Source organism: Hippichthys cyanospilos, chromosome 10 (assembly GCF_059441005.1).
Source record: "Hippichthys cyanospilos isolate Australia breed blue-spotted pipefish chromosome 10, RoL_Hcya_1.0, whole genome shotgun sequence".
Classification (NCBI taxonomy): Eukaryota; Metazoa; Chordata; class Actinopteri; order Syngnathiformes; family Syngnathidae; genus Hippichthys; species Hippichthys cyanospilos.
In genome coordinates, this window is record NC_142378.1 from 10,219,819 (window position 1) to 10,363,997 (window position 144,179).

Below are 144,179 nucleotides of genomic sequence, written 5' to 3' on the forward strand. Positions count from 1 at the left end.
CCCTAGCTTACGTTATTTTCATGTTGAGACGTGGAATACTGAGTTATTTTATCACCTCTTAATGGTATTTTCCCAGTTTTGTGACAAAAACAACATTCATGGCCCTAGGGGCTTGGCTGTGTTTGTGTTGTTTCATCTCCATCTGCAGGCATTTGTAGGTAATTACACTTATTTTCAGTTGCCGTCACACTTGCCTCCCTGCAACGCGTCACTACAATGTTGGTCTGCTATTGGACGGCCTCATTAGTTTCAAAATTGCGGAACGGTAAGCTTTGTTCAAGCGTGAGTGGGTACAAAACTATTTATAGTGCATTTAAAACTATTTATAGTGCATTTTACTGCTTAATTCAAACTTGAAAGGGTTAGCCATGGGTCCCAAGATTGCTAGTGATGTAAAAGAGAGAGGTAAGAAGATTATTTATGAAGAAACGAAGCTGGAGATAATGAGGAAATATGTTACCCTTACTAGGGAATATGAGCATAACAAGTACCACTCAAAAGGTCAATCGTTTCTAAATGTTTTATTTATGATGTTTTCTGATTGTATACCAGGGGTGGGCAACTCCAGGCCTCGGGGGCCGGTGTCCTGCATGTTTTCCTGTTTTCTCTCTCAAACACACCTGAATCAAATGATTAGGATTACAGTGGTACCTCGGTACTCGACCGCCTCTATACTCGACCAAATCGGTGCTCGACCAAAAAATTCAAGTAGATAATGCATCGGACCTCAAACAGATTTTCGGTGCTCGACTAGCCGAGCCGAGCCGACCCGAACGCGCTCCTCGGCCCTTCTCGGCCAGCGGGTAAGCGCCAGTTCAACTCAGACCGCCAGCGGAGTAAGACGTTGGTTCGAGTATTTCTTCCCGGATTTAAACTTTTTCGTGTTGCTCTAGCCCTTAATAATGGGTCCAAAGAAAGACAGTGATAAGGGGAAGGCAAAGAGGAAAACAATGAAGACCACTATTGAACCGAATAAGGAAATTATAGCAAAATATGAATGCGGTGTACCTCGCGTCGCAGTTAGCTAGCGTCATCATGGAAGGAGTAACTCCCTCCCGTCCTCTCCACATCCATTCCTGTATGCCATCAACCACTCTCCAAAACGTAAGTAAATTATACAAAATGGTTTATAATGCTTTATTTATCTTTATCTTTATCATGTACTGCTTGTGCACATTTACTTGTGCACACATACTTTCCATTCTTTCTTATGGGAAAATTGCTTTCGGTGTTCGAACAAATCGGTGCTCGACCACCACCTCAGAACGGATTATGGTCGAGTACCGAGGTACCACTGTATTCTCAAGCTCCAGCAGAGCTTGTTGATGAGCTAATGGTTTAAATCTGGTGCGTTAGGGAGAGAAAACTGGAAAACATGCAGGACACCGGCCCTCGGGGACTGGAGTTGCCCACCCCTGTTGTATACGTTATATGTACGTAGCACTTACTATACCATTTTGGTACCAATTTTTAATATGTATGTACAATTTTGATGTTTTTACCTGGAGTTCTAAACGTATTAGCTATCTATTTAACATAGGCTTGGATTGCCCGCCATACAATAAATTCGTTTTACGAGCCCAACCGCGGAACAGATTAATCTCATAACATGGGTGCCCACTGTATATTGATGTGTAGAGTTTAGATTGTATGTAATTTAGTACGGAGTCACTGTGTCTACCTGTGCGGGTTTTCTCTGGGTACAATGGTTTCCTCCCATAACAAAAAAATATGCACGGTAGGTAAACAGCACACTGTAAATTGACTGTAGTAGAATTTCTGAAAGTTTTGTTCGTCTGTGCTACCTGTGATTGGCTGGCAACAAGTTGAGGGTTGACATGGACCATTAACAGATTCTGATGGTAAGATAACCTTGAGCAAAAATACCACTGTATTAAAATTACAGCTTTTTTCCTAATTGAACAGAATTGGTTTCATTTTAAATCAACTCAAAATTTGTCTGTACAATTTTTATGCGCCCTTCACTAGTTCAAACATGGCACTGATTAATATTGCACGTACGTGTTTGAATCATAACAGGTGGTTTCCACTTGCTGTCAACCCCGCCCCCACCCCCAACCCCCCCAATCAAAACCGGTTACCCGGAGAAATGCTGTGTGAGTGCGTTGAGTGAGACTATCACATGAACCATTGTTTACCTTGACTGCACTTTCAAATTTAAATATTGCAATTTAAATGAACTTAGATTGATCAACAAAAGATATTACCGATTACAATTTGTTAGTAGATGGGTAATCTAATAAGATTAATGATATTGTAGCAACGTAACAAAAATATTGGAAGCTCAAAAAGCATTTGTTTATTTTTATCAAGTTTGTCAAATTTGCACTGCCCCAGTGTTTGTGTGAGTCCCACCATGGGAAAAAATAACGGATAGAAAATATGCTTTTTGTCTTATCACAGATTATTAAAATAAGACAAACAAGCAACTATGCAGCATATTTTCAATGAGTAACTTTCACAAATATAAATGAGATTAACTGCAGCAAATTCATACGTTAACAAGCCTGCATACTGGTTAGCATATCCAAATCTGTTCCATAGCAAGTTCAAATTGGGCTGCGGCCTTCCTTTGTGGAGTATAGAAGTTCTGACCGTGAGCGTTCCCTCTGAGCTCGCCGTTGTTCTAACACATTCCAAAAACATGCCCGGTAGGTTATTTCGACACGCTATCACCAGCTTAGCTGTTAATGTGAGCGCGAGTGACTTGACGACTATGCACATGCTTCGAACAGTCAGGAAGCGGAAATGCAAAAAAAGTGCGCTACTCTCTCGACCAGATTTGAGGTGGGGCTTTGCTAACTCGACAAACGTCAGTGGCTCTTCACAGGCGAAAAGTCTGTCCTTTGCTCTTATTTTTGAAACAAAGAAAACGCTCTTTTGGAACAAAAAGAAAAGACACATTTAAGGCTTTAATCTACAAAGTTGTTTATGATGCTGGCATGCGTTATAACGAGGTAATTCGAGTCACTTGCGATTGTTACATTAAATTAACGACTGCGTAGAACAACTCGCACTTACAAAAAGAAGGCGTTGATGAAACGAGTCAACTTTAGAAGTCACCCACAAGCAGCTCACAGAAGTAACATGTTCCGTTAACTTTTCCACACTTACAAAAAACGGGGAAATAGCGCCCTCTGCGGCGGTGGAATGAGGTACGACAAGAAGTGAGGCAAAAACCGGAACATTCGACAACTTCCTTAAAGTGCTTTACAGGTCACTAGTGGCCCTCTAAAACGCACCGCAAACTTCTGAAATATGTTGTCCGCCAAGGAAAAACGGGTTAAAAGTCAGCACAAATTGGGGAGACGCTTGTGGAATCCAGTCACGCCTGTAGGCTTCCGGCTAAAGTGCGCGGTTGCAAACGCTAAATGGCTGACGCCTCAACTGGCAAGCTAGCCTCGCCGCGCTCGCCTTGAAGCTTGCGTTTGATCAAGTTTTAACGGTCGCAAATTACCCTGATTGCGAAGGAGATCAAAGTCACACGTGACAGCTAAGCAAGGTTTCGAAATAGGAAAACTGAACAGTTGAGAGCCACGCGTGTGACGGCGCCGGACAAGGCCTGGTCAGAGTAAAAGAACACGCGCTGTTCGGCACGTTTTCTGCTCACACAAGGCCAAAAGGCAACCGCAAAAAAAAAGAAAAAAAGAAAAGATGCATACTAACCGTGATATTGGAAAAACAGCCGCCGTCACATGATGCCCAGACACTTTTGTTGTCTTTGAACCCAACAACGGCCGCGTCCATGCATTGGCCCTCCCTCATCATATTTTCGATGTAGGAATGCCAGCTCATCTTTTCTGACGATAAGTTGAGTATAAAAGCGAAGCTGGGTCAAGAGCGTTTTAGCCTCTCGAACGACGAAGGAAGTGAGAGTACAGCTGAAGTGCCTTAATGACTTCTTCAGGTCCCACGGCTTTCTTCTGCTCTCACCACCCAAGAGAAGCCACGACGGCTAGACAAGGGCTTGGGTGTAGTCCTGATCAAATCACTCCGCGAGGGTGGTGATTGGCCCGCCGCTTCATTGCGTAATATAGCACGCGGCGGAGGAATACATTCGCACGCGACCTACTTTACCTTGGGATTCTTCTTCACTGAGTTAACGCTTGCCCCACCGAATTTTCTCGTCGTTCTTATTCCCAACACAATGAGCGAATAAACCATGAAGCGTGCCTGGTTTTAACCCCGCGCATGTGTAAAATTTCAGCATGTTTGTTGTACTACTCTCAAGTCCGTTTTGAAGCCAGAAACAGATACTACGATACCACGTTTAAAAAGTACAAGCGGAAGCATTAACAGTCGACTTTTTGAATGCCATATCCATGCACGAAACAAAACAGAATGTATCGACGTCGTCGTCCTTTGCTATCAGTTTGCTATTGTAGACGTGATTTCAGTGATCGTGCTTTCATTAAGCTCATTTATGTCATCTTAACTGGTAAACTCTTTTATGTTTGTTGGGCTCTGCAGATCGATCCGAGTATCATAGCACTATTTCTGAAGTTGCTATGACATACGTAAGATACGTAAGAAAGAGTATCGATCTTATTTATTTATATACAGTAGGTTTCTCTCAGGTTTCACTCCGTCATGTTATAGCTACAGTCATTTGTGTTTTATTTTTTCTTTATATTGTCAGTTTTTGCATGTTTTTTTTTTTTTTTTAACATGTTTCAGTTCCAGGTTCATCTGAGTTTAGTTCTGCTTTGATTCCTATCTCCATCGATAAATCTCAAGTATCGACACAGTGCTACTCAACTCAACTGACTAATTTACACTTTAAAAGCCATTGTTGTTCACACAGATTGCGCATTGGATAGAAAATGCAATCAAATAACAGTGAAAACAGTACATTAATAGAATAGAATCAAATAGAATAGAATGCCTTTATTGTCATTGTATGAATGTACAGCAAAATTGGAGATTTGATTTCTACATATTATAAAGCAATATAGTTGAAGAAAATTATCCTGTGGTATGAAAAATGGAAGTTTTTTTTTTCGTTTTGCTGTGTTATCAAATCACATAGGGTAAATAACTGACAGGAAAAAAATTACAATGGGCTTTTCCTTTTCGTTTCTGTTTTAACATTTCTTTTAAATTTTAATTAAACGAGTTGAAATAAGTCATTCTTTGAGGGGAATTGAGTTCAGAACTGTTTAAATATATTTTTTTACAATCGAAATGGACAAGAACCATGTGGGTTTTCCTTCTCAATTCTCATTCTACAAAACCCATTATTTATAATGCCTTCTTTAGACTGGTGGGGACATACAGAGCATATTCTAAAGAACCTTTTAACTTAACTTCCCCTTTAATTATTTTTCATTAATTATTTTTCACTTTGGTTCCCGATTCTAAAACCAGCAAGTATGCAAGTGAGCATCTGTACTTGTACTTTATCTATTGAAAAAAGAAAAATGTCTGCCTCCTCAAGTGGAAAGGGAGCATATTTATGCATATTGTCACAACCTGAAAAATACCAATGTTTATTGTTGTAATTATGATGTATTTGCTATTATTTTCTCATGGTGTTTGAAGATCCTCTGAAGCAGAAGTGTGATGCAAAAAAAAAAATCCATGATGCTGACTGATCACATAAAATCACTGTGTAAGTTTGTAGTTTAGAAATGCAGCTGCCCCAATGTCCCCCCAAAAATAATGTGCAAAAAATTGTATTTTAGGAACCACCTTACCTCCATCATTGTGCAGTAAGAAACAAGAAGAATTGTCTTAAATTGAGGATGATTTGTTTCATAATTTTGAAAGGAACTTTCAGTCACCTTACAGACTGGACACACCCAAGCACCTTGTATGAGCATGTTCCATGGTAAATGGAATGCGGCATTTGACTGTGTGCTCTTGGTATTATTTCAAGATGTACAAAACTGGTTGTGAAGCAAAACAAAATATTTGTTTGTCGCTCTTCATGATCACATCAAGGACCCGTAGCTTACTCGACTTCCCGTTAAATATTAAATTGAAGATTTAAAGCTCTACTGTGTTCCATTTGATTAACCATTGAGTAACTTTTAACACATGCTTCTTATTCTTTGGTAGTCTTGCAGAAGATGCCTGACCTACGGACTGTGCGTAGTGATGGGAGCATGATGTGTTTAATTCAGGGAGTATTATCAATGCATTTACAAAAGGCTTTGTAAAATCAGCATGGCGAGCCTGAACAGCCTGTGACAGCATGAAAACAAGGCCACACATATTTCTCATCTCCAAGCAGGCGATGAATAGTTCAGCTGACAAATTCTTGCCCCGTGTTCAGGCTTGTTTGGGGAAGAAACAGAAATTGTTGAGCGACAACAACTTCAAACTTCTTGGACTTAAGGCATAATGTTACAAAAAAATGTAAAATTCTGTTTCAAAACCAGAAAAAATGTTTTTTATTTATAATTATTGCTGTCAAGATTTTAATAGATTAATTAAGATCTGTAATTGATAATTAATTGATCTAAATAATCTCATTTTAATCACACCTAAAACCTCTGAGAAGAACCCTCAACCATTTTTTTATTATTTATATACATTGTGTTATTGTGGCAGATCAACAGATTTGTCAACAGCAACAAAAAAGAATCTTCAATCTTTTTTTTTTTAAAACAGATTAGTTCACAGTTAACAGACTAGTTCCTAGCTCTGGCTGCAACTTTGAATTTCATCCATCAGAGTATGCTGTTTTCTTTTGTCAAATGCCCAATAATTAGAAAATAACATTAAAATTCAACATCATCCATTGTGTCTGTCGCAGACCTGCTCAAATATGGGGTGTTCTCGTTTAGTTTGCTGCTGCAAAGGCTGTCCTTCCAAAGGCTGCCTATCATTTTTCTTTTATCAAAGTCGCAGTATGACGTTTTTAAAAGTAAAGTTTACAATTAATTGTATCCACAAGCCTTTTGTTTTCCAAAACCAACCACTCAAACGTAAGAATCCCAATGCAGTAAAAGGGATCTAATCAGCATACACAGTAGAATGTTAAAGATTAAAAATGAAAATTAATGCGATTAAAAAACATAACACTTCCACTTAAACTGTAATCACCTGTAATTCTCAGTATTAATCTGTTATTTTGACATAGATTTAAAAACAAGATTTACAGCTGAAAATGGCTAAATAAATCTAATATCTATTTAAAAGGCTTTATTTAATATTTAAAATGGACAGATGGAGCATGTCATTCATAAATTAGGTTTTAAAAAAAAAAGGTAAAATGTTGCCAACTGCTTTGGCCAAAGAGGATCCTCGGTCTCCCTAATGACATGCTCCAGTTGATGAAAGTGCATGGCAAGCTGGAATAAAACAACCATGTGACAGTCAAATGGTTTGTGGAACTACAGAGATCAAAGACGGTCCATCCGCATGTCAGTGTGTCAGCGAGCATGTGTTCCACATGCTCACCAGTATGCACAATTAGGTCTTTTCAGAGGCCAACTTTGGGCCTACACTGCCCATGTGTGGAACTGATCAACATGTCATCAATTGTGTGGCTCTCTAACACACATTGAAATTGTCACTAAACACCACTCTATTCCTTATTATCTGAAAGCTGTTAGAAAAATAAGGTGAATTAGACTTGCACAAGCAAGCCGCGTATACAGATTGGAGAACTGGTAACACGACGCATTCACAGGCATCTTTTCTGCTTCCTGTTCCTTCTCAGGGTCGGTCTTCTTGATAGTGAGAAACAGGAAATTCAGCGGTATCACATTCAAACCTCAAGTTGACATTTTTGTAAGTGACATCTACTTTTGGCAGCAAAGTGAGTTGTTGTCCTACTTCACATCTAGTTCGCCTCACACTAACAGCATTGTATGATAATGTTGAGGCTGGAGTGAAAGGCAGCAGTGTTCCAGGCCAATGAATAGTCATGATTCACAGAGTAGGATGAAGTGAGTTCTTCTCTAGATGGACATTCTTATGGCTCTTCTTTCATCATGTTCCCTTTCATAGCTCCATTGGTATTGACTGTTCATTTCTCATTACTTTTTTTTTTTGGGGGGGGTCCTGGGAAGGTGCTGATTATATATATTTCATAGAAATTGCGCCGACACGTACCTGCCTAGGCCAAAAACCTAGGATGTGATAAAAGAGAACATATCCTGCCAATTCAGCTTAAGATGAATTGAATACATGGGCTCAAGGCAACCATGTCAGTTATTGTTGTACACCAAGTAGGACTACATTACAATAAAATTTTATTTGCGAAGTTACGCAGCACATTATTACGTGCAGTTAGCATTACTGCCTCACAAATCTGAAGTTTTGTAATCTTGTTTTTGGTTTAACAAAAAAATAAAAGGTTTTCAGATCCAGATATTGTCACCGCTATAACTTGAGCTCTAAAAGAATGCAGCTTGAGAATATTTGTGTCCAAAGGGGCTCTAAGATGGGCCAGAAAAATACAAACCATTTTGCTTGTTGTGTGTGTGTGCGTATTGCAGTGATATATATATATATATATATATATATATATATATATATATATATATATATATATATATATATATATATATATATATATATATATATATATATATATATATATATGTAGTAGTTATTTTAAACACATTGTCACCTTGGACATGTGACAATAAATGTAAATTGAAAGGACATATATGCTTTTCGTAAATCAAATCTGATGTACAAAATAATTGAAATGATTATTTAAATTAAGGAGAAACAACAGAATAACAAAAAAAAAAATCCCAACTTTCAACTCCCTGAGCTAGTTTACCAGACAATCCCAAGGTACACAAAGACAAACAACCAATCACATACGTAAACACACTAAAAGACAACCTCCCATGCATGTTTTGGGAATTTTGGGGGAAGTTGGAGAAAACCCATACAGGCATGTGAGCATGCACACTCCACAAAGGAAGGCCAAGGTGAAGTGAACCCACAGCGTCTGCGTGAAAGGAGGACGTGCTAACCAGTCTAAGTATATCCTATACATTAAATCAATGTTTTTACACCCATCCAAAACGATTCCCAATATTCAAGCTGAAGTAGTTATAATAGTCCCTTGAATGTGGAACACCTTCATTAAAGGAGAAATCACCTTCAAAATTGTCCAATAATAAGAATAAAATTGAATTTTGTTGACTCATGTTTTGTGAAGACCCCAGCCTTCACACAGTAATATGCTATACCCGCCGTCATCAGTCTAAAACTAAAAGTAGTCAATTGAATGTAGCTTCAGATAGTCTCAACCAACGTGTGATGCAGCTTGTCCTAGCGGCCAGTAGATAGAGCTCTTCACTTTTTTTCTAACCTGCCTGTATCCGACTCTGCAAGTTACGTTTTAGTAAAAAAAAAAAAAAGGATTACATGGATGGGTGGATATAAAAATACAAACTAAACAAACAACAATAATGACAGAGTAGAGGTATTTACATTCCAGAATTATGTGATTCATTCACATGATTCATGTGGCCATTTTGGTACCTGATGAGTCAGTCACTTTTTTTTTTTTTGTCTTCTGCTTTGGAAATGAACCTCGTGTCTAAAAGTCACAATAGTCAGCACCCGGTTGTTCTTCAGAGCACCACACCCAGACTTATGAAGTCACACAAGTAAATATTGGAACATCAATATACAGTACGTCTCATGTTTGCCTCTTAACATCCCCAAAATGGATTCGAAATGAACCAGATCGTGGTTGTCTTTTAAGGGCCCAAAGGTAATGCTAAATTTGTCTGGTAAACAGTTCCATGGTGAGGTGGGCATGTATGGCTGCAGCTATCAACCGCTATTGTTGGTTGTAAAGGTTTCCCTCCCTGCATGCTCCTCAGTCTGACATGGGCCGTTTCAACATAATCACAAACGACATTCACAGTCATATAAATATCGTTCAAGTCACACATCTCTGACACTGTCAACCAAAACGGGACTTTATTATCATTAATGTAAGGGCCCAATTACTGATACATATAAGATAATTTCAGACAAGCCTTCACACAATATTAACTTGCAGCTCCAAGGGCAGTTAAACTGCTTGACCTCTGCTGACATCTTGTGGCCGTAATTGTAAACAGCGTCTTTTTTAAGTCGGTAAAAAAAAGGATGGGAACACTTCGTAAGGGGGACACGTCCGGACATTATTTTCTTACTATTACATTTATCAAGGCAGAGATTTTGACACAAAAAAAGCTTTGTATGTGTCTCACGTGAGAGTGAATACAGACAGTGCCAAATCCAAATTTGGATAATAAAACTGAAATAAATCTATACCGCCCAATCATCATTTTCCACAGATCTCAATTGCTGTCCTATGTCGTCTTATACAGCTATCATCACCCAGGAAGTTTGAAAACATAACAAACCAAGTAATGAAAGGATAATACAATACCTGTGTTCAAATGCCAGGAGTAAAAGTAAAGAGTCATCAGAAAAATGAATACTCAAGTATTTGACCTGGAAATACCATTCAGATTAAGCCATTTCATCATAACATGTCATTAGTTGCTAATTCATTAATCTCAGTTAAATGCAGCTGGACTCTTGCTGTACTGTAGATCATCGTAATGTTCTAGTGATTTGCAGGCTTGTGGGTGGAAGTGCACATTCACCAGTTGAGGCTTGGATTTAGGTGGCCATGGCCTGAAGACCATCTCAGGTTAAAAACCAGTTTCTCCTGAATTATTGTCACACGGACATGTTACTGCTCAGGGTTACAAGTCTTTTTGTAAGCCAGCAAATAAATACTTCAAAGAAAAGTCAACGGAATCAGTTTGATCCCACAATGTGATTTACTGCCATAAAATCTGGCATGATATTCGGTCATAAAATTAAATGAAAAGTAACAATATAGGAAACAGAAAGGAATGACCATCTGATGGCGTAGAACTGTCTGCAATTGTGGATATTTTATATACTGCATTTTGATTTTGAAGATATAATCTTGGAAAAACTATGGGAAACATATCATCAAATAGAAACAAACCCTGGCAATCTAGTTGACAACCTCGTCTTGTAACATTGGGAGTAAGTATTCACATGTCATGTATGAATAATATGATTCATACATAAAACAATTTTATTCACTTCTTTGGAGCAATACAATGAAAGAATATGCACTGGAAAAAATAGATAGATAGATAGATAGATAGATAGATAGATAGATAGATAGATAGATAGATAGATAGATAGATAGATAGATAGATAGATAGATAGATAGATAGATAGATAGATAGATAGATAGATAGATAGATAGATATTTTCTTCTTGTTGTCTTCTCTACCCCTGTAGGTTGAATGTGAATGTCAGTCAAAAAAGATGCTACTTGAGGTAAACTTGGTGCGAAGGGGACCCAAACAAAGGCAACATTTACATATCAATTGGTAAGATGAGTAAAAAACTGACATGATGGAAATGCAGATGTTAACATCATCTAAAAGATCTACTATATTGCACACACTTGTGCGATTCTTTTTGTAACGGATTATTTTTAAATTAAAACCAAAATCAGGCTAATTCCTTGTTATATAACTAAGAAAGCTACGATCGGATGGGCTTGATTTCTGTTGCTCACATTAATGGCACAGGCTTGCTTTTTAACAGTAAAATGAATAGCTTGCTATAACAAAACAAAAACTTTGATACAAACTTGTGAGAAAAATGTTTTCCACAAACTCCACGATGGGGAGGTTTGGTTATGTGTTAAACTCTTTCAAAGTCACCACTTCACAAAGCTAATCATGGTGTTTAAAATCTAATTGATCAGAAGACTATCCTCATTAAGTCATGCCAACAGAGCAGTCAAGAGAATTTGAGGAAAGCCAACAAGGAATACTACACTAAATTACTGATGTCAAAACAGGTGGAACAAAGGGATTCTGTGTGATTAGCAAGAGCAAGTCCACATTTTTCCTCTCCTTATTCTCATTGAAATATGTTTAGACTCCAAGATCTGCGGAATTACATCATAGAGAGGCTTTAAATCAAAGCAATCCAAAGAGGAAACAGCTCACAACGTTTTTCTAGATTTAGACTTGTATTATTGCACCGTGACTTTGAACATTCCTGAGAAAATATTACATTGTGGGTGTTTTGCTATTCACTAGTCCTATTGTTTCTCTGGCTAAATACACAAATCACATATTCTAACACACACGCACACACATTCATTGTCGCAATTGAGCAGAATAAAGTTTGAAACATTTGTACAAATACACTATGTTTTTTAAAATGGTTATTCTTCAATATATTTAATTGTTTTTTGTGACATGCTTGCTAATGTGCAAGTATTTAGTGGTTAAAGGTTATGTGTATATATATATTAAGTAATTTGACTAATATGAATGATGCTACTCATGGATTCATGTTCTATTTTAATGATTATTCATAAAACTAACTGTTAGGGTTATTTGTTTGTCCAATACACCTGCCATGCATGTTTTTGGAGTGTGGGAGGAAGCCGGCGCTGCCAGATAGAACCCATGAAGGCACGGGGAGAACATGCAAACTACACACCGCAAAGCCAAAGCGAGGTGGATTTGAATCTGGGTTCCTGAACTGTGAGGCGGACATGCTAACCACTGTTCCACCGAGCCACCCACTAGACATCCATCCATCCATCCATCCATCCATCATCCATCCATCCATCCATCCATCCATCCATCCATCCATCCATCCATCCATCCATCCATCCGTTTTCTAGAGCCGTTTATCCTCACATGGGTTGCATGTTTGGAGAGATTTTTGTTGGAGTTCTCATCCTTTTATAATATGAGTAGATGCCATGGGGTGGGACAGAGAACCCCCCCCCCACTCAATAATCATAATAATAATGATAATAACAATAATAATAATAATCACCATCATCATCATCATAATCATAATAATATTTGTCTATAGACGTGTGACAAGCTCGTGCCCTACAGCTGGCTCTGATCCATTAAACATGATAAAAAGACTTCACTCGTTGCACCTGTCAACCATGATGATGTTTGACCGGGATCAATACTGCTAGGCAACTGTGTATTGTTTGCAGACCAATTTTAATGGGCTTAGTCTCTTTTGATGATCAGAAGGTAGAGGCTTGAAAGTTAAATGTTGGTGCTTAAAGATATCGTGATTACCATCGCACACAGTTTTATGTAATAGCGACACATTGTTGTGAAAAGAGAAAGAATTTAAGAGTTTGTGAAAAACTATCCAAGGGAACACGTCAGTGTTGAACAAAATAATACACACTACGAGCTTTCAAAATACAGCAGACTTTAACTAAGCCTGTTTTTGGAATCATGTGTACTCAGAGCTTATGGGAACAGAGACGCACCTTGACACATTTACATAGTGGTGATTTTGATTTTACCAACTTGATGAGTGGTCAGACAGTGGTGAATGAATCATCCAGGTCAAGACAAAAATGCCACTGGAAAACATACTCAAAACACGACATACTATGTTCGCCTGCATTTTTTCCATTATCTTAATATTTTACTGGTCAAACCCTGAACCAAGCTCGTACACACTTTGCTCCATGCAAGCAATTTATAGCAAATGAGTGATGTTTAGTCACTTTGTTTATTGATGGTACACCGATGCTGCATTGCTAAAAGCCATAGGTCTCCCAAGTTGAGGCTGCTGAAAGTGACCACTGGCCCGGACCCTTGGGCCCCAAAATACAGACAGCACAACGTTTGTCTTGTTTCTGCGGCGGTGTGCTGAAAGTGGAAGGCATTTCGGCCTGTAACTTGTTGCAGCACAGCCTGGTAGTCTTCGGCCTTGGAACAGGACAAATAAACACAAGCAGCTACACAAACACTTGGTCTGGAGCATGCAAAGGCAAGCGGGGGGGCTAAAGTTATATGGGCTGATTGATATGAACTGGCAATATTGCATTTTCCAGCATTTATACATAAATTGGACTATTTTTGCAATATGTACATTTTCAGGTAGGGCCAGAGGAATTTGGATGGGTTGGACAATGTTGTCTTTATCTTTAAGCACAATGGCGTCCTGGCCATGATATGCTAAATGCTATTTACAGAGGTAGCCTGTTTCAACTCATCAGGAAGCTTTACAGAAGCATGACAATGACTCTGATCATTTCAATCGAGTGTGTTGGTTGAGGGGAAACATCAAAAACAAGCCGGATGGTGGTCTTTCAACATCAAACTTGGCCTCCTCTGCTTAAGATGTTTTTTTCTGTGCAAAGGTTCTGATTACAGAAAATGCAGCCTGTAACCTGAGTTATTTTTATTTACGTCTTGATGTCTGTATTTTACATCCATGAAGGGATCTCTTGACTGTACATTTTAAATGTAAATGGTATGTGCTCTAAAATTTTCTTGACTTGGTAAAAGCTCACCTGTGATTCAGGATACGCAACACACACATATATAGATGGATGGAATGTTGTTTCAGTCACAAGGCAAAACAATTTGTGATGAGCCACTCAAGTTGTCTTTTTGTGCACTTTTGAAAAAACAAGAGGCACTTTGTTTTATTCTGACATTGATAAACACACAATATAAGTCAAAATCACCTTTATTGTCGCACCATAGTAAAACATTTCCTTGTGCCTATTTGAAAAGTAAAAACAATGCCCACATACACAAAGATTCATATATGCCCTCATTTGCAATGTACTCATTATTAATAACCAAATACCGTTAAAAACATTAAATACATAGTGCCAAAAAATAATGAATATATTTGAAAAACTATATAAATGCCCCCTTTAAGAATATTTATGATAATTGTCTTGAGTTATTTTTTATATCCAATACCTCATCTGAGAATACATGATTTTTTTTTTTTTTTTTTTGTCAGATGGACCTTGTGAGTTGGCACCCGGAAATTATGTAACCATGTAATTTTAAGATTAGTGAGTCATGTCAGGGGGATGATACTGTATGCCAGAACAATTTCTCCCCCAACCTCAGGACGTCCACAGCTTGTAGAATATCATTGCCTCAAATTGGCAAAATAAATTGCATATATGAGTGAATAGACCATTAGAGGGGCAGGTGTTCAAAGTTAAAATGAGGAACATAGATCAAGCATTGTAATATCTTGCAGAAACATACTCTACTACTGCATATCATTGATTGTACTGTGTACATTTATACGCTTGAATGAGAATAAACCTGAAATTTGATCTGACTGTATATTCATGAAGAATCTCAGAAGATATATATATATATATATATATATATATATATATATATATATATATATATATATATATATATATATATATATATATATATATATATATATATATATATATATATATATATATATATATATATATATATATATATATATATATATATATATATATATATATATATATATATATATATATATGTTAGTATTAGTATTACTTTTAAAAAAAATTACCACATTTTTAGAGTGTCCAAACAGCGAGGAAAAAGGATTTTGCCTGATGGCAGGAAGCTCAAATGTATTTTAAGAAAATCATATCATGAAGTAGATCAGAACCCTGCGAAACAAGAGATGGGGGAATCAAAACATGACCTTTGTGGTGGAGATAAACACCAAATTAATTTCTACCATTACTAAGGAGAGAATGAACAGTATTACCCTTTCGTTTTTTTCCTAGGGTCAGCCCCCAGACTTGTGACAAAATGTTCTGCGGTCAAGTGTTGCATAATAAACCAACGGCAGTCAACAGCCTGTTGCTTGAATGACTGAAAAACAAAAAAACTATAGAAATAATAAAGCAACTCTGTTGAATGGAATCTTTCCTGAGGTGAGTATGAATGTTGAAAATGTAGTGCCCAAATACCAGCGCCGTCATACGGTGACATTCTAAAGATGTTGCGAAAGATTATGGTGACTCAGCGTGGTCATACGTATGAATGTAAGTATTGATTGTGAAATCACCTCATGGTGACGTTACAGACGCTTGATAAGAAGCTTATGTTCCACTTCCTGTTTTTTTTTTTTTTTTTTTTTAATGTTAACTGATTCAAACATTGGGAAAGTAGAGAGTGGAATTTATGCCCGAGCCTCTAGTTGGAATTTAACATGTCACCGTTACTAAACATAATTTCTCGGGCAAATTACACACCCTGCAAAAATGCCGAATCTGTGAATGTGAGGGAGTAAGGGCACTTGTTTGATTTTTGCTGTTGAAAATCAAAACATCATCATCAACAAAACAAATGCGATACATCATCATTTGAGTCAATAGAGAAATGTTCAATTTTTGTTTCCAGGTATTTAGATCTGCATCAATTAGTCTTAAAACAGACCAAAGTAAATCTGCTTACATCCCTATTTTCGTAGTTCGCACCCGCACCTTGCGTTTCTTCGTTTTCATGCTGGCACAAGTTAAATTTACATGAGTGTTGCGCCTTGCTGTGCATTCCAGCAGCCTGCGCTGTCTCGCTCCAGACAATTTGGTGATAGAATGCATTCTGCGTAAATGGGTGCATCTTCACTTTTTGGGCCTGTCAAGCGTTTTTATGAATTTGGTCTACTGTGCTATGCCTTGATATTTTATTTCATGAACTGGCACATCTGGCAATTTGGTCACAAAAAGTAGACTTGATTTTAGACTTAGATTTCAGCCAAATTTGCCACCTCACAGCCGTGTGTGGTGGATGTCATCATATTTCATGCATATACTGTAAGGTGGATGGCAACATTTATAAATATGACAACACCCACAATCCCTTTTATCCATCCATCCATTCATCAGTTTTCTAGAACCGTTTATTCCCACAAGGGTCACAGGCTTGCTGGTGCTTATCCCAGCTGACTTCGGACGGTGGGCGGGGGAAACACACTGAACTGGTTACCAGCCAATTGCAGGGCACGCAGAGATTCTGCTCAGTGACTTTCTTGAACAGGGGAACATTTATTATCAGCAAATCCAAAACACTTTTCTTTTGTTCCTGAATTCATCTCACTCTATATCGGAATGCTCAAACTCTTTGGAGTCAGGGGCCCCTTTCAGGAAAGCAAATTTTCCAAGGACCCCAATTTCAAATGTTTGCAGACACACAACAACAACAAAAAAATATTTAAGCTACACAGAAGTTCCCTTTTTATTCATCAACATTCAATTTGACAATGAGTATATTTGTCACTTTTCTGGCACATAAGGTTAGCACATCAGCTTCACGATTCTGTGATTGTGGGTTCAAATCCAGGGTCTGGTCAAAATCAAAATCAATTGGGTTGGGCTCCAGCTCACACTTGACCTTAGAGAGCATACGTGATGTAGAAAATGCATGAATGGAATAACAAATGCATTTTTTCTATTTGATTACATGTGTTTAAATTTTTTTATATGGGACATCTAATTAAGGACCCAATTTTACAAATTTTACTACTAATTACAACTACTAATATTTTTGCACAATTAAGTAATTGTGTTAAAAGCAATGTTGAAATATTTTCACAGCAAGGAGCTTCTTGATTTTAAGGAAAATATTTGAAGCATTTTTACGATAGTGGGATAAGTACCACTGGCCAAAAATGCCCTTTACACATTTTTTAAGGGAAATTCGCTTTGTATAGCCTGAGTTACACGGAATATTTTACCCGGAATATGTAGTTCTCCGTGGAACTCCAATTTTGAGAAATTAAACGGAAGTGACGACGCTCCTGATCTACATTTCCGTATTAGTAATGCATTTACAATACTGATTTTTGTTCTGCGGAAATCAAAGTGAAAAAAAAAATCTAAAAATTACCAATACATTGTTTTTAGTTTGATTATTTACAAAAAAATGTTAGGCATTCGGTAAAGCGCTTGACCTCTTTACCCAAGATGCACTTGGCTCTTGCCATCTTGTCTGGAGGAGGAGAGACAGGCAGCAGCAGCTAGCAGGCAGCCAGCAACCAACCGTGAGCTTCCAGTTGCGGTGCTCTTGTGGCTATCTGTCAGCTAACACCCACAAGTAACTTGAGAAACTAAAAGGCTAAACTTCAACCACTTCTAACATCTTTTCCCCTTCTTTGCTGCGCTGGACTATACTTTCTACTCGATGGGGCCGAGAGGAATGTTTACATTATGAATCCACACCTGTTGGGGCAGGCGAAACTAGCTCACTTGAGCTAACTCAGCTAGTCAGCATACAGAAAAAGAGAGAGAAGTGGGCTCTCAAAGCCGGGCCTGCCTTCGACAAGTCCCGGAGACAGCTGCTGGACAACTCGGACCACGGCTCCCGGGAACACAAGGACGGCTGACCGGCTGTCAGAGAGAAGACGGGTAGGAGTGCAGTGACCGGACATCGCTCAACGTCCCAGGAGTTTGGAAGTCTCGGACCGTGCTTGTGATTTTCTTCGAGTGGACTTAGCAAGAGGTAGACGGTATGGAAAAGTGCTGTGCCGGTACGTCTCCCCATATTGTCTCACTCCAGTGAATTTATCATCTAGACGGGACTTTTCATGTGGCAATACACTGACCCGACAGAGCTAGCCAACATGTCGAAAATGCCAGCGAAAAAGAAGAGTTGCTTCCAGATCACGAGTGTTACGCAGGCACAGGTGGCGGCCAGCAACGCCGCGGACGACACCGAGAGTCTGGACGACCCGGACGAGTCCCGAACAGAGGATGTGTCGTCGGAAATATTTGACGTTTCACGAGCTGATCTTGCTGTGTGTGATAGGAGCTCGTCCGAAGAAACCTTAAACAACGTGGGAGACACGCAGGAGGGTCAGGCCGCTTTGACAGCTCCTGTCAATGGTGGTCATGCCAATAATAAAAGTGCTTGTGGAGGCCGTGTGACCCCGCAGCATTCTGTAACAAGTGTGCCTGCGGCAGTAACAACCCAGCCCGTCGTTTCGGCTCCTGCTGCCGCTCTCTGTACCACTGTTGCTCCTGCGAATACCTGCAGCTCTCGCTTCAGGGTCATTAAACTAGACCATGGTACTGGTGAGCCCTTCAGGAGGGGGAGATGGACATGCACGGAGTTCCATGACAGGGACACTGATTCAAATGGCAATCGAACTGTGGATAGCATTAAGCCAAATGCAACCCCCGATCACACTATAGAACGGGACAGCGGAATAGGGACCACCAGTAACACAGTGATCTCTTCCAGCGCTTCCTCCTCACAGGCTTTGGAGAATGTCGTGGACAGCGGCCACAAGGCTACACATCTCACTCATTCTTCAGAGACTGAGCAGGGCTGTGGCTTGGTCCCCCAGATTGGGAGTGGAGCAAGTGCCTTCCAGCCCACAGGGTACTTAACAGCGACAGCATCAAAACAAGCTCAGCATGCTCAGGTCAATATGCAACCTGCTGCTCCCCAAACCTTCCTATCGAATAACCTCATAGGCGTGAACCAAGTTTCCCTGCAGCAGAAGTCTCCGATCATGCCTCCTGCAACACAAATCCAGCACTTTCCTTACTCGAACCATCCCGCTGGCCAGCCAGATTACAGGCAGCAGCACTTTGGTTCAAGCACTCTTTCCGTAACTACTCACTCTGCGGGCCCCTCGTCTCTTATCATGCCAGCTGGTTCAGTAGCCCAGGGGCTAGGTCTTGATGCACCCTCTGCTCAGGGCCTCCTGCTACATGTTGCGCCAGGAGGCGGTCAGCAGCAGCAGCTGGTCAACCCTACGCAGTCCTCATCCTCTGTCACCAGTGGTGTCCTGAATGTGCCTGTCACAGTGCCCACTACCATCAGTACACCTATGGGTGAGACGATTCAGGCACCCGGCAGTGGAGGAATCACCCCAGGCCTTCTCGTTGGATTCAGAAACCAGGCAGAAGATTTTCGGTCCAAATCTGAAGTCCTACCTCAACCAAGTGGTAGTGTGATGCCAGGAAAAGACAGTATGAAGCCTTTCATCACTGAGGGTCTCGGCCTTCCAAGTCCTGCTGTCAACAGCCTCTTTGGCATCCATATAACCATGGATGGAGATGAGGACAGGTAAGGGAAGGTTTTCCTAGTTTCTATTAATGAAGGACCATTTGTATGAATCGTTCTCATATTTACCTTGTATATGCCCTGTGATTGACTGGTGATCAGTCTAGGTTCACTTCAGTTCATCTTCACCTCCAGTGGCATTGAACAAAAAAAGTGATTACACAACATGGATGGTTACATTATTTCCGGAGTTTTAATTCCTTTCTTGCCCCCCAAAAAAAATAAAAATAAATAAATATATATATATATATATATATATATATTATATATATATATATATATATATATATATATATATATATGTATATGTGTGTATATATGTGTGTATATATATATATATATATATATGTATATATATGTATTTTATTGATGATTTCCCTTCGATTTAAAGGCTAGAGTTATTTTTTGTCAGTCATTAGATGAAATGTGTGTTTTTTCACTGCTGTCAGGAGGACAATCAAAACAGGTAATTTTCCAGTCAAACTGTCAGGAGGAATTTTTAGTAGTCTTTAGAGATCTGTATTTTGGAGCTGATCAGCAAGTCTAGAGAACACAATAAACAATCACCAATCTAACCAGATGGACCAATAACAGCTTGTTATTTCCAGTGGCACTATTCATTGGGCAATGGGGCGGGCCCAGCTCACAAATAGCCAAACTTTGTGTATAATGGGTTCTTGTTGGAAAGCCAATAATTTTCCCCCAAATGCTCATGAACATTCAATACATGCAAAAAAAACAACCCCACAAAACTCAAAATATATTTGAAAATAATTGAAAAATGATCAAACGCTATATGCTATGGAATCTTGGATTATTAAGAATAGCAGTGCAGAAAATCCCTGTAGTAAACACAATTTATTTTGTGGATCTGGTCAATGGCATTGATTCATTGATCTGCAAATTAGAACATCAAAGTCATTCAAGGATTTTGCATGAAATGCAAAATATCGGCTGATCAGTTGTCAGCCTTCTCACAGAGTTTAAGGGAAATGTTAACAAACATGCACAGCAGAAAACAATTTTAACAGCCTGATTTTTTATTTGCATTCTCTAGTGTGACAATGAGAGACATCATTCTGCCCTTTTAGCTCTCTAAACCATATGAATGTAGAGTCTTTACTTGCTTACAGTACCCCTTCACATACACACTGTAGCTATTTTTAGGGGCTGTCAGAGGGCTCTCATGCTGCTTGAACTACAATGTTGCCACAATTTGTTATTCGGAAGCAAAAACTGTCTGGATAAAAAGGACAGTTGTACTAAAAATGACCTATAATAGGCAAATCTGATATATGTGCATCCTTTATACACCTCTGTTAACCACTGTTTTGATCATTAGTGCTTAATCATATGATACAGCCAAAGGTACATGTCTGCTCTATATTGTTCACTGTCTAGAACAGGGGTCACCAACTCTGGTCCTCGACGGTACCTATTAAGGATGTTTTTGGTGCAACCCTCCTCCAACTCACCTGATTCAGCTTGATAATTCCCCGAATTATTTGAGTCAGGTGCATCATTGTTTCATTGTTTGTTGTTATCATTGTTTATTAAAATACTTTATCCCTGCAGTGTCACTGCAACTGGCTTGATAATGGGCATGGGTCAGGGACTGTCTATGTGTTGACTTAGATAATCATGAAAGGTACAGCCAGTACCACTTTCTTAGTCAGTAAGACAGAAAAGAGAGTAATGGAAAGTGGACTGACATCACCGCACGCTTGTGTAGCTATGACGATGTTGGCAGCAGGACAGGACATTTAATGGACGGAGAGAGGAGGAGGTCACTTTTGCATTACTCACACACACATGCGCACACCTATGAGGACCAGTGAGCATCGATCAAATGTTTGTATGGGTGTGAGTTTATGTGCATTTGCGTTGTGTATAGGATGACATGGCAGGATGACGTTTGCTCTGAGGTCTGCGGCCTAAAATTTCTAAAAGTTTTCTTTCGTCTTTGTTGATTAGTGTAGCTAGGTGTTGACTGTAATTTTTCATTATTTTTTTTTTTATATTTAGTTTGATATCACCTTCTCTAAGTTAAAGTTGTCTTTTAACCAACTATCAATTAGTTCAAGTATTTATAAGGTTCATTCAGGGCTGGTCAATTATTTAACATGTTGAATAAGCAAAATCAATAGAATTTTGGATCAGTGTTTTCTTGATTAAAAAAAATAGGAAGCAAACCTGACCCCAATAGTTTGTGTATTATAGGCAGAGGTTACTGATGTTTAATATGTGCAACAATTACAATCACTTAATAGGAAATTTGCATAAAATAATTGTTTTTGTCAACCTTGGCCACCGAACCAACAAAGTTCATGTAAGCTCACATGTGATTTTTTTTCACAGTTGTATCGATTGACCAATTATTAAAATTACATTATTACATTTAAAAATTACTTAATTTCAGGCTCTTTTTTGGATGCATTATTTTAAAGAGCCCCATATATGCGCTCGCGTGTATGTGTGTGTGTGTGTGTGTGTATATATATATATATATATATATATATATATATATATATATATATATATATATATATATATATATATATATATATATATATAAATTAAATGAGAAGTATAGAAAATTGACAATTTTAATGAAAATTGAGTTACACAACAGTGAGATATAAGGAATTACACGTTATGTATTTGGCGTTTATGCATGCTCCTCGCTCCTTTCTCCTGTTTCGCAGTTTGACTTTGGGGGCGGGCGTGTGGATGGTGTGCAATGCAGGATTGAACTGGGAAAGGGGACATATCTTATGCTTGCTAAAGAGTTTGTGGCCATGGCCTGGACACAAGAGAATAGCTAATCACTGGGCTACATTAACTTCCAAAGGACACATTTTTGGAGTCCTGAATGATATGGATTGTCATTTTGAGCTTATGGGTCATTGCCAACTTCATTTTGGGCCACTGGATCTTTCGCTGTATTTGCCAAATGTGAAATATTCCTCTCCAATAACCTCCTCTACTCCAATAATTGGCTGACACGTTTACAATGTTTTGTTTTTCATTTTGTTTGCAATTTTCTTGCTCATAGTTTGACACATCTGAGTCATTCTCACAATTTTCCAGCCAATACTGATGGCTTGAAGGACACTTCAATAGTATTGACTTTGGAAAACCGCAAGACTGTCTCAGATTTGTCACTATGACCAAGAAAATTACGTACATTCAATGTGATGTGAATGGCAGCCATAGCCTCTATCAACTACTGTATGCAATGTCCCCTGCCGCCTGCAAGTGTGTATGGCTGTCCACATGTTGTCTGGGCAAATGTGTTTCCCTGTAAGTTTGCAATGATGCAACCAGTGAAACTAAATTTTGATTTTCATTTCAATGCAGTTTTTCTTGGTGAACCATATATGTTTCCTTCTGATTGCCACAGTTAAAGCGCCACAGGTTAGTTGTTGGATAACTACCACCATAACTAACACTTTGTAATGGGAGCAGGCCATTGACTATGCTGCATGCTGGTCCAGGAATGAGAACTGGTGTAATCTGCTTGTGTTTACTGGCTTTTCCAAAATCCTCTGAAGCCAAAACTGGTTCAACCCCACTTTTGACTGCTTACAGTATGTTAACTATGCACAGCTCGTTTCAAGGGAGTCCTTGGACCAAAGAGAAAACCTGTTGACAGATGCTTGTTACCAGCCTGTACTTGCTACATAAGTGGAGATACTGTATATCAAGCCATGCGTTCCAGTATGTCAAACATCCTTCAAGGGATGTTCACAATCAATCTGTGATTACTTCCCCAGGTCAACTTTGATATGATCTAATATTTATATTTTACCAAAGGCTTTTTTTTTGGTTTTATTCAATTTCTTATAGTGTTTTTGTGTGTGTGTAGGTGTCTGTGCTTGGGTGCGTGTGTGTTTAACTGAGTCATTGTGTGTGTTGTTGTGTGCCTATTTTTACATGCATGTGCTGTGTGTCTCAAAGTGTTGCATAGCTTTAGCGCTTAGCTCACAGGGCATAGTGCGTCATAGCCTGACTTTGACCAGACCGTCACAGGTAACAGTTGGCACATTGGGGAATGTGATGTGTAATGAGATCAATAAAACTATTGGTGAATTTCATAATTGTTTGCTACTGTTTTAGGCTGCGGTCCTGGTTCTACCTTGAGCAAACCCTTATGAAAAATCTGCTCCCCTCGCCTCATAAATGTGGGCTTTAGGTTTTTCCTTTTCTTTCAGACATATGGGTGCCGCTGTTGTGTTTGACCTACATTATATGCAGCATTGTGAGCCTTGTAGAAATGGATGTTAGAAAACGAGATGCTAGATTTTGTTCAAAAATTGTGCTTTCCAGTAATCTGTAAGGATACTGTGGAAAATACGAAGGTCACTGTTTTACGTGTTTCTTCTTTATGATGGTTTTCCACACTTTTAAATAATGGCTACGGATCTTATCTTGTATGCATATCATGAAGGAAGCAGTTAAGTCATTTGTCTTTAACATACTGTATGTAGCAGAGGGAGCCATACGTTCCCAAAGAGAAGTCTAAAGACTGGAACAAGGATCTTTCAGTTCCTTGGGCCCTGGGAGTCCGGGATGTCTGAATCGTTACTAATGAGGATGTGAAGAAAGCATGGCAGCCAGCTGCAGTTGAGTCATCCATTCTTCTTTCTATGTGCTCTCTTGCTTTCAATGGGTGTCATCCACTGATCTGATTCACTGGTGCTTATGACTCTGCCTATTGTGTAGAATAGTGTGCAATATGCTGGAAAGAAATTTCCCTAGCTTTCAAGAACATGTTGTCTCTTGCAGTCAAGCTCTTTTACCTTATTTCAGATTTTCATTCAACCAATTCTCTTGTTTAAAAAAAAAAAAAAAAAAATCAAATCAGGTTTATTTGTATAGCCCTGAATCACAGAAGTCTCAAAGGGCTTCACAGGTGAAAATAAGTCATATAGAAACTTCTTTTTATCATAAATACACAACAGCTTCCCCTCAACAAAGCTCCCAGAAGGGGAAGGAAAAACTTAAAAACCCAATTGGGGAAAATAAGAAACCATCAGAAGGTACCACAGGTTGGAGGAAACCCCTTCTAGGCTCAATAGGTTGAAGAGAATGCTGAGGGTATATATTAAAAACAAAAAACAAAAACAAAACAAAAGACACACACATTGTGCCATATTAGGTAGGGGGCATCTAATGCAAAGATGTCTTGACAGCAGGCAAAGCCATTGGGTAGGATCCTCCTCACAGTCTGGCCGAGTGGGTCCATCCTATCAAAAGTATCTCCAGCCATCAATATTTTATGATTTAAAGATTTATTTATGATACGTTTACATCCTCTTGCTTACTTCTGAGAAAGTAAGTTTAAGGAAGTAGACTTGACCGTGTAGCAGGATGAACTTCTGTCAAAAAAGCAACCTCATACAGTACATTTGCTTCTCACCAAATCAGACCATTTTGTCAGACACCATTTTCAGTTTGAGGTTATGCAACATAGTTTCTGTTTAAGTTAATAGTATACAAATGTTGTCATGTTACCACTAATATTAACACGATCAACTACTGCTTTCTAGCATGTCAAGCACAGTTCATCAAAGACTTTGAAAAGCAGGACTGAACATCTACTGGTGTGCATTAGTACTACACTTAATATTAGGCTCCAATATTAGTGCTGTGTTTATTTTGTGGCCTTGAGATGCTGCCAAAGACACTACATCAGCTCTGGGCACAGAGAGGGAAGTGTCTATTAGCTCAAGTCTTATTCTAAGCAAGGTTAACTTTCAGTCAACGCAATGTCCATAGGACACACCCAGTGTACGGTATGTCAAAGGAGTTGGCTGCGATTTGTCACAGGAAACTGCTAGTCTTCGACCTGACCTACAAGTAAAAATGCCCAGGCAACCAGTAAGACAACAACCTGCAAGACACTTGATCAAAGCCAGAATATGCTGTTAGACAATACAAGTTTAGAGTTATGGCTCCTTCTATGACTATTAAGACAATAAACGTCATCAACACGTCATTAAAAAGTCAAGTATTCGTCCATTATTGGTAACAGGAATTCAAGCAAAAAATAGTACATACTGTGCATGCACCTATTAAGGAACTGGCCTGTACTTTTTATTTCAAATCCAAAATATGAACTCAGCAATTTGAACACCCTTTTTATCCATTGCAAATTGTAAATAGCAATCTAATAGAATTCTAACAAATTTAAGACTTTATGAAATTTAAAAGATGACAATCCATACATTTTCTAGAACTGCTTATCATCACACAAGTCGCAGGTTTGCTAGTGCCTATCCCAGTTCACAAATTGTCCTGGTCAAATATGGTTGGTAAAACATTAAGAGTAGTCCCAAATGGATTTAATCTATAATTATGAAGTCAACAAACTCCTACTCCTAATTGGGATGGAATTGTGAGTGCTTTATTGGACTGCAACTTGCAGAGGCAGACCTAACAATACTCATAATAAAGTTCACTGGGCCTCATAATGAAGTTCACTGGGCCATCATTGAGTGTTTGAATTGAGCAAAATCGAACAGACGACTCTGGATGACTCTGCTGCCTCAGGCTGATGTTACCAGCTGGCATCCTGCTGAATGATCAACTCCACCCATGATGGTAATATACTGATTCATCATAAGTCACGTTAACAACTATGTCAAAGCTGTGATGAAAGGGCATGCAGTATTTTGACTGAACTTTTCTTTAATCCTCAGATCTCAATTTAAAAGGCTAAACAGTTTACAGAGTAATCTGAAGGTGGCGGTAATTCACATGATAAAGCTAATCAACAAAGCCACGGTATTTTTTTCACATTTTGTTGCAGTGTATGTCAAGGAGAATAGTAAAGATTGAGTTTTCGCTCCTTAGCTACATAGCAGAGACTTGGAATTAATCAGCTACTGGCTGAAAGCTTCAACTTTAGAGCTTCAGAGAGTCAGGTCAATGATATGTTCATATTGTTGGCTTCATCAAGCCACAGTGTCTAACTTCCACTGGAGCAGTTAAGGTAAAATTCAGCACTTCCGAATTTGAGACCAAGGTCCCTCAGGTTGGGAGTGTGATCCTTTCCTCTCAAGTGGAACAGTTCAAGTATTATGGGTTCTTTGTCATGAGTGAGTGGAAGTTAGAGTGGGAGAGTGACAGACCAAGGATGCCTCCTGGGCACGATGTACGTTCCACCAGGAGGCGACACTGAGAATGACCCAAGGCACGCTGGAAAGGCGCTTTTCCCCCTGCTGGTCTGGGAATACTTTAGCATCCCCAAGAAGAGCTGGACTATGTGGTTGGGTAGAAGGTCTGGGCTTCCTCGTTAATGCTGCTTCCCCTGCAACCCTACCCCAGATAAGTGGAAGTGAATTACATAATATTATATCTAACTCTGTATTGTTAGAACACAGTGCCGTAGGCTTGTTTTGACAACTAACCCCCGTTTGAAAAGGTTTCTAAGACAAACGAAGCAATTTGATTGACAGAGGTTTTGCTTTCTAAATCCCTTTTCAACACACATCATAGACCACATTTCTGTCCTTCAGATGTGACAGTTTAGTGTAACTTTGCCTCTGGCATCTCACAAGAGACTCATTCTTGGCACCCTGTTACAACATGGTAACGGATATCGTTCGGATAGATTTTAGTCTCAAACCCTCACTGAATCTTCTTGGCTTTTTTTTTTTAATTTAAATTTGTTGGATTCAAAAAAGTAGGTATGTAAAATTAGATAAAAATGATTAGGCAAATAAATGAAAAGTGGTACGTTGATCTGCAGACAAGATTTTCTGTCAAATATGTCTTTGGTTCCACATCTCCCGTTTTAGTTCTCAAGCAGTCAAGGCATTCACTTTGAATGCTCAGTTCTGTTTTCTGCTCAGTTGAGCGTGAACATCCTACGTGCCATGTGTCACATATTTCACCTACAGATACATATCTTTTTGTTTTTGTTCAAAATTAGCCCGAAGTACAACCCCCTGAGAAAGTGAAACAATTATTAATAATTAAAGAATAATTTTAAGGCATGTCATGATCTGGGCTATAATATTTGGATCTCGTGTTTGTCCAGCGTTGGACTATGGCACCAGGGACTGGCATCATAAACAGACCCCTTGTGGAAAAAGTGTTCTCTGGAGCATTGCCATATTTTGTTAGTGTACTTAAAAAAAGTTTCAGAATTAATTTTGTGTTTAGACATGGGTTGGGAGCCATGCAAAGTAGGGATTAGACGAGACACATAAATCCCATGAGACGACGATGCCTCACGAGGTTGAATTCACAAGACAAAATGAGATTTTGGTAAAATTTGTTATATATTGCTCAGTATAATTTGTCCAGTTTTAAAAGTTTTATTTTTGTCGTTTCAATAAGAAGACAGCAAGAAAATTAACAAGCTAGCAGGCACATGTAAATTTAAACTGGAGGCAATTTTTCTCAGGCTCATTTTCAGAAGCAGCTAAACTACTTTAATAAAATGTAAGCAGCTTGTGTTAGCCGTGGTGGTTCTTGTAATTTTTACTTTTTTGCAGCCTTTACAAATTGTCTCTGCCTTGTATGTCAATGATTTACCATTCATTTCTTCTGGAAACCCATCCCCAATATTAAGTGTCTCCTGTATTTCTCCTATGGAGCTGCTTCTATTGAGTATATGGTATTCAGATAACAATAAAATATTTATATTTTTATTTTTTTTGGTTTGGTAAAAACAATTGTGAATACAGAAGATGAAATAACAGTTTCTGATTAGTAATGAATGACCATGACTTTAGACAGCTTTCTCCTAATTTTTTTTCAATGAGACTAGATTATTTCAGACCCACATACACAGACATAACATTTAACTCAGATAAGTATGTTCAAAATTGATCAGTAGCAACAGCAACTGTCAGGATGTCAGCAACAAAGTGTGCAGTTTTCATTCAAGTCTATTAAACTCTCTCTGAAAAGTAATCTGACTGCTCTCAAGAGTGCTCATGTGGTGCTTGCTAGAGGCTAATTTCTGCTAGCCATGTGCTAAACCCTGCAACAGCATCGTACAATGATATGGTAGCATACTTAAGCTGTTATTTTTAGTGCCTTATTATTGAACATGATTTTAGAACAACTTTGTGTTGTTTATATCGATATTCACAACTCTTGGAAACTGTTGGAAATGAGAGGAACACAGTACAGTACAGTAGAAAGAGTGCTGGGAAGATATTCAAAATAAAAGCTTTCCCAGGCGTTCATGTCCATACATTATTTAGTATGGTAAGCTTTTTTTTTTTTTTTTTCAAACGATCATTTTGATCCTGAGATGAGTGTCACACTCACACACCTGACCAGACATCACAGATCAGCATGTGCGTACTTGAGTTATCTTTAAATCCGAACATAGAACACTTTTGCAGAGACACCACAATCCTCCTAAAAGACTGTAAAAACTTAAGCAGGCATTTAAAGTTTTTATTGATTTGCAGTCTCCAATAACACAAGCATTTGTAATGCTCGGCTCTCATGTCATGGATTGTCTGTCAAGCGTCCTATTTTGTGCGTGGATCAGGACTTCATTTGGTACTGAATTATACAACAGTGTGTTTTACGTGAGGAGAGTCACCTCACTGTTTACCTCACTTGAACACCAGTCTTCATTTAAAATCGTTCCATTCAACACCTTGAATTGTGGACCTGTCAGTTTTCCAGCTGAAGTCATTGTGCTTACAAACGTCCCCCACTGTACCTATAAAACCAGGTATTTGGCTTGTAAAGATGGCGTTGCTCAGCTGTTGTTGAAGTATGCGTTCTTAAAACTTACATCACTGACATGCCTCACCAATACATGAGGACAAGGTCCTGGGGCTTGTCACGGTATGATTGTTGAAGCAGAGATAAAGCTTGCATTGATTCTGATATGGGAAGTTAGCTGTAAATCACCAAACATTCCAGACAATGTTAGCATTTCTCTTTTCTTTTTTGTTTTTTGTCAGTCTGTCTGTGCACAGGTACTTTATAACATAGTAGACCACCCGTGCATCGCTTAACGATCCCATTGACATTTTTACATTTATTGTGCAAACTACGGGGTCTTTGACTTGGAGCTGATCTCTTAAGAAAGATGTACTACTTCATTGCCTAACTGATATACACTGTTCAGAATGCGTTCGGGATATTGTGAGAGACTCGGTGGATATCACACATATGGTACTTGTTTCAGTATTGACATTTTTACGATAGGGAGGCAATTGTTTTGGGATGATAGACACACCTCATTTTGTGTTTTCCGTGTCTCACTGCCTACACTTTACCTACACTCATGTAAATATCTATATTCCTAACTTTTGTAAACCCTATATATTTTTGCTCCTTACATATTGTTACACAGTTGCTTTAATGTAGAATTAGTTTGAACATTTGTAACTACATTGTGTTATATTGTGTTATATTCATCATAATTAATTATATTTGAATATATGTAGAAAATGGATTTGCTTTGCATTATGCAATTTTTGAAAGCAGTCAACACTGCATCACCATTTCCTCTGACCTCTTGTTATACTTTGGCTTCTTCTGGCACCCTCATTCACTTTCCTTCACGCTGAATGCATATCTTCATTTATTGATTTTTTTTTTGGTCCTTTTTTATCCTTAAGAAATACAAGAACCCATTTACTTCTGTGCCTTAGTACCTATTCAGTGCACCCAAGCAACCTAATAAAGTTTGTCCATCAGTACTATTTCATTACTTTGACATTTATGTCATCCAAGGGCGTAATTTTCGAACGCACAGTTCAGTTTATTTGATGATGTGAGAACAGATCGCAATATTAATGACACAAATCTTGGTTATGTAATATGTTTGTTGACTCTTTGCTAACAGAAGTACCACGCAACACGCCAGTCAGCTGCACCGTTTTAACATGCAGAATGATACATGTATCAAATTTATGGATCAAATTTACTTTTGAGTAAAGGCAGTAGCTTCAGCCTAGCAGTGAGCTGAGTGAGTTTGTACACTCCTAGTTTATGTTATGAATGACAGATGAGTCAAATATTTGTTGCTGTTGATAAGAAGGAAAATACACCAACCAGTTGAGTTCTCAACTTATGCCAGTTGTTGATATTTACATATTTATGCCAAATGCCATTACTCCACTTGACTATCTGCTTGGCTATCAGAAAAAAAATGAAGCATATGTTTATGAAGGACAAAATTGATTTTGAAAACTTTAATGTAATTTTAAGGACATTTATTGTGCAGATCTTAACACTCTGGACTGTATTATGGAAATAAGAGTGATATTATAAATACTCAGTATACTATATTAATATGCTTTTGACTTTAAAGGCCTCTTCTTCTGACTGATATGTTACTGATATGTAATTAATTTGTAGTTCCCCCTGACATTGTTTAATAGAATTGCGCAGTTCCGCTGAAATGTTTGACAATTAAAAAAAAATATATATATACTGATATATATATATATATATGGTAAGTAAGGAAGCGAGGCGGCTGATCGGAGTTGTGGCTGTAAGGTGGTCTGTGCCTGTCATGGTAGCAATGCCCGAACCCGCTGGGGTGCCGTCAAGCTGAAGAAGGAGTCCTATCGGGCCTTTTTGACCTGTGGGACTCCACAGGCAGCTGACAGTTACCGACTGGCCTAGCGGAGTGATTTGTAGCCCAGTGTGAAGCGACTGGGATGAAGATCAGCATCTCCAAATCTGAGACCATGGTCCTCATTCAGAAAAGGGTGGAATATTCTCTCTGGGTCAGGATGTGGTCCTGCCCCGAGTGGAGGGGTTCAAGTATCTAGGGGTATTGTTCACAAGTGAGGGTAGGCGCGGAATGGTGCAGCGTCCGCTGTAATGCAGACTTTGTACCGGTCTGTCGTGGTAAAGAAAGAGCTGAGGCAAAAGGCAAAGCTCTCTGTTTACCAGGCGAGCTACGTTCCTGCCCTCACTTATGGTCACGAGCTGTGGGTCATGACTGAAAGAACAAAATCCCGGATACAAGCGGCAGAAATGAGTTTCCTCGGCAAGCTGTCCAGGCTCTCCCTTAGAGATAGGGTGAGAAGCTCCGTCATCCAGGAGGGACTCAGTGTCAAGCCGCTGTTCCGTGTTGAGAGGAGCCAGTTGAGGTGGTTCAGGGATCTGGTTAGGATGCCTCCCCAGACGCCTCCCTGGTGAGGTGTTATGCGCATGTCCCACCAGGACAACCCTGATAGAGGAGCTGGACGAAGAGGCCGGGGAGAGGGAATTTATATATATTGTTATTTATGTAATTGTTCAGTAACTGAATTTTGTGAGTTGAAGTTTTGAGGGCATACAGTAGCCTAACTGAAAATGTACTGTATATTTGTTCCTAGTCAGTTTTTAAATGCTCTTTTCCACGCATATGAAGTTGATTTAACAGTTTGCAAGGTACATTTGGGATTTGTACAAGTTACTTTGGGACGCTTAAGTGTGCTTATAATAGATCTTAACAATAAGCAAATTGCCCAGCCCTAGTTTAGAATGACCTAAAAGGCCTTGAAGAGTACTTGAATTTGACTTTGCAAATGTGTGTAAATGTACAGTATGAAATATACTGTAATCAGAGTCACAAATGTAAATTACTTTTAATAGTTGCTTTAACGAACGTTCAAACATACAGTATTAGGTTGTTGAAAGTTGGCAGTGTCACTGATAATGTGACTGGAGTAAATAACATTAAACGTAAATATTGCAATTGAATATTTCAGAGATTAACAACAGTTTACGTAACATCCTTTGAAGCTTTTTTTTTTCTTTTGCATGTTTTCCAAAACACTTTCTTTGGCACAAATTCAATTGGAATCACATTCTTGTATAAAAATGATAATTACACTTTACTGACTGTAGGGCATTTTTGAACAATCTAACCCAACCCAAAATATAATTGAATCAGCCTTAAAAGACCTTGAGTACATACTGTAATTTTGAATGGATTACTGGGGTTGAGCTATACCCTTTTGTATTCTGTGCCAAACGTTTCAACTGCGCAGGACTTTTAAGTTGCAGGGAGGACTTGAGGGGCAGATTTCATACCCACCCCTCAAAGTGGTCTTCTTATGTAAGAGACCACAGGACTTAAAGTTGCTACTGTTTTGGAGGTAACATGTGAGGAAACATGTGCATCTTGTCAACTTTATCTTTAGAAACCTGGATGATGTTTAACCTGCATTTATACCACAAGTGTTTACTGAGCACACGTCTCCCTAACAGTGTCCTATTCCTTTACACTTGGTCAGGTAAAGACTTTCATGCTTAACAAATTCCTAACAGAAGTAGGCTGAGCAATAAATCTAATTTTATTAATTCAATTAATTTGTTGTTTTAAAAAGCAATGATTTTAAAATTACCTGAATTTTATATTTGATGTTTTGCAAAAGTGGCAGAATGCTGGACATGTTTGCAATCGTTACTAACAACTTATTCAGTGACAGCCATTTTCCGACCCTATGAATATTAGCTATGAATATTAAGTCTATGTTGATCCTGATTCAAAATCAGTATACATTAGTGCTGTGTGAATATTCAGACAGGATTTTTTTTAACCCTTTTTTTTAATAAAATAAAGGTTTACTGGTTTACTTCAATTAAATTCATCATTGTCCAGAACAACTGGTGAAAATCAAGATTTTATTTTTTGGCGACAGACCAATTTCCACTTCAAAATGTGTTATAAGCAATATCCTAGCTAACAAGTTGGAATATTAGATGGCCGCAAAGCATCCTCTTAAAAGCAGACACCCAAGAAGAAGTTCCTTGATCTTGTGTTGTGTATGATACAGATGGTCCTTCACCATAAGTCCAGGATTTTGCCAGTATAACTTTGGTGTATCAGTTAACGCATTCCTGTCGGACCTTAATCACATTAGAACAAGTACGTGGGGAAATTATGCAGGAATTCATGTTAGGAGCTGCTTTTATATGAACACTATTTTGGCACTTATAACTTTAGTCTGAACAACCATAAACTTGGACCCCTGCTGTGTTTGCAAATTGAGCTTGGTCACACAACACCTCACACATGTCGTCAGGAGCCAAGTGGTTGAGTGCCATCTGCAAACATTCCAGTCCCTATGCAAGGGGTTTAAAATAACAAAACATTTCATAATACATCCACCATGATGTCTCAAGCTCATCCACACTCTCAAAAATGTTGATTTTGATCTATTCTGTAACTTCCTAGGGGCTTTTATTTCTCTCTCATGCCCTCCATCCGGTTCTTGTGTTCTTTGAGAGGTTCACCAGTGGGTTTTGAGACATATGTAGCACTGAGTCTGTTGTTGTTTATGTGCAAGTCTGGAGATTATGTAATGAATAAGGAATACATGGGGACGTTCCTTCTGTATGTTTGGGGCTATAACGCTTTCATCCATGGACAAGGGGTCCCTCATGTAAGACAAATTTTGTTTGTTCTCCATTGTCCATCCGCAATCCTTTTGTTCATAGGCGCATAACATACTTTGAGCGTCCTGCAATTGTAATCATAAACCTCATGCTACAACGAGGACAGCAGTCATTTGTCAGGTTAAGTTATCTAACAAATAATTGGAATCCTAATGATGTGAGTTAAAACATTTTCAACAGTATCATACATCTGATTTAAAAGTAAATCAAATGAAACTTATGGTAATTTTGTGTGCTATTTTCTGATGATGTTGTGTCATTGGAAAACTAAAAAGCCATTTGAGGTGGTGATTGATAAAATATATGAAAGTATTCTATTTTAGCTGCAATATTGGTTAATTAGTTAGTATGCACATTTATAAAAATTATTGTAAAGCATCAAAAAATTTCAACACTTGGCACATTGCCTTGTGGCAGTATCAGCCGTATTAGAACTATGCCCATTTTGAACTACATCTTTCTGCATTTCTGTTATTTTCTGTTTTGTCAAAAAATGTAAGTATGGTAAAACATTCCTTGGCTATGGGATGCATCACTTGATTCCAAGGCTAGAAAATAAAAGTCTACATTTTTATAGCTCTTTCTTGCTGGAAGAAAAAGGGAGGCCAAGTTTCTAGGCTTGGGTATCAGCTGTAAGGTAAACAAATGTAAACTTTGACAATTTTCCAAATGATAAGACCGTGCACCTCAAATTTGAATTCTGGTCTGTGAGAAGAATACAGTATATACATTTTCCTTTTTTTTCCAGTAATTTATTCCGCTGGAAGTATGAAGTGCTATTAAATGGCAGATAACTATATTGACTGTGGACTTGGTAAAAGCCAATGGATCCACACCAACAAATAACATGACACCAAAAACCTTTAATGACTGAAAACATCACATTGGACTTTAAGCAACGTGTTTTAAGTGCTTCTTCAATTTTCCTCTAGACTCTGGGACCTTGATTATCAAATGAAAGGTATTGTAAAATTTACTTTGATCTGAAAGGAGGACTGGAGATTACTGGGTCACTTCTAGCCATACTTTTGGTTCAGAAGTGACTTGACACATGGGATTTTACAGCTTTAGTCTTATATCATGCAGACATCTGGATCTGGTGGTTCTTGATGCACTGGCAAAATCTCAGTCTACTCCATTTTCTGCTACATTATATTAGCGAATGACCATTGCTTGACAATCTTGTCAAGGCTGTGGTTCTCTCTGTCACTTATAAACCTTTTCCGGCCATTATTTCCCCATTCATCTTAACATTCCGTTCATGTGTTTTGACAGAGTGCTGTGTGAATATTAGCTTCTATGCAGTTTCTTTTTGAAGCCTGTTCTCTTATTGGAGGATGTCTGGTTATATGCAGTCATTACGCATTTCAAATCCTCATTGATTATTGGCAATATTTGGATTTTGAAAGGTCATGTAAGCAAGTACAAAAACCCGAATATGCTCAAACCCATACAAAACTCCTGAGTTACTTTTCTAACCCCGATACTATGTCTATCTACAGTATATGCATTCATGTTCCCTTCTTTGCCTCTGTGGATCCCTATTAAGAAATAGTCTACTGTTTACCTAGTAATTATTCAACACCAGGCAACCTAATGGCAGAGTAGCTTTGGTGCATTTTCGTCATTCATTATATTTGCATACGTTTAAATTAAACCCAAAATACAGTGAGTATTTTTGGTTGTTATTGTTGTCATGAACAAGTGCAAGATATCTGTTTAAGCGCTTTAATAAATGTGTCTTCTTAAAAAGTCCTCAGGCAAAGAAGCTGAGATTGATATGGAAAGCTGTACATTGAGTTGTGTAATTGAAATCTTTGCTGCCATCCTCTGGTCAAGTCACAAAATGCACGTCAAAGAGAAAGAAAAAGAACAAGCAGTCATCAGTGAGCGTGCTCTTCTGTTGTTGTAGTCCCCACCCTCCCACTATTGTTTTGAAATCAACTGAATGTGGGTTGATATTATCTCTCAAAGACAGCGGTCTCATTTGTCCAGCTGCTGCCCCCCTGCTGGGTGTATTTGTATGCTTTGGAACAGGGACGTGTGCCGGTCCATCTGTGCGCTAGTGGAGAGGTCATTGATTTATTTGACGCCACGGTGAGTCATGTGATGTGGTGGCATGTGCTTGTTGTCTCATGCCATCGTTACGTGATGTCTATTTACAGTGGTGAACTTGTAGTGTGCCTGCAGGTCATACCTCCAGAATATTCGCTCCCCAGAAAAGTTGGTATGAAACCCCAAATCTTATTGAAGTAAATAGTCGGGACACTTTCTAGTCTTTGCTGTGTCGTGTCACAGCATGAAGCTGGCTCTGACACAGATGTTTGGCGGTGCAGGCTCTGGCCTCAAGGCCAGAGGTGTCCACAGATGGAATGTGCTGAAGGTCTCATTGGAGGATGTGTGTGGACGTCGTTGCAGTCTGCAGGACAGGCCCATGTGGAGGTTAGCGCAGCAAGAGGTCCTTATGTAAACCACCACATGTCTTGTCTCTTGAATAAAATGTACCGGGTGCTTTGTTTTTGTTGGAAACGGAATGGCAACAAATTAGATGAGGGGATTATGTCTGCCTTTAGGCAAGAAGAATCTCAGTCACTAAAATAATTTTGAACTGGCCTGTCTTGCTGTTTCTACAAAACAAAACGCATTTCAAGCAAAGTTTGGGTTTTGAAACATTCCTCTCTCCTGTTGACTCTGATGTGAAAATGCTGGCTTTTTAAGATAGAATGTGTTTGCTTTGTTTATCAGGTCCCTAGATCACACAACCACTGTGGAATGTCACACATTCAAATTGTTATAAGCATTCATGGCTTTCTTTTTTTGGAGGACGGGTTGGTGGGTCTTCAGGTCGACATGACAAATTCGATGTTTGTCATTCATGATTTGTCTGCCTTGCATTTGCTTTCAGTCTTTTAAATATTTTACCTCTATTTCTTTTGTGCAAATATACTGTAGGAAATCACAAGGACATTGTCATTTCACTGGCCTTTGGGAGACTGGCAAATGGGTCACAAAGTTTTAGTAGCCCGAGGGTTTGTTTTTGTTCCCATTTCAACTGGGAAATCATCTAAACACAAATGCCATGCATGTGTTGAGTGTTCAAATTCCTTGTGGACAATGTCTCAACCCATTCTTTGTTGGTGCCGTTCATAAACTATAGCGACACAAAAATATAGCTGCTTTTACAGGCAGCGTAAAAGGAGCTCATCCACTACAATTATTGGGGGCACTTAAAATTCACTACTACTTCTACTACTACCACCAGAAAGTGAACCACCTGTCAACTCTCCATTCTGTTCCCCCTCCCCCCTCAAAAAAATAATTTCACAGCATCTTAGTTAGATATCTAGTTAAAATATACTCCCATGTCATTAATCATATAGCTATATCATGTCTTGTATATCTTCGGCAGCCCCTGGATTAGAATTCTGCATTCCCACAAGAAAATGACATTATGTTGGCCGGTGCATGTGATGCCCCTTGAATATGATTCTACATTTTCAATTTGTTTTATAGATAAGTTCTTTGGAAGGGATAATTATTGGATCGTTCTTATTATTTCTGCGTTTTGTCGCTACCTTTTTGGGCTAGCAGCAATTTTTGCGTTTAAAAATCAAAGCCTGTCTTGAGTGTGTGATGAAGCTATCACAGTATGGGCAGAACTGTATTACATTATCAGTACATATACTATGAATATAACACTTTAACGTTCTAAGTATACATTTCATTTTATGAAAATAGTGCAACCTTTGAATAGACTGCTCGAAGCGATGACCTTCAAAGTTTGTTGAATAGCAACAAGAAAACAAAACAACCATTTTCAACGGAAAGGATGAGGTGCATTACATCAAAGAGGGATAATTCGCTCTGACCCTCGGGAGTCACGGCGGACTATTTCTGTCAGGCTGCTGAATAAAAATATAACCTGTTTAAAAGAAATGTGTTTAGTTGCACAAGTAGGCGTGCTACTTGCAAAACTCCACCTCTGTGTTTACGTGCCATGTGACCAGGCAAGCCGCTTTTTAAGACGGCCCTCGCTTTGAGCGCTGCTATTGGATACAAAGCGAGGAGACGGCGAACATTGTCGAGACATTAACAGCTGATAACTACCTGGGAATTGAGTTGTTTTATTTTTTTTTGTGGGGCAGAGCTGCTAAGATCATGCGCTGCACAATGAGCTACAGTCTGTCGTGCTCGCCGGGGTCTTCTCCCACTTATTCCGGACGCTTGATGCCCTATCGAGCGAGATGCGGCAGGTAAAAAAAAATACAAATAAATACTTTGGGGATTTTTGCCTTCCTGATCTGAGAGTGTGTGTCTCTTCACAATTTCTGCCACGCTTCTTTTAAAGTCGTGTGAGTGTGTTAAATGACGTGTGTGAGCGGGGTTCGTCTACGTGCGTTGCGTGTGCTACGTGCGGTGGTCGTGCAGCCTGCTCGACGTGGGCTGTTGTGAAACAATGCTCACCAATGTTCACCTATTGGAATTTCAACTTTTCTTAAGGTGTCGCAATGCTTTTAGCTATTTTCACGAAGACTTACAAACATCACAACGTAAAAAAAACAAAACATAGTTAAGCAACTATACTTTGCATGTCGTGTGCGTATCGCCGTCATATTACACAGCTTCCCCTAGTGGCCTCTTTTTTTTTCTTCTAAACTTCAGGGATTCTCAACTATATGCAACCAAAGTGCATGTTCCGCATTAGACAGTTTTACACGTTCCACAAAGTGGGGGTACACGTTGTTGATTCTGCATCCTATGCCACATAGTGCAAGATCATTTAATATTTCTGCCTGTTATTATGCACTGTAGCTGGCATAAATAGTTGAACAAAGATTTATTTTTTGTCGTCAATAAATCAATCAGTGAAATTTAGCAAGTCCCCAAGTTGGAGATAAGAAATAAGACGTTTATGCTGTATATATATCAATGTTTTGGAACTCAGCAGGAAGCCTTGTTAGTTCTGTAATTCGAATGCGGGGGACACATTAATTATACCTTCTGTCATTTGTAGAAATGTAATACTTGTCCGTTTGCAGATATGATTATTTCGACCAGTTAAATGAAATTGCATATTTTCCACTGCACACTGGTTTCTCGAATAGGCTTTTTTCTTTTCCACTCTTTTTGATCCTGTCTCTTGTGTTGTGACATGCGTTGATCAGAAAAGTTTGATGTTATAGTCGATTTGCTGTACAATGAAAAAAGAAAACGAGATAAATTGAAGAATTTTGAAGTAAGTTGAACATTTTTTTAATTCAATACGTCATATGAAAGTATATTGATTAAATATAATTGCATATTCTTGATTAAAGACTAAATTGTTAGGAATGTGAGTGTGAATGGTTGTTTGTACATGCCTTGTGATTGGCTAGAGACCAGTCCAAGTTGTCCACCCCTCTTAAACAAAAGTGAGCCTAAGATCAGCTCTGCATTTGCTGTATAAAACATCATTACAGAAACTAATTTGGTATTGTATTTTTCACCCGCCTAGTGGTCACCAAATCATATTGAAAGAAACCCGATAACATGTAAAAACAACTCAATTGAAGTGATAGTGTGAAAATAGATTAACATTATATATGTTGACACAACCAACTATTTAGTTAATGTACTAAATTCCATTAATGCTCACTATAGGTTTTACAGGCCAGCAGGGAATATGTGTAATTATTTTACTTTAAATTATTCCATATTTTATTTTTTCCTGCATTTACATGTTTGAGAATCTGAAGGTGATTTTATATGCCATAACTAAATTTGTGTCCTCATTCATGACTTCATGTGGAAAAATAGCTTGTTTTGTTTGCCGTCTCCCAGCAAAATGCACAATAAATCACATTGTTGGCAGAAGCTGGTCGAGCGCTGCTTGAAGGAAGTGATGATGTGAATGCAATTTGTGTGCGGCGTTGATGCATCGTGTGGTTCTCATGTCTTTTTTTTTCTCTCTCTACAGTGCATCCGGTGCCAGCGTAGTTGCCATTGACAACAAGATTGAACAAGCCATGGTGAGTTCTCCAAGGTTACACATGATTTTCAACTCATCTCCGTGTGTGCACCTGTTTTCTGAATATTGTATTCCATTCCTTAAGAGAATCATATGACCACTTGCCCCAGTCAGTTGCTCCTCATCATAAATGCACACATATGTATTGGATTTAAAAACTTTTATACAACTGTGTGTACTGTGCTCTGACCAAAGCCGGGTCAGAAACAGCCCGATTGTGTTTGTGTGTAACCGTCCCAGTGCCCACGGTGATAATATGAATTGTTGTTTCTTCAGGATTTGGTGAAGAGCCACCTGATGTACGCCGTCCGCGAGGAGGTTGAAGTGCTGAAGGAGCAGATCAAGGAGCTGTACGAGCGCAACTCCATGCTGGAGCGCGAGAACGCCGTGCTCAAGTCGTTGGCCAACTCGGACCAGCTCAACCACCTTTCCAGCCACGGCAGCACGTCGCCCCCGCAGCAGCAGCAGCAACACGCAGCCATTACAAACAGCGGCGCCCCCTTGACGCACCACGAGGGGGGTCAGAGCATCCCCCAGCAGCCCAACATCACCTCGGCGTGATCTCCCCGGCCCCGCACACAAGCGCGTCCGCCGTTCCACACGCTCAATTCCACACCTCTCTTGAGCAGAGACAAACGCATACCGTCCCCGCCGCGCTGCGTTAAATATGCTCCATTTACGGAAAATAGTGACATCATCTTGAAAGAGGGCGAGAAGTTGCATTGTGGCTACAAGCTGCAGTAAATTGATGGGGCAAGGGAGCCAGAGCACGGGGGAGGCAACAGGTGGTCCAAAAGCGCAGCGCAAGATGCGGTGAAGCCCCAGTGGCATATAAAGCTCTCGCAACGTCAGCATCCACACGCCACATCATTCACGGGGGCCGGAAGCGACCAAGGGATGAGTCATCATCAGCAGAGGCGTCCGGCGGAGCGAGCCGAGTCGAGTGCCTCCTTCAATGATATGCTGCAACAAAAAAAAACAGAAAGCTTACGCTAGTTGTTTCCTCAGAGCCACCATCCTTTGACATGTAACATTGTCATTACTAGTTCACATTTAGTATTTGCATTTATTTATTTCAGGGCTGCTATTTTTATTATGTCACGAACAATGTAAGAAAAGACAAACATGTCTGTTGTCAGTTTAGATTCTATTAGGTCTCGGGTAGTCGCTCACAAACAAGCATGTGTCAGTAAGTAGAGCAAACGGTCAGAAGGAAACACTAAAGTAGAACTTACAGGAGTTGAAATCAGGTTGAATGTATATTTTGTAAAGTATTCAGAGTGAACAAGGTATGAACAGCGCAGAAGAGAACTTGCAATGAAATTAAATATGTGCTGGGGGGTTTGACAGAGCGAACTATCACTTCCCTGGACATTCTTTGTCGGAACGGGTAAAACGTAACATAAGAAAAAAGATTGGGGCTTGGTTGGGGGATGAAAAGCTGTGAAATTGTTGGACCTACTTTATAACCAAAGACGCGAAGCTGTGCAAGTCTTTTTCTGTTCCTCACCCCTTTATTATTATTATTATTATTTTTTTTTTAATGCACACATTCTCTCTTTATTTTTTGGCTCTTTAGCATGGCCTGCATGCCCTATACTCAAACCACTTTCTTAAAATCATGTTTTTAATCCAGCACTCAGTTTGTCTTGTCTGTCCGAGTGTCTTCTTTGGCTATAGTTGCGATGAAAGGGAACAAATTCAGCAGGGTTGATGGAGAAGTGAGTAAAGGAGCCGTTTTTGTTACGTTACAGATTTTAATGTATTTAGCAAAATCATCCAACTCACCCTTGAAAATGCGCCACAATTTCCCAAATATAAACTACAAAGGAACTCTGAAACATTTCTCAACTTGAAACTGGAAGCCAGTCAGTCATAAGTGAGAAATACGAAATGTCCGTGTTCGGTCTTGTTTGTTGTGCCTCCATTGTGTCACCTGCTGTAGTCAGGTGATTCCGATGCGGTCAGTGTGGCTTAGAACCAAACCAAAATACTTGGTGATTGTACAACGAGTTATCTCGCTACAGGATGGACTCTTGATTTTTGTTTTTTTTTTTACAAATGGGTTTATTCCTGTCTTTGTTTTCCTTGCGTTTAATTTGAAGGAGATGCCATGTACATGCCAAGTGTACTGTATGGAAGTGATCATTGAGCCTTGGAGAAAAATCTTAAAATGCCCTTGTAATGTGCTGTTCAGACAATTTTAGTTTTCAGACAATAATAAATGACTGTTTTGTTAAGAACGTGCGTGTTTATTGCCCAAGACAAACATAACTCTTAATTTATATCTGTATTATATCACGTATCCGTCACGTATTCTTTAACACGTTTTGCTGTGACAAAGTAACTTATGTACTACGTAATTTGAAAGGTTTTACTGAACAGAAAAAAGTATTTAAACTGGTCAGTAATGGATTAATTGGTTCTATACATCTGGCTTTGTCAGGGTTAGAGTTAGCTAATAAATATGTTTTATATACATTACCCCACGTCTCAACACAGTAATTCAATTCTGAAAGTGCTAAGTAAAAGCAAGCTACAAGTGATATTTACTAATTTGTTATTCAGGACATCCTTATAGGTTTCCAAAGGATAGCTGTAACTTCCAACATTCTGCGTTATAGAGTTAAAAACATGCTCTTATTTGCCCGATACCAGTCTGTGAATCCAGCTAAATGATCTCTAATTTTATGTATTTATTTGTTATAGGCAGAACTGTAAGGAACCATAGAGAAGAGCATATTGTTGTTTGCCCATTTAAGAGTGACATCAACTGGCATAGCATCACCAATGATTAGCTAATAGTGAATCATTTTATTTTTTGCATGTGTTGCCCTGAGGTGACTAGCCCTTTAATTCCAAGAGATTTGATAACGTGTGATGAAACTGGATTTTTCTGTTGGGCCTTTTTTTTTAAAACATTTTATTTATTTGCACTATTTTCAGGGTTACATTCATACACAGTTTACTTAGCTGAAAGAAGATAACCATGTCTGTGTGGAATGACTTAAAAATTTGATTAAACTAAATATCTCTGCGGTCATCTTGTAAAAACAGCCGTAGATGATCACATTTACCATGTTAAATGATGTAACAAAAAAAGTATTTCTCAGTTACCTAATTCAAAGATGAGAGAACACGCAAGAGACATTGAGTTCCCCTTCAGAATGAATAGTAATAGTCTCATTGTAGCCAACTAGATAATAATAATAATGTCATTGTCAAAAGTTGCAAAAATTAGCATAAAAAGCAAAATGTTAAATCGAAAATGTAAATAATTCAATATGGATTAATATTCTGGGAATTGTTTGCGTGTTCCTCGAGAGTTAGATAAGACGTCTACTTCTCAAAGATTTATGTTGAAAAGTTTTCATCTGTCATCACATAATTTTCAGTTGAGTTTGGCACGTAATTTAGAGGGCGTTGAAGTATGCGGAAGGTTTCATTCGAAAACACAGAAAGGAAAGGCAGCTGTGGCAGAGGCATGTGTAAAATCCCGAATGAAGTCACCCTTATCTACTTGCCTGCCAGATACTGTAGCTGTCATTCACACACATAACTGCGTGCAGTTTTCGGGCCTTGCTACCCATGACTCATAATAGTGGCAACCAGTAGGCTTCAATGCCAGTTAGATCGCTCTTAAAATTAGTTGACAAATGTTCTTGTATTCTATACTTGCAGTATCAAGTAACTAAAAGCACGGAGACATGTGTATAAAAAGGACGCAGCGGTTTTACTCCTTTACTCAGGTTAAATGATACAGATTAGAATTAAACATACTTTAAAGGGGAAGTTTAATGTTTTCTTTACCATCATGCCCCCCCCACCAGTTTTAATGGGGATTTTTTTTTATGGCATTTGTGAAACATGATTTAGGGAGTAAAATTCACCCAGTTTTATCAAACATAGGTGGCAGCCATTTTGCCACTTGCTGTTGATTGAAAATGACACCACTGTGCCCAGGATTTAGGTAACATCCAATCACGGCTCACGTATTTTCAGTGTTTGGTCATGTGAGCACTTAGCGACTGTCATGTAATTTTCAGTCAACACACATGGCAAAATGGACGTTCTTTAAAATGGACACTGATGACGTTTCATTGAACATCTCATTGTAAAATAAAGTTTCCCCTCAACTTTAAATAGAGCAATCAAGATTTTTTGTTATCAAATACTGTATAAAAAGTGCCGATTTTGATTACAAAGGATAACAAATGATTTTTTTAGAGGGATGCTAAATATATTTTGCAAATATCCGCCTTGTCTATAATCAAATTCAATATAAATAAATGTCCCCCCACAGTCCTTTGATCTGTTCACCGATGATCCCTGTAAAAACAAGCATATTGTCGAAAAAAAATCTAAACCCATCAAAGCCTTCTGTAAAATTCCAGTCAATGAATAACACGACAAGATACAGCCTGTTTGGAAAACAGGTTTCCTCCTCAGGTGTTTTGGTGCGTTCTACCTCATATACACTCACCATTACAGGTCAAGCGAACATCAAAATAGTATGCCCCAAATAAACAGCAATTCCCAAGAATAAGCATCCCTCCCCATGTGAATCCACTTTACCTTTTTAATGTCCTGCAGAATTAACTTACTGTTAGTAAATAATCAGTTATTCCCAGACGGATCTCTAATGGAATTTGGATGGCCACTTATTACAATTTAATCTAATTAATGTGGTCATTGACATAAGTTTTGTTTTTCCGCCATAGCACACAACAACGTTGCATAATAATCTTCAGTGTAAACAACTCAGATGGTCTGCTGATGCTTTAAGGGGAAATCAAGACAAAAAAAAGAACTTCATGGGGTAGGCCTACTCGAGATTTTAAATAAAACAAACAAACATGCCAAAATCCTTTAAAAATAGTTTTTGAAGTAATTACTTTTTCAGGGAAATATAAGTTCATCAAACACGCTTTATGTTCAGTAGGTTATTCAGTTTCATTATTGTAAAAACCCAGATTCTCCCCCATATTTGAATGGTTCGACTCAACGTGTCATGACCCACCTCTCGTTACCTGTCAAGTTAATGATTTATTTTTGTGAACACATCTCCACTTTGATCCAAAAATAGGACACTTTAAGTTAAATATTTTTATGGTGAAAAATATATATTCATAATGATTTCTTTTTGAGAACAGGTCTGACACTTTATATTGATTATTTTTTGTGGAAAAATATTTGTTTATAATTAAGTTATTTGTTTTTGACAACAGATTTCTTCGTGATCCAAAAGAGGACACTTTAGGTCGATTATTTTTTGTGTAGCAATACACATGAAATGTGAAAGGTTCTAAAGTTGAATAATTCAGACAGTGATGGCATGTTTTAAGTTTTTTTTTTCCAACACAAAAATGATTTGCATTGGTTAAGGGTTGTTTTTTGGCTGAAAAGATATTTGACAAGGGGTACGTCACTGAACAAAGGTTGAGAACCACTGCTTTAAGGGGGCTATTTTGCCACTTCCTGTCATTTGAAAATGATATTACATTTGCTCAAGTTTCACCTAAATGCCAATCCTGGCAGAACTGTTTTCTGAATTGGGTCAAAGGACACTCGCAAACTTAGCTACCCCCTGAAAAAGAATAAAATGTGTGTGTGATTTTTCTGCTTAATTCATGTTCCATAAAGTGGGTATTATTCAGAATGTTTTAATTAGACTCACGGGGGCATTTAGAAAAAATTATCGTAAAGAAAAATTTTACTGCTTTAATTTCATTACAGGATTCTAGTTTTCGACCAGTCCATTTGAGGTCAGACAGAGAAAATGGCGTGGGAGGGGTTTTCAGTGTAAATTAGCCACACTCTTACATAACTGTAGGGCAAAAGTTAACAAGCGCTCTCCCAGACACATATTTTCAGAAATCAGAAAAAAAGAGATTTCATTGGTTAAAGTCTTTATATAATATAATCAAAACTACAGTCAGAAAGCAGAAACATAGTTTTAGAATTTTACAGCAAACATAAAAAGGATATACTTAAACTGTAGCCTTGACCAATCAGCTCACTTTTGAGACTTCAAAAGCAAATTTGCATTACTATGACAGATCTCTGACTTTCATGCGTTCAGACACGGATCCGCTCTATAAAGTTCTGAGTCATACGAACCTCGGTGCAACATTTGCCTCCCCGACAACTTTGTCATCAACTTGCTCAAACTCATCCTCCTGACTCCTTGACACGAATTTGAGACTTGACACTTCTTGTAAGGCAAAAAAAGCAGACAAGAAACTCAAGGCCAAAAGATCAATCGCTATGTGGGGAAAAGTTAGCAACACACTCCAGGGGCTGAACAGTTTTCTATAGCAAATGTCCTTATGAGGGTCACAGGTGAGCTGGAGCCTATCCCAGTTGACTTGGGGCAAGAGGTGCTCTGGTTACCAGCCAAATGCAGGGCACATATTTCCACTCGCTTAACAGTGAGAGGAAAAGTGGGTGGGTTTGGCACGGAACAACTAAACCGCTCTGAATTCAACTTCGTCAAACATTTTCCTATTGACGCAATGGATAGTTTTCTTTTCTTCATGGGGGGATTTGTGGAAAACAAAATACTTGAAACGAGCCAAACATTATTGCAGTGAATATTCTATCCTTGCTTGGTGGCGATTGGGACATTCAGCTTTGTTCCAAAACGGCCGATTCGATTTCAAGATGACATGGCCCATTGATTAAAAAAAATAAAAGAAATATGTAAATAATAGACGCAAGCTCCTTCATCCTTTTCAATGCACACACCAGCTTTTAGTAGGCCGTATTTACAGATAACTTAGCCTGCACAAACGCACTGGTTTATCCCACGCCAAAGGGGGTGCAATCCTACTCTGTCAGACAAAACAAAACAGCAAATGTGCAGCCTGCAGCTTGTGTTCATGTCGAACAGTACTCGGGTGGATAGACAGATGTTTGAGTTAATGAAAACAAATGCTGACGTTTGTTTACGCAAACATTCTTTCCTTAACTTCTCGTAAAGTCATAGAAAATTACATTTGTTTTGCATGTTTTGATTTTGAATGGAATGTACAATTGTGCTAATACATTTGCGTCAATGGAAGTAAAACCTATTTGAACTTTAATCCTCTTTCTCAAACACTACTATAATTCGGAACATAACTAAATCAGAAAAATGTTTTCAGGCTTTCTCAAGTAGAGCACTTGGTTATAATTAGACCACTTGCGCACTAGTTGAAACTCTGAATTCAGTCATCTTATGTCATAACTTCCTGACTGAAAGCAATCCATTTGTGTCATTTTCAGCCAGTAAATAAATATAATCCAATTTCCGTCTGCTTGTCGTGCCACATATCAGTGGCAGAAAATCACAAGCATCATATTAAGGCGACACAGAATGTGAAGTATCTCAGCGTCACACGGCCCCACACAAACGACATCTTACGCAATCCATTTTTCCCCTCAATGCTTTTTGTAGGGCTACCCACTTGTTATGAAATGATTACTCACCGTTCAGTCATCCGAAACCACACCTCTTCATAATTACTGAGAAGTGCTGTACATGAAGTACACTCTTGCAGCACCATATATACAGCGTGGGGGAGTTTACATCTGAAAACTTGATGACTTGATGAAACATGCTTGTAAAAACGTACGCGGAGAAAGTTTGGCTGATGCGCAAAAACATGTGTGAACAAGCTAGCCTGCAAACTAGTAATTTAATAAACTTTTGCAGATAATTTCTATCAATACGGTCAACATTAATGTTATATGGGGTTGTCAACACTGACTACAAAATGACTGACTACCCAAAACGCATCGCAGCAGACCTTGAGCCGGCCTGACGATCATTCATTCTCGCATCTATGGGCAGTTAAAGTCTTCAATTTGCCAAGCGTGCAAGGTTTTAGAATGGTAAAATAAAACAGCAGAACCCAGGGAACAGTCACGCACATGGGAGAACATGCAAACTACAGAAAGCTTTGAAAAGAATACACGGGCTGAGCATCAAATGTAGTGGATTTCTGAACCAGACGCCGGGATGAAAATCTTTAGTTGGTGTTCTGTCTGTGTTTTTTAAAAACATTTTTTAAAGCTCCGCGTCACAAATGAGCTCCATCTGCGGGCGTTCCGTCAGCGACTTGCCTTTTAGCGTCACTGAAGTAAATTGGTGTCGGATGTTCTCTTAATACTCAGTAGAGTCTGTTTTTGAGAACAGGTGTGACACAAAACGAAGTGTAATGGCGGCTGCTGATATCGAAACAACACAAGTTTAACCAACCAATCAGCGTTACTTTGCACAACACGTCGCCCTCGAGCTACCCCGGTAGCTAGTCGAAGACCCAACTCGCAACTAGGCGCTTAGAAATGTCCTGGTAACCCTCCAGACCCGGAAAGTTTTTTAATGTGAAGGGAAAGGGGAAGTTAAGCTATTAGGGTACAGCAAAAAAAAATCCTGCGATGTGAAAGGGGCTAATGACTACTGTTTTTTGAGGGCCATGGACAAGAGGCAGTAAATTGTAATAAGTTAATAACACTGACTATTTTTTTTCATTGAATCAGTATTATATTGTAATGCTATTATTTAATCCATTTTATAGCAATGCATGTAATATGCATTAATTTTACAACAGTAAAAGCATAGTTAATATTACAAGTCTGGAATAATCTTTTTTAAATCATTATTGGTGAGACCACGGATTAATTTACAGTAAAAAATAAGAAATACTATCTAAAAACAATAATACTTAAAAAAAATTCACGTAAAAATATTTGAGACGGTTGAAATGTTTCGAGTCGGTAACAGGTATTCTGATTAGCAACACAAGAGAATGTAAATGGCGCTATCTTGTGGTCAAATAATGCAGGTTTCATTTATTTTGGTAACCGGAAGTGAAAGGGCTACGGCTCAGTATAACGCATGCGTAATTTAACCGACATCTTGGACCAATATTTATGGTGCGCTATTCAGAGACGAACAGTAGAGGGCACTGTTGACAATTACAAACCGAGCAACCGCCAACCAGGGTCTGAACTACTCAGTGGTCAAGTCGTCGTCTTCCAATCGAGAGGTTGTTGGGTCAATCGCCCAACCATTGTGACTGTATCAAAGTGTCCTTGAGCAAGACACCGAACCCCCTGTTACTCCCGATGCTACGTCACAAGTAGTTAAACGAGTTGTCACTGTAAAGCGCATCTCGAGTGTGGTGTGGAAATCCGTTCAGTATAGGCTATTTACCATTTAATTCAAAAACCTTTTCATCGTTGGTTTGTTTCAGACGCCATAGAGCATTGATCACACATCATAGTAGGTATTATTGTTTACTATATTATTATAGATAAAGATTATAGAGAGCGGCTGCAGCGTTATAAAGCCACAAACGCCTCCGCCCACTGGCTGATGCTAGCAGGTCATGTGGCCTCCTCTGCTGTTTGGCTTCAGGTCTCCGGGAGCCAGGGTCGAAATGGCAGACAGTTGCAAACCTCTCTATGTTGTTTGAAGGAAAAAGCATTCCGCTGATGTAATAACCGGCACTTGCAGTCCCTTTTCGTGCACTCGATTCCCACCAAGACATGGAGATAACGTCTGACGGTGAAGCCACGGAACATAGGTGAGTGACAGCAGGTAATGCGTCGTGCTCTCCGGACTGTCTATCGGTTGAAGTTTTCAACGCAGAACTAATAAACTTAGTCCACGATGGGCATATTGACGACATGACAACGCTCTTCAAAAATGTGCATTTAAATGTGCGCTTAACGGTCGCTAAACTGTTCAAGCTAACGCCTAGCTCAGCTGCTAGGCTAACTAGCTGTCAGTAGTGTTGACAATTCTCAAGTTGACATAAAGAAACGAGATAATATGTATATGCATTGTGAGTCAAAATATGTGTGTTTGCTGAGGCATTGTGTCCATTGAATGCGAGAGTATTCCCTGTGTTTAACGACAAACTGTCGTATTCTGTATATTGTAACAAGCGTTTGGAGTTTAACTAGTCAGGCCTGTGTGGCGGTGAGCGCTCACACAAACATACAGGTCAAGCTTGAACTTTTCTGGTGCTGTTGCTTTGGTCTGAAACTCAAGGGTCGTCTGCGCCCCTTGGAAGCAATTTATCGTCCACACTTTGCACTGTAATTACGCCGAAACGCGTCGAACGAGTCAAATCTAAAAAAAAAAAAAAAAAAAAAAAATCTCCTCTGGGAATATCCTCTCAAGACTAATCATCTTCACTAACTTCCGCGCTAGTGGACATCTGTGTTTGCTGAGACAAAATTGAGAGCGCAACAAAAATTGAAAATGCAACCAAACACATAAAAAGGGAATAATAATAGAATAAACTGGGACCAATAATATTTGAGCAGTTTTGTCTTTTTTTTAATTTCCATTTTGAGCTTCAATATCTGTGAAACTCACCATTCAAGAACCGCATTTTGGAGAATTTTAAAGATGACACCAGAGTTAGAGGCAGAATTGATAGAAGTCTTTTATCTAATAATCTGAGAGCTCAGTCCCTCTTAAGTTTGCCTTTTAATATAGTAACAAATAACTCTGTAGAAACTATGAAGGCTGCAGATAAGTTTTCCTGATATTGCTGTTTATAAACTGGTTTTAAGAGTATGATGACAAAAATCATATAAACTACTCTTCAGTCAAAGGTTATCATTAAAAAAGCAAAACAAACAAACAAAAAAACTATTGACCATAGAGACCTAAATTTTCTGTGATGGTCGAGTGGGAACATTTTCAAATTTTGAGGAATAGACACCGAACAATTTGCTGGTATTTTTGTGTAAACCTAAACTATAAAAGCAAAACATTTGTCTACACATCTGATATTGCTTATTATAATACAGTATACACCATTCACAATAAATTTGGGATCTTGTGAAAGGTTCAGTGGTTGTCATGCATACGGTACTTTTTTCACTTCTGAGATTTTTGGGACAGGCAGGCAATTATTATTAGGAGATGGACACACCATTTTCTGTTTTCTACAAAAAAGTCTCATGTTGTACTGCGTCTGCACTCATGCAAATATCAATATCCCTAATTTATGGTGAATGAATATGGTGAATTGTGGTGTAGATTAATTTATTCATTGTGATTGTGCATCTATACATGGCACCAAAAGATTGCATTTTAAGTCATAACCACAATTTTTTGGGGGGGTCAAAATTCTTAAGCCGTTACAAGTTTCACAAAGAAAAAAAACCCTGGAAATTTACAATAGCCCAACTGCAGACATACTGGGATTAAGAAAATGAGGATACACTCATAACTGAAAAAAAGACAATTTTATGTCTTTATATTGCACCAATTTAAGACATGGCTGGACCGTGCGTATTGTTGGTTGCACTTCAAGAGATTGTAAACCAAGAACAGACCTAAGATTGTACGAAGGGAAAAACACACACATTCCCTCTCACACTCTAAAAAGATGTTATAGCTTTAGCAGTCTTCATAGTTGTAGAATTGCACTCTTTGATGTGCACCACATATCCACTTTTATACAGTATTGTGGCGACTCATTGATAAAGTGTCGGCGGAGACATTCACCACAAGAAGGACTGTGCCTTTAAGGGAACGAAAGTTCGTAGTTGGAGTTTGCGAGGTGAGAGAATGCTACGTGTTAGCTGACAGTACATTGTACTACGAATGGTAAAAAGAAATAAAACTACCTCGATTCTTAAAAGACTACTGTCTCGTCTCGCCGTTTCATAACTCCACAGTATCATCTTTATTTCGAGATACACAATACATTGTTTGATGAGGTACATCATGTGAGCTGAACACACCTCGGATAGTGTACACTATAAAGATACTGTCAATTCTTCAGTAGCCTTTGGTTATGGAATTTCCCTCCTTGGTGTACACCGTGTACCCACTTATATACACTGTAATCTTTCTGTTGAGATGTACAATCCATTCTTTGAGGAGGTACAGTACATCATGTGATCTGAGGTTGTTTCTCAGAAATAAACTTAGTTTTTCAGAAATAAATTTTAATAAATATATATATTTTAAAAAAAATATTAGCCTTTGACAAATCTCCCCCTCCCATAAATTGGCGGTCGTCTATAAGACTTATTAAATTTATTGTCTTTGCGTGGAGTGCTATCAGACAAATGGGACTTCTTGTTAATCCACCTTTGAGCCTTCCCTCCCTGTTAGCATACTTCATGAGTAACTGTTGAAGAACATACTGTAGCACGTGTCAGCTGAAGCCACATGACTGGTGTTTATATGACCCTCAAGGAATTCTTTCAGTAGCTTGTCCCCACTGATAAGACCTTTAATTGTTGTTATGATTTAGTGGCATCTTTTTCCGCAGTCTTCCTATCCGCTGACTTGAGCCAAAAGAGAGGAAGCACTGCAAGAGCCAGCACTTTATGGCTTTTAGAAAGGCAACTTTTTATTGACATTTTTGCTACATCAGCGTTCCACAGCTGGGACGCCAGGATAAAGATGCAGAGTAGCTGTGGCAAGGCAGTTAGTCCATTTTTGGAATACCATGGAATCATCCTGAGAACAATGCACTCATTGAGTGTTCCACTGCATGCACAATAAACAGATGATGGCTGACAACATCATCAGGTCATGCGTCTTTGCTAAAAACACAGTGGAACCGCCAACCTTTAACAACACAGCAATGTTTTGGGTACTATTTCCACATTGTTAAATTATATAACACAATTACAATAAAGCAGCACTGCTGCAACATAATTTGGATGTGTTGTCTTCCATTTATTAGCTGTCAGCACTTTCTGAAGTACAGTATACTTAATTGGAACTGAGCAGTTCCTGGAAATGTATTTCAGTTGACTTGAGTAATGAATTCAATCACAACACTGCAAATGCCAGCACTTCTCTTATGTCCTTCCTCATTCGTAAACTTCCTCACTTCTTGTTATTCTCTTCCGTATGACCCTCCTCCCAGGCGGGAGCTCTGGAAGTTATTGTCCAGCTTGAAGACAACAGTGGAAGGCCTCTTGTCTACAAACAACCCCAACGTTTGGTCCCGCTACGGTGGCCTGCAGCGACTGCACAAGGACATGAACAACATTCTCAGTCATGGACTGAAGAATGAGCAGGTCATCTACTCAAGTCGATTTCAATATCCCTCACATTTTAGAAACAACTTGACAACAGATACTTTTAGCTGGAAATGCAGCCAATTGAGTCCAGTTGAGCGGGATATGTAATTAGGGCCCGAGCAGCTACCGCTGCGAGAGCCCTCTTGTTTTTCTCCAGATTATTATTATTATTATTATTATTATTATTATTTACTGTGCAGCGCTTTTCCAATTTTGAGGGCCTAAACATGCACGAAAAGTCACCAAAATTTGCACATTTGTCGGGCCCGGTGAAAAATTGGATAATTTTGTGTTTCCCAAAACAATGCAAAAAAAATGGCTCTGCAGCGCCACCTAAGGTTGAAAAAGTGCACCTGGTCCCGGCCCGTTTGACCTAGAGCTACGAAAATTTTTAGGCATATGTAGGACCTAGAGACCTACAAAAAAGTCAGCGCGAGCCATGTGCTCAGATGTACAGAAAAAGAGTTATGATTTTTTGAATGTGCATTTTTGGCCCATTTTTGCACGTTTGCAGGTCCCAAACTGCTCTTTGTTTCTCCTAAACGCTTTACTCAATCACCTTCAAATTTGCTGTGGTCAATATTCACACATAGGGGCACAAGTGGGCAAAATTTGGTGCAGATCCGCTGACATATATGATAGGGGCGTGGCTTCAAATTATGTGTTCAATTTTTCCTTCGCCAAGAGTGACATAAACCTTAATAACTTTGATGTACTAGCTTAAAAAAATCTAAAACTTCATAGACACATGGAAACTTATGTCTTTAACACCTTTGAAAAAAGTTTTTTTAAATACCTACTAGCGCCACTTAGTGGTTGATTAAAATGTCATTTTTTACACTTTCATGTATTGTGCTCAGTCTGTTTGAGTAAAACAAATGAAAATTGGTCAGAATATCATTAAGACATGGAATATTAAGGTTTTAAAATTTTACGACTTTTCGATAATGGGCATAGTCTGCACGCCACCTCAAAGTCAGATGACTCGCCAAAACGAAAAAAGTGGCTGAAATTGGCCCCAAAATGGCCTTATGAGTGGAAAATAGCCTCTCACTCCCGGCCCGTTTGACCTAAAGCTACAAAAATTTGTAGCCTTATGTAGGACCTCGAGCCCTACAAAAAAGTCAGCGCGAGCCATATGCTCAGATGTACAGAAAGAGAGTTATGAATTTTTGAATGTGCACTTTTGGCCCGTTTTTGCTCATTTGCAGGTCCCGAACTGCTCCTTTTTTCTCCCAAACGCTTGACCCGATCGACTTCAAATTTGCTGTGATGTTTTATCTGACTGTGAGGCACAATTGTTCAAATTTTTGTGACGATCTGCCAACAAATATGTTGGGGGCGGGGCTTTATATTATGCCTTTGATGATTACTTTGCCACATGTGAAACAAACCTTTATAACTCAGCTTTACAAGCTTAGAAAAATCTGAAACTTCACAGACACATGGAGACTCAAGCCCTTAACACAAGTGGTTAAACAAATCTTCAATTGCTTGTGAGGCCATCTAGTGGCAAACAAAAATGTCAGTCTGATGTCTCGCCAAAACGAACAAAGTTGCTGTGTTTGGTCCCAGATAGTCTTATCTTTTCTAAACATTACATATTTGATGGATTTCCAATGCAGATTACACCTATCAACGTATTTTTTGCTATAGTGCGAGCGCCACCTAGTGGCAGCCAAAAAAATAGCATTTTTGAAACATTTTTACGTGTTTAGCTAAGCCCTTTGAAGTAATATCGCTGAAATTAAGTGTGACAAGCCTCTAGACAGCCCTGCTGACCTCCACCAAATTTTACGAATTTTCGATGATGGGCGTGGCCTTTACGTCCATTTTCATTCCAAAAATTTAACGGACCAGTAAAAGCTGCTGTAATTTGACCCAGATGATCTGATCTTCTCACAATTTCACACATTGGATGAAAATCTGTTCTTGAAGACATCGACAAACATATATTCCAGTTTAAAGCTAGCGCCACCTAGTGGCTGCAAAAAATGTCATTAGTCGAAAGATTGGAGTTATTCCTGTTTGGTTTGACCTAACACTATAAAAGTTTTTAGGCATATGTAGGATTGTAAGACCTACAAAAAAGTCAATAGGAGTGATGTGCTAAGATGTACAGAATAATTTTTATGATTTTTTTTTATGTGCAATTTTGCCCCATTCTTAGACATTAGCCGGTCTAAATCTAGTGCCTTTTTCTCTTAAACGGTTCACCCGATTAACTTCTACGTTGGCATGGACTATTAGCAGATATAGCGGCACAAATCTCCCAAAAATTGTGAAGATCCCATGACTTGTAAGATGTGGGCGGAGCTTCAAATTGTTTTGAATATTTTCTTCGCCAAGAGTGACAAAAACCTTAATAACTCAGCTGTTTCAGCTTCAAATCATGTGAAACACTTGCAGGGAGTTTAAAAGTCATGCCCTAATACAGCTATGTGATAAACATCCAAATCATTTACAGCGTCACCTAGTGGCGGACAAAAATCTAATTTTTTACACTCTCATGTACTGTGCAATGTCTGTTTGACTACATGTACTAAAAAATGGTCAGAAAAGCTATGACACAGTGGAGAATGAAGGTTCTCAACTTTTATGATTTTTCAATCAAAGGGGTGGCCTGTATGCCAGCTCAAAGTCCGATTTCTCACCAAAACGGTAAAAGTTGCTGTAATTGGACCTAGATGATCTGATTTTTGCAAAACTTCATATATGGGATGGGAGTCCAATGTGAAACACACCTACAAGCCTATTTTTTATCATAGTACGAGCGCCACCTAGTGGCAGCAAAAAATATAGCAAATCCTTAATGTTTTTATGTACTCTGCTGAGCCCCTTGAAGTGATATCCCTTAAATGTTTTCTGAAAAGCCAGAGGCCATGCCTTATGCCCTCCACAAATCAGTACAATGTTTCGACAGTGGGTGTGGCCTATATGGCATTGAAAGTCACAAAATTGGAACAATAAAAGCTGCAGTAACTCCACCCACATTGTCCCACCTTGTCTAAATTTTACATATTTGGTAATAGTCCTGCACTGAAGTGATCTACAACTAATTTTTCATCATTCATAGTCCTTGTTCATACCCCGACCTGTTCATACCCCAACGTGCACAGGTCTGCGAGGGCCCTTTATAGCTGCTTGCAGCTCTAGTTCTATGTTGAATTTTGACATACAAAGTATGTTTTTGCATCTATTGTGCATGATCATGCAGTTTACTTAGGATTTGGGTGCTGAGGAAAAAGTACATAAAAAAGTACTTAGAAAAATCAACCCAATTTGTGAAGCTGGTCCATAAATATGAACATCACAGTTTATTAAATTGATCTGCACTCACCCTTGAATGGCAACTTATATATGAGAAGTGAATTCCCAAGAAAATGAGAAGAGATTGTCAAAATGTAATCTATTGTATTGTGCAATAATAAGTTAAACATATATATGCAAAAAAAAAAAAACAACACCATTAACTTCTGTGACTGTGGCAAACATGTAGAGGAGAAATTGGTTTTCCAAGCAAGTGAAGATTAAACGTACTTTGTGTCTCAGCAAATGATAAGTGAAGGATTCATTAAGAAAACATTCATGCTAATTGCTAAGCCAGTGACCGGAATTAATTGCTTGAGTGATTGTGACCAATTTTCAAAGAAATGTCTGGGGAGCTCCGTATAAGTGGAATGTATCCAACTTGAATAGCAAAACGGTTAGCACTTTAATAAATGTCAGGGAAGAAAATGATACAAATAATTCCACACATAGCGAGGTGTGGCCTAGAAAATAACCCCCACAATGCAATCACAAATTCTGAAAATATATAATATAAACTTGAGATCTGCTCAATGACTGTTCTCAAAATTAACAATAGATGGCATTTCAAATGTTTTACTTTTTACAATTTTAAACCCATTCAATCCCAAAGACATATTGTAGTGTTGTTTTCTCAGTCCAGACTTTATATTCCATCCACTTAATTATGTTTTTTTTTTCCCCCCCAAGTGTTACGCTAAAAGGAGGTTCTAAAATGACAGACACTAAATGAGTTAATCATTTTTTCTTCCACATTTTTTAATCCTATTTATTTAGATAAACATCTATAGCTATGCAAAAATATGTAGCCTACTTTGCTTCTGTTTACATTGATAAACTCTAATGATCTATAGCGCGCTGGATTTTTTTCCCCGCCTATAACTCCCAGCAACAATGAACTTAGTTTAAAAAACGTTATGAACTATTAACTTTAGTTCAAAAAAAGTTATGAACTATTAACTGAACATTTAAAATGAGTCAATTTTGAAATTTGTGAGCTGCTTTGCACTAGTTTGCATAGAAAGTCAACTTTACTCACACTGACTGCACCCTTTCTTTGACATCACAAAATGTTTTGATTAGATCAATGTTTATTTTACGTTCTTGCCATTTCTTGAGAAATTTTAATTATGTAGTGATATTACATTACACTCAGTTCCATATTGTAATGTCCACTTTTAAATAGTTTGCTATTGAAACCAGTTCAACCTGAGACATGTAAGCTCACATTGGGCTTTAAAGAAAAATGAATCTCTTTCGTAAAATGGATTAAAAAGACAAAGATCTTTTCTTTATAATGAACTGAACACTAGGTCAGTTACAGTCTGTGCCTTCCCGTTTTCAGTAATTAGTCTTTTTTTTCTAAATTAAAGTTAAATACATTGTCAGTCACATTTAGGAATAAATTACTGTCTTTTTTTGTGGGGGTATTGCAGGTGTATTACAAGCAGAGAGACTACTGGCCATTTGTCTGGTGTGTTCGTCACATCAGCCCTCATCTTGCCTCACATGTTGAACAGGTATATTATGATATAGTCACTCAATGGGCACATTATCTAATAGAGGCATTCAAGTTAATAAAGGCATTATGGCCCTTACATGAAATTCATATAATGTTATAAATTCAACTCATTTAAAAATGTGATGTCTGCTATGGCAGTAGGTGACGTGGTGTAGTTTCAATTGTTTTTTTTGTCCTTGCAAATTTTTTTTTTTTTCTTTTTAATTGTTGTGTTGTCATCCGTCCATAGTTCAGTCAGCTGGAGCCAGTACTAAGCAGCAGGGTGCAGAGTGCCGGTGAAAGCTACAAGGCCGATCGCTGGTTGCTTTACAGCTTGCAGATCCACTTGCTGTCTGCGCAGCTCAAGCCTCTTCTCAGGCATCAGGCACATGCAAGAAAGTACTACAATGGTCAGACATTTATTCACAAACTTGTCTTAATAATATTTTTCTATACTTATGCCGAGTGACCTCTCTCCTTGTTTTTTCCCTATGTTTTTAGAAGATGCCTTCTTGCTCAGTGAACCACATGTCACAGCCATGTTCCAGTGCCTTGAAGCCGTGGAACAAAACAACCCCAAACTGTTGGCTCAAATAGACACAGTGGGGGTGGGTCTGATTTTTGATCTTGATGGGTTACAAGTGGTCATCACTGATTATAGATCCGGGCTTTAACATGTTCTTTTTTCTATTCTGCAGCTTTCCCCACTCAAGAACCCCCCGTGCCTTGGCCTGTTGAAGAGCCAGAGCCTTTGTGTGCTGCCCGGGGCATGCGGGCCCTGGAGAAACACCGACTCGGCACCCGCAAGACAGTCATTAAACCGGAGGCTCACCACATCTAACTGCTCACTCAGAGATGTGGCTGAAAACTCCAACGGCAACATGGTAGAAGTCGGCAACAGCACAAGTGAGGAAAATATTGTTAAATGGCTTCTCTCTTATTGCGCTCTCAGCACCGGCCCCGCCCGAACAGATAAACATAACTTGTAAGGAATGATGACAATATTACTCCCTTGTACCGCTACACCGCCCATGTACTGCCTGTACAAGAGTAAATACATGGCCACCTTATCCGGGAGACGTTTACGGTTTCATACTGGGGAGGATTTTGCACCGGGTTGTCCAGTGTTTCATTTATTAGTTACGTCTTACTGTAGAAAATGTCCAAGTGGCAAAAATGTCTTTTTGGGAGCACCAATCAACGTTGCAGTACACAATTCACCCGGACCTGTTGTTATAAATACTGAAGTTGTTTCCCAAGCCAACAGATTTGATCCGAGGATGTTAGTGAATGCGCCCTTTGGGCACGTCTCGCTCTGTTGGCGACCAGTTCATTTCTTCTGTTTTTTTCTGCTTCATTTCACCCCTTCTTTTTGAAGGAATCTTTATGACCAGATATGACCAGTATACTTATGAGTTTGTGAATAGCCAAAATCTGCCTTTGCAAAACACTGGTTGTCCCCCCCCCAAAAAAATTTTGTGGAAGAAAATAAAACCTACCAATAGGTGAATCCAGGGGTAGTGACCTGCGACTGTGTGGGGGCTCATTCTAGCCAAGCAAATGTGTGAAATCACCCTCTAAAAGAAAGTTGTATATTTTTTAAAATTGGGTGCTAAATCAGAATCTGGTCATGTACGGCAGTGATTTAGACCTGCTATACTAGGTGACAGGGCTGTCAATTTCATTGCTCCCTCTGCTGTGATTTCTTGTAGATACTACCTCACAAACCAGCATTCTGGGTCCTCCCTGGGTGTGCTTGACCAGGCCGGAGGAGAGTGAACAGGGTGTGATCCCCCCCGCTGGACATGCGTCCATCCCCTCCATCTCTCTTTCAGAGTCTCCCTCACCCTCCTCCCCACAACCTGACACGGGTGATTCAGGCGATGGTGAATATGATGACGGCCCCGAATACCTGGCCATCGGTAACCTGGGTCAACGCAGTCGGTGCAACACCCAGAGTTCAACGCACAGCAGTGAGACCGGCGAGAGCAAAAAGCAGTCCCCACAGCCAAATTCTTTGGCTCTACCCCCGCTCAGGCGTTCGTCTTTTTCTGAGGGTCAGAAAGAGCTTGGTAGAGGGGCTAGAGGACACACTCGCTCATTTTCTGACACAGGGATTGCTCAGAAACTCAGGAAAGGTAAGTACATCGTAAATGGTGTCACATCCACATATTTTGTTGAATGTTTTAAAATGACACAGGTGGCTAGATAAAAAATAAATTTCAATCAGTGTTTCAAATTGCTATCAGTGTTAGCTGAAAGTCAATATTACTAATCCGATTTTGCCTCTGCAATCCATAAACCAGCGAAAATCCAATGAACAGATAAACTGCTATTTGTGGAAGTGTACTGTTTTGCTTCAATTGATTCAAGACACAATTTCTAATAATAAAACAAATATTAGACTCATTGCTATTAATGATACATTTTGTTTGAAACCTACCCCGAACTGATGTAAAAAGCAAGACTAAATTCAAATAGAAATAACTGATCTGTCTTTATCCTCAAACTTTTGTCTTTGCTCACACTGCTTTCCCTTTTTAGTTGAGGTAAATTGCGCTCTCTCTGCTCTACTTCTTTTTCCTACCGTTTGCGTGAAGGAGGGGCCCACCGGAAAATCACCATAATAATTGAGGATCCGGTAGCAGGTTGGAAGTGCAGTTCCACTGTACTCCATCTCTTGAACCCTTCCACCCTTCTTTTCTTTTCTAGTGCATGTGGATGGAATATTTCTCATCCCCTATATCAAGTTCCATTTGTTTTTCAAGCTCATCCGTTTTGACCTCATCATGCACGCCTTCTTTGCTGTTGTGCCTTCCCGCAGTGATCGTTAAATCCTCATGAGTCACATTATCAGTTATACTCCAAAGTAAAACAAAAGTCATGTTCTTCAGCTCTTGTGATTTGTACAATAGTGTTTTTAATGTTCATATCAAAGCTCAGCTGCTTAATTTTGTCATGCATGCAAACAAAAAGCTCTTTCATTAAAAAAAAAAAAATCAAAAGCAATTTTATTTTCCTGCCTTCATTGATGATGTTACTTATTTGTGAAAGTCTGCAGCGCTAATTATAGATACTTTATCACACAGAAACCGAGAGTGAAGACTGCTGTGTTAAGGAGTTCAACCCTTTCGCACCTCAGCGCAGTAACACCAGCACTCCCTCCTCACTTTACATGGAGTCTCGTGAGTTTAGTCGCCATTTCTTGCTCTGCATAGGGTTTATTTACTGTATGTATTTCTCAAAAACCTGATGGCCAATAATTTCAAACTGTTAACTTCAGCGAACTATTTAAAATTGCAGTTCACTTTATAAGAGACTGTGCTGGCCCTGGGAACACTCAGCACCTTTGGAATTTGGTTGAAAAAGAAAAAAAAAATCAACGTTTAAGTTTTTGTTTTGAAATTTTGGAGAACTTACAGTAGAAAACAATAGGGAGCAATTTTCTCTAAGTTTTCATTATATACATGCTGATGAAGACCTTGGGAGTTCACTCAGCTTTTTGTTAAAATGTCACAAAAGTAAGAAAAGTTGTCAAAAATGTATCTTAAAAAAATCAATAATATGCAAATGTAAAAGGTTTTAAAAAAAAACATTCTTAATACATTTCTAGATCGAGCTGAGATTTTTTTTTTTTTTTTTACTCATCTTATGGGCCTGTTTCAAAGAAGATGACTAATCAGTATAACATTAAGCCATGAAAAATATCGGTCTATCTTTATCCCAAACATAAACGCAATGAATTGACACTGAATTTAAGCAAACGCGCATAAGCTGCATTGGCCATTGCTAACACTCAAATATTCCTTTTTGCATCACATGAACCCACCACCAGCCTTTCTTATGCTTGAATGCAATTTTTTTGTTGACCAAAGCATTTTAAATGTGTTTAACAATTACAAATAGTTATTTCAATGCGTTTTTCTTGTTTTGTTGCCTCAGACGGGTCCCAATACAGCAGGACACCAGATGGTTTGTTCAGGAAGCCATCAGAAGGCCAGAGCCTCATTAGCTACCTGTCAGAGCAGGACTTTGGCAGCTGTGCTGATCTTGAAAAGGTGCTCAATTATTAGCACTTGATGCTGAACTCATAATATTGGAATTGACACTTAAACCTGTCATGACAAAATGGACAAAACACATTTGTTTCTTTGTTCATTACATAGGAGAACGCTCACTTCAGTATCTCAGAGTCTCTTATCGCAGCCATCGAGCTGATGAAGTACAACCTGCGGCGTCAGCAGGAGGAGGGCGAGGAGGAAGGGGACAGCGACTCTGAAATTCAACAGCTGAAGCAGAAGATCCGCTTGCGCAGGCAGCAAATACGTCGCAGCCGCCTGCCGCCCTCTCATCACTGTAAGTCGCAGTTTTCCTCTGGGAAAAGCATATGGGAAAATGTATTGCCATATATGTCGATATCTGTACAGTGAATAAGAGCGCTCAGTAAAAATGTGTTTTTTATATACAGTGGGCCCCCGGGTTACGAACTTAATCCGTTCAGCGGCTACGCTCGTATCTCGAATTGCTCGTATAGCGGGCAATCCAAACCCATGTTAATTCGTGAGTGCGTGCAACGCGCGCAGAAGCCTTAGGTAAAATCATCACGCTGTATACATAAATTAATATTAAGTGACATAATCTACTGTACAGTTGCATTAAATAACAAATACAAAGGATAAATGACTTTTACCTTTGGAAAGACGTGACTTGTGCTGAGATGAGCAGAGATGAATGCTCTAAGTCAATACGTTAAATCAGATATGCTATTGGTCTTACAGTGTCAAAGTAACTTTTTCAGTCAGGGTTTTCTCTACTTCCTTCCATCCCAACCAGCTGTGCCATCAAGCTAGATAAAGGCGTTCGGCCAATAGCATATCGGCACTTCTGTGATTGACGTGTGACACCGGCCAATAGCATCTCCGTGAGTGAGACCGGGTGACCTTAATCGACCAATAGCATATTGGCGTCTCCTTGACTGACTGATAATTATTTGCACTTTTTTTTTAAACGGTTGGAATGTATTGACATCTTATTGATTAAAACACATTTAAATCTGTGACGATTTTTTGTCCTGCAATCGGCACACTTAATTTCATGTCAACTGTTTTTCCCGACGTGAATTGAGCACGGTGGAAGCGGAGAGGTGGTTGTGTGTGTTGCATTTACTAGGCAGCACACTTATGGCTTGTTCGAGCGTCAGTTCACCTTTGGTTACAACTCACAAAATTGCAACAATGACGCTGTCCCAATGCATATCGGGAGATCGCCGACTAACCTGACATGCAATCTTGTCTAGCAACCATTATATGGCGCTGTATCATCACCCGTAATAGGGTGCAGAGATTAACCTCTTGAGTTAATACGGCAACGCATATAGGCTATTGGTCTTACAGTGTTACAGTAACTCTTTCAGTCATGGTGCAAATCACGGAGATACTAAAACATCATCCTCTTATTTCTTCCTTTACCGCTGCTAGTAATTTTAGAAGCTATGTCTAACAGATAAAGTTTGCAAAGTCTTCAAAACATTCCGTTTTTCACTCATTTTGTCTACTTCCTTCCATCCTGTCCCATCAAGCTAGATAAAGGCGTTCGGCCAATAGCATATCGGCATTTCTGTGATTGACGTGTGACGCCGGCCAATAGCATCTCCGTGAGTGAGACCGGGTGACCTTAATCGACCAATAGCATATTGGCGTCTCCTTGACTGACTGATAATTATTCGCACTTTTTTTTAAACGGTTGGAATGTATTGACAATTAATTAAAAAAAAAAACACACATTTAAACCAATGACAATTCTTTGTCCTGCAATCGGCACATTTAATTTCATGTCAGCTGTTTTTCCCTTTAGCTGTACAAACACTACACTTAAATGGTAATATATTTAGACACCGTGAGTGAGACAGTCAGTGTGAGATTGTAAGACCAATAGCGTTCACGTTACCGCCATAAGTATCTATTAATGATTGTAGATGACGCAACTGCTGAATATATTGACGCAGTTAGGCGAGAACATTTCTACATACTCAATGGCTGGTTTGACGGAATGCTCGCAAGACGAGAGGTTTGCTCGTAAGCGGAGGACAAAATTCTCCCTGATCCACGCTCGTAAGGCGGAATGTTCGCAAATCAGGATGCTCGTAAGCAGGGGGCTGACTGTGTATATATAATATATATATACAGTGGTACCTCGGTACTCGACCATAATCCGTTCTGAGGTGGTGGTCGAGCACCGATTTGTTCGAACACCGAAACCAATTTTCCCATAAGAAATAATGGAAAGTATGTGTGCACAAGTAAATATGCACAAGCAGTACATGATAAAGATAAATAAAGCATTATAAACCATTTTGTATAATTTACTTACGTTTTGGAGAGTGGTTGATGGCATACAGGAATGGATGTGGAGAGATCGGGAGGGGGGGGGTTACTCCTTAGAAGGGGAATCCCCTTCCATGTTTACGCTAGGTAACTGCGACGCGAGGTTGGACACTCGTACACCACTTTCATATTTTGCTATAATTTCCTTCTTCAATTCAATAGTGGTCCTCACTGTTTTCTTCTTTGCCTTCCCCTTATCACTGTCTTTCTTTGGAGCCATTATTAAGGGCTAGAGCAACACAAAAAAGTTTAAATCCGGGAAGAAATACTCGAACAAACTGCGTACGTCTTACTCCGCTGGCGGTCTGAATTGAACTGGCGCTTACCCGCTGGCCGAGAAGGGCCGAGGAGCGCGTTCGGGTCGGCTCGGCTAGTCGAGAACCGAAAATCTGTTCGAGGTCCGATGCATTTTCTACTTGAATTTTTTGGTCGAGCACCGATTTGGTCGAGTATAGAGGCGGTCGAGTACCGAGGTACCACTGTATATATATATATATATATATATATAACACGTATTTTTACTGAGCCGCTCTTATTCCCTGTACAGATAACGGCATATATGGCAATACATTTGCCCATATGCTCATATATTGTAATACTGTAAAATGGTGGTATCTGGTGGACCCCCCCCCCCCCCCCCCCCCCAAAAAAAAAAAAAAAAAAGGAAAAAAACAACAACAGCCAATAGCGGCACTGCCAGTATGCAGGGGTGCACTGTATACGTGTGTCTCAATCCACTTCTGTTGTTTTGTTTGTAGTGTTCCATTCAACTGATAGCAGCGGTTCAAGGAGGAGCTCCCAGGAGTCCCGAAACGGTCTGTCTGATTCTGACTCTGCAGAAGAGGTGGAGGAGTGTGAATTACGAGGTACGAAGATGGATGTATTTAAAAAGGAAGCTATGGCTCCACATCCATGACACCATCATTACATTGTCTTCATACTGCTAACTAACCTGTCACCATTAATCATTAACCTTACGTGAATGTGACTGTTGCAGAATAGCTAGGTTGAAGTGCTTGTGTTTTTGTAATGTTTTACCAGTCCCTATCTTATGAACTATGAGAAGCTCATTTTGGATTCTGATATGTCGTTGAGACATTGCAAACAATTTGGTTTGGCGTGCCTTGTTTAAAAGATGTCTCGAGTGACTTCTTGTGTGCATGCATACGTGTTTTATACGTAGTAATCTTAGGAGCTGTGCTTCGTATATTGTGTGTCTTGGGGCTTGGGTGACAACGTGCATGTGTGTGCATACAACACGAGCAATATTTGTGAAATGTGGGTGCTGTGTGGTGACAGCGGTGCTGAGTGTTAGTTTCTTTCAGATGGCTGTGAGGGTCAATCCCTGCTGGCGGTGTCTCAGAACGGCCTCTCCTTGTCACTTGCCTCCCTCTTCTCAGGTATCCGTTGGTGGGGTTCCTCGGGAACAAAACACAATTCTTGTTTCTAATCTGAGATGTTCTGTCTCATAGGCTGTTCCTAAAAGTCATGATCTATTTGGTCATGTTGCATGTTTTCCGCAGTAGATTTTGAGGAGATATTTACGGAGTCAAGTTGGCAAGGCATTGTGCACGTGCTTGTAGCTCAGTCCTCTGTGTGTGTTTTAGGGTGCTGATGCCTGCATGTTGAGGGACTGGTTAGTTAAACTATCCATATAGCTGCTACCCATCCTGTGTGTCTTTAGTTTTCTTGTCAGGCTTTCTGGGGCCTTACTGGTGACCTACTAGATGTCATACTGTTCTTTCAAACACATTATCATTTCCTTCTTTCATTTAGCTCAATTCCTACCACTTTTGTTTTGAATGATGACAGTAAAATGGCTGTTTGTCAGACAAAGGGTCCACAGTTTGCAATGTTTTGTTCTGATTGCACCAAGTGTGAACTCAAATAAAAATGTGCCGTGGCCATAATAATGAAAAACAAAATTAAATGCAGAATATTAGTCAATAAAAGGGTCTATTTGAAAATCTTTTATTGTAAAACACACGATGCATTGGATTATCGGGCACATTACCTTTGTGAAGCATTGTATGGTCAGTAGTTAATTCGAACTGTATATTTTGTTTTTTTTTATTAATATATATATATATATATATATATATATATATAGCACTGTTATGCTAAGTTTAGTTTGGACACAAAATATCAGGTAGCACTATTCTCTTGCTTGCTTTTGGCCCCATGTAACTAGACAAGGGTTGCTTCAAGGGGAGTAGGGTGTCCTATGACAGACTAAACTAGTTGTGCATAGGTAATTTGGTGATCTTTGGTTGATATTTTTCTTTGCTGCTTGCAGCCTTGGTAAAAAAAACAAAAAAAGGTGACTGTCTCTCAGAAAAGGTGGGTGTGTATTTACTTTTGCGAGGGCGGTGTAGAAATGGCACGAAGGCTTGTTAACGTCACACTCCTCTCGCAAGAGATTTTTATGTGCTCAGGCGGCACTGGTGCTGAGAACGCACAATAAGCAATGAATTCCCAGAAACGCATCAGTGAAGGAAAATCACATTTTGGGGGTTTTTAGGGTAATAAATTAACATTGGAACATGGTTAAAAGCTCCAAACAGTTGAATTTCCATGATACGGGCCCCTTAACAGTTTTAAATAAGACAATGCACTCACCAATATTCAGTCTTTTTTGCTAGATCCTGGCAGCTGTTGGAAACTGGCTGTGTCGTTTACTTGCTCCCACACTGTCGCTTTGGAAACACTCAGCTTGTGTGTTCTCTTAACAGCAGTGTTATGCCAGTAGGAATACATTCATCACAATTCTTGAGACACTGGAGTCATTCTAGTTCTAGTTTGTCCAAAAAGATGCTTGTTGGCGATTAGATGATAATAGAATAAGAAACATGTTATTAAACATTTTCAATGTAGTGAATACTGAGGACTACCGCTTTTTCCATTATCTGATTTGTCCAATGTTTGAGTTGAAATAATTATTGCATAATTTATGATATAATTTCATGGTTGTGTTCTGCTTCACCAAATGAAATTGGATCCTCATATTTATTGGGGGGAAAAAAAAAAAGTTTCAAAAGTATGTGCTGCTTAGCTTTAATAAGCTTTATGTGACCTGTGGTGGAATAATACTTTTATAGTGTATTGACTTGGCAAAGTTTGTCTTTTTGACAAGACCTGTCCCGATTTCTCATTTTAAATTTTGTCGTATGTTTCAGAGGCAGACATAAAGCGCAGCGTGAGCTCCAGTAGCAAGTCTTTTCTCAGCTCAGAGTCATTGTAAGTGTAAAATGTTTTGTACTTTGCGTTCTTGTAGCTCACTTGACATTTTGGTGCATGTATACAATTTAATCTAATCTGGGACTCTATATAACATTACAAATTACATAAAGATAGTAATGGATGTCTCGTAAAAGTGAACATGAAGAATTTTTGATGCAGTTCTTGTATTGGACTTAATTAACTTGTGCATGTGTATCTAATAATGATGTTTTGTGTCTAATATTGTTTCTGGCAACTACGTTTATTTTCTGTAATGCAAGAATGCACCAATACCTTTTTTTGGGACAGACTTTAAGTATGGGTACTTAATTCAATTCTGCGGTTTCTCGTTCAGTTCCACCTCCTTCCTTCAATCCAACTCGGCGGAGTCTGTTGCCATGGGTTTGCTCCGACAGTTTGAGGGCATGCAACTTCCTGCCGCCTCTGAGCTAGACTGGCTGGTTCCAGAACATGATGCGCCGCAAAAAGTATGTCTTTCTTCTCACATGGAATACTGTGCACACTACAAGGTTAGTGACAGTACAACTAAAGTTGTAACTCAATATGTTGGCTGTTTCTCAGCTATTGCCCATACCAGACTCTCTTCCCATATCTCCTGATGACGGAGAGCATGCAGACATATATAAACTAAGGATTCGGGTACGAGGGAATCTGGAGTGGGCGCCGCCTCGACCCCAAATCATCTTCAACATTCATCCTCCACCCAAGTACGTGAGCATCGGCATTTTTTGTTTGGCATGTTTTTAGTTAGGGCTGGACAAAAAAAAAAAAGAAATTATTTAAATGTATTCGTCACTTGAAAAATAAAAAATCAGAAAATAAGAAATAGCGAGAGACAAGACATGTTTACAATTGGGATTAACAATTTATCTTTGGCATTTAAAGGGATCGTCCTCTTAATTAGACATTTTTAGCAGTAACAAGTTAATATTTTTCACTTATTTTTCACGATTTTTTTAAAATAGTTTTAAAAACATAATTCTCTTGCTGTCAGTTGAAATTTACACCACAACTGCTGAAGGCTCAGGTAACGTACAATCACATTTTATCATAATGAACATCACTTGAGGAACAGTTGAGCCATGATTGGTTGTTACTTGAGCTCGGTTGCTGCCATTTCCAGTTCACAGCTGTGTTTTTAAAGGCATTAATTGTACATAAAAATAATTTATTTATCAAAGGGACCTATTGACAATATTAACTTTGGACTGCTAAACATGGTAAAATATATGGATATATTGTTGTTCCCTTTCAGCAATAGCAAGTTACTTCATACACAAGCTTTGATTATTAAGTTTACAAATGATTTAAAGTCAGTATTGTGTTTATTTTCCACATTAAAATGTATTACAATTGTGATTGAAGAAAATCAGGTTTTTTTGGTGAGGATTACTTAAAATTGGGATTGAAGAAAATTGGTATTTTATATTTTTTGGTGACGATAAGTGGTTATAGAAAATGCATGGATGAGTCATCTCCTAGCTCATATTCAGCTGGTGTTTTTTGTATGAAAATGAGCTGATTTATTATTATTTCATCAGAAGGAAGATAGTCGTGGCAAAACAGAATTACCGCTGTGCTGGTTGTGGTATTCGCATCGACCCAGGTACAATTCGCTACTACATCTCTTTCAATGCAGATTTGACTTTTCAACGCTGGTATTCTTATCCATTTCTATGTAACCCTTTCATTATTTGCGTCACAAGACTATATTAGGAGACTACGTTACTGCGAGTACCTCGGCCGTTACTTCTGCCAGTGTTGCCACGAGAATGCCCAAGTAGTGGTTCCTGGTCGAATTCTGATGAAGTGGGATTTCAGTAAGTACTACGTGAGCAACTTTGCCCGCGACTTGCTGAGCAAGATTTCCGGAGACCCTCTCTTCAACCCAAATGACATCAACAGCAGCCTCTACAAGAAAGTTAAAGCTCTGGAGTCTGTCAGGGTGAGCCGTTATAATCAAAATGATTTTTTTTTTAAACCGTTTACAAGTTTAAATGTAGCCCCAAATTATGCCTGGTGAGTGAAAGATCCTAATTGCGTAATGAAAGCTTGCATGACTAGTGATTACTATTTGTCAGAGAAATCTCTAAAAGAAGACTAGGACAAGCCTAGCTGCTAAGCAGCAAAAAGAGTAACTCAGACCAGCCAAGATTGACTTTTCCATGCCATGGATAGGGAAAAAGCTTGGACGATTGAACTTGTGTGTTCTCCAACGCTAATTCAACGCCCAAGCGCCCCTGCCTGGTTTTTATTAATTCAGCAAAGAATTGCACATTACAAGACATAACAAAAAGAGCCAGTCTGGCGCCACCAACAGCTGGTCCAAGGTCCCTGCTCACACTCTCCTGCGTCAACAGCTTTATCTAAGAACTGGGGTGAGATGAACTCGGACTGCACACATGGATAGCAGTGCACACTATTCTAGACAAGAAATAAGCACATAATGATAACAATCTAATATATGATTTCCTTCACACTATTGTAGGTTGAGAAAGCAGAATGAATGAAACCATTCATGCCATTCACAGCAGCTACTGATGAATGATGCTGAGAAGGCATTATACCTGTCAGTGCTGCTGAGTAGTTATCAGTCGAAGGCCAAATAATACACAAAATGGTTTCAGTAATCTTGAGTAAGGTAATTGAATAAAATTGAGTTTGGCTGTGGAATCAAAATTAAATGCTGTCCATGTATGTTGCTTATTTAGGTGTGTCAGACTAACCAAATAATTGTGATGAATTTGTCAGTTAGAGCATCTTTTTTTTTTTTTTTTAATCCCTAATTTTACACGTTCTCCATGCGGAACAAAATCTGTTTTTATGCATCGTGCTTCTTGCGCTTGAAATGTTGGGGGTTTAAAACAAAGGTCAATCACACACTGAAGTCGAAACTGATTGACCATCTTTGGGCTCCGGTTGTGGGGGGGAAGGGCAAGTTCAGGAAGGGGAGGGAAGAGGAGGGGGAAGACGTGAAAATGGAAGAACGATGAATGGTCAATTTAATTTAAATCTCACGACAGCTCCTCTGATCAAGGTAAAGTGATCTACATCCTTATAAGGAGTTTGCCGACCACAGAAATTTAGCCTACCACATAAATGCAAAACATCCAGCTGCGACTCTAACCACCTCCTACAATAGCAAGAAAGACACTAATGTACAGAGGCAAAGCAAAGATTTTTGCCAAACTAAACTCAAGAACACACTGTCTTTCAGGAAGTCCACAATTTGGCGACTTACCAAAAAAAAAACAAAAAAAAAAAGACAGCATTCTTCCCCAATGTTTGAAATTATAGGTTGCAACCAACACTTGGGTCTAGTCTCAATTACAGCAGAAGATAAGGTTATCACTGCTAAATTCTGTTAAAATAAATAAATGACCTGAGTGACTTTTGGGTGGACTTTATCATTCTTTTGATTTGCTACAATAACAAAATGTAACTAAAAAAAAAAAAAAAAGAATATATTAAGAGACTACAGTACTTCAGGGTTTTCCTCAGATAAAATCAATTTCCAGTAATTACAAATCTAAATTAATCTCTCCTTTGTTAATCTTTTGACAGCAGTAAATATGATATCCTATATGTAAAGATGAATTAATTGTAAACAATGACATATTGTCAGCTCTTGAGGACAAGAGCAAGCGTTCTCATGCCTGTGGTGTGTTGACTTAAATTTTATTTTTTATCCTATTTTTTATTCTAATTAGATTTTGAGAATGCAGCTGTTTCATATGAAAAACCTCTTCAAGACATGTCGCTTTTCAAAAGGGTAAGCTATTCTCCCTCATGTCTCACTCTTTGGCCTACGTGTACAAAATGATCCTTTTTGTTTGTGTCACACCAGGAATAATATGTGTGTGCATTTCGTCCCTAAGGGTTCTGGAGCAATTTGACATCCTTCCTTGTCACCTGACCGAGGACCTGCACCTTTTTTCCCTAAATGACCTTTTGTCTGTGCGTAATGGAGAATTGGTACCTCGCATGAAGGAATTGCTTAAACTCGGCACTGTGCATGTAGCAGGCTGCGTGGTAAGAGAACCCCAGGTTTTATTCAAAACATGGCCACCTTTTGTTGTCACTTAACCTGGAATTATACGATATAAAAGAGTGTATTGTACCATACTATAATTATATTCTGTGGAGTATTATTCTATATTTGAAAGGGTTCCTTTTATGTAGTCCTGGAAATCTTTGAGGGATTATAATGGCACCTTTAAGGTTATATTGCTCGAAATAATATGTTCCTTCTATCGCCATAAAACCTTCATTAACTGTACTGGAATTGGTAAAGTAACGTCTAACATCTGTCTCAATCGTCCCACAAGTGTAAAAAAACAAGTTAACCCCCAACAATTAGGAAGACAATAAAGAACACAATGGTGTACTATAGAATATTCAATATTCTTATGAGCTTCTATTAATTGTTGCTGAAGTGACATTTCTTTAGAATTAGCACTGCAAATGAGTCACACAAAGCCAACGACCAATTTAAAGACAGGCACAGAGTTAATAACTTTATTCCTGCTAAACAGCATGTTTTTATGAGGCCTTTCAAACCGTGACATTTTGAGAGATTTTTGGTGGCATATTTTCCTCGTGTTTTTTCTTAAATTTGAACAAGTATAACAGGAACCCAGTTTTAAAAAAAAAATAAAAAAATAAAAAAAAAAGAAGATGGCAGTCACACACATAAAAAAAGGGTGTTTTTTTGTCACTCCTTGACCGTTAACTTTTACCGAAAATTTTAAGTATTAGGGTTTGGTGTGTATGAATCAAAACTAATCAATGTATCAAATTATTCAATGATTTTTGACGCATTTTTTAACTTAATATTGTCAAAATTCTCATATTACAGATATAATTATTTTGATTTTCTGTCGTCCCACCATGAAAACAAACTGATAACTTTCATGTTTAATTAACCTAAGAGATTTACGACCATAGGCTTTTACTAAGCAATGACTAAACAAGAAACTGAGTCAGTCAAAAAGGTTACTGAGTATTACAGTAATCCCTCAAAAATGCTTCTTGGTGGTTGTGGGGAAAAATGGTCTTGCAATACACTTTAATGTAAAATCAAAAGTTTATCTAATTTTATGAATAATGGGGTTTAAAATGACTGACAGCCCTAGTTGGGTGATATCTGATCCAAACAAATATTTTCAAACACTTCAAATATTTTTTACAAAAGGTGAAACAGAATTACATTTCTGAAAACGCATTACCAAAAGCCAGAAACTTTTTGCAATTAAGACAAACCATACAGGGCAATCATATTGCTGATTGATGCGAAGGCATTACAGAACAGTTAACAGAGCATCTAGCGTTGAATTTTGTCACAAAGCTGTAGAAATTCCTTAATTTTTATTCACTCTGCCCAATATGAATGTTCCTACTCATCTCTGTTGATCTTCTGCAGTTGTGCCAGGCAAAGGGCTTTGTGTGCGAGTTCTGTGGCAACGAAAAAGACATCATCTTCCCGTTTCAACTGAGCAAGTGCCAGCGCTGCGAAGGTGAGCCCTCTCTGCTGGTAGCGGGCCTGGGCGGCCTACGTGTGCCCCCTCGCAGGAGCTCTGCTCCCCTTATTTGGATAGATTGGAAGATCTCCCAACCTCGTAGGCTGGCAAGGGCCCTTTACAAGGACCGGCGGGAGGGGGAGGGCGGGGAAGAGGATTTGGATTCACCTGAGGCGGCGGACGATGGGGACCAACAAGAGTCAACAGACAATACAGAAGCAAGACTGGGAAAATTGGGATTGCTCGGGCGGTTCTCTCCCGGGAAATTGGCAAAGGCTTTCACCTGGCATCATTCAGCTGAAGACGAGCGGGTGACGGGGGAAAGTGAGTCTGAAAAGGAAGGCGGGGAAGAGGGTGCTAAAGAAAGTGAGGAAACGGGTTTAGTTATCCGCAAAGGGAGTTCTAACAGCGAGGAAGTGGAGGATGGTCATGCAAAACGAACCAGTTTACTTAAAATTCTCCATTTAGAGCGACTGAAGCGGAGCCTCTCGAAGAGTGAAAACAAGAATAGCGACAGCGATACGGGTAGCAGTCAGGAAAGCTTAGAAGAGCTGGGAACAGGTCAAGGGAGGAAGAAGGGATGGTTCGGCCGTATTGGCAGGACTTTCTCTAAAGAAAACCCCAATGACAAAAAAGAGGAAGCAAAAGGGGAAGAAAACCATGAGGAGCCTCAGGTGGGAGAGGTGAAAGCTCTCAAAGAGGAACAGCTGAAATCTGCCGAAGTGCCAAAATTGTCCGCCGAGGTCATCGATGACACGGATGATGGACAAGTGGATTCGGCTCCCATCCAAAGCAACTGGCGAGCTCGAAAGACACGCAGAGCCCGCAGAGTCACACGAGGCAGGCAGACATGTGAGGGGAAGGAGGAGGCGGGTAATGAAGATGACTTTTAGGGATTGGATAACAGCTGCAAAATGATTCATACCGGTGCAATTTTTAAGTGACTGATTTCATTTGGTAAAAGGGTGTTTTTGCAGAAGTGTATTTTCCATTTTCAGACAAGATCTGCTGAAGTAATCAGCGTGTTTATTTAACAAAACCTTGTTCTTATTTATTGTCCTTTTTTTTTTCTCTCTGTGGGAATCATTTGGCAAGACACCGTTCAACTGTTTTCTCAAATATAAATTGAGTTGGCTTTGATGAATTGGTATTTTTTATATACTGAATTGGATCCATCGCAAAGCCACATTTAGATGCATTCATGGTAATGGTGCAGTGTTTTAGTCACGGTCTTTTGATTGACCTCTGCCCTTTGGCTGTGGGGTGGTTTCCCTTTTCTTCGTTCTTACTCTCAGCACTTTGGTGGTTTTGGGGATTTTCTAAATGTTGGTCACGTGGCTGGTGAATCCATAAATGGTGGAGTGTTTGATTTTGGCACCCATTTGCTGGTGGATGATGAGTTGAAATGCTTGCTTAGTGGTGAAACAAGTCAAGTTTCTTTCCCCCAGGCTATCTGCTTATTAGTGTGCACAGCAATTATTAATACTCTGCATGACAGTAAGACACGGCGGAAACGCTGTGAGAAGGCCAACATCAAAATAAACCTTACTTTACCAAATAATATATTGACGTGATACATGCCGAGATACACTTTTATTTTGGAAGTTCTTCCCGGCAGTGTCATACAATGACAGCTTGACTAGTCTTTCTATTCTAACTGCTGACATAAAAAAACAATGTTTTTCTGAAAGCACCTTCAATCACCAATTCAGGAGACTAACAAACAACCTAATTACGCTGACATTGGCATACGGTACTTGTTGCTAGTATTTACTGGTGTCTCGGGCTCCATTATAGCCGCATTTAGCATAAATTAGCGGCTAGCTTGCAGCACTTGAGTGCTCCATTAGTCTGGCATAATAGACGTTAATGACTTGCACAGTTTGATGCTGACAGCCTGACAAGTTCCTATTGATCAGATTTTAACAAACCACGCTCACTCAAATGCTTTTTCATCCGGCAAATTCGTGCCATAGACCAATATTTATGGGGAAAGATTTGGAGGAGGAGGAGCAAATTAGTGTGCTGCTGAGCACCGTTTAATCCTAAGGGGGAAAAAAAGTTGATCACTTGGTCTTTGTACAATATCATGGTTACCAAAAACACTCAATAGCTGCATCCTTCTAATTTTATCTTTCTTTGCTTTGTTCTATACGCCTGCAGCATGTTCCTTTTCCAATTAGAGATATCAACCAAAATTTCAATAGGCAACATATAGTTTATGAAGAATAAATTATTGAATTTATTTTTGTTATACTATACAAAATATGTATGAAACACTACAGTGATTGCAGCTGTTTTTGTTCACCATTTGAAAAGATATATACTTTTAGCTTTCAGAATGAAGAGTGCATGTTATTTTATGCGTACTCCAATATTCGTCAAATTCATTTGAAAGTATGAAGAAAGACTTCATTTTGGAAAAGCACATTTAAGCCTGTTTCAAGCTCCCTGGACCTTCTGCTTTGTAACAGAACCCCAAAAAGTGCTTGTATACACAATGGTGTGCACTTACACATAGCGACAGAATCCTGGTGTCAAACTGACTGATGATGAATGGTGTGACATGCAATACTTGTCGAATTGCTACAATTGCTTTCAAACCAACGGGGCATGACAACAGGCACATTTTACAGCTGCCTGCGTCTACAGATCAGAACAACAACAGAACTGATAGACCGAAAAGAAGTGGAAAAATGGCCGCTTGTGCAAGCAGTTTGAAAGGGTCTCATGTTGACGTTTTTGCATTTCATTTGAAACTTTTCTAAGCATATTGCACTTGGTTTCATTCAGTTTTGTGGTCGTGTCAGCATCATGCTTTTTTTTTTTTTTAACATTTTGATATACCCATGCTGTTTTTTGCACTTTGTTCCCCATGAGCATGAAATAAACACCATTTGGAATATTTTACTCAACATCTTGTGTGTCCATTATAGTTGGTCATGTGTGAAAGTTGTGTCGTGGGTGAGGAACTGGACATGTCTGAACTGGTTAAAAGCGAGATCGGTAATGTTACCCTCCTGTCTCTGCGTCTCGCACTCTGCACCTTTTTATAGTCTGCCTCTCATTCTGATTGGCTGGCATAGTTTCCTTAAGGCAAAACAGGTTGGACTGGTTATTTTTACAAGAACCATGTTTGCTCTCTTTGACGCAAGCTTTGATGTTCCCTGGCAGCAATACAACAAACATGTGATTGTTTTTTTTCTTTCCTCCACCCAGGTTGCTATGCTTGTTACCACCGCGTTTGCTTCAGGGCCTTCAAGGACTGCCCCCGCTGTAAAAGACTGGCAGAGCGTCGCCAGCGGATGGCGCGCAGAAACATGGAGCAGCAAGAGGACGAAGGTGGCGGAACCTAGTACAAAACCGCACGGACGACGACGTAAATGAGCACAATATGACTTTGACTGCTCCGTTCCACGCAAATATGTGCATTGTTAAACTAACTGCTGTTTATTGTCACAAGCACCTTTTACTCTAGCACTTAACACTGGAGAAAACGTCCAATATGGAAAAAGGAGATTCGTGCAGCTTTTGTGAAGAATTTGTGTGTGCTGCCTCGCCAGGTGAGATGTTGAAATTCCTCTACTAGAAAGGCAAGCTATGGTGCAGCGCCTCACCACAAAGCCAAATATTGTTAAGTTTCATTGACACGTAATTTGTTTTCCTCTTGAGTAATACACGCACACGGCTGATAACCAAGGGTTGAAGTTTCTATTTCATTCTTTTTTTTTTTTTTAACCGCCTGACAACTGTTGCTTTTACATGCATCTTGTGTATTTATTTGACATTTCTTTTTCTTTTTTTTAAGAAAAATATCAATCATTTTTTTTACTGTACATTCCTCCCATTACTGTTTAATTTTTAAGTCATTGATGCCTCAAGACCAAAATGATTGGCAGGGCTAGCTTGCCAGGCTAACTATAGGTCTGACTCACCTCTATAGATAAGGAACAGCCAGGTGAAAAAAAAATACTATGAATGTTAAATATTTTGGGAAGTTTGCCGCTTTCTGTCTCCTTAAGAGCGTTGCTATGCATATATCTCTGCTATGGGAACATTGCATTAGTGTGGAAAAGAGAGCTGGTTGCACTTTTTAAGACATGACTCGATTTGGCCATTGTGCTAACCAGGACTGAATGATTGGGGGAAAAAAGCCAGCAGTAGACATTTAAGATTCGAGGTGGGCTTCAATTCTAACTGCCTTGCATTGGTCCAGTGAGATTTCAGGTTAAAGAAAACATTCTTAAAGCACTCTTTTTTTTTTTTTCATTCTGCTATGCGTTATCATTAGACTGACATGTTTAGCTTGTGTACCCGCTGTACTTAATGCACAAAGGTTTACACAAACCTAATCAGCACTTACGTTTTTTTCTCTTAATGCCACTGACTTGGAATTCCTGAGGAAATTGCACTGTTATTTTATTTTGGGGGGGCTCATGTGCACAACAGTTAAGCTTTTCCATCGCAAATCCACAATGTTGCTGTTTGAATCCAAATCTAGCTTAAATTTCATCTTTCTATGGTTTGTTTTTCTTTAATATATATTTTACCGCATAAAAGGACCATAACGAGAAATTTTTTCAAAACCACAAAGAGAAAATTACCGGTAGGTATCCATTACCCTACCATTTGCAACAGTGGCATGCTGACTTATTTGGCCCTATTTGTTAAGGAGACCAAAGTATTAATGAAATGTGTTCACTAGCATCACAGAGACCCATCATTACAAGAATTTACAGCATAGCCTCTGCTGCTTATACTGGAGGTTCAGCAATCCGCACTACTGTACGTGTGATTGAAAGTGTACTACAAATGAAATAATTTTCTAAAATTGTAATTTAAATTGATATATATTTTTTTTTATATTAGTTTGTGTTATTTTATCCTTGTTAGAGAATTTTACTGACAATAAAAGAATGGCCGGACTGTTAATGCGGTTTGGTTCTGTTTCTTGACACACACACACACACACACACACACACACACACACACAAACACAAGTTTTATATATAAGGGCTAAAAGCTGAGTGAAAATGCGCCATGCATTGAAGGCCCATATTAGCAAAATAAAAAAAAAAAAAAAACCTCATTGATCATGGCTGAATATTGAAGAAGTAGAAGAACCTTTTGTGTGTGTGTCCGTCCACCTTCAGTGATGTCCAATTTAAATAAATACGTACACATTACTGGGCGTTGCATAACCTTAATTGTGTACAACATAGGCTTTTTTCTGGATTGTTTAAACAGCAACAAACCGGCATCAGCAATTCGAAACTATCACTTCATGTGATACTGTCAAAACTTAAAAATAAAAGGGAATTTAAAATTGTGTCTACAAAGCTTTATTAAGTCTACAAAGAGCAGGCAAGCCTTAGGATTGTACGCTAAATTACAAATAGCAGCTTTATATAAGAACATAATTTAATTTTCCATGAATTTAATATGAACAAAATGAAAATACAAAAGCATATCACTCCAAAAAATAAATAAAATGCGTGCACTCACCCAAACGGCTCTCAACTTAATTCAACACAAAATCCATTCTTCTTTCGTTCCTCAATCAGACTTCAATGATTTGGTTGTACAGCTTTTTCTGTGCGTTTCGGTTCCAACAAATTATTTTCTATCATATGTCTTAATTCCCTTTGAAGAAGGATGAGATTGGCCACTCTACAGAAGCACTGGACACAGCTAAATGGCCAAGTTTGCTTGACCTCAATAGCGCTGCCTCCCATGCTCAATATCCAATCACAGAGCACGTTCACTATGAGGCTTTCTAGCTGGCCTTACTGTTGCCGCCTCGTGATATATGTGCCCGCCTGTTTACTCACAGTGCACATACGCCCACTGTATGTTGCTCACAACAGTTTATTGTAAAGGCCTCAGCCCGATTTCACACAGCTTGCGACTTACATTGATAAGAAAAATAAATAAATGAAATTGACAATTATAATTTTGATAATGATGTCAGTTTATGTTCTGCCAGCAGAGAAGGTCTTGCTGGCTCTGACGGCCCACCAGTATTATAGAGCTAAGATGGGTTGATCCAGATACACCACATACAGATGATGACCAGGGCATAGCAAGAAATGAGCAGGAGATAGATGCGGAAGAGCAGGAAGTCTAGGACATATCCTACGTGGCACCATTGCTCTTGCAGCTCGTTCTCTTCCTTCATGGAACTGAGGTGAGCACGGAGCTCGCTCAGGTGCTGACAGATCTGCTGAAGCTCAACCATCGCAGCAGTGCCTGGTAAGTGGGTGTTTGGGTGACTACATTTGGAAATTTTATGCGGCATCAATTTCGTCAAAAAGTAGCATTAAATGTTTTCACCTTCATTGCTAATTGGGTTTTCGACCGACGTCCTGCTTTCTGATTGGGTGAGTGCACCTGGCGCTTCCGAAGGCTTTTCCTGGATCACAGAGGGAGGCTGCGACTCCTCTTGCCAGTGGTAACAGATAAAATTGGCGATGTGTTTAAGGACCACCACCCTCACCCAACGTGGGACTTGATGGTGTTTCATGGAGTTGCTATGCAGAACGTTTGTAATGATGACGGTCTCAAGCAGACTGATCACCATTAGGGCAAGACACACTGAAAAGTAGATTCCTGCATTGAGGGACACACATGGTTTAGCAAGAAAGTGACGGAGGAGCAGTGCTACATATAGTCGTAAGTACACAAACAGTTTTTCAAAGGATTGAATACTGTTTAGGAATAAAATCCATTTTCTATAACACGTAAGCCTATCAGCCCAGTGATGCTCTACAATTTATAAAGCACCCCCTTTGTCAGCCAAGTTGCTATATATTCCAATTCATTTACTCTTAATTTGGAAAGGAAATTATACTGTTTCTGTCACAGCATTGATTAGATTAGCTGATACCTTAGACACACTAGGAAAACCTTAGCTACATTTTTAAAGTGCCTTCACGTGTCCCTATTTGAGAACCACTGTATTAAGCAATCGTATTTTGATACTGGGCACGATTATGATTCTTGAGTGCTTAGATTCTTTTTTTCATTGATTCTAATTGGTATAACAAAAGAGAAGCACTGCACCAGTGCATTATTTTAATGCAGTCTCTCTATTTCGGATTCATTTTATATGTTATAACGGACCTATGATGGGTGTTCCATTGGCAGTACTGGGCAGTAGGTCATTCATGATGAGCAGGAAGACGGTGTAGCCCAGGATGAGGGTCATCTTGAAGGAGGCCCGGTCCACGCTGTGGGGGGGCAGGTAAAATGACAGGATGTCAATGAGCATGAGGAACGAGCTTGGAATGAGCAAGTTGACCACGTAGAGCACTGGCCGTCTTTTTATCACCACCTGAACCACAAGGGAGCACAAGAGAAGTTTTGAATGGGAAAATAAGCCCAAAATCTTTTCCTCAAAAGATGATTGATAACCAGTGTCACTCACCCAAAAAGTAATGATGTCCCATTCGTCAATCCCAAACTGCAGGATGGAAGTCTCCCCGAGTATGTCCACCAATTCCCACTCTCCGCTGGCTTCCAGGTAACGCTTCGAGTTTCCAGACATCTCTTTGAAGGTCAATGCTGGGCTTACCCTCACGTCACGTACTGGAAATCAAAACGATCGTGAAAAATGTGCTTGTCTACGACGACTAGATGTCTTTTCTTACTGGTGTGCATGTAGGAGCCAAAAGTAAAAGTGCAGTTCTGCACATCAAAAGGAAAACTGAAGATCTCAAGGTTGCAGGCTGAGACGAGACGCAGCATTCTGTCCCAGCGAATGTGTCCTGTGTGGTTGACGTAGACGTACGGACAAGCTTGGGAGACATCGTCGTCCACACTGGAGGGTGCGAGTGGGTAAGTAAGCAGAAAACAGTTTTAGTTGAAATTCTTGAGAAACCCTAAGCCTCTTCATTAGGTATGCCGGCACTATCTCATCAGCTCCAAGAACTGTTTTAGAAGCATCTTTATTTTTCATGTATGTCAAACATGCATAAAATTGAGTAATTTACAATGGATACCATTACCGTTGGATTTATTTATATTTAGTTTATTTAGACACACAAAATGTTAGATATGAAGTAATATATAAAGAAGACGTACAACTCATAGATGATGATGTCTGGTGACCAGAGATTTTTCACTGGGAGCGAAATCCGGGAGACTCCATCACACTTTTCAGGATCCCAAACTAGAAACTCATGGTGCCAGAACTGCAATAAAGTAAACTGCATGTAATCAATGTTATCGCTTCCCTAATGGGATGCTAAGTTGATTTAGCTCATTTGAGCAATAAAAAGTTCAAATTTACCCTATATTAAATTTGAAAACGTAATTATTGCCTTTAAAATACAATCAATTGCTGTCGGCCAAAAAGGGCACGTATACATGCCTCAAGTGACAACCAATCACAACTCAGCTTGCAAATGTCACATGACAAAAAGTGGGTAATAATAGTTTTTTTTTTTTTTAGCTCATGTGATTTCACAAGCTGAGTCATGATTGGTTATTATCTGAGCTCCAAGCTACTATGATTTCATTTTCATTCTACAACAAATATGGAAGTTCCCTGATTAACAAAACAAAAAGGGTCCATTTTGATGCTTATTTCATATATTATGAACACAATATCATGTTTACACCAGTGGTGCTATATCAAACATTATTGTAAAGAAAATGTTTTTTGTTTCTATGTATAAGATAGTTGTTTTTATTTGGTATTATTCAAGTTATATCACATAATTACTATTTAAAATGCATTAATCAAAAGAATAAACTACACAAAAAGATTTAACCTCTGGATTTTAAAACTAAAATAAGAATACTGTTTTGGTGAAATAAAAAGGCTACATACCAGTCTCAGCCACAAGAACGTTGTAAGAATCTGGGTCTTTTCGTTCTTGATTAAAGAAAAACAAGCATAAATATAAATATACTGTAGTTGTAATGTTTGATTCAAATCGTAATATGGAAAATGATGAGGAAATTATGTAAGCTATTCATTAAGGACTGAAACTGACAAAACAAAATAAATACATAAAACTGAAAGTAAAATCAATGATAAATGGAATATATATATATATATATATATATATATATATATATATATATATATATATATATATATATATGTATGTATATGTATATATATATATATGTATGTATATGTATATATATATGTATGTATATGTATATATATATATATGTATGTATATGTATATATATATGTATATATATATATATATATATATATATGTATGTATGTATATGTATATATATATGTATATATATATATGTATATATAATATATATATATATATATATATATATATATATATATATATATATATATATATATGTATATAAACACACAATCAAGAATCACATCATATTGGGTTTGACTTATTTTGGTTTCTATGTCCACTTATATAAATCATTTGTGAAATGAAGTTTGAGGCGAGGAACTCATGGTCATTTGGAAGCAACTTGATAAAAAAATAACTTATTTTCATACACTTCAATTACAATTTGAACGTTTTGGCTGCTGGCCAATGAATGTCGGAACCGTGAGTTTTTTTTTTTTATGTAGAAATCCCAAAAGGGACTCTGAATGAATCCCTGCAACATTCTCCTTATTTTATAGCTACAGTACATGAATCATCACATTGTGTGAACTCACCACCCCGAGGACCGCATACAGTGTGAAGGAGATGTTGGTTACTGTGGGACTGCTGAGGTTTACCACCGGTCGGAAAGCTTGTAGGTCAAAAACAGCTTTCATAGATTCATGGGACGGACCACTCTCGCCTTCTTTACATGCCAGTTTGCTGTGGCACGGAAGTGCTAAAACTACAATCAATGCGTGAGCAGCAAACAGGAATAATAGTATATGGCTAAGCTTTAGCAACAGGCAGACTAATTGTAAACAGTGTAGTGCTTCACTCATTCTGATTTAAAAAAAAAAACAATACAAATTCAACAACCTCAGCACAGTGATGCTTACTTTTCCCCCCTGAATATTACATCTATTTCTACTATCATTCAAATAATATAATAATATCAATACTATTTTAAATAATATTAATTCAATTAATATAAATAATATAAATTATAATTATAAATCTAAATAAATTATAAATATACATATAAATTAATATAAATATTATTAATTGTTTATTATTTATTTTAGACACAACATATGTATAGTCTGTGTGTAATTTTCCTTTTTCTTATCTGGCATGCCACTTGTTTGATCTCCAATGTGCTTGCCAATGCAATTTCCCCATTGTGGGACAAATAAAGAATTATCTTATCTTATCTTATGAACGCTTCAGGCAAAACAAGTAAATAAATGAATGAAAATTGTGCTTACCTGCAATTAACAGTAGTGTTGGAAAGAGCTTGATTTTCCCATGCAACCAACACATGGTGGAAGTTTCTGCTCGCTCAAATATGATTAGAATATAATAGAATTGAAATGAAAGCTCCAAGCATTAAGCTGGGCTGACTGTTGATGCAACACTGATTGCCAGCAAATGGGCACACACACTTTTATAATTGCAGCATCACACTGCCTGGTTTAGAAAAAAAAATCCCTGGAGATTACTCCAACTCATTGGAAGCATTTAAATGTCCCAATGTTAAATTTTAAATTATTATAATCCTTACTGGAAGGCACATTGTTATTTGAAAATATAGTTTGCCTTTTGGTAGCGCAAAGTGCAGTAAAAGTTTGATTATCAATTTAATAGAATTGTGCTCTCGTGGAATAATAACCTTCAACATAATAATAACCTTCAATAATAACCCTCAAGTGTTAGGATAAAGGAGGATCTAAAATGGTTGGTACTAAAAAAACTGCATATTTGGTGTGACAGATTGGTAGTTATGGATCTCCTGTACATTATGTTTTTTTAAGGACCAACCATAGTTGTTATTTCACACCTTCAGTAATCATTCAAGCATTTTATTTTTCACACCTTCACCTGAGGGATTTGCTGAAAAAATCTACACTCTTGCATGTTAGTATGCTCTTAATCTTTGACCTTGATAAAGGCATAAAACAAAACAATGTTACTGCAACTTTGACTTGTTTACTTGCGTGTTAATTAAAGTTTTGAATTGCTTTTCTAGGTCTATTTTTTTTTTAATTTCACAAATACAATAGGCTTGTGTAGACTTTTAATTTACTTTGGAAGTTGAAGCATTTCTCTCAATGCTAAATGATCTGACAGTTAGTATGCAGCACATCCTCGGTCATTAACATTTACCATATTTCCCACCTTATAAGGCGCACCTAAAAATGTGTGTTTTTATCATAGAAATATATATTGTCAAATAAATGGAGAAACTTTTTAAATCAACAAAACAATGTATTTGAAGGTTTTTGGTTGCAATTTGATTAAAAAATATGTTTAATATTTAATTGAATCGTAATTATATTCTTCAAAATTCTAGATTCATCTTAACATTGATTTTTTTTTTTCCCCCCATTCTTGCGTACTCTCCACAAATCTTTATCCACAAAATGTATTCTTAATTTCTAATTGAAAAGTTTGACTGACTTATCTGATTGTTTTGTTGCCGTTGTTTTTAGTGCAGTTCCATCTAGTGGATGCATAACACAACCACAGCCATTACTGTAGCTTCTATTCTATGCTTCTTAAAATCCGATGCACCTTATAGTGCGGAAAATACTGTACTGAAAAAAAACACAATATTTAGTTAAGAGTACATTATTGAGCCTGCAGCATTACATAACAGTCGATGTATTTGTTTTAAGTATAAAGAAATAACAAAAATGCATAGGAAAAAATAGGGATGAGTATCTTTGACTGACATGATTCAAGTCAATTCTGACTTTTTTGGTCTACGATTCAATTCCAATCAATCAATCAATCAATTTTTGATTATAAAAATGTTCGATTTAACATGATTTGATTGGCAATGATTTCTGCTTCAATCTGTTCTTGTTCAAGGAATCGTCACAATCTCTTCCAGTCTGTGTTGCAAGACAGAATGACAAATGGAGACCTTGTGTTTTTTTTTTTTTTTACATTTATTAAGTTTCAATTTGCCCTTTTCCACAAAAACACAATTGCTACTTGTTTTGTTTGTTTTGATTTGTTGACGTACCAATCACTAGAATGGAAGACAAAAGCCTTGTTGGATTAGGCCTTGTAAACCAAAGTGACAATTATTGAAATTAAATAATATATCAAAGTAATTTCATCCCCCACCATTCTTCTTGATATATGTCACCTTTTATATATTGATAGAAAGCTCACATTCTCTAGATATTTGCAATTTATAATGTTTAATGCATTGATGGACCTTACTTCTGTCTGAGTTTGAAATTTCCGACTACGTTTGAATGCACCACGTAGGTGGTGATGTTGGTCGAGTGATTTAATCTAGCTAGTAGCAACCACTGCTGCGAAGACCAACTTCAAAATAAAATTTCACCACAGCCAATACGGTCCATGTATTATTTGATTCGCTTATTGATCCAGAATCATCATAAATGAGAATTTTTGTGACATCTTTTTTTTGTTTTTTGCATAGCTTGAGAATAAAAATCAATTGATAAGCGACGAATAATAATAAGCAGGGGAGAAATGATGCTGCTGCGTTGTCATGCAAATAACAAACATGCAACCAAACTTATTGAGAGCTAATAAAAGCACAAGATGCCAATTCATAAGTGATATGAGGCGTTGTATGAGGTGACCCACATGCCGATGATGCCGATGAAGCTGACGGATAAGAAGAAGCTATAGATGGCGAAGAGAAAGCGGTCTATGATGAAACCCACTTGCATCCACTCTTCTTCGCTCTGGCTGACATTCAGCTCCTTTTCCAGTTTCAGCCGGATGACTCGGAGGTCCCTTCCCAGGCTCCTCAGCTCCTTCACGGCCTCGTCCTTGTCCAGTGGCCCCTCTGGTTCGGGAGCATACCCCTCACCTGCTCTCTGAGTGGAAGTGTCCATTTCTGTTGAGGAGGAGGCAGGTTCAAATGCAACTTTGGTCATTTTGCGTTTCTTCTGTCTTCACCTTGTGTCTTACCCAGCGTGGCGGGATTTTGAATGATCTGCTCCACTTGTGTGGGCTTTGGAGGAAGCAGAACCAGGCGGCCCATGATGTGAATGACTAACAGTCGAATCCAGCGAGGAACCTCTGAGTACTGTTTAGAATTGTGCAGCAGGTTGGTGATGACAATGGTTTCCAGAAGACTCACTACCATCAGAGCCAGGCATAGCGACAGGAACGCATCTGCTATCACAATAGATGATGTCTACCATGCCTTGAAGAATTACACTTCATACATATGCTAAACCAGTCATTATATTTGTCTATAATGAACTCTTTTAGCGCCAGACATTTTCAGACAATCCTTTAGCCTAATACTTCAAAATATTTGGGAAAAAAAGTACCTGGCATTCTATGTCTGAACTCTTAAAAATGTAACATTGCAGCTTTGGGACTGAAACAAGTTATTTGATAACTAATTTATCTTTGACTTTTTCTCTTGCTGTTAAAGACTTCACATCTGCTGAAGGCTCATGTAACGACCGATCAATCATGTTCAATGTTTAATGAACATCACATGAGCCGTAATTGGTCGTTACCCGAGCCTTGCGGTGATGTCATTTTTAGTCGACAGCAACTAGAAAAATGTGTTTTTAACCTTTGTGCACACACTTTGCAAACTCTGCTCGTTGCATTTTCCCCCCAATTTTGTAAATGCTTTTGAAGGCATAATAAAGTTATACATGAATATTTTTTTTCCTTCAACCACTCAAATTGTTCAGTGGCATCAGTTCTATCCACGAAAAAATGAAGAATGGTATGGTCTGTCTTTATAGTCTGATGTGATGATGATACTTCAAGACATAGCCATTAACTGGTCAGTACCACCGCCTACTTTCTTGAGGTTAAGTAAAAGTCAACGAATTTTTTTGTTTGCTGACATAGTTTGCCGCTGCTTGATGGAATGTTGCAAAAATCGCAGGGTAATCAATACAATAAATCCTATTGAAATGCATCTTGAAAATTGTAATTTAATGGTGTTATATGGTCCAAAATTTGGACAATGATTATTTTTGTATTCAAAATCTCGCACGTCCAGCTGCCATCACACAGGAATGTCAGAATGGTTGCATTTTGAAATTTTACATGTTTCAATCATCTAACTGGAAATTTCAGCTCCCCAGTGTTTTTTTTCACTTTGATTCTTTTATGATATAAAAAAAAGGAAATTAATTTCCATCATTTGTAACATGCCGCAAGGCTTAAAGATATTAATTGTACATGAAAAATTATAGTTATCAAATGAATTCTAGACAAGTTATTAACTTTTTACTACTAAAAATGCCAAACTAAATGAAATATCCCTTGAAGTACGGTATGCACAAGCTATGAATGTTGCGCTTACATCGAAAACGGATTTTAAATCGGTAATATTATTTTTGTCTGAATATTTAAAATCAACTTTAAGAATGATTTAAACATTTATTTTGTATCGCAGTACAGTACGTGTACCGGTAAACCTACTGAGAAGCGGTATGGTGTTTCCAGTGATGGGCAGCAGGTCGTTCATGAGGAGCAGGAAGACTGTGTAGCCCAAAATGAGAGTCATCTTGAACAAGGAGCGGTCGACTTTTTGAGGGGGCAGCAGGAAACTGAAGAGGTCCACTGTGATGAGGAAGCAGGAGGGGATCAGCAGGTTGACCACGTACAGCATGTACCTGCGTCGCAGTGAAATCTGTCGGTGAGAACATTTCATTTTCATTTTGGGTGACAATATCCGGTATAGTCCTCCTGATTTTTGAAGCAACAACATTTCTTGACTTCGTTTGAAGCTGAATTAATAATGACACTGGTTAAATATAATTTCTATTGAAGAGCGGACCACCTCAAAGTAACTGGGTGTATATTGCAAAGAATGGCCTCCCATCGCCGGTCCGGCCCACCGAGCAGTCTTGTTATCTTTGTTGCTTGTTGAGCTGTTTTTCCTTAAAAGCTGTTTTTCATTTAAAAGGCATTTACTGTATATGTTATTATTTTAGTCAGTAGCTAAGACATTTATATGTTTTTAATATGTCTAAATAAGTGTTGAATTACTTTTCGTGAAAGGTAAAATAAACAGTTTTTTTTAATTCATAGATGTGGTTAATTGTAGTTGAATGAATTTGAATTACGAATACACATTTTAAAATTGTATTTGTTTGATTAAAATAAACTCTTTTGCGTAAATGAAAAAAAAATTAAATCTTTATTTGATTTTACAATTGTATGTCAGTCAAGTTTGATTGGGATTTGTTGTTTTTTGTTGTGTGTCATCAGGGTTTGGCGTTTCTGTTTTTGTTCATGTTTTCAAGTTATGTTTTTGTTCCCCCATCCGTCCTCGTTAGTGTGATGGTGTCCACCTGACTGTGTTTACCTGACACCTTGTAGCTCTTGAACACAAAACATACAAACCCCTATTGACTTATATTATTCAGGAAATGAACAAAAGGCAAGAGATTTAAGTTGGTCCTTACGAAGAAGCGTAGCTCTTCATATGTGTGATTACCCCAGGTACTTGATAACTCCTGGTGTAATGCTTTGATTCCAATGAGTTCCCATTCTCCCAATGTGGCCATCATTTGTTTGGAATATTGGAGTATTTCCTCCGAGGACAGTAAGGGGGCAATCTTTATTGCAGGCACTGAAAGAAAAGTGTTATGTCATTACTTCAAATTTAAATATACACTGTGTTTCTGCTGGCATCTTGATGAAAGTTGCTTCATGTTCCAATTCATTTGCTCTTAATTTAAAAACAAAAATGTTTGAATGTGTTTCAGTCACTGCATTAAAAACCCTTATTAGATGAAAACAGCAAATTTAAGCCATACGTTTTTCAAGTAACTCTCGATAATACAATTTAGCAATAAGTTGCTTCACGTTCCATTTAATTTGCTCTGAATGGCATGGCATCAGTACCCGAGAGGTACTTGTATCCCCGTTTGAAAATCGCGTATAGTAGACTGAGCACATACAGTGAATATACCTTTGACTTTAGTTTGAAAAATGTAGACGGTTATAGCTTAAAATGAGCCAAAATCGCCAATTGTCTCACCAGAAAATTACAAAGGAAATAATTGAAAAGACTTTTTAACTTGGAAGTGAGATAAAAAATTGTCCTTGTTGAATTCTTGAACTTGTAGAATTACAGCCACAGTACTTTTATTAAAAAAAAAAAAAAAAGATGAAGAAATAAATCACCATGTATAAAGACACAGGTCTTGCCAACCCCCATTTCTTTGTAACAGTATGGGACCATAATAATATTTTGTATACTGTTATATCATACTTGTTAACTTGTCAACTTGTTCACACTTACCATGATGTATGTAGGCGTTAAAGGTTAAAGTGCAATTCTGAATGTCAAATGGAAACGTGAAGATGTCCAGCCTGCACGAGCTCACCACTCTGACAGGCAGTAAATCGAACACGAGGCCATTGTGATACACATACGTGTATGGCGTGGATTGCACGGAGTTCTTCTCCATACTGCGGAAAGCGGATCTTGAGTTAAAATGCAACATGCTGATTTGTACTTTATTTGAAGCTGACTAATATCAGGGTGCTAATTATTGTTCCTCATTTGTTGTTGCAGTGACTTACAACTCATTGATGACCATATCAGGGACCCAAAGCACTTCTCTCGGGACTGCGATCCACTGGGCGCCACACTCTTTTGGGTCCCAGTTTATGAATTCATTTGTCCACATCTGCAACACACGAGCATCGATAAAGACTCACATTGTAACAAACTGTTTACTCATGCGACCTTACTTTACAATTTTGTAATTTATTTTTTTTAAAGAGTCTAGACATCCAATCCGAGGTACATACAGTATTTAGATTTTTTCTTTCAAACATTTTCGTGTTTGATAAAAAATTAATGAACGGATAAAGTAATAAATCACTTTAGGTAATGAACTCGTTCAATCGCCAAGACATATTTTTATATGTATATATGTTTGTGTTTTCAATACTCTTACATTTTCATTTTCAATGTTTACTGAAAGAATGTCTGTAATCATGTACTAAAGTGCTTACTTTGGGTACTAAAGTACTGAAAGTCTCAATTATTTAACCAGGTTTGGTAATTGATTACTTTATGTACCAAAGAACTACAGGAAATGTAATAAATATTTTTGGTAATAAAAGATATAAAGTTACCATTTACTACCATGCACATGCTTAAATTAATTACTCTAGTACTTGATTGCAAAAACTAATCGATTACTATTGTATTTACTTATCTAAAGGAAGTATGTAAAGTAATCAATTACTTTAGTCACTTAGGTACAAAACTAAGCCATTAGTGCTGAATTTTACGCCAGTGACTGGTAGACCTTTCTTTAGCCAAATGCATGGAAACAAACAAACAAATAAATAAATGAAAACCTGGGATTGAATGTCTGCACTCTTAAAAAAACATAAATTACTACAGCAATTATTTTATGTAATCAATTGCATTAGGTACGAAAGTAATCAATTACTTATTGTAAACAGTTACCTTAGATACTAAAATAATTAATTACTATAGAATTTAATTACCTATATTCCTTCACTTGTTCGTTCATTTAGTACCAGCCATTTTTGACCCTCCTTTAGCCAAAAACAAGAACAAAAAAGAAAAAAAAAAAATCTAAATCAAGGGATTGAATGTTTGTACCCCTAAAAAAAAAAAAAAAAAACTTTACCAAACAATAATTGGAAGAAGCTTTTATTTTTCTGCCTGTTAATATCACTGAAATAAATAGTTGAATATTATTTGTTATAAATGATGAGGAATGAAGTCGAGTTGAATATGTTTGAATCTCGACCCTCATAACTGTGAGGCGGATATGCAAAGCCGCATTCCACCCTGCTGCTAACAGCTCATTCAGTTTGAAAGGAAATAGAAAATAATGACTTACATACCATCATTTGGAGGATAAACGTCGTCACGATCTGAGCTTTTTCATCCTGAAAGAAGTCAATATGCATCATCTGAGTGACGGATGCTGTAAAGTGAGATCTTGTTTGCAACGAAATGTCAGTATCCCTTACCACCCCAAGAATTCCAATTAGGATGAAGTGTATATTGATAAACGTGGTAGTTGAAATGTTCACCACAGGTCGAATGGAATTGAGCTCGAAGACGGGCCTGAGAGCCTCCAACAGGGCGGGGCCATCCGGACGAGAGCAGTTGTGCATGATGGGGCTGCATGACGCTAAACAAAAAGGAAGGACCCGAGGTAAGCTGCCAAAGTGACATCTTGTCCTATGTTGGATCCCCTTTCTAAAACAATGACTTAAGTGGTGTTTCTTGTTTTCTAGACCAGTGTTACCTAAATGATTTCAGGTAGAACAGCCACCAAAAATCTTGACAAATGCGCCGTATTCATTGTCAATTTAAATCAATCAACTGATTCAATTAGCTAATTCGATTAGCTTGCAAGTTACTGTCAAATAATTACGGCTTGAGCCTTGCTTGTATACTGTACTATTTTACTGTCTTGTCATCTTAATATAGGGTTGCCAAACTTTTTTTTTTTATCATGGGCCACATTGTGGTTACAGTTTCTGTCAGAGAACCGGGATAAATTTGAAGTGTGTTTGTCATACACTTGTCTAGTTTTGAAATCAGAGGCCTGTAAAAACAACTTGCATGTTTGGTATTTTAACCAGAAACTTAAAGTCAACTAAACATTTCGCGAGCCACATAAAATGATGTGGCGGGCCCAATCTGGCCCCTGGGCCTTGAGTTTGACACCTGTGCCTTAATAGGACAGAATGATAAAAAGAAACATTAAAGTGTGATTTTTTTTTTCTGTTTTACATTTATTACGCTTTAAGTTGTAAGGAAAGTATGTAGCTTTTTTTCCCACAAAACAGTACATGTACCACAACTCTGTTCTTTAATTATAATTCATTGACATAACAATCACTAGAAGGGATGACGGAGCCTTGTTATTTGATTAGGTATTGTAAACACAATTGACTTGATGGACCATTTATTGTCATTTATTTATATTCGATATTTCACCCCATGGCCATGAAAGAAGTGATAGATATTTCATCGCAGAAAATGTTTTTGGTCTAGAAACATCCAGCAAAAAAAGCACTAGGAGGCGAAAGATTACTATAGATTGTGCAAACAGATATTGGTTCAAAAGGGCATCATGTGTTCATTCCTAAATGCTTGCAAATGGAATTTATTTGATGGCAAAGCAAAGTTTGAATGTATGACCATTGACAACTAGGGGTTAAAAGGTTAATTTTTGAAAAAAATATTCTCCTAATGTTTATTAATTAAAACGAAATGTAACCTTAAGGTATTCTAATCAAATTAAATTGCCTTATTTAGTGTCACTCTGAGTTTACTGATGACATTTAACCAGGAAGCCTGTTTGGTGAGTCATAAAATCAAGGAATTTTGAAATATAAATGCGCTCTTCATATTCTCACCATGTGTGAAGAGAGAGAGGCAGATGATGAGAACCATAGAAGCCTTGACTTTCTGTGGAAAACACTGAACACAATGGTCAAAAGTGGTTGTTTTTTTTCCTCCACAAAGGCAAAATTAGATTTTATATAAAATATCCACAATGTCAATCATTTTAAGGCACTAATTGTGAGAGAGGCTATCTGACATTCACCCCAACGTTTTACTATTACACACCGCGTTTGGGGCCCATTCTTGTTCATATTAGACCTGTTCAAATTCATCAACAGCCAACAAATGCCATTATTTATGTAAAAAAAGATTAATTTAATCACTTTTTATTCTCAATTAACAATTTCTGAGAAACTATACACAAATACTGTCTGCAACCATTAGTTTTGACCGTTATAGGAATGGTGCTTTTTTCTTTTGACAATGGGCAAACAATTAAAAACCAAGATAAAGATCAAGCTTTTTCCATCCTGTCTGTTTTGACTTGCTCAAACAAGTTTAATTCGGCAGAAGGCTTTGCTATAGCTGCCTAAGTTAGCATCTCTGTTGCTATTGTTAGCTGTGTCAGAGCTGTGTGCTTTGCATTTATGTGGTAGGCTAAACTTGAGCTGCTTCTGTGGTAAACAAACTCCTCACAAATAATGTATATCTCTCTGGGTCTTTTTTAAAGTTAAAATTTCCATTAATTGGAGCAACAACTCTCAAATGCTCTTTCTTCTGTTGCTGAACTTGCTACTAGTATTTCGTTAATAATATTTCCTTGGCCTAAATTGTCCTTCCTTGTGTTTGAAAGAAATTGCTAAGAAGAGAACTAGTGTCAGGATAACAACAAGAAATAACTGCGATTGATTGAAATGAAGATCAGTCAAAACTATCAGGTATTTGTCCATATAATTTTATTTTGAACATACTTGTAGACTTTCACATGTCATTTAATCAGAACTAATTGCTTATGAGGAATAATTTCAGATGCTTTAAAGTAATACATAAATTAAGCATGCCAAAATGACCGATCAATCAGTCTAGCAAGAAAAAACCCAAAACAAAGTTGTCATCTACTGCTTATAGAATTTGACCCAGATGATCATAATGGTGATGAAGCTGACAGATATGAATAGGAGGTAGATACCAAACAGCAGGCGGTCAATGATGAAACCCACCTGGATCCACTCCTTGGAGCTCTGGGTGCTTCCCAGCTGCTGCTCCACCTGCTGGCGGAGGACCTTCAGGTCTCCACCAAGGCTCCTCAGCTCCCGCACTGCCCTGCTGTCTTTCCCTGCTGGTCCTTTCTCCTCATCAACGTTATCATCGCATCCATGCTTTGCTGACACACTGTTGCTTTTTGTGCCTGTTTAAGAAAGATTCAATGTTTGGGCTGCAAAGATATATGTATTTCTAACCAAAACTATGAATTTACCCTGTATACACGCATCTTTGTCTTCTTTCCAAGGCAGACCAACAAGACGACCCAGAATGTGCAGAACAAGCACGCGGATCCAATGAGGAACAGGAGTGACATTCTTGGAGCTGAGCAGCAAGTTGGTGATTAGAATTGTTTCCAGGAGACTGGCCACCATCAGAGCCAGACAGAAAGAGAAGAATACATCTGACATGAAAGACAAAAGGCTAAGTCACAAACCCATACAGTTTGACATGACAATTTTAACTGCAGCAAAGAAATCTTTACACGTTGTTTCTTGCGGTAAAATGCGTTTGTTTGACATTTGAATTGGGACGCCATGGAAATCCAGACGTGTTTGCAGACATGTTTTTTTTTGGCCATGCAAATGATCAATGCTGCCAATGTAGCACTTCATTCACCACAGTTACAGCACCCCAGACATTTGTTTGTAAAATCATTGAGTGTGTGTGTGCTATTATTGATGCAGTCTACAGGCTAGTTGGAATGTGTGATAGGGAGAGGTCTGAACGTGAACATGCATTCATTTGCTTGTGATCATTTAAGATTGCAAAGCCCTGTCTATCTATCCAAACATTTTCTACGGCGCTCGTCATCATTCACATCACGAGTGAGCTACAGCTACAAAGTAGATGATGACAACCAATCAAAAGTCACAACCACTCTCACATGTTTATTTAGTCCACATTTGTCTTCATTGTGGATCATTGAAATGTTTCGCCGTCAGAAAGTGAATGCGGAAACAAAAAAAAACAGTCCATCCATCCTTCCAATCTCAACCTTTTTTCAGTGATGTAACCCCTGTGAAATATGTTTTCATCCATGTACCTCTTAACCAGTGCATGTTTGGGTTAAAAAGAATACTTAAAACATGCCATCGATATTTGACTTATTAAACTTTAGGACCTTTCAAACTTCATTTGTCCACAAAAAAAAATCAATACAAAGTGTCCTCTTATGTATCATAGAAGGAATCTGTTGTAAAAAAAGAAATAGGTTCATTATTAATAAATGTTCACAGAAAAATATTAAACATAAAGCGTCATTGCAGTAGAGATCTGTTTACAAAAACAAATAACAAACTTAATTATTAATAAGTATTGTCCATTAAAGTAATCAGAATAAAGTGTCAGACCTATTCTCGAAAAGAAATAATTAAAAATACATATTTTTCCACAAATAAAATGAAACATAAACCGTCATCTTTTGGAATAGAGATCTGTTTACAAAAATTGATTTAATTATTCATAAATACTTGTCCACAACACATAATCAACATTAAGTGTCAGACCTGTACTCAAAAACAAACAATTCTGAATCAATATTTGTCCACAGAAAAACATTAAATTTAAAGTGTCCTGAACAGGTAACTAGAGGTGGCACATGACAAGTTGGGTTGAACCATTCTTGTATAGTGGAGAATCTGGCTTTTAAAAAGAATGACATTGAGGAAAATCCTGAACTTAAAATTTGTTTTATGAATTTATGTTGTCCTGAAACATTTCATTAATTCAATAAGTATTTTGAGAGGATTTTTGCATTTCATTATTCAAATCTCGAGTACCCCCTGGTTCTTCATTTGAGAAGCACTATTCTAAATCGTATAGCTTGTTTTGTGTAAAACATACTAACTATAAAGACTGACAAATGACTTGCTGCCCACCAGTTGTGAGATAATTGAGACATCATCAACTAGTTCAGCATAATTGGTCCTTACTGTGCACATAAAAGAAAACTGATTGTGAGTGTGGCACCTACTGATGATGGGGATGGTGTTCCCGGTGATCGGGAGAAGGTCATTCATGATGAGCAAGAAGACAGTGTAACCCAGGATTAGAGTCATCTTGAAGGAGGAGCGGTCCACACTTTGCGGAGGTAGCAGGAAGCTAAAAAGGTCCACAGTGATGAGGAAAATACTGGGGAGCAGCAGGTTCACCACGTACAGCGTGGACCTACGTCGCAGTCGGATCTAGCAAAAGATTAAAGGACCTCCTTCCTTAGGACGTGTTCTAATATTCCGATTTGGTTCATTTGCGTGTAATACTTTTAGACATACGTGGAATTGAAGCTCGTCCATGTAGGAATGCTCATTGTCATGTTGATGATTCTTCTTTACAGCAGTGATGTTCAGCAGCTCCCACTCCCCTAAAGTGGTCATCACACCCTTGGATTTTGCTGTGATGGTCTCATCAGGCATTGATTGGCTCACCTGAATGTCACGTGCTGAACAAAAGAAAACATGTTTAGTTGTAAAGGCCCAAAAGAGCATCATTTTGTATTGTCGTATATTTGTGTATTTAGTGTATTTTAAAGACTCATTTGCATGCTCAAACAATCAACTCAGATTTTTCCCAGGGTGTCAGCTAAAAGACTTTAACAATGCTCCCCAAATTAATGATGTTCTTCGGACTTAGTTTTTTTTTTAGTTAACATTAGTTAATTACAGGGTTTTAGGTGGGGGTTTTTCTCGTTATTTGCTCTCAAAAAACATTGTGCCAAAATTGTGTAAATGTTGAAAATTGACCACAAGAGGAAATGACTGAGCTAACATTTAGAATTTCAAATGGGAAAAAAAAGTTTCCCATTGGGAATGAAAGGGAATTTTGGAGGTGAAAAATGAATAACTGTGGGAAAAATGTGAACGTTAGAAATGAGAAATGATAGCCCAGGGAACGGACATGCTGACGTTTGAATTGTTTGAATCTGTCAAGAAATGTAAGAGAAATTGACCAGCAGAATACGCCTGAATGAAAAGCCCTAATAATAATAATAATAAAGATAGAATAGCCCCCCGCAGTCCTCATCTCAGTCTCAGCTTTCATTCAACCCTAAAAGTAATAATGCTTGGCACTACAAACCGCTTGATAGTGAGAAGAATACAATTGATGTACTGTCAAAGGCCTTGTAGTCTACTCTTAGATTGTCAATTGCAGCAGTAAAAACACAAATCACATCCAGTCGAGTTGCTCTCTTTCACAGAATCCCTACTGTTCAGAAATCCACTTACAGTATATGATCAAAAGTCGTCATGCGAAATCCATTACCCAAGTTAATGAAGGAAACGAACGTAAGAGTGCAGTCCTGTATGTCAAATGGGAAGGTATAGATGTCCAGATTACACGAGCTGACAACTCTGGCAGGTTTTGCGTCACGCATTTTTCCATCGCTGTGCAGAAAGACGTAAGGAACAACTGGAGCTTTGTCTTGATCCATACTATAACACAGATACACAAAGAACATTTTTCCTGTACCTTGTTGATTTCACCTGAAAGCATCAGAAGTCTTTTGATCATACAAAACTGGACAGTCATTTTGCATCACCACTGTTTTTAAATGTATTTCACAGTATGACTACAGTAACATAAGTAATAGGAAATGTTTACTATAGGCTTTACTACTTGGTGTGAATTTTTGTTCTGTTTGATTTTACTTTAATCGGGATTTGGGCCACACTGAAAAGAAAAAAAAATCAATGCAAATAAAGTTTTATTTGTGAGAGAACTACACAACTTTGTGTTTATTTTTTACTATTCAGGTTATTATCTCTTTAAAAACAATATGTTTCAATGCTAACAGTATTGTTCCAGTCAAAAAAAGTAATTCTTGCAGTAATGGTTTTATTCATAACTGCGTTGTTTTTGCTTTTCGAGACTCAATTTTCATAGACAGCGTACACTGGAAAATCTTCATTTTTATGATGCAGCAAATATAGTTTTCTGTGTTAAATAATTTGGCAGGGTGTGCTGTGCCATGCTGGGCATTCTAGCTGATTGAGTGCATTTTCTTTGACACGCCTGCTGCACACTGGCCAATTTTGTGACGGAAAGTAGTCCAAACCCAAACCTTGTTCCTTATGAACTTACTAATTTGTGCTTCGATCTTCTGCATGAAATTTTTCTAGTTCTGCAATGTCCTGAGACTGCTGTGCTGGATTTGAATGGATTAAGTGCAGCTGGTGCACATGTTATCCTATTTATTTATTTATTTTTTATTCTTATTGACTTTTGTTTTAATGTTTTGTATTTTGTTTGTATATGCTGCATTGGGGTTTGAGAGGAAATATGTTTCATCTGCGTTGTATGTATACATATATGGCACATTTGAAAATTTGAATCTTTAAGTAAATTGGCACAATAGTGCAAACAACTTTCTACCTTTAACCCTTTAAGATAACAATTAAGTTTATATGCACTTTTTCCCCAAGGCTATTTTTTTTATATGTTTACACTTTTCTACTTAAGACGGTGAAAAAATAATTGAAGTATTTTTAAAACCGTACATAGAGATAGTCAAGATTCTTGTATGATTTCTGGTGTACAAATGTGCCTGTGAATTTAAGAGATCCACACTATGGTTTGAAACTCACAATTCACTGATGATAATATCTGGAACCCAAAATTTATGTCTAGGAAGAGAAATCCTGTCAGTGCCGCACTCATCCGGGTCCCAACTGACAAACTCATTCTGCCACCACTGATGTAACATACACAGGAAAGCAAATGGGAAAGTGATAATATTATACATCATCGTAGTTCCATCGTAAAACAACATACAGATGTATTACTTACAAAATTTTGCCAAATATAAGTCGTTAGGAGTTGAGCCTTCTCGTTCTGAAGAAAAGACATTGAGATTACGTCAGTTACATTCAATTTATTCATATAATACAACTACCCTTTTGATTTCTTTTGAAGTTTTCATTTGATGTCACAAATTGTATTTAATCGTCCGTCCGTCCATCCATCCATCCATCCATCCATCCATCTTCTAGAGAGCTTGTCATCATTAGCCATCATCAATGCTGAGATATCATTTATATTACAATACACATTATTCGATAGAATCATATTAAGAGAGTTATATCCACGTGTATAACTATATGAAATGATCAGAGCAGCCCATAATCATACTTTTATGCAATATAATAATTACATTAATTTCACAATATAAATTACTCCACCCCTGATTGCTTAATAAAATTCATTTAAAAAAATACAGTCATGTTTCAAGTCATCTAAAATAATATGTATATTTTATAGCACGGGTGGCGCAGTGAATAGCACGTCCGCTTCGCAGTTTAAAGGACCTGAGTTTAAATCCACCTCGCTCTGGCCTTCCTGTCTGAAGTTTGCATGTTCTCCCTGAGCCCGTGTGGGTTCTCTCCAGGCACTTTGTCTTCCTCCCAAACTCCAAAACATCCATGGCAGGTGAATTGGACATACTAAACTGTCCTTAGGCGTGATTGGTTGCGTGAATGTCTGTTTGTCTCTGTGTGCCCTGCAATTGGCTGGCAACCAGTTGAGGGTGTCCCTTGCCTACTGCTCGAGCCAGCTGGGATCGGCACCAGCAAGCCTGTGACCCTTGTGAGAATAAGCAGCTCTAGAAAATGGATGGAGGGATGGATTTTATAGCACCGTAATCCACTAATACCACATCTCATGAACACAAATCCCAATCAAATTAGAAAACAGGCTCACATATATATAACGGCATAGATGGAATTATACTGAGATGAACATACCACTCCTAATATTGCATAAAGGAGGAAATGTAAGCGGACGTTGGTGGGGGTTGTCATGTTTATGACTGGCCGGATAGCGCCCATCTTAAAGACCGGTTTCAGGGCCTCCAGCAAAGCCAGTTGGTTGGGTTGAGAACAGTTTACCGTGATGATGCTGCAAAGAGCTACCAAATCAGAAAAACAACAATTACTCTATTTTGTTATTTAACTGCATTCTACTATAAAATATTTGCACTAACTGCCTGGCATGTTCCATACTGTCCTTTTTATAATCATCAAACAAACAAACCTGGTGGAAAAACCAACAGCATCAACAGCAAAGGTTTCATTGAGCGTGAGGCCCACTAGAATGCAGGTGTTAACAATTACAAGATGACCAAAACATACAGAAGATACAATTGGAGAAGAAAACTTACCTCAATTGAAGGAATCTTGAAGGTCATGATGTCAAATCTTTTACCCATGAGTGCCTATCGAGAGTTGGAAGTCGAGTATTAATTTCTCGCATTGTTCAAATATAGCTGTCAATTCTGAGAGGATAAAAATAACTTACCAACCAGTCTTGACGATTTGAGTCCTTCTTATCAGCCTGCTTGCACATATGGTTTATATATAGTGGTACTGCACCTGAAGCATGAAGTTGTGAGTTTAAAACATGAAAATAATGTGGTTAAAGCAAAGCGCTGCAAAGCAAGGTGGCCCCGTTCTTCACATAAGAATGTATCCAAACACAAAATAAACCACAGCTTTAGTGCACAGGCACAAACTACTACATCAATTGTCACACCTGCTGGTCACAAACAAATAGTGTTCATGCTCGTGAATAAGAGGCATGCACACTTATGGCCACACATCAACATTTTTTTTTCTCTCCACATATTTGTTTAAAATAAACAAGTTGTGTACAACTACACAACGTAGACCAGATCATCCAATGACCTTAAAAAACCAAATTAATAAATGTAATGTTATTGAAGAATAATGACTGAAAAAACACCTACTACCTGGCTTGAATACATTTAGATTTCTAAATATAATGAAAGTTTCATTTGATTATTAAAAGGACCTTTATATTTTTCATTTTATTTTTTCTTATAGGTGGATGCGATTCAGTACAAACTTGTATTTTTACATTTAATTGTATTTTATTTCATTATTGGTGCTGAAACTCCCCATGCCATTTCTTACATGTTGATGCAAGGAATTATTTTGCTATGTAATACTCATCACTTATAGTGATACCACTAATAATATTAATATTACTAATACAACTAATATTACTAATCCTGCTAATATTACGAAAACTACTACTATTACTACTGGTTCATCTGCTACAACCACTACTGACAATAACAATAATAATTATGTAACTAGGAGTACTACTGGTCATTCTACTACTGATATAACTACTAATACTACTACTATTCCCACTGATACTACTACTACCACTATTACTAATAATAATACTACTAATACTATTAATGCTCCAAATGCTATTAGTACTACCAATACAGTAAACTAACATAAATAATACTGCTACTATTACTACGACCAATACTATTGTTAAAAATACTAGTACTACTACTTCTAATACCACAAATACTAACACTACAATTACATACTACTACAACTGCTACTAATACCACAAATACTAACACTACTATTACATAACACTACTACTTCCAGTACGTACTACTACTCCTACCAATACTAATAATAATAACTACTACAACAACTACCACTATGACTACGACTACTCCTAATACTAATAAGACTAATACCTACTACAACTACTACTACTACTACTACTCATAGCACTAATAACAAGTTCTGCATTTTGTATATACATAGATGTCCACAGTGTAGGCAGTGTTGTGCCCTACGATAAACATTTGTTTAACCACTAGCTGTATGACCTTTGCATGTGAGAACTGTGCATTGCTGTCATCAGTCATTCACACATACATACATACATACATACATACATACATACATACATACATACATACATACATACATACATACATACATACAGTACATATACACACACACACGCACACACACACATATACTGTATGGCAACATACAGAAATGCATACAGTACATGCGTTTCTAACCTTGATGTGCATATCATTGAAAAATTGTTTTTTCAAAATCATGTTGTATGTTCATATCATTCTGAAATAAAAAAATAAAGAAAATTAAAAACAAACATTAAAAAGTGAGTGTCAACACTTACAAATGAATGAGTGTCCACTTCTCACCAGACAGCACAGTATCGCATATTAGTTCCCCTGCAGTAGGTTTGCAGACTTCTAAATCACGGGCAATTCGACTATTAAATGGTGAACATATTTTTATGCCTAGGGCGTTTTGATGATCACAACATTATTCAGGAACTCAATTTGTGGTCTCTTTAAATAGCATTTTCCAAAATGAACTTGTGCGGTAAAAGAGTGCGTGGACAAGGATTCATCTTCAATGTTTTGTTTCATAATCTGTACATCACTATCATAATTATAGTATCTTATTGTATTTTATCTTATCTCATCTTATTACCATTTTAACACATTTCATCACTGTACGGAAAAATATTTAAAATGAACCATTGAGAATCAAAACGAAACACTTTGAAATTGTATAAAACATATATATACATGATGTAAAAACTGGATGTGTGGTTTAAACTTTTGTAAATGACAGAATCTCATTACTGCAACTAAATGTTTTAGCATTCAGCTAAAGGCTCTCAAGGTTGAAGTTGCACAGTTCCAAGACACCAATTTGTGACCCATATTACGTTTGGTAAGAACATATAGTAGAAGGTTGGAGTAGGTTGACCTTTTACTAAGCAGGAACCTTGGCAGAGATGATGACGATAATTTGTTCCCTCACTTGGCACGTAAAACTCATCTTTCATTTGGACATTACATTCACCTTTCTGACTGAATAATGTTGTGCACAATATGTGAAGAAATTCATTAAGAGCATGGCAGGAAATCTCTGAGCTTTGGTGGCTTCTGGTACTTTAACATGTTTCCACTGTGTGTTTGTTCTTTTAATCAGTCAAATCTTTACATACTACCAGCATAATTGTTTAGATTAAGTTTTTATTAAGAGAGAGTAGGAAAAGTCAAATTTGCCTCAATCATCAAAAAATGGGCATAACAATATCCTTGAACAATGATCAATAAGCTTTGTATTCTTCCAGCAAATATATTCTTATGTCAAAACCACACAATTGCATTGTAGGTAATAGCTGACAAATAGTTGTGCATTACCAATACTTGAGTGCATAAAGGTTGGATGTTTCTGTGATGCTCGCTTTTACTTTGAAATCATAAAAACGTGTTAATTTCACATTTATTTAATTTGATACCATTTGTGGTAATACTGCGCAGCGTTAGTGTTGATTAGCAAACATTACGATTTACGTACACGTTTTAAGGTTACGTTACCACACTCATTGTACTTTATTTTTTCGTTTTTCTTGTCAGCCACTTCCGGTGATTACAGCGGACAAAACGATTCAACATCCGGAGCGCTCATGCTCAAACTGCATAGCGGGAGTAAATGATTTCTCGCTTTTGTTTGGTGTCATAACTCCATTTTGAGTTATTATGTTTGACATGCTATGGAAGGTTCAGATACACACCTCATACGACCCAACTACCAGCACAAGTGAGTTGCTTCTCAGATAAGTCCGTGTCTCGTGAGGTTAGCTTGTAGCTTTAGCCTAGCCGAAGCTCTCGTTACCTAGTTACAGTAAACCCAAGTCTTCTTCCACTGGCCGCCACTGGGCGTTGTCATTGCAAAATACTGTACCAACTCTAAACTGGTCGACTTTCTCGTGTGTTTATTTGTTACTCTCACGCAACTAACTATGGATAAAAACTTCTTAGAATGACTCAGTGAAGTTTCTCCACCATTCCACCATTTACAACCAAAATACTGAATCGTCACAATCGTTTCAATTGTTAAATTAGCTACACACTACAGCATTATTGTTGGATGAGTATTTACTATTATTTGCAGTTTACTGTATATTTATATTATGTACATTGTGTATTGTGTCCTTGTAAGCCAAATCTGTTCAAATTGCCTTATTATTTGTATATTTTTTTACAACACGTTTTCACATACCAGTTCTGAGGTTATTGGATCAAAACAAAAGATGTCTATTTCATTTTAATTAATTTTCTAGATTCAAGTCCGCAGTTGTAAAGGAGTGCATTCGTGAAATACTGAAGGCACGCCTGACTGAAGTCCAGTATGATCCTGATGAGGTCTCAGAGCTTACCTGCGCACTGGCTGACTCTGTGAAGAATAAAGTGAAGAGTGAGTAAGGCACATCTACTCCAAAAACACATAGTACATGCAAGTCTGCTTCTAGCGTAACAGTGGAGGAGAAAAAAAATCCATCAATCAACAAAACAATGAACGACATTGAATATCTAAAGCAATCTTTGCATTACCACGATCATTAGTTTTTGTTTTTTTTTCTTTTTATCAACGCAGCGTTGGGATTTGATAGGTACAAGTTTGTTGTGCAGGTGACCATTGGAGAGCAACGTGGGCAAGGAGTCAAGTGAGTAAAAGCATTGATTCAAACAATTAATATAAAGTATTTTATAAAACTGATTATTTTTTCAGGATGTCATCAAGGTGTTTATGGGATTCTGATACAGACAACTATGCAGAAGACGTTTTCATGAATGCAAGTCATTTTTATTCTTTTCTGTCTATGTGACTGAGTGGTTTTCTTTCTTTCTTGCTGTATGTTTATATCTGAATATTTTTTGTCACTTTCACAGGAAAGCTTGTTCTGTGCGGTGGCCGTGTTTGGAAGCTATTTCTATTAGAGAGTAGGAGTGTGGAGGAGGATGGCAGCTGCTAAGGTGAAAAGACTGACAGAAGTCCTTTTGGTGTCTTATTTTCATTCCCTTGACTTTTGACAGCATGTAGCCCTCGATTTAAATAATATTAAAAAAAGACAACACATAGGTTACTGAAGCAATAGAACCCTATGTGAAAAAAAATATACAAATGGAAAAAGACAAAAATGATACTATTTGGCAATATTATGTAAATTATGATTATTTATTATAAATAGGATTCTGTGTACACATTATTCCATTACTGTTCCCCACAAAGACCACATGAGTAGCTAAGTGGGTCTGTTTTAAAACTCATGATTTAGATGCATCTTCCTGTTTATGAGGCGTGCATTGGTGGGGAGTTGAAAATGACAATAAAACAAGCAACAGTTCAATAATCAGTATTGTAGAGCATTACCAAACTGTGGTGTTCATGCCTGTACTAGCAAACATTTGTTATCCCTTTTTATACATCTCTTCCAAAAAAGTAGCGCTTAGTTTCAACCAGTAGATGACCCAAACGTCAAATGTAGGTGGACTAATAAATCTCCATCAGTGTGAGTATTCTTACCTTTACTGCAGCTCTTCATTGGATTTCATTACCCTGTGCTGTTTTAATGAAGTGTCAGTTGAGTGTGTATTTCAGTACTCACAAGGTTGTAGTCTTGCATGAAAATCAAGTCAGACATGTGAAATAGTAATTTATTTTCTGAGTGTGTCACTGTTTGAAGAGGTCCTCAAAAACAGTCACGTCTTTGTTTTGTCGCGAAGCAGACAAATTGTCTTGTTTAGTGGTGCACTGAACTCATCTCAGCTTCAACGGGTTTCATGCGAATAAATAAATCCAGCTTTATCCATGAATAATTCTTTATTTTTTTGTACATATTCCGATAGACAGGTGTTATAGTTTTGTTACACAATAAAGCACTGAAATTTATTTCAAATTGAATCTGGTTGTTTTTCAGGTTAGTCTTGTTTTGATGCATTGATTTTCTATGGACTAGCCATTATAAACCTGCTGTATCCACACTGCATAAACACAACGATACAATATTATTTTGCTGGCTCCCTTTCTTATACAGTATATGACACTTTTTTTTTTTTTTTACTTTGACACTTTATTACGTTATTACTTATTATTCTGTGCTTTAAATTGGTTCCAGCCAGGCATTTGTGAAAAGTGTACTCGCTTGCCCAAGCACATTATTTCAGTGTTAAATAAGATAGCTGTATCAATCTTTGGTTAGCTTAACAATTAGCATGGCTAACAATTTAACATGAGTGCGATACTTTTTGATGACGGAGTGACTTCATATGTCTGTAGTCCCCGCAGTAGCCAAAGCTTGTTGAGTTAGGGTTAGCTAGCTAGCATGGCATAGCGTTGCACCAAGTTTAAAGCTATCCATTTCCTACTTCCGTTATATGGGTGACATATAACGTACAGAAATATAAATTTGCTTACTAAAAAATGCAGAGTGAAAGAAAAAGATTTTCAAACATTGATTTGAAACTGCTTTAAAAGCTCTTAATCATAAGTAAAAAATGAAAAACATTTAAGGCATACTTTACTTCTGCTTATACATCACAGGAACAGCTGCCTCAGGTTTGCTGAATTAGACAAGAAATATCTACCTTTGCAGATGCGCCAAACAAAACCAAAATAGTCGATTGCTTTGCTGCTTTACGGCAATGAAACTGTTACTGGTACGAGGCCGTTACTTTATCTTAGAATTGTGATTACTGAGAATGGGACAAGACACAATTTGTTTGAGACGAAATATCTTATGAGAATGAGTCCAAAAAAATGAGACAAGAAGAGAGCAAAATCTGCTCAGTATAAATTTTCCAGTATTCAATTTTTAAAAAATTGAGCTAGTGTACTATTGTAAACATAAACAGGAGAGGCACTTTTTAACAGGTTCATTTTAGTTGCAGCTGTGCTAGTTTCAGTCTCACAGAAGATACATTTGATCCAGCCTTGTATGTTCAAAGTGATCAGTAGTGAAGGAAATTCATATTTTTCAAATTCAATATATCAATAAAATAGTGTGTACATGGAACTGTGTTATTCTAATAAAGATTGACACGACATAATGTCAGTATAAAGCAGATATGGTCCTGGCCCAGGGGAAATAAAGACAAGTCGGCACCTCCAAAAGGAACAGATAGCGTCCCCCGAGACAACATTCCACCAGGAACAAAAGGCTAGGTGTGGCCTTCAAGAGAAGATATCAGCCAGGGTTTATGATAGACAGACCTCTTCCCGCTTCAAAAAACAAAGACTTTTGAAGACGCCATCCCCAAACAAACAAACACCCACGCCTGCACTACACCATCCCCACACAAACAGACCCCCACGCACGCACACACGCACACACCGACAGGCACGCACGCACGTGCACGCACACACACACACACACTTGCATTCCACAGTGGGACTAGATGCCCCAAAAGGGTATAAGAACTGAATGTTGAAGGTGAAACGTTGCCATTTTCTGCTCCGACCCATGGCAGGACTGGCACGAGACCTCGTGTACTTTCCCACTCTGTCTGGATTAAATCAATTGTTTCACTATGTTGTGGTATGGGCGATCTTTCAACAAAAACGAACACGCTAGGAACTAGTTTAAGGCAAGAAGCTTTTTCTAGATTCCTTCAGTAGCAACAGCAACTGTTTTCATGATGTCAGTATTAAAGTTGGAGGCACTCAAGCACCGTTAGCTCGTGGCTAATTTATACTAGATTCTGTGTAGGTGCAGTACGACAAAATGTCAGTGTAATTGAATAGTATTAAATTCCCTAATTTGGCCATTGAAAATGATTTCAAAACAACGTTTTGTTTTTTTTCCATACCAAGAGTCACGACTCACGACTTATCCTGGCGGAAGGAGTTTGTGTGTGAAAAGTGTTGTCACCATCATTTTCACATGCTTTGCTTCCAGGAAGATAAACAAAAATTAAATAAAAGTGTTCCAAGGTGTTTGTGCCAATACATTATTTGTTATGTAAATGTTTATTTTGAAGCTTTGACTGGCATTCTCACAATTATTAGCAGCATGTTTTAGTCATGCTGTGCATTCTGCTGTGGATTAAATTGCACTTGTGGTTCAAAAGCCAAAAATACTACTGAAACACTACTTAATACTTCTCAATACTACTAAAAAAATAGATCTTGCCATGTTCATAGTGTTGTAATCTCGAAACTTCTTGTCATACGAAATCTCGTCCCATCCCTTGTAATTACGTGTGTGCCATGTATGTGACAAATTCACAGGTGAAGTTTCTTGTAAGCAGAGACACTAAATTCATTAGTGTCTTGTGTTGAGTTGATGAATCTATGAAGCCAAACTGTACGCCGTCAAATTTCAAACAGCGGTTGTATTTGCATTATACCTTCATCATAAAAAATGAAGTACTAACTTTCAAGGAATCAATATAGTTGTATATTTCAAGATAAAAGTCAATCGTCTGTGAAAATGTGACCGTTAGAATACAGTACGTTCTTTCCAGTGTCTCAGGATGCTTTCAGAAATACTTGGCCTCCTCATTTGTCAGTTTCGACAAATCTTCATCAGTTGGAAAAAGTTATGCTTCCCACATGCCCACTCATATCACATTAAACTAATGATGCATCTATCATTTCATTTCATTTATTATTGCAAGAATCCTGTTTAGAGCGTCGGGTAGATGAAGACTGAACCCAGGTCGTGTTGCTAGTCGATCGCAGAGCATACACAGAGACACAAGCAAATTCACTCTAATCTATCACTGAGTGGGAACTGAACCCATGCTGCCTTTGGGTGCAAGTCAGCAAGTGAACTGCTACACCATTGATGACTTCTAACAGGCCAGAAGTTAAGCATATGAATATGCTCAAGGTTATCAATTACTGAAATTACTTCCTGATGATGTAAGCATGGCAATGGAGTCGCTCTCCTGCTATTTGATCCTTTAGAAAGTCTAAACACACAACAGCGAATTATGCAGAATAGTCATATCTAAAAAGTTATTGTTGAGAATTAATTTTTTGCCCAGTCTCCACCTTTGAATGAACTAGAACTTAACCACAGAAGTTTATGTATTCTTACGAAAGGTTCCTACTGAAAGCTCTCCTCATGGACTCAGTTGTGTCTGTGCATTGATGGAAACAGATTTTCCACTCTTTATAGCTGAGCAGTGAGTTGATTACTAGTTGTTATAACGGAGAGTGGCCGTCACTCCATGTGTCAAGTTGGCGTCTGTAATTTCCACATTGCTTGATTTTTTTTTTTTTTTTTTTTTTTCCAATTGGTTGAAGGGCCTCCAACATCTGTCAGCATGTAAGCCGTGACTTTAATGCAGAACGCTTGAAGGTGCCTCAGGAGATGGGATGAGATGTGAGAAATTATTAAATGGTCCTTATCCAAGCTGACTTTAGGCGAGAGGCAGGGCACATATGGGACTACTCGCAGGGCAAATACTTGACACGTGCAGTTGTCTCAATCAGGGCTGCAACTAATGCTTATTGAAATAATCGATTATTCGATGGACTGGATCTTATTTTTAAAAATATCTTCCCAACCTTTATTTAAAAACATTTTTTTAATCCTTTTTATTTCTTTTTTTTCCCATGATATGGATGCTGGTTTTGGTCAGTAGCTCCTGTGGTTAAATGGGAGTTTTTTTTTTTTATAATCTGGCTAATGGTGAACTTGAATTGAGGTGAGTAGATAGAACTACTCATTATTTATTATCTTCTATGCATACAAATTTCTAGACCCCAACAAAATTGACTGGTTAGCAATTTCTATTAGCATTAGTGCACTTGCGATGATTAATTAGGATGAACAAACACTAACTACCGTTTATTTCACACATACGCTACATGATGTTATAGAGTGTGTACATTAAACATGTAAAAATGTCCTTAAAGTCACTGCTTCACTTGCAAGTAAGTGTTAGATGGTCAATTACTTCATTTTCTTAAGCAGAATGGGCACATTTTGTTCTTGACTGCCCCCTACTGGTTAACATTTGAAACTAAAACCGAGCCACTATAAATCGTTTATAGTTACAGGTTAGATTCTTGGGTCATACAGCCATAGAGCGTTTTGGAATGTTGTTTTCCTGTCTTTTGGGAGGCTCCATGTGCTCATGTAGCCTTTAGTGGAAGCGCCACTAAATACTAAATCAGTTAGTATTTTAAGCACATAAATAGCATCAGCCATTCGATCACTGTGTGGTGCACTAAGCCAAGCAATGGAGCCATCTGTAAAGACATTTTTTTTCTTTTTTTTATGTATTGCTGTGGGATACTTTTTCAGTTTGTAATAACTAAAGATCATTTTTTTCCACTTTTTTTTCTCATTGTAAATGACCCAAATTTGTGGTTTACCCTGTCTTTCAAAGGATTCTTTCTCTCTGTTTTCTCCCTTGTCAGAGCAGATTTTTTTGAGTCGACCTATTTTTAAAGTTGACTTACCCGATTTGGTCAACTTCCTCTCCCACCCCTGCTTTTTAACAAGACAAAAAAAAAAATCTGAGAATATTTTCAGTCAAGATGCTGAAATTCTTAGCGTTTGCATTGTTTTAAGTCCAAAAAGATTCCCTTTCGAAACTGATTACCGGTAAATTTGATAATCGTTTACTTGTCCTTTATCATTGTACCTCTAGTCTCATTAAATTAGAAAATCATGGACAACTTATTTGGGTAATCCATATCAAAAGCTATATGTTTCTATATGAAAACACTATTAAAGCTGAATTTCGTTACACGGGAGGGTAGCATATGTGTGTGTGTCCCTTGACAACTGATATTTTATTTTCTCACATCACTCCTTTGAAAAACACATTGTTCACCCCTTACTTACTGTATGTAACTGGGCGATTAGCTGTTTTGATGCGATTCTCATGGGTAGCAGCACCAGTCCTCCATCCACCTTTCTTTCTTGCGTGGCTCGTATCCTCCCAATCAATAATAGCATGCTGTTCATCAATAGCTGGTAAACTCACACGTTTTGGTATGCTCTGGGCCTTTCCATCTTCCAGTATCTCTCTTTTCTCTGAAAAGTCCCCCCAGAGGCATCATTCTTAACATCCACAGCTGCTCTATGACTTTCAATCCTCATCACCAAAACTTCCATCTGCTCACACATTCAAATTCCATTATCAGACCTCCTCACTGTCATTATCAGTAAGTAGCGTGTTTATATGCATCATTTATGATGAGTTATCGGTTTGTCCTATTCTAGATTGGGTTCCATTCATTTGTATCAGAACTTGAAGCTGCAGTTGTGCTCTACAGTATTTCACATAAACGTGACTGAAAATTTAATGACAAATATTGAAATTAAATTGATATGTATACTTGTTATCATGATCGATATAAAAGTTCTTTTGACGGAATATGGCCAATGGCTCTTCAACTAAATTAGTTGAGCCTAAAATAAGTGACCACAAGGTCATGGAAAATGTCGAGTCAATGGACTGCTGGGCCTGCACTCAAATAATCGCCTCCCGCTACACTGCTGGCATTACTTTCTCATGATGAAGTTTTTTTAAATCTGAAATGTTACCAATGTCATAATTTATTTCTTTTGGGGATGCACAATTAATGAAAATATAAGAGAGGCCATCAAATTGCCGTATGATCTTGGGGAACGGTTGTATCACCGCTGGAGGTTGCAGCCATGTTCAGCCAGGTGCGTCTCAAAACTACATCTTTAAACCTCATGACGTGAAGTAAAGACATCTCTAATTCCCTCTTTTTAACTTTGGTTGCTAAATACCTGGACAAGATAATACAGTATACCAGATTGATTGACGACCCTATTGGTCATGCTTCTGACTCCACTGTTTCTAATTTGTCTTGTTTTAGGAACGCCATGATAAGTTAATCAACATTTTCAATGAATATTGAATACCACAGAGAATATATATATTTTGTGAGGAGATCTATTAGTACAGCAAACTCCACTTTCACTCATTCATTGCCATTGACAAGTATACTTGTGAATTCTGTTTTATCAACAGGGTTGTGTGTGGGAGTGTGTTTTTCTCCCCTCTTGCTGATATTTAAAAAAAAAAGAGAAACAAATAGTCTATTTAATTTGTTAGATTCAGTGTATTTACAGTATAATAATTGAATACAATATCCTGTTTCTCCTGAGTGCATGTATATAAACACACACTAAAATGGGTGGAAATGAATGCTATTTATGCAAGCTAACCCTGCACTCAGCATTGCATTTGACGGAAATGGTCAGGGTCGAACAGATTGCATTTCAAGTACATCAAGACAATTGAACTAATTCACTCTCACCAACTGCTGAGAATGTAATTGAAAAGGTTTTATACATAAGGTTTTGTATATAAAATGTACAGTATGTTTACTAAGAAATAGGACATTGTTTGTGAGGACAGTAATTGAATAGTTTATTAAAGCTGCTTGTGCTCGTCGGTGTGTGCTGGAAAACACATTTGTCCCACTTAGGTGAACATATTCTAACAACACCGTTTCTTATGCATTTTTGAGCTCTTTGACATTTTTAACCATCACATCCACTGTAGCAGAGAAACAAGACATTCAGCAACAGTTTCATCAAGTTCACATTAAAGCCACTAAAAGCAGTATACATAGGGCATTGCTAAACCTTGTAAAATAGTGCTAAACATATGTGCCGTCTAAAGCATGTTCGGGTTCACCAAAATCGAGAGAAAGGTGAGTTTCAAGGGCACAATTTGCTTCACATTTTATTCATTAGGGAACTAATTAACATAATTAACTGCTTTGCTTTTTATTTGGCATGAACAGATTTAATGACATTCAAAAGCATAGCTAAAAAAATGTGACAAATTCTCTGACAAATAATAGCGGCTCAAACAAACAAATTAATATACAATAACAACAATAATACAAGTATTCTATAACATTAATATTTAATACATAGAACATCTTAAAAATCTTTTCAGGAAAGTGCAATCACATTTGATTTTTTATTTTTATTTTATTTATTTTACTAGTACTGTATAGCGCAACCATGTAGTAGTTTTGATGTGAGAATTACAATGCAATAAAAACACCAATGGCATTTATTTTCCGCTATCGCATATGCCAGTTGAAAAGCTATTTCAATGCTACTAAATGTTGCATTAACACTGCATTAGTGCTTTATTTTTTTGAGCTGTTTGAAATGTGTGAAAAAGTTTAATGTTCTTTAAAGAATATTGCAAGCTATGGCATCAGCTCGCCAGAGGCTCAGCTGCAAGAGTAGACGTATAGTTTAATTGCTCGGCAGTTACTCTTCTCTCCCTTTAATGCATATATTGTACCATGTGGCAACTCGGCATGCCCCTGAGTTGTACCAAATGCACCGAAATGTCTGAATACCTGGACCATTACATCTCTAGTCATTCACAAAAACAAATCTGTGAAAACCTGGCTGTGTTTTCGTTTGGCACTGACATTCATTTACATTGCACGCACAAACGATGACGCACAAAAGACAGACACAGGAGGACAAAAATATCTGTACCTCTCGCAAGAAAATACAAACGCTAATAGTAGAAGAATTAATAATGAGTAATAGTAATAGACAGAGTATTTAAATAAAAATTAACGTTAAAACATGAAAATCTGATACAGTATTGGGTCCATGAAAATCAAAAAAACAAATTTAGGGGCGTATTGTTTGTTATATTTTTGTATGTATTTAAAACATTGGTCAACTGTTTTGACAACCCTTTTTAAAAATAACACAAGTTTTCTGAAGGTCCTTGAATATATATATATATATATATATATATATATATATATATATATATATATATATATATATATATATATATATATATATATGTTTCCAATGTTAAATATTTGATTGTCACGTGCGTCACCTAACTGAAAATTAAGGTTTGCTTTCCTAAATACTTTATGTACCCCGTTGAAGCAATTGTTGAACCATTATAAATTTTATAACTTCCAAGCAACTTTCACAACTTTCTAGTTGAACCCTGTGCTAGATGTAGCAATGCAGCCTCAGAACATAACAAAGACTCCTTTATGTTTTATAACTGTGATCTATTTGTGTCCTTGACGTTCATCATTTTCTGTGTCTGTGAGGTGACGTGTCTTGCCAAAAAGTTGTTTTATTTGAGCTTTTCGTAGAAAATCATCCCAGAAGCTTTCTGGCTTTTTTTTTTTTTTGAATGATTTAGATTAACCATGGTTCCCCCCTTGGCCACCTTCCATGATCCTATTTTCAAAAATAAACACTTAACTAAAATATTGAATTAGAAGTATTTTTCTTCATAAAATATTGAGTACAAAGTATTTACAAATATTGCAAAGCTTATTTTTTTCAATCTTTGAATATGTGAACCTGCTGAACCACAAGTATGCACAGTCGACTGGAAAGCTCTCAGCTAAATAAAATGTCTCGTTCTAGTGACTCACCATTGCCACAGCATCAATATAGGTAATTATCACTACAGTATATCACAAATAATATCAATATACGGGGGGTGGATAAATTATATGTATAAATCCAGTATTCACGTTCTGGTTCGTCATTCTCTTTAAAAATTGAGGTCTACTGTACAGTTTTTGTGGATGTCTGACATAGAAATTGAGGACAAACACAAATAGTGCCTCAAATAGTCAATCCGTAACTACAAGAACAGGACAAAATTCAATCTTCCATCCAGTCATGTTGTCATAATTCGCCTTTTGAACAACACGCTGTAGCTATAGTAATTTAAGATATTAAGCTGATTTAGTTTAATTTTGAGGGACAGAAAACAGGCGGTGATGTTCATAAAGCTTAACCTGTGAAAGTGGTCTCTTCTTTCACCGCCCGCTCTCCATCCTCTGCATCCGCTTCCACAGCATTGACTCCACTGCTGAGCGGCGCTTCATTTAGGGTACTTCGGAGCGTCACTCGAGTGACACTTAAAGAATAATTTCGAGGGATGGCGTTGTGCGGCCGATGGCACATGACGTCCTTGAACATTTCGCGGAAACGTGTGGACATAAGGTTGTACAGGATTGGATTGACTGCTGAGCTAAGGTAGAAGAACACTCCAGACAGAATGTGCACATACTCAAAGACTTGCCGGCGGCTGTCGGTCCACTCGGTAATGAAACTCCATACGAGGCGGTCAGTGTGGAACGGGGCCCAGCAGATCCCGAAAACCACCACTAAAACAACTGCAAACAAGCGGGAAAAGACAGCATTAGAATTTTCGATTTGAAACATGAGACGTTTGATGAGGCACAAACAGTGAAATTTATGTCACGAGCAAACGAGAGGCGACCTTTCTTGGACAGTGGTTTGTTGACTGTAAACCTCTTAAAATGTTTTTGAGATTTTGTATGTGTCAGTTTTATTGATTGATATGAAAACTCTGATTAATGCAGATGGATTTCTAGGTGCGCAATTAAATCCTGATCATGATTTCTACCAACAGACAGCTTCCATATCAATATCATTATGTCCGTTTTGATTTATTAAGACAAGCCTGATTTTGTAACACATTTATTCATTGTAAAGCACAGAGGTGGTGCTTCACCAACTCAGTATTTAGGGCGTCTCAGGGTTTCGGCATCATTATGCATGAGGCTTCAGGTTTGGTCTTGTTTTTGCACATGCAAACTTTTAAGACTTGATCCCAATGAGGGCCAAATGTTGTCAAGTGTCTTCAATGGATCTTTTGATTTCCTTAGGCTTTGTTCCAGGTTGACATTTTTCCTAAAACAATTTGGAATGGTCTTAATCCAGTGCTTCTCAAATAGTGGGGTGGGCTGCCCTGGGGGGGCGCGGATGATCCCAGTAAAAAGGCTTTGTTTTTGTCATGTGGAATGTAATTGAAATAAAGATATAATTTTCATCATTTTCTTTTAGTTTCAGGCGCTTTGGTGCACTTGCTTCTTTTTTCTCCGTTTTAGACTAAGCTATATCCCCTATATCCCGAAAGTTGATTTATATTGCATTTTTCTGTTGTTAATGTTAAAATGGATACATGTGTAGGTTTACTTAAATAATTTAATAATTTAATTTTAATTTAATTTTTATTTAATTTAATTTAATTTGATAACTTAATAATCGTATTTATATTCAGTGCATCGAAAGGTTTTCTCTTTTCTAGGGGGGGCTGGCAAAATATAGTTGAGAAACACTGTCTTAATCCATCTCTGAATCGTTTTCTCTCCACGTATCAAAAACTGTATGGAATCGTCTTTTGTGGAGAGATGCATTTCAAAAGGAATCTTTCACTATACAATGTAAAAAAATCAGGTGAAACATACACAGCATTTTGGTGACCTGCCGTCGTCTAGCTTTTTGTTGTTGAGTGCGGACGCTACAGAAGCTGTCCTGCATGGCACCTGACTTGGTTTCCATCGTTTGGTGCATCCTCTCCTGTTTGAGCTGCAGCCCAATAAGCGTGTATAAAACACTAATGGTCAGCATGGGCAGGAAAAAAAAAAGCAAGGTGGTCACTTGGATAATCAGGTTATATATCCACTGAGGCTTCACCAGTGTACACATGGCCGAGTCAGGGATCTCCACCTCGGAGCTGGTCGAGTTAGCCGTCAGGTAGGAAATCCCATGCAGACTTGTGTTGGGAAGAGCACACAACACCGACACGCCCCACACCGTGAGGATGACCCGCCTGGCGTGGGTGCGCGTCACCACGTATTTCGCACGTAGCGGGTGCACCACGGCGATGTAGCGCTCCACGCTCAATGCTGTTACGTTGAGTATAGATGCCAAGCAGACCGTCTCGAATAGGAAAATCTTAAAGTAGCAACCTCCCTTCCCAAAGAGGAAAGGGTAGTTCTGCCACAGCTCGTACAGTTCCAGTGGCATGCCCAGCAGTAGCACCAGGAGATCCGACACGGCCAGACTGAACAAGTAATAATTTGTTGGTGTCCACATCACTTTGTTGCGCGCGATGACGGTGCAAGTCAGCACGTTGCCAAACACCCCAACCAAAAATATGATCAAGTAACTGATGAAGATGGGAAGCAACATGGGTGAGCGACGGGGTCCCAAATATTTCTCCAGAAACTTGTCCATTGCCTCACTGGTGTTCTCCACATCCGCGTAACTGCTATTCGTGTCAGGAGTCATCTTGTTCAAGCGGTGAGATCACCTGTGAAAAATAACGATAAAACACCCAAACATTAGTTATATAATGATGAAATAAAAAAATATTACAGAGGTTTTCAGAGGTGCTCATTTTATTTGTATTTTTTTGCTGGTCCCTCATTTATAGTCTGGACCCTCTTCTATAATTTTTAGAAGTTTACCCAATCTGTAATCGTCACTCCGTCAGACAAACAATAACGAAAGAGGTGGGCAGCTTACACTTTTCTGGGTTAGCCGGGTATTTTACCACAGGATCATTTTTGACAGGGTCAAATAATTCAAGTTTACTGCAATTGGAAGCAATCTGAAGTGTTGAGTTCAATCTTGTTGATGACATGCTGATTTCTCATCCCCCGCACCATTTTTCTCCAAAAGTCCCAATCAGATTTTCTGTTTCTCGTATTGAAATCTTATCTCAAGTGTGACAGTCGAGAGCGTACTGAATGAATGAGATCAAATTGCGATCTGGTCTTTGCTGTTGAATAAGAGCTCCAAATCATGCGACATGCTCATCTTCAATGTGGTTTTACCCAATACGGCAACTATAATTTTATATAGCGGGCATCTAGTGTCCCCTCATCTTTTTTTTTTCTTCCTGAGCATTCTTAGCAAATACATCCAAGACGATAATCAAATATTTTTGCTTTTTTAATTATTCCCATTTGTAGGTCCCCCACTGGCTGGGCCATTTTTGGAGCTGGCACGCGACATGTTAATTGGCAGCTTAAGCATGTAGCCTGTTCCATTTGGGAGATTCAATCAGCCAGTTCGGTGTTCTGAACATATTAATCTTGATTTAAGGTTAGAGTAGTTCATGATTAGCATCTCAATTTTACTTTGGGGCCTTTGGCACACCACTCCAGGTAGAATATTTTTTCTCCATAAAGTCTTTTTTCTTCTTCTTCTTATTTTTATTATGCTGTGCTATGCATTAGGTTATTCCAAAACAACATCGGCTAAAGAGCAGCAGGGACTCTAATGATGTTTTATGATCATATATTTTGACTCAAACCAGTGTGTCTTTCCTTGCGGCTACACAACTTTTAGATAAGAGAGAAATCTACAGCTCATTGCCAGCAGCGTGAGGTCTTTTAGTGATACCTCATGCACAGACTGCAGCATTAAGAGTGAAATCTGTGCCCCATGGAACTTTCAAAGCAGTGCACAGAAGAAAGCAATGCATCTTTTTGATGTTATGGTTGAGGGGGAAGCAATTTGTTAGTTGGTCATTAGAGTCTGCACCAGATGAAAGTGGCATTGATAATTTCATCATCAACTGCAATAAAGTTCAAACTAATGGCCATAGAGAACTCTCGGTAGACATTTGAGGTTTACTTCATGTTTTTTTTTAATTTATTTCGTTTTCTCAATGTGATCAAGGTAGTGCAGCATACTGAAAAAAATCTCAAGTGTTCTTTCTTGATTTTGAAAATGGAACTGCCTTTACAATATTAAATCTCTTGTATAGTTTTGATTCTTTAAACACCAAGGTTGTTTTAACCACCTGCTGTCAAGCACTCACCATTGATCTCCATAGTGATGGAGCATGAAACACAGTGGGCAGCAAAATGACTTTTCATTTAATGCAGTGTAATTTTAATCACCTGTGGTAAGCACCAGTGTTGCTCTGAGATGGAATAAGCTCGACACATTTTGCACACCAAGTCAAAGATGCAAATGGATTTTCAGCTTTGCCCAGTATGACTAATAAAACCTCTTCTATACAATAAATGCTATTTAAAGGATATTTTCTAGTCGTTTTGTAATCCTCCATCTATCCATGCATTATCTGTAGCTGCTTAACCTCACAAGGGTCGCTGGCTTGCTGGTGACTATCCTAGCAGTCTTCGGGCAGTAGGTGACATCTTGAACTGGTTACCAGCCAATCACAGGGCACTCAGTGACGAACAACCAGTCAAGCATCCAATCATACCTAAGCACAATTATATACTATATAGTGAAAAGTATATGCGATTTTATTTACGTATTTATGATTGTATATGAATTATGTAGAATGTTTATGTAAAAATAAACTAGCAAACAAAGGGAGACGAAGAATGCTATTGAAGTATTGATTTCGGTTTTGAACTGCTATTGAACTAACAGATATCCATCCATCCATCCATCCATCCATCCATCCATCCATCCATTTTCGATAAATATTTAGGGACAAACATGCAGGCATGTTCAGTCTGTTAAAGAGAGGATGTTGCTGTTGGCAGACAATTACAACAAAATTAAAAAAAAAAAAAATTATAATCTTCATATACCATCTTTTTGCATAAAGAGCTGATATTATTACCTGCAATTTGTAGTCCAGTGCCGCTTATCCGTGACAAAAATCATTTTTTTGCTCATATTTTGCTGCTGCGGCTTATATAGCAGTGCGCCTTATAGTCCGTGAAATACGATAATCACTTTTCCCGGCATTATAGTCTTTGGCATAGTTGCTGCCACTTTACAGTGACTCATACCTGATGTGCTGTCAGGCTTCTCCAACTGTCGATGCGTGATGATGTGTTAACAATGCACGGAATGTACTCTGCAACACCCTTCAGAAGGTGTTAATTTGTCTGTTCTGAAAATTTATCTGTGAGTTTGGTAAGACAAGGAATTTTAGGTTGCCAGATCAGTGTGGAACAAGTGAGATCCATTGCAGATTTCATCCGCAGCAAGGTTAACTCCAGATTTCATTTGTCCATTCAGTGTTGATGGAAACGCCGTCGTCTACGCAATCATTTACCTTTCATGTAGATATAACAAAATTCAGTATAAGAGACATGCATTATTTTTTTGTGCTGAGATTGGACAAAAAGCCATTAGCAAATTAAGCAAGACCAGCAGTTTAATGTTAGAAAATGCTCTTTTTTCTTTTCTTTGTGAATTGATTGTCATCTCCTATTGTGGTTGCTTTCTTGCCTGGGTTTTGTTTTGTAATGGCCTGTGTTTCCCACTATTTAATACACTGGGGTGAATTTTTGTTTAGTTGGGGTTTTTTTTCACTTTAGAATTTTTGGAAGTCTGTTTAAATGATTGCAATCACAGGGAGCATACACACACTGTTGTGATTTAGAGAGACTTATCTCTCGAAAGACATTTTTCAGAAACGGTTTAATTTTATGTTAACAAAACAAAATGCACATGTGACACAGATCATCTGTCAAATCAAGTTCATTTATATAGCTTCAATAGCCCCTAATTACGACTGGGTCTCAAAGAGTCTCATATACTACAGTCACATATGCTACAAGTCAACACCTTGGTTGGTGTTGGGCAACTTGTTCTTCAATCATCAAAGATGGCTAATGTATCGTATTGTTAAATTATGCAAACTTTGAACAAAGAGTATGACCCTTCTCTGTAATTGCATTTGCCACTTTTCGCTATGACTTATTAAGATTCCATTTTCTGTAGATACATGACTTTGATATGATATCCGCTCTTCATTGATTTTTATTTACACTCATTCTTTTCACTGTGGCATCCGAGATTTTATTTGGCGCTCCATTTTATTTGTGACCTATGTTGCATATGCCTACAAAAGAAATCAAATAGTATTGTTCTTGACATTTTCTTCGAAATATAGGGTTACTCCAAATGATTGCAACCCTTGCTGATATAATGCTACTTATCTATTTTTTCTGATTATTTGAAAGGAAGAAATAACAAAAGGAACATTCACTTGCTTTTTCTGAAAATGCTTTAAACCATTGAGCAGAGGGCTTTTTTGCATGGAAGCCTTTTTTTCAGAGCAGGAGTCTCACTTAGGAGTGAGAGTGCTTAGGACTATTTAAAAGTGTATATACATATGCACAAAAGCTGATAATGGCGTAGGAAAAAAAAAACTAGCCCAGCATTTGGAACACTCTGCTTATAAGCTATATATATATATATATATATATATATATATATATATATATATATATATATATATATATATATATATATATATATATATATATATTTTTTTATATATATATATTTATATATATATATATATATATATATATATTTATATTTATATATATATATATATATATATATATATATATATATATATATATATATATATATATATATATATATATATATATATATATATATATATATATATATATATATATACTCAAGAAATAACAGGTGTTCTAAATGAGATTTTAAGGGAAATAAATAATAATGAAAAAAAAACCTAGAATACAAATTAGAATTCACACTCGGCATAAGGAAATATAAAGAGCATCAATTATAAATGACAAGGCATTCCCTACACTAATCCTATCTATTTACATTTTAAATTTGTCAGTGTGCCTTGAGGCAAAAAGTAAAAGATGCACCCAAGATACTAATGTGTTCCCTCTCCTACACATACATATATATATATATATATATATATATATATATATATATATATATATATATATATATATATATATATATTGCTAATGTTTTTGTTAAAAACATTAGCAATTATGATACATTTCATTTTACAGTAGTGTTATTTCTGTCACATTTATTTTTGTTAGATCTATTTAATTACATGATTTTTGACAGTGACAATGTGAATCCATGAAAAGAACACATCTCCAAATCTTGCTTTATCTATTAATAACACAGTAATTATAATAATTATTTCTAGATTCAGCACTACCATTGAAGTCAATGATTCAGAAAAAAATCGGGAACGACGACAAAACTGTAGTGCATGCTAGTGAGTATAGCAATTAAACTTCCTTCACATTTTAGATATAACAATTAACTTCCCCTATGTGGCACTGTTTTATTTGACAGCACTGTTTTATTTGACAGCATGAACAATTGTCTGTTTAAGTTAGCCTCACGTGGAGGAATAATAATTACAAACAATTCCACGTGGAGGAATAATAATTACAAACAACAGAAGCCCATGTCGTACAATGCAATGAATATGGTGCAGGAAATGCCTCCGATTCAAAATATGATATCATATGTCAAACCGCATAATGTCACTTGACTTCAGCTCAGTGAGCATCTCAGGAGAAAATAATGGGGAACCATTCTTCAGTCAGCGTGTAATACAGTCCTCTCGTGGCCGTTTTTAAATGAAACATTATAAGAATTTGTGAATGAAGTGATTTTTCATTTGGGTATCTTTGGCATTTTATGTTTGTTTGTTTTTTTTTTTTTTTTTTACCCACACACCATCACAGGAGCACAAACATTGGCAAATTGTAAAGATGTGAGAACCATAGACTTTGATAAATAACTTGTTGTGATGTGAAAGCAGCACATGCATCTTTCTCTGGCGGTTCGACATCCCATAATTGAGTTCACTGTCTTTTTAAGTTACTGGGGATTGTTTTCAGGTATCATCCAATAATATAGTTTTACCTCCCTTTTACACTTGCAAGAATGTCACTGAAACATTTCTTATAACTCGAGAAAGGCTTTAGAAAGTTTCATTACCTCCTATGATAAAATTCCTTTTAACAAACTCTGAACAAAATCTGGATTCAGCAGCTTGCAACTGACCTTCAATTGACCACATTACCCTGATCACTATAGCAGAATGACGCACATTCAGTATAATACTATTTTTACTTCAGTACTTCCCAAATCAACAGGTGCCGATAGAAATCAGGTCATTATTTAACCCATATTATCCCGAGAAAATTCAAAGAGTAATAAATGTCTTACCTGGTCCCGAGCGTGTTTGAGATTTGTGGCTTGAATGGAGTGTGAACAATGTGCCGCTCTCTCGTCTCTCGCTTCTGCATCGGATGTGTAGCTCTCTCAAGGCTCTCTCGCCATAGCCACATGCCGCCCTTTGTCATCAACCTCCACCCTCTGGGTAATCCATGCGCGCATGCCACCCAGCCATTCCATTTCATAATTGTGTCCAGTTTAATTACATAATTACTGTAATGCTAATTGCGGAAGCCAAATGTGTGTGTGTGTGTGTGGGGGGGGGGGGGGGACTTGCATGGCAAACATGTGCTCATGTTTTGCAACTGAGCATGCACTTTTGCGGGATTATGATTATCTTGGATATTAGCATATATAGTGATGCTGCCTTTGAACAATACCACGTCCTTTTCCTTAGAAGCGAAGTAGCAATCACTCCCACATTCCGGCAGTCATATGACAATTATGGCTCCCATGTACGGTATTTGTCTTCTTGATTCCACAGAGTCTACCTGTCTTAAGTCATCGTGAAATGTATTTGTGTTGTCGCATTCATATGCAAATCTCTGCATTTCCAGCGCATGCATCCTTCCACACTACTCCGGGGAAAAATTAATTAAGTGTTAAATGTGGCCGCAGAGATTTACGGGAAATCGTCATTGATCAGATTAAGATGGGCGGCTGGAAAATGCACTCAGCCCATCTCAAAGATTTTCTGCAAAGCTTGGAGCAAACTGAAAACTATTGATTTCGACCGATAATCGGCAGGTCCTTTAAGGCCAATTGACTCACTCTTCTTTTTAAGACGGTAAGATGATGAGTCATCAAGGTAATAGCTACAGTAAAAAGTAAGCGATTTTCTCCAAGACCGAAATAATAAATAATAATGTCATGGCTGAGTAGGCTTTTATTTGTTATAGCAGTCAGCATTAGACTATATGCCATTTTGATCAGCTTGATTGTGATCAGATAATATTGCAAATATGCAAAATCGGTGATGGATCGTACTGTCGTAAATTGCTGAGTGATCAATGATGTCATTGACCGGTTCCACAAATTACATGTTTTGTGAATGTTTGAGAAGAAACACTATGCCTTTTATTCGCACTAGAGTGGCTTTTTGTTTTATAGCGTTATAGGAATGTTTGTTGTAACATTAGTTCTTCATTTGCTATATTTACTGCTGTTGTAAATGTGTTGTATCTGTGTATAATTTAAATTACAATTTAATTTTGATAATTACATATCATCCATCCTTTCATCCATCCATAGCATGGGGAGATCTTGCAAACTCCTTACAGGGAGCTCAGGCGAGCTGGAATTGAACCCTGGAAATCTGAACTGTGAGGCTGAGGTGCTACCCAGTCTGCCACTGTGCCGCCTAATTATATATAATCATATTTTTAATTACAATAAGTTGTTGCATCCTTTATTCTCGAATGCCTTCTACAGGTCATTGATGTTTTTACTTGTGCATCTCTGTCAGTTTTGGGCATGGAAAAGATTGTTATGTCGTAGCAAAATTGCTTTATTTTATTACAAAATATAACAAATGTTTTTTTTTCTGATAATCAATTCTCAGTATACAAGTATATGCAGTAAAAAAATATATTTTTTAAATGGTCACATTGCTCCATCTTGTAATCGGATCGGTTATTAGTTCTTTTGAAAATCACTTATCAGTGAACGCAAACAGCTCCAGAAATACTAAAACCTGACTGAGTGTTGTTGAAAGATGGAAACTTTCGATAGCTATGGGACTTAAAAGGCATTTATGGGGGTACAAAATAATTGTACAAAATAGAGGTTTGGCCTCAACGGGGAATTTAAATATATTTGGTGACACTGTAATGCTGCTTAATCTTGACTAAATCAACCAGATTTAATGCAAATACACTCCTCAATCACACATCATAGCATCGCTTACTGCAGGGCTATTGAGACCGCCTGCATGCACTGTGCTCTCCTCCATCACATGCACAGATGATTGCTTCAACCCTGGACGCCATACGCTTTAGCCCAAAGTACAAAACTATGGACGCCACACAGCTGGGCCCCTTGATCATTAAAAGTCAGGTACATTTTTTTTTTATAGTGTTATGGGGAAAATATTTTTGATCTCTAATGGTATTACTTTTTAAAGTGTGAAAAATTGATTATCGTAATAAAGTAAGTAAGTAACAAAAATGTATACAATCAGAAAACATCATAAATAAAAAATATAGAAAGGATTTTATTACCTTTGAGTGCTGCTTGTTATGCCCATATTCCCTAATAAGGGTTATTATCTCAAGCATCGTTTCCCTATTCCAATAGCTCTTACTATACTATTTTGGTACCAATTTTTAACATGTATGTACGATTTTGATGTTTTTACCTGGGGTTCTAAACGCATTAGATTTTTAACATAGGTTTGGATTGCACGTCTTACGACGCCAACCGCGGAACGGATTAATGTCGTAACACTGTACTAGTAACATCATGGTAACAAAGTATATTCATATATTCTAAAAGACATCATCAGTCCCTAGTTTGATTTCAAACAGCGTAATTGCTTGTTTGTGACCAATAAAAATAAGTCCGAATTTTCTGTGCTGGCATCATGCCTATATGGTGAATGGTAATACATTTTGCAGGTTTGCCCCTCCTCCTCTATTCTTTCTTTCTCTCTCTCTCTAATTAACCTCTCAGAGCGGAAATAACCAATTTCCCCTGAAAGTCTTACTTTGAATGATGACCTCTAATTGCTTATACATCGAAAGCTGTTCAAAAGTACTAGAAAAATTATTTCCATTATATTTTTTTGAATGGCTTTGAATATTGATTTGAACAGTACAGTATTTTGCATAGTCCTTCTTGGTCTAGATATTGCAGTGCTTGAGCGCTATTGTAGTTAAACTCAAATACCAAAGGAACAAATTACCTCATTCACTGCAAATGATGGCTATAGACGTCAAAGATACTTTTTACTTTTTAATCAGTGATGCACCCCCTGTGAAATATGAATCCTTCAAATTTCATGTGTATCGGTCCACAAAAAAGAATCAACATAAAGCGTCTTCTTTTGGATCATAGAAGAAATCTATGATCTAAAAGATATAACTTAACTGTTAATAAATATTTGCCCACAAGAAATAATTAACATAAAGTATCTGACATGTTCTAAAAAAAAAAAATACAAATAAATATTTGACCACAGAAAAATACTAAACATAAAGTGTTGTCCTTTGGAATTACAAGAGATCTATCTGTTCACAAAAATAAATCATTAACTTAAATATTTAATAATAAATATTTGTCCCCCAGAATTAATCAACTTAAAATGTCAGACCTGTTCTCAAAAAGAAATAATTATAAATAAATTAATAACTTTTGCAGAGCGTGTGTAGTTTGGATGACATCAGGCTCATTATTCACATTACGACATTAAGCTGTTTGAATCCTGCAAAACAACATGCTACAAATGTTACCAACATTTCAAAAGTGTAACATTCACAATTGTGACCAACGGTTAGCATAGCATAGGTAACAGAGAGCGTTTGTAAGAAATGTTTGTTAATTTTTTAAACAGAAGTTTCAACTCATATCCCTAGCAGCCGTGCAACATGATCCTCGGAGCTGGAAAATATTCATGCAAGCCGAGCCATGATTGTTTTCAATGACATCTGTTTCACAGCTGCCACGTTAGATGCAAACTGCTCCAGTTAAGAGACGAGGGCAACAAGTGCGGTGATTAAAGGTCATAACATCAAAACAAAACGGAGAGAAGATGGAGGCTCGAGACTATTTGTTATTGCGTGGTGGCAAGACAAAACCCCCTTCTTCCAGTTTCAATTTGCACCGTTTTGGAATTCATTTCTGACGTTGCAATCCAATTGCAAGATACTGTACATCAATCCATTTTTATTTTGAGGTCAAACAGTTTTTGATCTATGAGAACTGTCTAAAGGCGTCAATGGCAATTGACCGGTCAAATGCAAAGGTAGTATTGGTAGATTACATGGCATTGAGTGACATGGAAAAGAAAAAAAGGATACTTTTTATTTCACCAAAAGTACTTCAGTTGCTATTAGAATTGAGAATACATGTTTCCTTATCATTTATATTTGTGCATTCATCAATCATTTAATTTTCAAGCTCTTGCAGAGCTTGCTGATGAGCTTAATCATTTGAACCAGATGTTCTGGGGAGTGGAAAATGGAAAACACAAAGGAGTCCACTGCTTGACACTTGTGGTTGTGAACCTAAACTGTCCTGCATGTTTTTTTTTTTATTTTTCTTTGCAATGCACCTGATTCAAATGATTAGTTAATCAGCGAGCTGTACAAAGGCTTCATGATGATCTTGATCATTGAGCATGAATTAAAATGACTTCTTTATGAGTCTTTGTACAAAATGTCATAAACTGCAAGTCCAATCCAAAAAAATGGGTATCACTTTACAGACTTTAGTGTCCTCCTATTTTCTGTTTTTCACATCATGACAATATACATTTTGAAAAAAAAAACAAAAACAAACAAACAAACGAATGTTCTCCAAGCCCATATTAACAAAAATCCCTGACATCCTGTGGTACCTGCTTGCAAGAGTCTACATGTCATTCTATCAAGAGAATATTTAACATCCCCTTTTCAAATCAAAAGTACATTATTTATAAAGAGTGTAGTCTTATGATTGAAGTTTTATAATTGAAGAAGTTTAGTATGATACTCAGAGTGTGAAGGGAATCTATGATTATCTACAACATCCTTGTAAAATCAAGACCCCACCATTCAAATTACTTTTTTAAATGGCCTATAAATAATTTGTGACTAAGTCACATACTCCTACACTCAGCTCATATTTCACAAATCACATGCATTTTCTCTGAGTAAAATATACGAAGAATGACCAACGCATTGTGATTATGCTGTCTGTATGAATGGCACTAGATTAGTCAACCCTGAAAATTTGTATTATTAAATCAATGGCGCCCTCTGGTGGTCAAATATGATACCACATTTTACGTTTTCAAATTTGGCACTACAATAGTATGAAAAAACGTGTAGTGCGCATTAAAAACGAATATGAAAAGGAGGAAAAAGTTAAACACTGCTATATCCATCCATCCATTCATCGATGGATCGATCGATCCATCCATCCATCTGCCTTTCTTTCACTTGATTTGCACGAGCGACTAGTGTCATACGTATTAATTTGAAGTCAAAGAAACGGAAAACATTTACCAAAGGCACCGGCCTTTTATAAACTCTATTCGCTTTCTTTTGCTGTAGAAACTAGTTATATTTGTGCACTACAGGTCTCAAAATGCGTCACACAAATTTGTTTTGAAAGGTCGCCCCCGGATATGCTGAGATTGTGTGCCCTGTGTGTGTGTGTGTGTGTGTGTGTGTGTGTGTGTGGGGGGGGGGGGGGGGGGGGGGCGGTTAAGAGTGGTCAGCAGAAAATTCACAAGGAAATTCATCGAGCGGCGCCACGTCCGTATTACGAATTGTGAGGTAAGTGTCATTCAGTGAAGAAACGTTTTTCTTGTGAGGTTTACCGTTATTCCTATTGCGGGATTCCGTTCACGGAAGATTAGGAACTTCTTTCTGAATGAGGAAGACATTCATTTCTATTTGTTTTAATGGACAAACTGCATCTGCAAAAAACAAACAAAAAGTGCGCAATACTACAGCCCAGGCTTTCTTGTGTGTAGTTTGTTTTTGCTCCATGTGCTCGCTAAACTTTTCACAGTGTTCCCCAGTTTACATGTGCATTTGCAAAACTTCCATACGGTGTTAACTGGAGAGTTTTCATTATCTGTAGATGTGAGTGAGTGTGAACACAGTATGCGATTGACTGGGAACCCTTGCCTCTCACTCAAAATTAATTTGAATAGGCTCCAGTCACTTGTGTCCATGACGAGGACAAATGGTGTTCAAATCTAGTAGTAAACCATAACGCTTAAACAGGTTTGTGTCGTGTACAGGAACATGTCAGACAACCATGCAAAGCCCAACCTCAGCCAGTCGCAGGTAGCCGATATTTTGAAGAAACACTACAAGCTGACTCCCTCTCAAATCCGCTCTCTGCCCAGCTACGATGACCAGAACTTCTGTATTGTGACAGCTGGAGGTGACGAGTATGTGCTGAAGATAATGAACACAGTGCTCTCTCAAGATCCCGCCCTGATAGAACTTCAGACTTATGCAATGAACTTTCTGCATGAAAATGGACTTCCTACACAAACGGCCCTGAAAACAACCACGGGAAAGGCGATGTTCCTCGAAAGCATCGGTAGGATCCGCTATTGACTCAGTTAAATGGATCGCTAGATACTCTGGGTAGGTAGGTAGATACAGTAGATGGGTAAGTATAATGGAGACATAGATACCAGTGCCCTGAAAAAGGATTTACTGTACTTCTTTCACATATTATTACTGATTTTCAATAGTTTCCCTCTTTATTTTTTAAGGTGATCAAACTAAGGAGCTGCTTTGCTTCTTCAGGATCTGGACAACTTAAATTTCCCTTTTTTTTTTTTGGCCTTGTCGATATGCTGTGATATTACCTTAAAAAGGCTCAATGCCCCTCAATGAATGAAATATTGTTGCAGGGTGTGGTCGTTTTGTTTTTTGGATTGTCTTTGGCAGCTATTTTCTTGTTAATAACCTTAAAGAATTTGACAAGAGGGCACATACTTTTTTTGTGGGTAGATAGAAAGATGGCTGGATGTTTCTCCATGTTAACGCTAAAGTCAACCCATTTTTACAATAATATGTTCTATGCTTCCACACTCATTTAAAGACAACATTCAGATTAATATTTCATTTGTGGAGCATGAATGAATGAGTTAAATACACTTGTTTTAATTTATCCATCCCGGTGGCCATTTTGCCACGTGATGCCGACTGCAAATGACAATCGCAATTGCTCAAGGCTCAGATAACAACCAATTGTGACTCAGCTGACTCAGAAAACAGGTGAGTTGTGATCATCTGTCTTTTGAGCCCTGAGCCATTGTGATGCCATTATCTGGTGACAACCATTGACCAAATGACTTCCTCCATGAGCTGCTAATTTATATATCAATTTATCTATTTTATATATATATATATATATATATATATATATATATATATATATATATATATATATATATATATATATATATATATATATATATATATATATATATATATATATATATATATATATATATATTTTTTTTTTTTTTTTTTTCTCCCCTACAAACACAAAACTAATCCGATCCTAATGCTGTGTTTGGACTAGTGGGGGCACATACTGTGTTATTTTAAGAAAAATATTTGGATTGACTTTAAGACATGTACTGTGACGCTCCAGGCCAGTTAATGGTTTACCTGCTTTGCTAATAGTCATCCCTCACCTACTGGTTACCTGTGTTGCATCACATCTCAGTTGCATAACACACCTTCAAAGTTATTTGTTATTGTCACTTCCTGTTTGTTTGATAGATTGTTAGATACAGACTGATAGAGTGGGAAATTTATTCATCACAGCAGTGATATTTGACTATTAGTAATGTACTTTCTGGAACTTGTATTAATGTTGTGGTACAAACAACAAAATATAAACAAAGCGAAGAGCAACACTGAGGAGGAACAAAACGAAATGAAACAAAACAAAACAGACATTCATTCTGAAATTTCACCCCAAGTAACTGTAGCATATGTACAATGTATACATAGTACTTCTATTGTAGGTCCATTCCATGTGGAAACTTGAGACAGACTACAAAAATTAAAATACTGTAGTAAAATTGTAAATGTGCTTATTCTTGAACTATGAGTGCAATGTGACCTCACACAATACTGGAAATACAAGACAATAGGTCTAATACCAATTGTTGGATTGTTACAATTTGGCAGACTGTGGCCACGGTTTACAGAAGTACCTGGTGCGCCTGTTGACTTACTTACCCGGAGTCCCCATTTCCGAGGTCCCGTTCTCACCGCAGCTACTTTATGAAGTAGGCCGGACAGCGGCCAGAATGGACAGCGCCCTCAAAGAGGTGAACGCAATTCAACTGTGAATCATTTACTATCCTTGTGGTTTGTTTAAAAAAATGCCCAGACTGCACCTTTTGATAAAGGTAGAGTAATAAACATTTTTGGTAAGAAGAGTTTTGCTTTCTGCAAAAGCAGCTCAAGTTTAGCCTACCACATAAATGCAAAGCACACAGTTGTGAATGCAGCCACAGCTAACAATAGCAACAAAAAATATAACTTACTATAAGCTATGCAAACTATACAACTATGCAAATATAACAAGACAAACTTAACTGGAGAACACCAAGTTTTGGCCGCTACTGCATAGCTAGCTTTTTCATTTCACTAGTTATTTCTATGTTTCAAAGCTAAGTTAGAAATCATTTTGAACATAGTATTGAGCATGTACTAACATCCCATTTGTATCTCCTCTCCTCCAGATGCAACATCCTGAACTTAGTGTGTTGCAAAGAGATGGGTTCATATGGAGTTTGTCAAATATTCCCCTTCTGGAGAAACACATGAACGTACTCGATGGAGACCCTCTGCTGGAAGTTGTGAAGTCTGTCCTCCATCAGTACAAAACCGCTGTGGCCCCCAAATCCTCCAGTTTCTGCAAATGTAAGTGTTGTGCTGACTTAAGTATTTCTTCTAGTACTACATAAAACCTTAAATAGATATATGAATCATCGTTTTTGTCTTTCCTCAGGCCTCATTCATGGAGACTTTAACGACCTCAATGTACTTGTACAAGCCAACGAAAGCAATGGCTACAAGATTTCTGGCATCATTGATTTTGGGGATATGAACTTTGGTTGCTACGTCTATGAGCTCGCCATCACCATCACGTACATGATGCTGGAACACCCCAAGCCCATTGAAGTGGGCGGGCCTGTTCTAGCAGGCTGGGAAAGTGTCTTCCCCCTCAACGCGGAAGAGAAAGACTGCCTCTTTTGGTTGGTGCTGTCTCGCCTCTGCCAGTCATTCGTGATGGCTCGTTATTCCGTGACTTTGCAGCCTGAAAATGAAGAGTATTTGATGATATCATCCAGGAAAGGTGTTGTCATTTTACGCAAACTCTTTGAGATGGGAAAGGAGCAGGTGGAGAAAGTGTGGTTCCAAAGTGCTGCTCAGTTACACGATGGAAAATAAGCAAGGCGAGATCTTTTCATTCTAAGCAATATATTGGTGAAAGTAACTTGAGTTTTGATTAACTGTCAGAAAAGCAGATCAACTTAGACATTCTTTCATGTGCCTCCAGTTGACCCTGAAGTTTGGTTTAGACTGTTAATTAAAAATTTTGATTTCTATTTTAACCCCAAAATATCCTGCACTTATTAATTGAAGATGAAAAATGATGTTCTGCTTAAGTCAAAATGTTCAAATCATCAGACAAAAATGGTATCTGCTTTAGCTGATATTTTTTTGCAATATTATTCAGCTATTTTGCTCTTCTGGGTTTTCATTTCCAAACATTATGAAAATACAATATCTAGGAAAAGTGGTAAAAAAAGACAATATACTTGTTAACATTTTGAAACGTCCAAAAAGGTACAATTGATTGAAGCCAAGCCATAGTTTAGTTATGCCCCTCAAAATGGAGTGAATTCAAAGACAATAAAGTGCCATGATAGGCACGAATGTTATGTGCTCTCGTATTAATATTTCTCATGTGTTTAAAAACAGTATGTAATGGTCAGTACAGTAACGGTTTGCAAATGCCTGTGCAAAATCATTGTTTGTAATTGATTTCAAATGTCACAACCTTAATACTTTTCTATTGAACCCTTTTTTTCAAATAAACATGGAAAATACTAAAGAATTTGCATGTGTGTGTATATATATATATATATATATATATATATATATATATATATATATATACTGTATTTATTTTTTTGAAGTGTGATGTGTGAAATTGGAAAATGTTGCGTGTCTAAGATAAATACAAAAAAAAAAGAGATTGATTTGAAAATCATCTGTGTTTGTGTCCGGGAGGCATAGTTCTTTAGCACTTTATAGCACTTTACTGTAGTCTTGTACGCAGTAATATAAAGACTTTGATTTAAATTGCCGTCGTGAGCAAATATGACCACTAGATGGAGACATCAATCCATGTAAGCTTTGCTACTCGTAAGTCTGTCTGTCTGTCTGTCTGTCCTTCTGTCTGTCTGTCTGTCTGTCTGTCTATCTATCTATCTATCTATCTATCTATCTATCTATCTATCTATCTATCTATCTATCTATCTATCTAGCCTGTCTCTCTCTCTCTCTCTCTCTCTCTCTCTCTCTCTCTCTCTCTCTCTCTCCATCCAGTATATGGAATCTAACCTTTGCTGTACAAGGGTGTTCAGCTGACTCTTAATGGTGTGGAAAGCACATCTCTTACATCGGACTCTTCTCACCTGCTTTGTCTCTTTGTCTCCATACATGATGACCAGAATACAAATGGCAAATCTGAGGACTTAGTTTAATATACCAACTCCACTCAACAGTGCCATTAATCCTCTTGACATTTGGAAATAGCGCTCTGCTTTATACTACACCTATTTTAAATACAGCAGCGGGCTCAAATTTGCGCCCCAGCCCCCTCAAAAAGCTTTTAGGGGTAATGAAGTTATTTTGTATGCATTTAATTTGTTTTGTATTGTGCACAAAGTTTGTATATTTCCATTTTTTTAAACTTCTCAAACACGCAACAGTCAAGCAAGAAAGAAATCAAAAAAGGACATCAATAACAATGAAAAAAACTCTCGCATGCAAACAAAAACTGAATGCTCAGCCGCTGCATTTTGATTTGTTTCTCTTGTACCTAATGTCGATTTTTCGATGTCACTTTTTGTTGAAGAAATAGAAAAGTTTTGCAAGATATTAAAACAGACTTTAAAGGAGCAGACTCCAGCTTCCATCCACTTGTACATAACAACACCAGAATCCTTTTTGTCTTTTTGTCCATTTGTCATCAAGCTGAGGAAGGCTTCTAAAGTTGCTCCTTATCACTTTATTTTCAGAGCATGACTTCAGCTCTACTGTACAAAACTCCCAAAGAAAGGGAATGAAATTAAATTGAATTAAATGGCTTGCCAGGGTGTCTCAGATTTGGCTGAATGACAAAACATTTTGTTCTACATACACTGAGCTAGTGGAAAGCTTCTTAGATCATTTACAGAATGGATGTACAGTATATGATAATTTATTGGTCAAAGGTAAGAACTAGACCGCGGACCCAGATGAAATGTACAATTAAAATTATGTTGACAAAGGAAAGTTAGTCAGTTGCAATATTCTGTGGAAAATATATCTGCTGGTCACGTAGTACAGGAAAGAAAAAAAGACAGCTACTGTAATTGCCAATGACTTGGAGTAGACTACACTGCATATTTTATGTACTTTTCCAGACTTTTCCTGCTGTGATTCACACACAGTCTCCACTCTATTTTTGACAGGACTGTGTTATAATCCCCATCCGCCCACACACACGCAAAAAAAAATGTATTGTTTGAATTTATTGTATGAAAACTATTGGCATCTGCCTTTTGACAGTATAGACTCACACCCCCTCTCATACCCAACAGCCACTAGTAGTAGATACTGTAGACAAAATTTTAATTTTAACTCTACTGCTGAAAAGAGCTAAAAACTGTTCAGCGCACTGTCCCTATAAAGGTATACTAGTTAATTAGTTGTTTTCATAAGTAAAACATAATAACTTTGTCTGTTGTGACTTTGATAACTAAATTATTTTTCATTCACAAAAAATACCTTAACAATGACCAAACAGTTAAACCAAACCAAACAGTTAAGGCTTAACTCATTTGATCACTTTCTGTGGACAAAATGACCAATGACCAATCACAACCCCCCCAAGAGCACAGGTTGTCACTTTTTTAGGCAACAGCAAGTATGTATTGTATTTATTGCAAAATTAATTGAAGAAAAATGTTTATATTTTACTGGTTCAAATGGCTAAATAAGTTTAATATTTGTTATTTTTATACATTTTGATTGTAATAGTGACATATTATTGTTCATATTTTCAAGATTTCTTTGGAAATGTTATCAAAACGGGACATAGTAAAGACACTGCCCTTTTAATGACTGAGAAATTCTCATTGGAAAAAAAAAAACATTGCCTTACTGGGTATTAGAGATTCAAATACAGCTCCCCAAAACAACTTATTTTTTAATAGTCCTAACATTTGAGTTTATATAAACCTGAATGATAGCCTAAAAAAATTGCTTCCCTCCCTTTAGTTTTTTTTGTGGTCATTATTATTAATTATATTCTGTCGTCATTCATAAAACACAGTATGACTCCCCATCCATAAAAAGTATCCAACCTTTGGAAAAACTAACCAGAAATATAAGTTAGGGTTTTTTTTTTTCTTTTTTCAAACAGAAAAAAGTGCATCATGAGGGGATTCCTACTTTACTCTATATTGACCGGACAAATAAAATATTTTCCTTGTTAGAAACACAAATTAAAAAAATGTAGTTTTTTAAAACTATACCAAAATGTTTAGTTTTTAAAAAAAAAGTAAATATCCAAAATAATCTAAAAATGTATTCTCATTATTTTTTGTTATTAATCAACAAGTTCCTCAGTACACCATAGTATGCCCCCTTTCAAGAAAAACACTCCAAACGTTTTAAACAACTAACTAGAAATATGTTGAAAGCAAGGGTGGGTTTTGAAAAATTTGCTTGTTGTCCAAAATAAGTCTTTTTATGAAAATGTTAACCATTCTAAATGTATCATGTCAAACATATATGGTGTATATTAAAAGTTTTGAACAGATAGACTTGCTAATTAGACTCTTTGAAAAAGTCCTCCGGAACCTTAAAGCTCAAAACTCATATTGTTCGTTCACCCTCGAAAAAACTGTGAGTGAGGCAATTTCACACACATCAGAAAATAAACTGCCAACAAAAAATATGCTTGCTTGTTGTAGTTTTCTCTTGATTGACGTAGCAGCATCCCGGTGATCCAATTATTTGTTTAAAAACAGTCAATTTTCTAAAAAATGGTTACAAATTCGCATTCCAACACTAACAATGTGATAAGTCTGTCCTTGAGCTTTTTTTTTTTTTTTTTTGATGGAATAAGAAGAGCAGAGTGGAGGTCCTCTTAAAATTTCGAAAGTGATGAACTGTTTTACGTGTAGCCAAATGAATCCGGTAAGAGCTTGGCTTCCTCAGTACTTTCCAAGCATAACTAATTCGTCCTACTGATGTTGATGTCACTGACAGCAGATCTCAGGTTGAGAACCGTTCCATCCATTTTGACTGTCCCAAAACAATCATCCAAAACGTGATATCAGTTGCAGACACGCGACGTACACACACCACAAGACGGAGAATGAAGACGTGTGGTTATCGGGGGTTTCGAATACCAGAGAGGACGTCGGCTTACTCGCTGACATACTGTTGGCTTTTCATAAAGGAAATTAGCAGCAGATCCAGTTGATTGTCACCGTGTTTGATTAGCGAATACCTTTCTCAAGGTTACGGCGCAGAACCTTTAAGTGTTTGACAATGTGCTTCATGTTAATAACACACTACATGTAACAAGAGGATGGAGGACTGTTGTTTTTACTTGGATGGATTAATTTAACTTGGCAAAGTCTATATTATGAACAGTGTTGTAACAGCTGCTTTGCCTTCACCTCGGCAAGCACTTTTTATTTTCCCCTTACCTCTTGCTATTTGCTATTTTTTGTATTATTAAACACAGCGGTCTGCATCCGGCCTATGTCATGAGTGTCGAGGGCCTGTGCACACAATAAAAACCACATCACTTAATCTCAATTAAAGGAAAAAAAATTGTCCTTGTAATAACATAGCGGCAGTTATTCCTTTAGCGTTTGAGTTATATAGTGCTACATGCCCGCTAATTAAAGTGTTTCTGCATTTCATATTACTCATTCTTAATTAAATATATGTCATAATTGCAAAATGCCATTTTCAATGTCCTATTATCAAATCAAAAAAGCAATCTGGGTACTAACACTTTATTCAAGATGATTAAATATGACTTTTGCCAACTAGACTGCATACCAATTTTTCTGTTGCAATTAGTAGGAAACAAAAGGCATAAAAAATACAGAAAAAAAAAAACAAGAACAGAAAGATACTCTTATATCACACTTGAAAAAAAAATGCTTTCAGACAGTTTTGCATCATTGCAAACTATCATATCTACAATATGTCATTCATAGCAACAAAGAGACTGAAAACACCCCAGTATTGTGTCCAAAATTAGACTTCAATTCAACATGATCTACTTTTATGTTCCTTTTGCCCAGCACGCCATGCGTGTTTTCATCAAGCCCTCAAAGACCTACTCAATAGCATTCCTCAAAAACACAAAATATTATTCAACAAATTTAGCACCCCATTCATTACATCTGCAGCATGTAGGCAAAGCCATCAACTTATGTAAAAAAACACATTTAATGTTTTGCCATTTCATTCTAAGAATGACATTTTAACCCATTATTGTAATCGTCACCAGATTTTTTTTTTTTTTTTACAGTTACAACGATACAAGTTATCCATCCATCCATTTTCTAGAGCCGCTTCTCCTCAAAAGGGTCACAGGCTTGCTGGTCTCTATCCCAGCTGACTTGGGGCAGTAGGCAGGGGATACCCTCAACTGGTTGCCAGCCAATTGCGGGGCACGTAGAGACGAACAAACATTCATGCAACCAATCACAATTTAGTATGTCTCAATACACCTGCCGTGCATGTTTTTGGAGTGTGGGAAGAAGCTGGAATGTCCGAAGAAAACCCACGTGGGCTCGGGGAGAACATGCAAACTTAACTGAAAGGCCGAAGCTAGGTGGGTTTCAACTAGGATCCCTGAACTGTGAGGCGAGCGTGCTAACCACGCTTTTGACAACAAATACAAAAATAATTTCTATAGCTACAGTCATTTTATTTTCAACTCCAATTTTTTAAATTTTTTGTGTACAAGTAGAAGTTATTTTGCAAAGAAAAAAAAATACCTCCATGCACTGCGGACAGAAACCCAGAAGTTGCTCTGAGAGGGATAAAGGAGAATTAAATCCCAGAGGAAGAGTTTGTAATCTCCTTTTGAGCAAATTGTATCCTTTGAAAAGAAAGTCAGGGAATTAAGGAGAACTCCGCTAAAGTTGTTGTTCTGAAACAAGAAGTCATATAACATTGTGCAGGGTGGCAGCAGAAGTTAACAAAGAGCTTTTTTTTCCCAACCGTAATCTCGTGTCTCTCACAGACCCGCTGTCTTTACATACAAGAAAAGACGGCGCTATGTCATTTCCAGTAATTCTGCCAAATCATCGTTCTCTCTGAACGGAGAAATTGGGGTGACTTGGGGTTGGCGTTTGTTTGCTTGCTGCTGGCAAGATTAAAAAACAGAATTAAGATACTGGTTTAATTCTGGCTGTTGTTGCTCATTACTAAAAACGGTCGCCATAATATTTGGGGTGCTTTTTCAGATCTAAGGAACTTAGAGGACATGTGTTTCTGATAAGAGCGCGTAGGTGTTTATAGACGTGTGATTGTGCACACGTATGTAATTACTAGACCACAAGTGAATGTCAGTAAAGAAGAAAAGAGCCCATCACAAATGGGTAAAAGATGAGGAGAAAAAGCTTTTGAGTGGGTGGGCGATGCTGATGTCTCCTTTGTGAATTTATTGGAGGGGATCGAGGGCGTTGGTGTGACCCTCCCACGTCTTGTAACATGCAAACTCAAGGCCAAAATCCCTATGAGATACATCATCGGCCTCACTCGCTTTTTGGCTGATCGGGACGCTCTCCCGCAAACGCTATCCAGATCAGTCAACCTTGTCCGAGCGTTTTTTACTTTCAGTCCAAAAGTTTACGGTTGTTTGGGTCGATTGGAGATTTTTTTTCTTTTTTTCCCCCCTCTTTGAAAAAGTTAAAACATGTGGCGGAAGCTCAGTCATGAACATTTTGGTCATGGTATCTTAGTATAGATCGAGTAGAAGAAAATATGGAGGACCCCTCTCAAGCCCTGAGGTCATGTTATTCAACAAACACCTGCGATGTAAAGCCACACATCTTGAATGCTCTCATGCGTGACCTTGTAGCACAGTTGCGCTCAACCTTTTTCAATGACGATCCCCCCGGTGAAATTTTATTTTCAGCAAAGTACCACTGCAAAATATGTTGGGATGTTTTGAAAAAAAAAAAGCATTATTTTTCAATTTTTTGTCGTGCCAATTCATTGAACTTTGAAGATCAAGACAGTTTAACATCGTTTGTTTCGTTTCTGGTTCATCTTTCGCAAAATTGCATCACTAATGACAATGTGCATCTGTATAAAACTTACTAAAACAAGGCATACATGTAATGTCACTATAACACAATGTAGCAATCTGTTACTTCATGTTCCAATTAATTTGTTCTTTGCGTTCTTTGCATGTTGCTACCAAGACTGGATGATGAGAATACTGTTTTAATTTAGAATGTAGGGGAAACAACATTGAATTCGAAAGAGTTTACAAAGTTACAAAGTACAAAGAGTTTGACTGCCTAGTTTTTTTTTCTATATGCCTTTGACAAGAAGAAACAATTGTTGAGGTGTGTCCTTGTTTTGCTGGAAAAAAATTAAACAAACAATTACACCTTTTGCTGCTAACATTAGTGAGTAGTGGCCAATAATACTGTACTGCACTGTAATTTTCATCTTGTCCAATAGATGGCAGTAATGTCACGTAAGCGTCAATTACAAAAGAACATTTTACAATTTTAATAGTTCTTTACTTACTATGGAATATGATTGTTTCATATACCACTTTTGTCCACTTTTTTCAGTGTTAATCATGTCCCGTTTAAACATAAGGGGCACTGCCAGAGAAAACTGGGGAAAGAGGTCAAAGGGTTTTTCTTTTTTCTCTTCTTTTTTTTTGCTTTTTTGCTACATGCTGAGATCATGAATCATCAGAGGCTGGAGAAATAAAAAACACAGAGGCGTTGGTTAGCCTGTGGGATAAGAAGCAGGCAAACACTCATGAGAACTATTTAAATATATGAGTATGTTTAAAGATGTTTGTACGTTTACGTAAGTGTGCTAAATCTTCCCACTGGGAAAATTAAATCTCAGCTCGGTTTATCTTTTACATATGTAATGAGCCTGTGTTTTTGTTGTGCATGTCTGCAGACGTGTGCGTGTGTTTTATGGGTCTGTTTGTATGGGCACATCTGGTTGGTTCAAGGGATGTGGATTTCTGACTAGGATGAAATTATACAAATCTATTTAAGCTACAAAAATGCGTTGCTGGGATTTATAAGTAGACTTAAACCAGTAGAGTTTGCATGGACAAACAACAAACAGAATGATGTAATGCCATAAAGGAGAGGCCAAGATGTTTTAGGGAAGGAAATTAAAAATGTGAGAAACGTTTCTTCATCTAAGCCCAAGCAGTGATCTCCAATGACTCACAAGAAGAATCGTGGCTCACGCCTTTTTCTATGTTTTATGTTCTCCATTTGGGTGCGTGTTTTGCAAGTTGTTCATTCGCTGTGCAGATCTGTCATTGTAACATATGCTGATAGCTGGCTAGGAATAATTGCAACAAACTTGCATGATAATGCTAGCTTGCTAAGGTTTGAAAGATTTTGAAAATAAAAACCTAGACTCTCCAATTTTACTGAAAGTCACATATGTAATACTTTCTCTCCAGGAAACTTTTAGGACACAATGAACCATTAGTCAATGTGGTAGTTGTCTTATTATTTTAGCTAATGTGAAATGCTATCTTGAATGACTGATTATTTTAATATTTCCAGCAGGTGAAATTGACATAAGTAGAGGTAAATGTTCACAAAATTTTGCTCAGCATCGATCGAAGCTTTAAGACATTGAATGAGGTGAGCTCATTTACATATAGCGTCCAATTCCAAAAAGTGTTAATAATTTTTGTGCAGTTTTGAAGTTTTTTACTGTATTTTTGTATCTTTTTTGCTTTGTTGAGTTGCCTATTGTTCGTCTTTATCTTCCATTGTTCAGCTTTTTTTTTGCCATTGTTAATATTTTTCCTAAATGGTGTAAATACTAAAATAGTGAGCATTGAGAAGATCCACCAGGAACGTGGACAAAGAAGAATAATCATCTTGGGTAATCGTGATAATCGTAATGCAACAACTGACTCTTTTACTTGTCGCCTTTTTGGTGTGACCACTTAACCAGTGCGTTTCGATATGTCTCCTGAACTATTCTGCAAAAATTTGCGATGTCTATATGTTTCAGCCTTTCCAACGAACTGATGGTTACAATTTGGCCTTGTTTGAAAAAAATGGTGGACCGGCAATGAATGTGCTAATTGCGGTCTTTGCTGTGACAGTTGTTTGTTTGTACACATTTAGGTATTGCTTGAGTGCTTTTTGGGTGGAAAACAAATATTTTTACCTCATTCAATCTCCAAGACATATTTTCACAATTTAGTCCAGACAGTCAGTCGCGGCTATCTATTTGTAATTACAAAAAAAAAAAAAGTTTCAATTTTGGTTAAAGGAGGGTTGGCTGATACCAAATGAATTAAGTATTAAAGTCAATGATTACATGTACTTTAGGTAATTAAGTACTGATGTAAAACTTTAGTACTAAAGTAATCAGTTACTGTGCTTCTTTAGTACCTAAAGGAATTGATTATTTTAGCCCATAATTACTTCAAGTAATTATTTATTTTAGTGCTTAATTTCCTAAAATAACTGATTACTTTGATAGTTAAATAAGTAATTGAGAACTTAAGAACTAATGATCTCCTATGGTAATCAATTACTTGAATATTTAATTAGTAATTGATTATTTTAGTAGTTAATTCATATATTACCAGCAATCTAGTCCCTACTTTATACACACACTTAAAAAAAAAATATAAAGGAGTGGGTGGGAAAGAAATTAGTTTCCTTTTAAAATTACTTCATGCACCTTTAAGCTAAAGTAAGACCGTGTCCAAAATATTTTAAAAAAAGGTACATTTTATTACTGTCGGTACTAATCCGCCTCAGAGCCTTCGATAGTACCTACTGCTTCTCGTCTGAGGCGGCAGAATCCAGAAAGCAGCGATTTTGCTATCCTCATTTTTTGTCATCGTTTCCTACTGCGCACATGGATAGAAAGCGAGACTGAGCTGTTTTTTCTTCCAAGATGCAACAACTGTCAGTCTCACATTGTCAGAATTTGTAACTGTAATAGAAAGCGGCCTCTGCGACCAGTTACCATGTAAACAAAATGACGGTTTCGTCATACCGGGAGTCGCCAATGTAATTCCCACAAAGCCTCATGGGGCGTAGGACTAAGTTGGTTACTTCACTGTCCTTGAATGAATTGTAATGTTTTGCAATTGCCAACAGCCACATGCAGAGAATCAAATAAGTCTAAATGGTCGACCCATTTTCAACGCTGTTGTTTGTTAGTATGTCTCATACAAAATCATTCAGTGTGCTCTGGTATTTGCCGTTTTCCGGCCGTAGTTTATTTTACTTGAGTTGGGACCAGGATCAGTGAACTATACTGTACTTTATGCTCTATTGAGGTTTAAAGAAACTTGCCAGTTGAACAAGTGATTCATTGCGAAAAAGAGAAAAAAAACATTTTCTTTTGCTCCATTTTGCAGACTGTCCTTGCTCTTGGCGGGGATGTTGAAAGAACGCAGGTGAAAAGTTGTTTTGACGTCACTTTTGAGGTCAGGTTTGTTTCGCTTCTTACGACAGAAACGGAACAAAAACACAGAATCACGGGCAATGATACCAACGCTCCACTTTCATTGGATTCTCAATAGTGTTGTTGGTATTTTATTTTATCAACGACACTTACTTGGCCGTGATCCTGTACCATACGTTTTAACTTGCAGCTTCTATACCATGTATCATAATAACTACATCAATGACTTCCAATAAAGAAGGATCTGCATGAAAATATTTTTAAGAGACACAAAAAAGAGCAGAATTCTTCCAACTCCATCATTCACATTTGTGACTTGTTAGAAAGACCTTAGAAATAGTGGACTCAATTTTGCAAATAACTCAATTCTTGAACAGTAACAATCACTATTCTTTCCAAAGCCCTCTGCAAATCAAACATGCATCACCCATACATTACGCTGTGGTCCGAACAAACGTCGCTAAGCGATTAATTTGTGAATGCATAGGCGGAGTTCATTCAGAGGAAGAAGAAGAGGAAGCAAAAGTTTGTTGAATTGGCAGTATGTGCTGCTGTATGTTATGTGCTTCATTGTTTTATACGTATTAAAATTCCCAACTTTTTCTGGATTTGAAATTAATCAGAGAAAAAAGATTCAATTTCATTTTCCCCCTCACTGCATAGCAATTTATCCTTATAATTGTTAAGAGTTAATTGTGTAATTGCCACTGGAACTTGGAGGGTAACAGTGTGACATGAGCTTGTACGGTTGAAAGCCTTTTATTACATTTTCTGTGATTATAAACTGTATACATATAGAAGTGTTTATGTGCATGTGTGTGCGCTTGTGTGTATGCGAAAGTGATTAATGGCTCAAACTTACTCGCTTGTCATTTACTTAAACCTCCCTTCTTTGTCAATCCTACTTACTTAAATTGAAACTTAAATAATCATTAAATAGCTTTTTCATGCTTGTGTTCCAATTTTGTGTAAAAGCTTACACAAATTATAAATATAATATAATTAATCTGTTGTTCTACTGTGCTGTTAAAAAATAATTACCCTCTTCATTATTTTTTGGGGGCAGTTTTAATTTTCAGGCTCAACAAAAAAAAAAGTTTCAAGTGAAGATACAGAGATTGAAATGAATATACAATTTGTAATTTTAAATGTATTATTCAAGAATTCAATCAACCAATCACTCATGTTGAGTCAACACACACTTGGTAGATGTCACCTTTCAGATAAAATGCATTTGTACTAGTAGCCTTTTTTCTTTTGCTTTCCAACAATATCGTGAAAGTTTAGCGCTATTTGGGATTGTTCATTATTCCCTTTACATTTCCCATGTACCCAATGGAAGTTAAATAAGCAAATGAAACAAACAAACATTAAAAAAAACAGCCTCAGAGAATATTGCTGCAGTTATTATACTTCATTGCCAGCGCCGTGTTTTTTGGGTGAAGAGCAGTGTTGATAATGCCAAACATATTGTTTGGACTCATGTCCAAAATGTTTAACCTGGCTTTCATCGGCCATCACACACACCTTCCCACAGGTCTTTGGGGAGTTCTTTTATTATTTTTTTTTCTTTTAGGATAAGGCTACCGACTTACCACACTACCTCATATCCAAGAAATATGATAGGGAATTGATGTCACATGTAATAAGCACTCTGTATTTGACAGAAATTTCTGCAGGTCTTTTAGTGTTGCTTTCGGTTTCTCTGACTCAGTTTCCTCGTCTTTCAAGAATTTTGGATGAACATCCAGTTCTTGGTGGACTATTGCAACGTTTCAAGTAAAACCACATAAATGCACATCTTTTTCTGTGACTCTCAGTTTGGCTGAAAAATTAGCTGGGTTCCGCTGCCACAGGAGGCAACAAGAACTGCATTTGAGTCAAGTCTGCAAGCATGAGTGATACCACATCACTAGTCTTATTATTGTCAAACTGCATTGTGTTTTTATGAAAGTCCTCTGAGGCACACTAGACTGAAAAAAAACCCTCTAAAATAATGATGTAAAATGTTTTCAAAACAACATTGAACGATATCACTTAAAATGATCATAAACCGTTAACCCCGTGGACATCAGTATGTCTATAAATGACGAAATAATTACAAAACAAAACAGTTTGT

At 37.7% G+C, this 144,179-nt stretch overlaps 8 protein-coding genes across 11 annotated transcripts in view; 4 read left to right on the plus strand and 4 right to left on the minus strand.

The window, feature by feature from the left end:
* The window catches only part of LOC148417043 (profilin-1-like), a 7,378-nt gene extending 3,359 nt beyond the window's left edge, over nt 1–4,019 (minus strand). The window contains exon 1 of the mRNA XM_088425666.1: nt 3,688–4,019. Within this exon, the coding sequence (XP_088281792.1) occupies nt 3,688–3,816 (129 nt within the window). The 5' untranslated portion in view covers nt 3,817–4,019. The remainder of the gene's footprint in view (nt 1–3,687) is intronic.
* Nucleotides 4,020–17,827: 13,808 nt separating this feature from the next.
* Nucleotides 17,828–42,533, plus strand: tsc22d2 (TSC22 domain family 2). Its single transcript, XM_088426104.1, has 3 exons — nt 17,828–19,898; nt 40,240–40,291; nt 40,567–42,533. The coding sequence occupies exons 1-3, from the start codon at nt 18,409–18,411 to the stop codon at nt 40,849–40,851; spliced, it is 1,827 nt and encodes a 608-aa protein (XP_088282230.1). The 5' UTR covers nt 17,828–18,408; the 3' UTR covers nt 40,852–42,533.
* A 6,924-nt stretch (nt 42,534–49,457) lies between these two features.
* On the plus strand, nt 49,458–78,227 carry rubcn (rubicon autophagy regulator). Of its 3 annotated transcripts, XM_088426072.1 has the most exons (23): nt 49,458–49,562; nt 49,694–49,862; nt 53,187–53,340; nt 58,089–58,172; nt 58,404–58,563; nt 58,655–58,761; nt 58,852–59,059; nt 59,866–60,291; nt 60,754–60,801; nt 61,243–61,338; nt 62,096–62,211; nt 62,320–62,509; nt 65,295–65,402; nt 65,862–65,936; nt 67,713–67,773; nt 68,111–68,243; nt 68,338–68,483; nt 69,318–69,382; nt 69,483–69,721; nt 71,487–71,548; nt 71,655–71,808; nt 73,199–73,292; nt 76,515–78,227. In XM_088426072.1, the coding sequence occupies exons 2-23, from the start codon at nt 49,825–49,827 to the stop codon at nt 76,649–76,651; spliced, it is 2,901 nt and encodes a 966-aa protein (XP_088282198.1). In that variant the 5' UTR covers nt 49,458–49,562; nt 49,694–49,824; the 3' UTR covers nt 76,652–78,227. The 3 variants fall into 3 exon arrangements, with proteins under 3 accessions (XP_088282198.1, XP_088282200.1, XP_088282199.1); XM_088426074.1 differs by lacking the exons at nt 49,458–49,562; nt 65,862–65,936 and having other exon boundaries at nt 49,650–49,862; XM_088426073.1 differs by lacking the exons at nt 49,458–49,562; nt 60,754–60,801 and having other exon boundaries at nt 49,650–49,862.
* Nucleotides 78,228–79,326: 1,099 nt separating this feature from the next.
* Nucleotides 79,327–83,055, minus strand: LOC148417046 (5-hydroxytryptamine receptor 3A-like). Its single transcript, XM_088425840.1, has 6 exons — nt 82,973–83,055; nt 80,945–81,114; nt 80,722–80,882; nt 80,418–80,628; nt 79,629–79,904; nt 79,327–79,544 (listed from the first exon to the last, which is right to left on the minus strand). The coding sequence occupies exons 1-6, from the start codon at nt 83,053–83,055 to the stop codon at nt 79,327–79,329; spliced, it is 1,119 nt and encodes a 372-aa protein (XP_088281966.1).
* Nucleotides 83,056–85,971: 2,916 nt separating this feature from the next.
* LOC148417047 (uncharacterized) lies at nt 85,972–100,310 on the minus strand. Its single transcript, XM_088425846.1, has 20 exons — nt 100,263–100,310; nt 100,126–100,179; nt 99,999–100,053; nt 99,710–99,873; nt 98,757–98,801; nt 98,555–98,661; nt 97,233–97,402; nt 96,245–96,411; nt 95,947–96,157; nt 94,186–94,374; nt 93,929–94,116; nt 92,780–92,843; nt 91,379–91,542; nt 91,250–91,294; nt 89,942–90,048; nt 89,658–89,827; nt 88,816–88,982; nt 87,827–88,037; nt 86,339–86,545; nt 85,972–86,264 (listed from the first exon to the last, which is right to left on the minus strand). The coding sequence occupies exons 1-20, from the start codon at nt 100,308–100,310 to the stop codon at nt 85,972–85,974; spliced, it is 2,826 nt and encodes a 941-aa protein (XP_088281972.1).
* A 2,927-nt stretch (nt 100,311–103,237) lies between these two features.
* Nucleotides 103,238–105,439, plus strand: dynlt2b (dynein light chain Tctex-type 2B). The gene is made up of 5 exons (XM_088425947.1): nt 103,238–103,390; nt 103,914–104,047; nt 104,228–104,297; nt 104,363–104,426; nt 104,524–105,439. The coding sequence occupies exons 1-5, from the start codon at nt 103,344–103,346 to the stop codon at nt 104,569–104,571; spliced, it is 363 nt and encodes a 120-aa protein (XP_088282073.1). The 5' UTR covers nt 103,238–103,343; the 3' UTR covers nt 104,572–105,439.
* A 7,993-nt stretch (nt 105,440–113,432) lies between these two features.
* nmur1a (neuromedin U receptor 1a) lies at nt 113,433–122,460 on the minus strand. Its single transcript, XM_088425980.1, has 3 exons — nt 122,388–122,460; nt 115,871–116,718; nt 113,433–114,772 (listed from the first exon to the last, which is right to left on the minus strand). The coding sequence occupies exons 2-3, from the start codon at nt 116,694–116,696 to the stop codon at nt 114,387–114,389; spliced, it is 1,212 nt and encodes a 403-aa protein (XP_088282106.1). The 5' UTR covers nt 116,697–116,718; nt 122,388–122,460; the 3' UTR covers nt 113,433–114,386.
* A 5,345-nt stretch (nt 122,461–127,805) lies between these two features.
* Nucleotides 127,806–132,176, plus strand: hykk.2 (hydroxylysine kinase, tandem duplicate 2). Of its 2 annotated transcripts, none has more exons than XM_088425875.1 (5): nt 127,806–127,873; nt 128,347–128,654; nt 130,268–130,410; nt 130,828–131,008; nt 131,097–132,176. In XM_088425875.1, exons 2-5 carry the CDS (start codon nt 128,351–128,353, stop codon nt 131,537–131,539), a joined length of 1,071 nt encoding a protein of 356 aa, XP_088282001.1. In that variant the 5' UTR covers nt 127,806–127,873; nt 128,347–128,350; the 3' UTR covers nt 131,540–132,176. The 2 variants fall into 2 exon arrangements, with proteins under 2 accessions (XP_088282001.1, XP_088282002.1); XM_088425876.1 differs by having other exon boundaries at nt 127,808–127,873; nt 128,330–128,654.
* Nucleotides 132,177–144,179: the final 12,003 nt, after the last annotated feature.

Excerpts from the sequence above, each read along its gene's own strand:
- dynlt2b (XM_088425947.1), top strand. The coding sequence starts at position 103,344 with ATGGAAGGTTCAGATACACACCTCATACGACCCAACTACCAGCACAA. Across the intron at positions 103,391-103,913 it reads CGACCCAACTACCAGCACAA|ATTCAAGTCCGCAGTTGTAA; the intron begins GTGAGTTGCTTC and ends TTAATTTTCTAG. Across the intron at positions 104,048-104,227 it reads TGTGAAGAATAAAGTGAAGA|CGTTGGGATTTGATAGGTAC; the intron begins GTGAGTAAGGCA and ends TTATCAACGCAG.
- LOC148417046 (XM_088425840.1), bottom strand. The coding sequence starts at position 83,055 with ATGAAAGCTGTTTTTGACCTACAAGCTTTCCGACCGGTGGTAAACCTC. Across the intron at positions 81,115-82,972 it reads ACCAACATCTCCTTCACACT|TGTGGACGACGATGTCTCCC; the intron begins GTATGCGGTCCT and ends CGCACCCTCCAG. Across the intron at positions 79,905-80,417 it reads CAATGGAACACCCATCATAG|GAATCTACTTTTCAGTGTGT; the intron begins GTCCGTTATAAC and ends CCCTCAATGCAG.
- nmur1a (XM_088425980.1), bottom strand. The coding sequence starts at position 116,696 with ATGACTCCTGACACGAATAGCAGTTACGCGGATGTGGAGAACACCAGT. Across the intron at positions 114,773-115,870 it reads GCAGGTCACCAAAATGCTGT|TTGTTTTAGTGGTGGTTTTC; the intron begins GTATGTTTCACC and ends GCTTGTTTGCAG.
- tsc22d2 (XM_088426104.1), top strand. The coding sequence starts at position 18,409 with ATGTGGCAATACACTGACCCGACAGAGCTAGCCAACATGTCGAAAATG. Across the intron at positions 19,899-40,239 it reads ATGGATGGAGATGAGGACAG|TGCATCCGGTGCCAGCGTAG; the intron begins GTAAGGGAAGGT and ends CTCTCTCTACAG. Across the intron at positions 40,292-40,566 it reads ACAAGATTGAACAAGCCATG|GATTTGGTGAAGAGCCACCT; the intron begins GTGAGTTCTCCA and ends TTGTTTCTTCAG.
- rubcn (XM_088426072.1), top strand. The coding sequence starts at position 49,825 with ATGGAGATAACGTCTGACGGTGAAGCCACGGAACATAG. Across the intron at positions 60,802-61,242 it reads AATTGAGGATCCGGTAGCAG|AAACCGAGAGTGAAGACTGC; the intron begins GTTGGAAGTGCA and ends TTTATCACACAG. Across the intron at positions 67,774-68,110 it reads TTTCTCAGCTCAGAGTCATT|TTCCACCTCCTTCCTTCAAT; the intron begins GTAAGTGTAAAA and ends TTTCTCGTTCAG.
- hykk.2 (XM_088425875.1), top strand. The coding sequence starts at position 128,351 with ATGTCAGACAACCATGCAAAGCCCAACCTCAGCCAGTCGCAGGTAGCC. Across the intron at positions 128,655-130,267 it reads GATGTTCCTCGAAAGCATCG|ACTGTGGCCACGGTTTACAG; the intron begins GTAGGATCCGCT and ends ACAATTTGGCAG. Across the intron at positions 131,009-131,096 it reads ATCCTCCAGTTTCTGCAAAT|GCCTCATTCATGGAGACTTT; the intron begins GTAAGTGTTGTG and ends GTCTTTCCTCAG.
- LOC148417047 (XM_088425846.1), bottom strand. The coding sequence starts at position 100,310 with ATGTGCAAGCAGGCTGATAAGAAGGACTCAAATCGTCAAGACTGGTTG. Across the intron at positions 89,828-89,941 it reads GATATGGTCATCAATGAGTT|TATGGAGAAGAACTCCGTGC; the intron begins GTAAGTCACTGC and ends CGCTTTCCGCAG. Across the intron at positions 86,265-86,338 it reads TCAAAATCCCGCCACGCTGG|AAATGGACACTTCCACTCAG; the intron begins GTAAGACACAAG and ends CCTCCTCAACAG.